At 34.5% G+C, this 144,179-nt stretch overlaps 2 protein-coding genes across 2 annotated transcripts; one reads left to right on the forward strand and one right to left on the reverse strand.

The window, feature by feature from the left end:
* The first annotated feature begins 24,513 nt into the window (after positions 1–24,513).
* Positions 24,514–118,427, forward strand: LOC145694202 (uncharacterized). Its single transcript, XM_081770316.1, has 4 exons — positions 24,514–24,647; positions 100,044–100,206; positions 110,157–110,245; positions 115,535–118,427. Exon 4 carries the CDS (start codon positions 115,558–115,560, stop codon positions 116,266–116,268), a length of 711 nt encoding a protein of 236 aa, XP_081626442.1. The 5' UTR covers positions 24,514–24,647; positions 100,044–100,206; positions 110,157–110,245; positions 115,535–115,557; the 3' UTR covers positions 116,269–118,427.
* Positions 118,428–127,681: 9,254 nt separating this feature from the next.
* Positions 127,682–129,232, reverse strand: LOC145661089 (uncharacterized). Its single transcript, XM_081726534.1, has one exon. The coding sequence runs from the start codon at positions 129,230–129,232 to the stop codon at positions 127,682–127,684; it is 1,551 nt and encodes a 516-aa protein (XP_081582660.1).
* Positions 129,233–144,179: the final 14,947 nt, after the last annotated feature.

The raw sequence follows: 144,179 nt of genomic DNA on the forward strand, positions 1-144,179 counted from the left end.
AAGGAGAGATCTTACCCCGGGGGGCGACAATTACCCTATTTCAGTGGTTCTCAATTGAATCAGCTTAAGCTAATTCTTATCACGACCCCTATTTTATTACATCCTCTTGAAAACGCCCCCCCCCCTTATAATTTCTGGTTTGTAATAAGCTTGTGTGGGATTTTTAAGATACCTATTGCTATGATCTCACGATATTCATCTATTTCTATAATAGTTGTACCCATTTCTTGTATATAGTGGATACAGTAACTTTTCTAAATGCGAATGGATTAAAACCAAATTTGGTCAGTTCATTCTTTTTCCGCTTGTCTTCGCGACCCCCAGGTAGAAAAACCCTGGTCTAGTTGATTCGCTGGTACAGTGAAAAAAAAAATCCTAAAATGTTAGAGTTAACAGACCACTTTTCTAACAACAGCTAAAGAAACTTCGAAGAACTGAAGAAAATAACTTAAACATGAACAAGAGTATGTGATATGAAAATTTTAATCAAGAAGCCCTGAAGAAAAAGAAGATATTTTAGGCAGAAAGCACTTAACAGAAATAAGTACGAGATTTTATACACATACTCAACAAACGAAGAAAACGTTTTTATCATGTATCAAGTAAATATAACAGAGGTTTATACACAAAGTTGTTGCTTATGCATTTATTTCATCTTGCGGTCAAGTACCATTTCGTGTTTTAATTATCAGTGGGCATTATTTATGTATATGTTTATTTTTATCTTCTATACAGCAGTGATGTTTCTGTTTAATAATTACATAATTATCTTATTTCCTTACGTGATTTCAGTACCTAGTCATCACAGAAAACACGTTCTACATTTCCAAAGTTTTCCCAAGTATATTGTACAAATATCGCTGTGTAATATGTTGAACAAAAATTGTACTGTGCACTGCGGAGGAATTGTTGTTAGTAATTGTTGGGTACTCACTGCTGCGCACTGTTTTGTAGATAAAGCACAAAATAGTACTTGTAACCCAAAGGACGTAATTGTAATGGGAACGAAGAAACCAGCTACTGGTGATGTTGATGCTGATTATAGAAGCATTCGGAACGTTGAAAACATTTATTTTTACCCGAAATTCAACTTTACATCGATGAAAAGTACCGACGATCTTTCACTGGTTCGCCTTGAAAGAAGTTTTCATCTTCCGGAATCTTCGTTACAAATCTTACCTTCTGATATACTGTCTTTAGAATCCGTCCAAAAGAAAAGATGTCACGTTTTTGGTTGGAGTCGAAGTAAAAATGGTGATGATAGTCTATTAAGTATGCCTCTAAAACGAATGATTAAGTTTGTTAACGCCTCTACGTGTAGTGATAAATGGCCAAATACTTCAATGAAAGAAGGCACGTTGTGTGCAACATATTCTCAGTATGGAAAGAATGTATGTACAAGAGAATCTGGAAGTCCTATTTTGTGTCAGTCTACTTTGGTTGGAATAGTTTCAGTGGGTTTCGATGACTGTACATACCGTAATATGCCGCTTGTATTAACTTCTCTGCAAGACAAAGATTATTTGGATTGGATACAAGAGACAATGCAAAATACACAGAAGTGCATCGTGGCAAGAGGAGTTCTCTATTCGTATGCATCTAAATCCACAGATATACTTGTATCACACATTTATTTTTGTACTCTTTTATGTGGAATAATGTATTATTTTTAAGGTTAATTGTTCTTTCTAATTTCATGTTAAACATTTGATAAGATTGTATTTTGAAGTTAAAGAAATGAATGTTTAGAAAATAGATTCAACTACCATTGTTTCTGTGATAGTCAAATAATGAATTCCTTCATTTGCATGCTTCCTTGAAGGAGTGGTTCTGACTTTAATTCACAACAGTGGTGACGGCAGCTTTACTTTCTCGGGGAGAGGGAAGCAGAGACACACAGAATTTTTGGGGTGAGACATCTTCTGTAGGTACACCAAAAATTGTAGTTTTATATTATTTGACCTACATAACAATACAACAAGTCCATGGTGCAATCCGAGGGCAGGTATAGCTACCAGGTGATGTGCTAGTCCCCTTTGCACGACGCCGATCCTGGAGGCCGAGGGGGCACGGCCCCCCAACGCTCATGTGGGATCCCTCATTGTATTTGTAAATTTACAATATTTGGCATAATTTGAATGCAATTTGTCTTAAAATCCTCATATATGCTTTCTGCATCTGAATGCCCGCTCCCCAAATCGGCGCCCTTGCCCTTTTGCCCCCTTTCTTCTAGCGTTGTCGCTGATTCACGATAAGGACTCTGGATGTTGGAGCATTATTAGACCAAATGAGAAATATTGAATAAAGAAGGAAGTAGCGAGCTGTGGATAAAGAAAGGCTAATCTAATTGTGTTGAGAGTGATTGCAATGGATGGATCCAGCATAGTGTTCCTCCAGTACTTCCGGTACATTTGTTTCCGGTGGGTTCCAAAGAAATGTAACTACATTATGGTCCTTGAAATGATTAGTTTTGTAGTAACACTCTAAAGAGCCAAGGTCAAGACTATATGCTGGGTAAGGCATGAGTTCCCTTTAACCTAGTTTATCTACTTTTTGTTGGGTTTCTTGATCTGAATGTGGTTTTGTGTTAGCCTGTTGCAGTAAATCGCGTTCTTTGGTTCACCAATACAGGATACTTCTAGCTTACAAGGGAAGAGAGGGAGATTATATATCGAAGCGGAAGATGGTTTATACACCAAACGAAAGCACTAATGACCCCTGTTACGATACTGTAATAAAATTTTTCTGAATGCATATGAGGAGCGTTTTTTTCAAAACTCGATAAAGCACAAAACTTTTTTTTTTTTTTTTTTTTTTTTTTTTACAGGTATCGCATTTTGGTTGTTATTGTGCATAAGCTTTACTGACAAAACGCTCATGATTTAGTATCCTACATACACACACAGCACATTTCGAGACTGTCCAGTTTTGATTTCACAACTAGATTGGTAGCATAAGAAGCATACCTATCCCATATATACCTCTGTTTATCAAAATTTGATCTATCGAGTTTTGAAAAAAAAAAAGGGTCCTCATATACTGTGCGAATTATATGAATACACAGGATGTCCAAAAAGTACGCTACCACCACTAGAAATCGCAAACGGTGAGACAGATACCAAAACAGGAAAACACGTGTTTGATCATTTTAAAAGTACAACGTATCAAAGCAAAAAGTGTTGTACCAGGGCCACCCGCAGGGTCCCAGGCGGGGTCCAACTCAAAATTTTCAAATTAGCAAGAGGGATCAAGTAGCATATCGTTGGAAAACTGTTAGGAAATGAAAGAAGGCGGAACAAGTCTCGACTCTCTTAAATTACCTGGCGAAAATGGCGTCCGATCAAAATATATGTCCTCATTTCGATTCTCCAAGCACATTCGCTTTCCATTTTACAATCAGCACTTGTTGTCATTATGAGACGCTTGCACATATTCGTTGTTCCTGGTGCAAGATTTTTTTTTTTTTTTTAATCATATACTTGATAATCCAGACAACGAGCATAAGTACCATGTTAACTAGTTAGTTTTATACTCAAAAATGTCAAATGTTATTTCTTTTCTATTTATTTGTTAATTTAATTTAATTTTGTTGCTGTATATTTCTTTATTTCTTTCTTTATTTAGACGTTACTAGGCCCAAAGAGCAGAATCTCACAGTAGGGGCATTTCCTTTCTTTCCGCTGAATACAAGAATTAAAGTGAAAACAAAGTAAAATCCGACTACAGAAAGAAGAACTAAAAAAGATGTTTGCACAGTGTTATCATAGAGCGTCCAGATTTGTTTCATCTGTTTTCATTTAACAACAGCTTTCAAACGCTATGTTGCTTGACATCTGTTGCCATATGAAAATTTTGAGTAGGACTTCATCTGGGACCCTGTGGAGGACCCTGGGTATTTTTACTTTCAATTATTGTACTTTTGAAATGATGACACACGTATTTTCCTGTTTTAACACCTGTCTTATCGCTTCAGGTTCTTTGGTCATAGACTTTACAATGACGTTTTTGCTGACGTTTTACCCGACCGCCACGTTGCACGGGGTAATTTTAGAGAGTCGAGACTTGTTTCGTTTTCTTTCATTTCCCAACAACTTCCAACGATATGCTACTTGACCCCTTTTGCTATTTGAAAATTTTGAGTTTTACCCCGCCTGCGGGTGGCCCTGGAACAACACTTTTGGCTTTGATACTTTGTACTTTTAAAATGATCAAAGACGTGTTTTGTTGTTTGTCATCTGCCTCACCGTTTGCGAGTTCTAGGCGTGGCAACGGACTTTTTGGACACCCTGTATATGTATATAACTCGAACAGTATATGTATTCGGAAAATTTTTATTAGAGTTCCGTAACAGGCGTCGTTAGTGCTTTCGATTGGTGTATAAACCATCTTCCACTTCAATATATAATATCCCTCTCTTCCCTTGTTAGTAGAGATGCAAGGGCTCGGAAAAAAACCGGCTTTTTTTGGAAAAAAACTCGGGTTTTTCGGCTTCGCTTTTTTGCTTGGGAAATTTTGGGCTTTTTTCAAAATTCTGCTTTAAATTGATAAAGCAGATTTTGTTTCGCTTCCCTATAACACAAAAAGTCATTTAATTAGTGGTTGATGCTGATAATAATATAAAACCTCGAAAATAAACTATGAATTTCGAAAAGATATTTCTAACAATTTTTCTTCAACATATTTACATTATGAATTCCACAGGATTAACCAATGAATATAATAAGAATTTTTTTAACCTCCTATATACAAAAGTAAGCGGAGTTGGCAAGAACCATGGTTGTTTTTCAAAATGCCAAAAACCCGGTTTTTGGCGGATGTTTAAACCAGGCTTTTTTGATTTAGATTTTTTGTTTTATGTATTTATATTACATATTCACAGAAATAAGTTTGTTTCGCCTTGGTGTTATTATGCAACAGCGGGGTTATTCCGGAAGAACTCCCATAAGCTTAAAGAAGTCCGGTCAGTAAATTTCTTAAATTGAGAATCTCCCGCCCTAGCCATCGGGAAAATCCCGTCATTACATGAAATGTAAGACAATAACGGGAAAATCCTGTTATTGCTTTGCGTGTAAAATTTAAAGGTCAATGTATCATAATCAGTATGCTAAAACTGAGGTATTAAATTACAAATTTAGTACGTAGATACCATAGAAAATCCAATCGAAGCTAATGTTGGAAGCTACGTAGGCAATCGATAAATTTTGCCAATTTCTATCAATATATTTAAGCAATCTTGGCTTCTTTATAAAACAACAGGCCTTTAGGCATGCAGAAATACACAATTTGGTTTCGTTTCGTATGTTTAGACTTAATATCCTTACGAAATAACGAGGTTATCAAGGAGAAGACTTTCGCTTAAACTGACATCCGAACCGCTACTTGGTTTACGCATGAAAGAAGGGTTGTGGTTCGATCGAGAATTAAACATGGGACACCTTGATTAAAAGGTGAAAGGGAAATAAAACTATTGCAGGTGGTTTGATATCAGGAAACGTCACCATGAAGTTCACACGATTCGCATTTTTCATTCTTTTTATTTTATTTTATTTTATTTTATTTTATTTTATTTTATTTTATTTTTTGGTTTAAACCAGTTATTAAAAAAAAAAGTTGGTGTAAACCAGCCATCCATAAAAGTAAACACTTCTTTTAAAAAAGTACACAAATAACTAGCAAAACAGTATGTAGTATTTTACTTCAAAATATTCCATAGGGCCTACCCTTTTTTTGAAACAAAATAAAATTAAAGTAAAACACAAGAGAAATAAGATTTATATGATACACTTAAAGGCTGCACATCTAGAGCTTTTGGTTCTGTATATTCTTGAAATTCTACAGTTGTTTTATATAGCCACCATCACGTTTACCCAATCCTCAAGTTTTCTGAATTTTTAACAAGAGGAATTCAACATATCATTACGCAACACCTCCCCCCCGCCCCCCAAAAAAGGACTACGGAATATATTTAAGTTAAGCTAAATACAACTGCACAACAAACATGACTGAGTGATTAGCTTTTGCGCTTCTATCGGGAAGTCCGGGATTCAACCAGCATTCGACCATTCTGACAAAACTTTTCTTCATTCCATCTGTGAATGTAGAAATAGTGCGTGTACTGTGAGTTGGCCGACTTCATTTCTTATTGTTTTTAAATTGTTATTATTACTAATTACCAGCAGTGACAGTTTTGCGAAGGTTAGGGGGGCGGCCTTTCGGTCTGAAGCCCGTTCCCCAAAGTTACGGAATGTCTGAAACAAAGGAAATATCTATTAGTTATGCCTTTACTCATAAACTTTAAGCTCCCGTCAAAAAATTATAAATGTTTAGAAAAACTAAACATTAGTAAGAAAAACCCTTCCCAAAATACTTTTCTAAATCCGCCACTGGTTCTCAGTATAAAATTATCTTTAAGGTTGTATCCGGAAGATTATTGCTAAACATATAAACGAAACGAAATATTAGTTATGCCTGTACTCATAAACTTCAAGCACCTCCCAAATAAAATTAGGACTTTTTAGGAAACGAAACAATCAGAACCCCCCCCCCCCTAAAGTACTTTTCTAAATCCGCTACTGATTATTTGTATAAATTGGTATTCAAGGTTGTGTCCAGAAAATTATTGCTAAATCACTTCACAGCTACAGTATAACAGAAATGTGGAAGTACGGCTTGACGATATATTGAAAAACGTACGCTTTGACGGATAAATAGAAAAACGGGCAAGTTTAACTTTTGCGCTAGAAGCTAGAGTACTAAAAGCTCTTAGAAATGAAGCACGGATAACAAACTAAAATCATCTAGAGAAGAAAAAAGATGTCGATAACTCAAAAGTTAAAATAAAGTTAAATAGCCTCTAAAATTGCCCTCAAATACTACATTCTTCATGTTAGCTTTAATTTGTAAAACATGTGCTCCATCCATCTTGATGGTGAATTTCAGAGCGAAATATCGCATTTAGGTCATGGAATTCTTATCTAACTATAGAATATACTATAAGAAAGCTATTTAGATAGAAAAATCATGAAAATAAAAAAAAGCCAAAATTTCCAAATTTCTCGTTTTTTTTTCAAAAAAGCCGGCTTTTTATGTAAAAAAAAAAAAACATCGATTCAAAAAAGCCGGCTTTTTTGCATCTCTACTTGTTAGTGCAGCATATATTCACTCCAACTGTTCGGAATGAATGTCGCCATTGATGGTACGACGGTTAGAAGCAAACTCGAAATGAATTACTTCTATGAAGTTCTATCACACATATAGTATGACTTTATTTCCTAATTGCCTTGTTTAACGACGAGTTTTGGAAGTTGGTCCTTGTTCAACCACTGTTTTTGGACTTTTGGATAGCACCCACTTTTCCTTACAGGTGACAATTTGTTTCAGGAAACGAACATCACACAGATTTTGCGGCAGTTGTCGGCATACATCCTTTCTCCTCTGGGCCTGAGCTGGGGTTAATTTATGTGATAATGTGCCATCTCTTAACGGTATTTTGACTTCGTGAACGTAATGCACTACAATAGACTTCAGCATGCCGAGTTGGTTTGACAAACGTCGTGTGGAGATTGATGGATTTTCCTTAATGGCACGTCAAGTCACCTCAGAATCTGTTACCCTGGGGCAGCCGGATCTTGATTATTATCCGATGTTTTCGCAACCTGACGAAATCTATGGAACCAAAGTGTTGTTGTGCAATGTCTCACTGCATCTTTCCCTTTCGCATGATAAATGTTCAGAGTTTCCTCCGCAACGTTATGCCCGAATTTGAACTCATACAGTAAGAGTTCACGCATCAGACGTTGTTGAGCGCTCATCGTCACTGTTACTGAAAGCTAACTGGGGATATAGAGTGTTAAATAACTACATTTTCGGCACGTTTGACCTTGCAATTAGGGTCAATCATGGCATATACACGTACGTGCCGTTTGGATTGTGGAAATATTGCAGGACTTATGATTATGCCTGGTGGCTGTCTCCAGACTTCTAAAAGCTGAGCGCATGAGAAAAATTGTTAGAAATTTGCAAATTAATTACAATAATTCATGTGCAATTAACACGTGTTCCTCATCTTATTGATGTTCAAATATGCGGACTCACTATATGTCGAAACATTCCAGACCGATTTTTTTTTTTTTTTTTTACATAATGACCTCACCCCCTCACACACACACTTCACTTGTTATTATTTTGCATTCTGCATCTACTACCCGAATTTCTTTATGTTCCTTCTATTTTTTTTAATAAAAAAGAAATACTATGTTGGATAATACATATACAAAGAAAAGATAAATACCCTTTTTAGAAAATTATTCTGGAACACTCAATTTCACAGATTAAAAATAATAATGATAGCATCAAGGAAAAACTATCAACATGTAATGTAATTCTGTGTTGTGTGTTATTAAACTAACAATACAGATACGTCCCGGAGAAGGATACCCAATATCAATAAGATTTCCCCACACCAATTATAACGAGTCAAGTCTATCTAACAAAAAATTGCAGCTATTAACTGATTATTATTAATTGGAAATTAAATTATCTGTTTTTTTTCTAAAACTATTTACGTTTAAAGAATAATTTCAGGAACTAATTGGTGTGAAAATACTGTATATGTATATTTTATCAGAAAAGGTTTCAACAAAAATTAACGATACAAAAATAACAATCCAACTACAACCTTAATTACAGCAAAGTATTGTCAATAGAAGATACTATGCCTCAATGGTATTATATGTACTTAACAGACTATAGGGATTTAATTCCGTTCTACTTCGATGGGTCACTAGGACGGGTTACAAATCAGAAATACGTACTTCGGGATATAACAAGTGTAGCAAGTATAATAAAAAAGAAGAGATGTATTAATTTAGCGAGCAAAGAGACTAGTGAAAACAATTAATTAATTAATTAACAAAAAGGAAAGGTTCTATACTTGCGTTTCCTGTTGAATCACGTAGGGCATATGTATGAACTAATCCATCTAATGCGGGCACAAAGTTACAGATATAAAACCAAAACTCTTGATAACACCTTCATTTAAATACAGGGTGTTTTTTTTAAAGCTCACGGATTTCATTTAGTCTAGAATTTCTAACTGATGTCCGATTTTCATGCGGTTTGTGGCAAATGATCTAGGAAGAATGGGATATTTATGGGACTAGGTTTACTGGTTTAAATTCATCCGGGGTAATATTGACTACGCCTCAAGGAAAACAGCAAATATTCCCCAGTGTACCTTAAAATTGGAATGAGGTTTTCGATTTTTGAAGCGAAATTGCAGAGTACAAATTAAGTGTTATTGGTAACACAAATAAATCACATGTTGAATAGCTATAGACAGTTTCTTGCGACAAATGACGGAGAAATTTCTTGAGCGACCTAAGGAGTCGATAGGTTACATCTTCCACAACACCCTACTTCGATGCTTCTCTGTCTCACTCAGAAGCGATCCTGTTTCTTCCAATTTATTCACTTAGCGATCATATTATGTACCTATCTGGGGCAGAAAGTGAGCCAAATTTGTTTCTAAATGCCCTTTGCGTAACAACAGATTCCATTCTCCAAAAACTCTTAACGATAAACTCATGTTACTCCAAAGTATGCACTATTCTCACTGTGCCTGATCTTACACAGTAGCACTGAACTCTACAGCACAATTCCCAATACAAAGGCCCAGTTTCCTTTTACTTATTGACATTGGCGAGGTTATCTAACAATGAAAACTAAAATCTCCACACTGCAACCTACCTTATTACAATTGTAAGGTACACTGGCGAATATTTGCTGTTTTTCTTGAGGCGTGACCCAGGGACGTACGCAGGAGTGGGGCTTGGGGATCCGGACCGCCCCGAAATTTCGATTTTTGTGTAAATTTAGCCTAATTTTAGGGTCAATTTTAGGAATTTTAATATAAAATACCTTCATATTAAGTTTGGACCCCCTCCGAAATAAATTCCTGCGTACGCTATTGCCGTGACCGATATTACCCCGAAAGAATTTAAAGCAGTAAACATAGTCTCATAAATCTCCCATCCTTCCTTGATCATTTGACACAAACCGCATGAAAATCGGACTCCAGTTAGAAATTCTAGATCCAAATGAAATCCGTGAGTTTAAAAAAAAAAAATCATCCTGTATTTTCAGTCGAGTGTCATACAAAATGTAGCACAAATTAACCACCCATTTTACTTAATGCTGCTTACGAGGAAAATATTACTTCCGTACGACAAGTAGATTTCATGGTTTCTGGCCTGGTCAGTGGTCATCGATGACGAGGGCCAGAAACCTAAAAATTGCCGGCAGAGGGCAATACAATAGACAATTATGTAGATACATGTATACTACAAGTACACCGAGTAGCAAAAGTTCCTAAATTCATCTCGACATATTTACGAAAAATATTAAAGAAAAATCACAACGTAATATATTGAATTGGTATCACGTCTAGATAAGAATAACGTAAAGATGAAACATCATACGTTACAGTAATGCACATGCAAAGAGAAGATAAATACTCTTTCTAGAAAATCATTTTGGAACACTCAGCTTCAGAGATTACGAATAATAATGAGAGCATCAAGGAAAAGCTATCAATATGTATTATTAACTTGTGTTATCAACATGTATTATTATTAGCTATCAACATTATTATTAACTTGTAATGTGTCCCCTACCATCGAGAATTTCTGGCTACGTCTATCACTAGCTGCACGCCGTATGTCCTTCAAATTGAAAATTATTCTTGACGAGGCAGTGAAAATTGTTAATTCCATTTGGTCCCAACTTTTTAACAGCCTGTTATTTTCTATTCTTTGTAGTGAAGTAGAGGGCGGTTAGGACAGGGTTTGCCCAAGTATGCCCAGCCCGAAAAAAAACCGCTAGGTTTCTTCGGGTTGAACTCGCCTGGAAAAAAAAAAAAAAAAACACTTTAAAACCCACCTGGATTTTTGAGCTTTTTGTTTATGTATTATTGGTACTACTAAGGTGATCACATTGAAAGTTATTTTTATCAGATTTTGGACTTTCCTTGGGCAATATTAGGTGCTTTCATTGTTAAAGTATACAACAACATTCAACGTTACATCTACATAAAGTTCTGAATGCACTGAATGGATAAAAAAAAGAAAAAAAAGCTTACTTTAGCTTGAGATAATTATAGAACAAATTAATGTATGGTTTGTGTCTATAGCCTATTTGAAGTAAAATATGTAATTTTATATTTTAGAAAATACTTTCGGTGAATAGTGTGCTCGCCAACTCGGCGATGCCGGAGGACGTTATCCCTCATACATTTGACGAGTTTAAGGCAATAGTTGCCTGTATCACCAATAAATATGTAAATACATTAGTAAAACTATTAGTATCATTCTATACATTTGATGGTAACACAAATATTTTTCATTAAAATTTGGTTTTCCAACAACAGCAGTTTAGATCAGTCATTAGTTGCTACTCGTCAAATAAGCATTCTGTAGAATCAGCAGCGGCAATAGCGTAAAAATTCTTGTCAAATTTAAGAAGCTTAACGCTCGGAGTTCCGAACACTATGTAACACTACTATTTCAAGTGGTGAATTTAAATTTCCGTACTAGTGCAAGTGTCGATGTACAGTAAAGAAAGCTGCATTTTTGCTGAAAACCCGTTGTGAAAGAAGTACTCGGGAAATTTCCGCAATTGAACGCGCAAAGCATCGGAAGTGAATACTTCAACAATACAACTATTTATTTTAAGCTGGAAGATATTTAATTTTATTTAAGACATTTTGAAATATTTACTTCATAGAATATGAATGTTAATTGCTTTAAATTCATTTTCGGGAAAGAACCGTCTTGCTAGTGCTAGGAAAATTCCCGTAATTGAACGCGCAAAGTATCGAAAGTGAACTTCAAAAATAAAACCATTTATTTTACGATTGAAAATATTTGCCATATAAGACATTATGAAACATTTATTTCATAATACATGAATTATATCTTTGTTTTAAATTAATATATTTAGTATTCATATTTGGCGAACGTTAGTAACCGTAAGTCTCCTGGGTTGACTCGATCTACATTTTTTCGTTTGTCTGCCTGTACCACACACATTACAGGGTAAACTTTCGGTCTTTTAAGTTTAAATTTTCAAGGTCCAAGTACGAGACGCACTAAATTTCCTGTATAGACTTTGGCGACACACCGTAAAATTACAAAATGGCGGTCATTTTTTTAAATAGCAGGTATCCATGCTACAAAGTTTAATCTTCGGTCTTTTAAATAGAAATTTTCAGAGTAGAAGCACGAAACACTCTAAATTAGCTGTATATATTGGCGGCGATCCAACGTAAAATTTCAAAATGGCGGCCACTTTTCAATTAGCAGGTATCAACGTTACAGGGTGCAATTTTCAGACTTTTAAGTTGAAATTTTTAGGGTAGAAGCAAGAGACACTCTAAATTTGCTGTATAGATTTTCTCGGCGATCCAAGTAAAATTTCAAAATGGCGGACATTTTTTCAAAACAGTAGTGAACAGAAAATTGTTGCAAGTCGCGACAATGACAATCTTGAAATATAAATCACATTTTAACACTTTTACCCCAAAGACATTGAAATATTTCAAAAAATCTAATTAAACCCAAAAATACCATATGGGAACACGTGTTTTTTTTTTTTTTCAAAAATACTTTGGATTTTTCAAACTCTGGATTAGGAACACTTATTATTACACTGATTGTGAGAAATTCGTTGTCTGTCTCGGGGTAAGGATCTGGCGAATTAAGGTTGTTTCTTACTAATTCTAATTTGAGTTCATACACAATTTTAACGATCTCATGTCTCTTGGCTTTTATTTATTTGGTGAACATTTTTATTATATTTAATATTCTTAACTCGAGTCTTCAAGGTACCGTACCTGTCACTGTGTTTTTAGTGCAAAACAGGATATATCAATCAAGAAGTTAAATTTGTGAGGCAACCGTTTGGAGATAAGAAAATACAATTTCTTTTACATACTAAGTGATTGCATTGATTTTAATGAACAAGTTCTCTTTGGTGATGTTGCTGAATGTATAATTAAACATTTGAGATTGTTGAAGTTTCAACTATGCCTATATTTTCCGGCTTGCCCTGAAGGAAAAAATGATTGGATTAAAACTGTCTTTCTAGACTGGGAATAAGTACTTCCTTATGTCGAACAAAAACAATTTATCCAGCTGTGTTTTGATCTGACGTTCAAGATGCTGTTTCCTGTGTTTCCGTTGCTTGGGTTTTGGTTCCAGTCTGTTATTTATCCTGTAATAGGCTGTAAGACATCTGCACCATATCTGTACGGGACATTTTCTCATCTCATACATACAAAAAACAACTATAGGAACGTACTTAAAGTGGATCCAGATCTACGTCTAAAACTACACAGTTTTGATCCAAAATGCAAAATTGAAGTAAGAAATACATATCATATTAGATGAATGTTGAATTCATAATCTTAGGTCTAACTGGTAAAGTTGTATTTTTCCGAATATCTCCATTTATAAAGTATTGTATTGTCATAATGACATATTTAGCGTAGTTAAATTATAGGTGCCGGTGTAGTTTTCATGCCCCACATTTTGGAAGATTTACAGGTAAAATTCGGTACTTTGCATGAAAAGACATCTTCTAGGAAATAAATTTCTGCAGGCGACTGAATTAAAGTAATACAACTAATAAAGTAATACAAAGTAATACAGCTGCATTTTAGGTTTGCAAGTGTAAGCTTTTAATGTAGAATCATTACAAATGCTGTAGGACGGATGAAATAAGTGAACGCATAAGAAAGATTAATCCACTAGATGCTATTTTCCACCCTGTATATTTCTGCACAGTGTATAGAACCTATATTTTATGTTTACAAGTGAACCGTTGTTAGTGTGAAATCATGACAAGTGCTATTGAAACATGCATCATATGCAAAATCAACTTCTTTTCATTACTCCCGCTTACGCGCATACTCACATCAGGCCTGCTCCTTTAGGACATCCCCCCTCACCGGCCCAACAGCTTAGCCCTGCCCTGACTCGGTATGATAACATCTTTACTTTTTAGTGGCCACCTAGCACAGGTTGATTAGTGTTTTTGTACTGCAGCTTTTATGCCACACATCCGAAAGCTGCATTTGTACGCAAATTGTAAAAGAATTGTAAATTTTCAATAATTTCTTCAGGTGCCCTCCTTGAATTTTACTTATGCCAAGTAAGATATTTTTATGTAGCCCAGTGGAAACCTTTCAGGGGATAATAACAAGGGGATTAGTGAAAGAATTATATTTTTTCAACAATTCTTTCTAGCGGTGCGCCAAAAGTAAACCAGGACGAAAATTATATATTATCACTTAGTTTTTATGATATGTAAAATATACTTTTATGAAATCATTTTAAATTTAATGGAAGATCGTTCAGAGAATTATTAGTATTTGCCACAAGGGATCTAAGACATCTGAAAGATTGTGAAACGCTGATAGGAATGCTTATCAAGAAACATAGCTGTCTTAAAGATTCAGCATCTCAAAATAATAGCAGAGTGATAATCATCGTAGTATAGTATATATATATCTTACTTCAAAACCATTTAATTTCTGTGTTCTGTGATATTCAGGAAACATAAAGAGAATTTGGCACACGCATTGCGTATGAGCTACAGTAGTTTCAAAGTATATTGTATTTTGGTACCTGTAGCTAGGATCGCACCAGGGGGCACTACATTTGAAAAAAGAAAGGATAATTTGGACGGGAAATTCCCAATTTACCCTTTCCTCGTACATCACACACACACACACACACATTCTTGTTGTACTATTTGAAAGCCTGTTTTATTCTGAAGAGAATGATTTATAAGTCATGATACTCAAATAAATAGTACTGTTTGGATTCTTTTTATTTTATATATCATTTTTTTCGATATGAAATTTTGGTGTTGTCAAGCAGAACAGAAATATTTTCTCACAACTACTGTAGATATTACAATGAAACTTGACACATGTATTACGTATAAACTACAGTAGTTTTAAAGGTACAGTATATTTGGGTACCTTTAGCCGGAGCCGTACCAGGGGGTGCTATATTTGAAAAAATGGATTTTTGGACGGAAAATTCCCAGTTTTATCTTAAATTTCCCTCCTCTTATACATTCCTCTTTTACATAGTACCATTCATAAGCTTGTTTTCTTTTCTTTTTTTTCTGAAGCGCATGACATATAAACCACGATACTCGAATGAACAAAATTGAATCAATAGCTACTTAAGTGAAAGGCCACATAGAAAATTCAAGACTCTAAAAGTGTCTACACTACATAACACATATTTCTGTCGATTACACTTAAACTCGAACCAATTCAGCATTTTTATTTTCATTTTCTTATTCAGCATCCTCATTTCCATAAGAAAATATACTATTCTTTTCCGAAGCATGGAAAATTTTAAAATTTGTTGTCCAGGTGTTTGCAAGTCCAGTTAATACATGAAATTAATATCACAGTGGAAAAGACAGTAGAAAAATTTCGGCTAGGGCCTATATTTAAACGTACTATATCGACATTTGCCTTGTAGATCTGAAAAAAAAATATCTGGAGATACTTAGTTAAAATGTCTGGTCACCAGACTCGAACTAGGGACCTCTTAATTGCAAAGCAAGATTGCTAACCACTAGCCTACGTTCGCTCGGTAATTTCATTCAGTGAAAAATACTGAGAACACTCTTGAAGAGATAAAACCAATGGGACTTACTATCAGTTCCGAATGTACTCGAATTTCGTCAGGGAATAACCACTAATTCGAAATAACATAAAAGGATTGTTTGATTGCATATATAAAACAGTCTTATGCACTTTCTCTGTGGGTTGGGTTTTCTCTCAGGGGTACGTAAAATTTCAAATAAGCATGATGCATTACTATATCGTAAAAGATAATGAAAACCATTTCTGTCATAGGGACTTATATTGCCACATTATATTGCTTATGACTGTACGTACTTGAACTTAGCAATTACTCGATTTTGACTATTACTGTACAAATTTTAATTAATGACTATATTTTTGTTATATTTACCTACATAATTTGAGTTAAGAACAGATTAGTTCTGGGGGTGCATATTTGAATGGAAAAGTATTGTTAGGGTTAATTACATAGAAAGAATGGTTAAGTACCATTGAAAGAGAATTTACAATGATATTAAATAATAGTATTTAAAAGCATATAATCTGAATGGAGGGAATGAATTATGTAAGTGGAGAACTGAGACTCATAAGAGATGTAAAATATTCTTTCCAGCATTCCTTATTACTTCCTTTGGGAAGAAATATGTTGAATTCTTTGTTAGAAAAAGAATAAAAACAGCGAAATAAGAGAAAGAGAAAAAAGAGAAAGATTTCCTCGCAGCATACTTAATACATCATCATCAACGAGTAAATGATATAGTGATAGAAAAGATAATAACAATTTTTTCTACAGGGCTTTAGCTATTCACTTCGTAATGGTGAGAAGATAAAATATGACCAGGAACAAAAAAACATTTGACACAACTAGCGACCTCTCGCAACAAATTATGAACTGCTATTTGATTATGGTGAAAACCTGACACCTGGGAAAGTTTAGAACCTGTTATCCCCCGTTGTGCGGATGCAGTAGGGGGCACTGCAACAGCATATGAGCGGAGGGAGCCACAAATCAAAACCCATTCCTAGTTTGTACACAGACAGAGGATGGCTACATAAAAACCTTTAAAATTTATTAGACAATCTTTAGTATCATGGTTTGGTGCACAGGCGCATTATTAGATACCGAAACGAGGAATAGAAACGTCACGATTATTAACGAACAGAACGAAAAAAAAAATCCTAATATAAATCATGAACAAAAGGAAACAGAATGAAAATGCAGGAAATTACTGTAAACAATTTTCAACACAATGACCAGATGAGTCAACAAAGTCCGGTAAGGAAAGCGTAAACTAACAAAAGTAGATTTACTGGAGATGTTCTGTAATATCTTCATAGGATTTCCTTCGTGTGTACAAAATACCAATCAAACATAGATATAATAAACTGTTCAAGTTTAGTACCGTGTCCTTTAATACAAGGTATTAAAAAAAAAAAAAAGTATTCTATACAATAGGACACTAGTTTCCAAACTTTCTGGGTTTCTGCCACTTTCCACTTGACAGTTTTTCTTCCTATAAAAAAAGGAAAAAAATAAGGACGGGCGGTGTTTTATTTCAATCACAAAAACAAAATAAGAAAAAAAAATAGGCCCTTATAGTACTAACGAACGCACGCAAAAAATTTTTGTTGAGAGAGGTCCAAGCTTTGGCGGGGGGGAGGGGGGTCCAATACTGCAAGCCACGACGTCTATGTAGTATTGAACGGTTATTATTCTTCACCCGAAAAGACGATAAGTAATTGGAAAATACTTCCAGAAAAAATGATAGAACTAGATTGTTTTTATAAGAGAAAGAGTACAGATAAAGTGTAAGATCAAATTTTCATGCTACATCAATCATTTGCCTGTTAAACAAATATAAGTTTATTGAGAAAGTATACAAATGTGATGTTGAGTTAGGAAGTTTTTTTGGGCGGATCTGGACCCAGTGGATACCTTCTTCCCGTGAGTGCGTTCCTGGTGCACATTTTTGGTTCAAAAGTTTCAGGGCTCAATTTTAAGTAGGAGAGCTTTAAAACTTGAACTTATTACTTTGGTTCAGATTCCACCTTTAAACTTTTTAAGACCGCGCCTCATATAGCTTCAATGCTCAAAAATTAGGCTAAACTCAATTAACCAAGCAATTGAAATGCTCCTGAGATTCTCTATGATTGGCACAAATTTTGAACCCCCATCTTCTCCCTTAGGACCCGCACTTGAGTCAAATTGACAGGATAAAAACCCAATTTCAAACGGTTCAACCGTTTTTTTCTATGCTACAGTCGCTTTCCTTGTATTTATGGAAATTTCTCTTTTGAGGGGAAAAAGTTAAGACTTTTAGCTTTCCACGAAATATGTCACTCCAGATAGCTAGATAAACAACGACTATTTGTATTTGCATAGATGATATGGAGAATTAAAGTATTTGATACTATTCTTGTGCAGATAGAAGTATAGTAGAAGTAACTATAAACTAAAGAATGATACATTCTAAGGGGAAACTTGCAAAATATCTTAATTTCTGTCACCAAATTTAATCACTTTCTATTTTCCTCTGTTACAACTCCTGTAATTTCATTCGTATTGTCAGGCCCAGAGAGAGGGAGGTGCAGCCGGTATATCGCTTCAAGACTCGGGAAACTCAAGGCGACCCTTGAAGCTCCAGAGCCCCCATAATTTTTATTCATTTAAACATTTCTTTATTCTATTCATTTTAATTTTCATTCATTTACTTATTTCATTTTACAAGTCTGTTTAGTTTCACTAAATTTCCATGTTCTGTATTTCATGTCCGTTACCGAATTCCTTAGAGATGTCGAATTCCTTTTTTTCTTTTTCATTTTTTTTTTAAATGAGGCTTCAGATTTAAAACGAGGTGATCCAAACGCAGAACTCATGAAATTAGCTTGAATTTTCAGAAAACATCAGATCATTTAGATAATATTGTAATTCTTTCCTGAAAGATGGACGACACGAATGTGAATTTGGAGGATGAATGGAAGGTGCATGAAAAGAAAGTTGAAAAACAAGTAATATCTGTGTCTTGGATTTCAAAGGGCCAATGTCACTTTTTTGGCAAAAATGAGAAATCTGTCAAATTTTGATGCCTATAAAAGGATATTTTCTTGTGCAAGAAAAGCAAATGTTAATATGAATGATGTAGTCCAAACTATTTTGTGATAACACTTGCTCTTCTTGCAGAAGAAAACATCCATTTATAGATGTTAAAATTGAAGAATATCTAACTTTTGCCAAAAGTGACATTGGCCCTTTTAGATATAAATTATGAGAAGAGAAGTAATGCACTGAGTAAGTCAATGTCTACAGAATCTAGCCATGGTGAAGAAAAGAGTGGACTTCTAGTAACAGAGATTCTTTCTCAACTGGATAGGGTCTATAGAAAATTATGTTATGAAAGGTCATATTGACTATCCTAAAACATTTGACAAAGATATGAATTGTTTAAATAATTAATATTTTTCTGACCAGAGTATGCATTTCTTTATTAAAAATAAATTATTTCGTAACAGTTTCCATAACGTAACGTTATCGTCCTCAGACGTTAATATGTATGTTCATATTAATGTAGGTAATAGAGACATAATGAAGATAACGTTACGTTATGGAAATTACGTTACGTTACGTTATTTTTAATAAAGAAAAACATGCTCTGGTCAGAAAAATATTAATTATTTAAATAATAATTCCAGAGTGAACATGAGGAAGTTACATCGCAATATTAGCTCAACTTCCACGGCTATGCTTGCATCAGCAGAAGAATTGTCACCTGTTGAGAAGAGGCGCAAATTATGTTGGGTAGTTATTTTTATAAAAATCTTCGCGTTTTACGTCCCATTGTTATGCTGGCTAGGCTCAAGGAGACGGTAATGATGAAAAATGAATGAAATGGTGGAATGAAGAAAGTGGGAGGAAACGGGAGAACCCCGACAAAACCCACGCGCACGGTGTTTATCCACCACAAAGCTCACTTGGTGCGAGTTGGGATGGAACCAAGGACCCCATGCACCAGACGTGAACGCTCTACTACTGATCCACTGTGGTTCCTAGTTAATTTGGAGTTTACTGTCCCATTCAATAGCGAGACTATACGAGACGTAGATCTAGAGCTTAACGTGGGGTAAGGACCACATGAACTTCAATTAGGAATAGAACACAGGTCTCCAGCGTCGAACGCGAGAACATTAACCATATAGTCACGAGAGAACTTGCTAAAATTTTGTAGTTACATTCCAAAACGTAAAAAAAACAATAGTCATAGGGAATGCCCTCTGGCTTGGCGAGAATTAGAAAGACTTCTGTCTTCTGACAAGATCATTAAAAGTGTCTTTAAAAACAAAAAATGAAACAAAATCTATTGTGTAGTACTGTACAACATTATAAAATGAATCACTGCATTTATACTATTCGTTGGGGGACGTGCGGTTAAGCAATAAACAATTTTATTATAGTACAAAATATATGTATTCGTGCATAGGTGCAGGGGTTCCAAACTCCTCTTTCTGAAGTACATTATTTATAGTTCTCACATCAGCCCCGCGTACTTTATATAAAATTTTCAGTGCATGAAAGAGTGGCGCAAAAATTACGGTTGAAGTAAATATTAGTAAAGATTAATATAATTATTTTCTTCCGAGTTTCTTTTCCAAATTTATTTGATCTTTTTCCATCCTTTCTACATGTAATTTTTTATTTAAAAAATTCGATTTACACCATTTTTTAAAAATTTCTGATGTTCATCATTTGTTTAATATATATATATATATATATATATCTTCCCCATGTTATTTATATGGAACACCTTTTACACCCCCAAATTATTGGGCACTTTCTGTAGGGTTACAATGATTATATTTGACATGATTGTAGCTTTTCGGAACTAACCGAAAGAAAAATTGCCAAAAGTGAATAGTTTTAATTTTTAGGGGATCTAAAGAAGAGGTGAAGAAATTCCCCATGTTATTTAAATGGGCCTTTTTTTGGACCAATAATCTCATATTTTAGGTACTTGGAATTGAAAAAAAAACTTGAAATTCGGTATGCTTGTACGTTTTCGTTAGCGTTAACTAAGTAAATCGCTAAAAATAAAAATTTCCAACTGTAGAGTGGTTTTATGGGGAACTGAAAAATCTTCCCCATGTTATTTATATGGGACATCTTCTACACCCCAAAATGTTTAGGGACTTCCGGCAGGACTAGAATGATGAAATTTCGTAAGAGTGTAGCTTTCTGGGACTAACGTACAGGAAAATTGCCAAAAGTGAATATTTTTTGTTTCTAAGGGGTCTAAAGGGGGAATGAAGAAATCTCCATGTTATTTAAATGGGCGTTTTCTTAGGATACAAAATCTTATCTTTTAGATAGTTGAAATAGGAAAAAAAAAACTTGAAATTTGGTAGAATTGTGGATTTAAGAGGTGCGAGGCCGTAGGCCGAGTAAACGTGAGGATTAGGTGGCGAAGACCCCAGCTGTGCCAAATTGAGGAAATGTAATTAAAGAGCAAATGCACAAAATTCACTCTTGATGCAAATGCTGATGCCTAAGAGATGCGAGGCCGCAGACCGAGCAAACGCGGGGGCCTGGGGGCAGAGCCCCCATCTAGCCAAAGGCTAGTGTATATATATATATATATATATATATATATATATATAAAATTCTTTATCGATCAATAAAATAATGGCCTTTATACCTACTTTCTTTCAGTTTTTGATTGTCCATTTTGTGTTATCATGTCTAGTGTTTAAGAAATCGAATTTGTTTGTAATTATTAAAAAATGATCCTTTACAAACTGTGCCACCCATTGAGGTGAAAGTGATACTGAAATACACCGTCAATAAATCATTTTAATATGACAGTAGCAAGACAATAGTAGTAATTGTAATTAGCTTAAAATTTTAATTTCTGTCTAACTAAAATATTGTTCAAAGATAAGATATACAGGGTGTAACAAAAAGTACGGTAAAATGTCAGGGATGGATTCTTTATGGGTAGACAAGCCAAAAAGTACACATGACATGATCATATGTTGGGAAATGCATCGTTACAGAGTTACGGCCATTGAGCCGCCTAATGGTGTAAAATAGTCACATTCTGGTCGCTCCTTAATGTGACTCAATTTAAACCTCAATAACTCACACCCTAATTAAGCTAGGAAGATAATTTTAGTAGCAATATGTTCCTGAATGATGAAGCTTTCTGTCGATATGCATTTTATGAATGTATCCCCGAGGGAGAAGAAATGCCATCCGAAAATCCTGATGCAAAAAACAAACAAACAAAAAAAAAAAAATACGTAATTACCCTCCCTGTCCATCGTGGTACCTCACACATACATTAAATACATATCGGCGGAAAGCGTCGTCCTTCAGAAATACATAGATACCAAAATTGTTTTCCTAGCTTAATTGGAATTGGAGTCTGAGTTATTGAGGTTTAAATTGAGTCACATTAAGGAGTGACCAGAATGTGATTATTTCACACCATTAGGCGGCTCAATGGCCGTAACTCTGTAACGATGCATTTCCCGACATATAATCATATGAACTTTTTTGCTTGTCTACCCATAAGGGATCTCTCCTGAAATTTTGCCGTACATTTTTGTTACACCCTGTATATCAGTCGATAGAGGATATCGAGCTGAACCAAATAAACATGTTTTATTGTGAATTCTCATGCGTAGTTTTCCAGAAAATTGTGTGTAATTCATTGCCAATAATGATTTGTCAGTTTTTATTTTGTTGAAAGTAGAGTATATATAGCAAAATGCGTTGTTAACTATAGATATACCACACTGACTTGACACTTAGTCTTCCGTTCCGAGCGCTGCTAACAGTTGAGGGAATTTCACTCCGTTTTACTAAGGCTCTCTCGTTTAGCAACATCTGAAGCGTTATTGGCTCAATGCGTGGATGTGAGCTTTAGTTCGCATTTTTGCCATGGCTCAAGACATTTTGGCAGCACTATACCAGATTGCATCCATTGTCGTTTGTCTTTTCCTTACGAAGACACACACAATCTTTTACACATCCGTTTATTAAAAACAATGCTTTAGCCCTTTTGAGGCATGATTTTATCCAAATTGTTAAAAGAAATATTTCTGTATTTCAAAAAAATCGAAAAGGGAATAGTCATATATCAAGTTATCCAATTTATAATACACTCTAATATCCATCTAAGGTACCAAATGTCTCATTTAAAGCATCCTGTCTAAAAAAAAATAAAGAAAAATATAAAATGATAAACTTCATGTCCATTGGAATGGACACTGATTCTCAAACGGTCAAAAAAGAAAATCAATCAAGGTTGAATGTATTCCGTAATAGGAAAACTTACTAACCTATTGAGTAATAAGTTATTATAGTTCATTTACTACAAAAACTATGAAAAAGTGAAGAAGCACGCAGTAAAACACCTTCACACGTTAACTGCCACGAATGAAATTCAATGTCGACCCCTGAGACAAAAATATATTTTAGCGATATATTTATACACCAGAAACCATAGTTTTGATCAGCGCCACAGATCATTAAGAACTTTTAATTATTATTATTATTTTTTTTTATTTCGGCAATACATGGCCACATAATCCCCTTCAACATTGCCGAGACTGAAGCCTATGTATGGATTTCTCTTCTTGAATCAGAAGGAAAATGAAACACACATGTCCGGCCTGAATTAAGAAATACGAGTAATAAACGTGTTAAGCACAAAGCAGAACATCCATAATTCATACTTTTATATGTCAAGAGAATCGAATTCTACAAAATAGTTGAGTTTCTCCAATCGTCATCCCTTGAGGTCAAAAACTGAATACAAATTTCGCCCTTGTTCTCGGTGTTCTAAGTAGAATTGAAGGGAAATCTCACAAGTTATAATAGCTACAAGTAGTGTTCCCACGAGACGAAACAGAAGTTTTGTGATGAAATACTAGAAGAGACCAAGCTCTTATAAAAGTACGGTAGCTTATGCAATTTCAGAGACGAGACAACGCTTCCACAGCCTCCTTTTCAGGAGAATCTGCTCCAAATCTCTTCTCGTGGGCAATTCTAGCTGAAGTGGGAGACGATATTGACAATTTGGGTGTTTTCAACGTACGGTCATGTCAGTCAAACATTTCTCCATCCTTGGTTAAACTTTATGAACATCAAGCATGCATCATTTTGCATAATCTAAGAAAAGACTGATAACGCTTTCCAGTTACGATTGTTTTATGGTTGCAAAGCTTGGAAAAGATTTTCTTCTCCCCTATTTTTTTTCTTCTTGAAGCTGAAAAGATTTTTTAACTTCCTTCGGAAGAGCATAAACTAGTGGCTAGAAGCGGTAGAATTGTTTTTGTTGTGTTGGTAGAAAAAGAGTTAATGCGTGTAAACGCCATTCAGATGAAGACATAAAAAGGACTTACTAGGTTTTGTGGTAATAAGACATAGTGTAGCGGAGAATAAGACGAGAAAGCAGTCATAGTGTGTATGCGGCTTCGGTTGGTTTTTAACCAAGAGTCAAACAGCATCCGTTAAGGATTTCCACGCTTTGGTGGCTGCCGATGCGCCACGAAGACCTAACTGTACTCGAGCGAAGAAGTGCTCCAGAGAGACAGAAAAACGGCAAGGGTAACTGCCTTGCAAAGAATCCCGTTTCCCCCGATTCTTTTTACGTAGTTTTAACTTCCTTTCTTCATCTGCATGCGAAACTTCTCCGGCGTCTTGCACTGCAATTAACTCACTATCTGCCTTCCAGTTGGGTGGAGTCCTCGCAAGTCAAACTCCAGTCTATCTTCGCTGTGTGCCGCCAAGAGTGGCAGTGTTCGCTCATCAGGTGTTCTCACCAGTTGACAATATGTGACAAGTTATGAACAATGTGCTTACTGAACTTATTGCTACAATTGTTAATGTGTGTATGTGTCGCTATGCAACAAGTGTGAATAAGTAGTTAAGAAAGTTTTTGATTTTCTGCTTATGATAGTGGTGGCATGCATGGACAAAATTGTAAGTAATAATTAATACTAACTTGTGCTACACTTAAAATTACTTTACTAAATTGTGGTCATTACTAACTGAGTAAGTCCTGAGTAGACTGTTTTACATATCATTTCCTATTTTGGTTTTATGTTAGCGTAGTGTTTATCGTGTATTATACCTAATTTAAAAATGATTCCTTCGTGTTTATGTTAAAATTGTTTCGTGTAAGTTATTCCTAAAGTGTTTCATGTGATTCCAACAAAATAAGATAAATAGCCAAATGCACATTATATACAGCATAATAATAAAAGTAAAACGTAGAATCAGCTGCTTTAAACGTACAATCAGTTGCTTTGAAGTAAACATGATTGTTCTATGAGGTCGTACATAGCATATAGAAGTCATCTCCAACGTTTTTCTATATACAGGAACTCCGGAATCTTCTATCATTTTGCATTTCAGAAAATATGTTGTACAATATGTTCCATAATTCTTAGTGCAGTTTTGATTTTTAACTGTTTTAAAAGTAAAGAATTTGAAAATGTCAACTGTCAGAAGTTTTTAACATATTTAGCGTCGCGTAGACCCCCATGGGACCTGTAATTACCTTTCTTAACGGAACACGGATGTCTCAAGAAACCTAAATGCTTATTCTATTTCGTTACTTTCTTACGAGGAAGTTAATCCAATCTTGGTGAGACTTTCTAATCAGATACGGACCATCGTAATAACTTTAAAGGGTTCTGTACTAACGATCTAGTAATATTGTAGTTTCTTAATTTTTCATTTACAAAATTATTATAGCGGCCCAATCGGGAAAACCACAAAATTCATTCCGACGCAAAGCGTGTTTAATATATAAATACTGTATTTATATCAGTATTTATTATACTCTATAAGCTAAAGGAAATGAATTTTTAATGCAAGTGAATGATTATGAAATGAATTGATTTAATGAGAATGTGGGAGAAGAAGGGAGAACCTCGAGAAAAGCCACAGACGTTATATTGTCCACCACGCACTCATATGGCCTGAGAACAAACCAGAGATTCCTCGCACCAGAGGTGAGACAATTACTCAAACAAGCTGTATGAAACATTTTGTTAGTGTCTTTTTGTGAGTTGATAAGCGAATAATAATAATAATAATAATAATAATAATAATAATAATAATAATAATAATAATAATAGTAATAGTAAAACGAACTTAATTAAACAATTTCTCACTCCTTCTGAGCCAAAGGGAATCGAACTCGGGTTTTCCGCACCAAAGGGGTTTAAGACGACCATATTATTTTTAATTATTATTATTAATAAAGTTCACTTCAAGAAATAAGATACCCTGGTTTTTTCTCCCGTCAGGCTTAACCTGAGTTATCAATATTTTTGCAGCACTACTTTTAATCCCCGTTTATTCAAATTCCCCTCAAAGAAAGAATTTGAAATTATCACTGACTGAAACTTTTTTCATTGAATTTTCATCGTAGTTAATCTTATTCTATATTTTATGTAATCTAATTCGATAGGAATACGAACACAGAAACTTTGTAGACAATTGAAAACGCCCATGGTCATAATTCGAATTAGAACTTACAATAGATCGTGCCTTGCGATCCAAAGCCAAACGCGAGAAACTACCTATATTCTGCTATCAGCACTGCCCTATCATATAGGCAGAAGGGAATTGTTCCCACTATTCCTGTAATATTTAGCTTATGTAACTAAATGAGTAGAATGCAATAAAGGCCCGTAGAATTCGACGTACACAATATCTCCAAACCGACCGGATTGTGTCTAGATAGGAATCTGTCTTCCACACTGAAATGTGAAATATTTTCTTTATAAACAAAAAATAGGTTGACTGCTTGGAAGTTTATGTCTATTTTCAGCACAATTAATTACATGACACATTACCTACTGTATAGTGGGATTCGAGCTGCTACTCGAATTTCTATCGAAATAAAACACTCAGCCAAGAATCGAACTCATGCTGCTCAGATTAAGCACAAGTATTAGCCGCTTGGTATGAAAAGCAGTTAATGGTACACAGGTGTGTACCTAGTGTTTTTTTTTTTTTTTTTTTTTTTAATTGAAAGGAGTCCAAAGATTTTATCTTGGAGGCTCCAATAGCCTATGAATTATTAAACCTGTGCTACTCTGCACCCGAAAGGACAATATCATCATCATCATCATAGGTATTCTGCCTCTATTGGCAGGTCACTTGCCATAGCTGAGAAGCTTCCTTGCTCCACGGTCCTCCTCTAACCTCTTCGTCTTCACCTATGATCTTTCTGTTTTTATATCATCCATTAATTGTAGTCTCCTTTGCCCCATGCCTCTCTTTCCTGCCACCATACCCTCTAGGACGTCCTTCATGATACAATTTCTTCTTAGGCAATGTCCCAACCAGTTTCTCTTCCTCTTCCTAATAATATCTAAAAGTGTTCTTTTCTCCCCCACCATTTCTATCACCCTCTCGTTCGCTTTCCGCTCGACCCAACTAATTCTTTCTGTTCTTCACCACACCCACATTCTCAGACAATAAGTAATTGTTAATTACTGCCACAAATATTCTCAAGAGTATAAATAAAGAATAACATCAAATTTTTAAGCTACATCAATCATTTCTCTGTTGAACAATTATAGTTATATTAGGAAAGTGTACTAATGTTAGTCGAGTTATGAAGTATTGGAGGGGTCCAAACCGTGCGCCCCTGATGGTACACTACCACAATGGACATGGGAAATATAACATTATTATTAGATTTTAATTGATTAAGCGAAGTTTTGAATGACGCAAATTTGTTCGAGCGAAGCTTTGTATTCATTCCTATTAAATGTATTGCTAAAGTGATAGAAGAAACTAAAGAGGAGACAAAAACACATGTGAAAAACTTTGCTTCAGACTTAAAAATTGTGAATCATATACATATATTCCTGTGCTAATTGCATACCCTCATAGAGAAATAGATAAAAACAAATTGAAGTTTTGAGTAACAGATGTTGCCGGGAATAAACCCTGATCTTCTGTACAGAAGACAAGAGTTGAGTTGATTTTGAGTTTAACGTCCCTTTCAGCAGCGAGGATATATGAGACGGGACCTACTTATTAACGTGGAATTTGAACCACATGAGCTTCCATCGGGTGTGCAGAAGACAAGAGTGCTAGCCATTATGTCACAAGCGAGATTTATGATTAACTCCATCACATTCAGTTTTTCTCTAGATGAAAATTCTATATAGATTTATATAAAAGAGTAAATCCACACACTCATTCACTGATTTCCTCATCAATTGATTATTACCATCTTAGTTTTGCATCTTAAAATCTACATTTTACGAAATTTTACGAAATACTTCCCCTTAGGGTGTATAGAGGGCTTGAATTATTTCTTTACCGTAACCAGATTTCCAAATTGTTCAGAGGTGTTCAGACCCAAAATTTCGCATAAATGGTTTATTTTCACCCTAGGTTCTAGATTAGGTGTGATGCGAAATGAGTCTTCTAAGAGGAAAATAGGGGGGGGGGGGTCTTTTCCAGTTTTTAATTGGTTTATCAAGTCTCCGAGAATACTGAGCGTAGAACCATGAAATACGACTGTTATTCACTTGGTTGTGTTTAGCACCAAACACAAAGAGAAATCGGACACAAGGAAAGGAAGGAAAGAAAAATATAGCCTTTAGAAATATGCAGGGGTATACATATTGATGGATATATCTATATCAGGGACTGCGATTTTTACTTTAAAATAAAAATAAAATAATAATAATGATGATGAATTGTTGTGTTTTCTTGTATGATGTTCCCTTTCCTTGAGATTACATGCTATGTTGAATGTATCACTGACTAGTGACACCGAACCTACTGGGCCCGTATGGGCTCGTCATCAACAGTCACTGATACAATCACCAAGCCAATCATCTACGGAAAGTAGAACTCAAATTTGGCCCGAAATATAAAGCTTCCAAACTTTCTTCCATCTCAACTCACAGCCCGACATCCAGGCCTGCAGTTCATCATTCACATCCCATCCGGAAATAGGCTGTGAACCACGACTACAGACACAGGACACCGACCTCCGAGTGGAGCTGGCACTGAGCACAAAGAAGATCTTGATGTTGTCTGTGAAAGTCCTATCTGAATTAAAAAAAAAAAATCTTTTGAAACAGAATTTTGTAATTTAAAAAAAAAAAATCCAAACTGAGATTTTGATAGAAATTGATAACATGAGAAATTTCTACAGATTCGGTTGTTTTCAACTCGGTCACACTAAGGAAAGTCTCTTCCCTGAATTTCACAGCTATTTCATTTCCCCAGTAAACTTATTCTGCACACTGCTCTTGTTTGTATCATGCTTCGCATGCATACCAAAAACATCGATTACATGTTTCTACGACTTCTTAAAATTACAAGCTAGTTAGATTTCGTATTCAAAAAGAAAGATGCATTCACGGCTAGTAAGTTTTATTTTCTTTCAAAATATTCATGAATGTAGCACAAAATATTCGTTAACAGGAAAATATTTACATTGAACCGACATACCCATCTGAATAAAGTTTAATAAAATCGATTTCTATACTTTCAAAGCCAAAAACATTATTTACTTTTGTTTATATTCTCGAAATATTCATATTCTTTGATATTCATTGAATATTCTTGCCTTCTAGAGCATTTCCATGGCATCGACGCGCAAAACAAACAAAAGAATACAATAGAAAATACAAAACACTACCGAAAATAATAAATTCACTGCCTACAGATTGTGGTTAGCTTAATTTGCCTTTTGTTTACATATATTCCTTGGTGCTTACACTCTTCTGTGCATCGAGATCGTGGCCGGCGTAGAGGATTTACGCTCTTCGCGACCTCTTGTCAGCTCGGACCCACATGACAATCTAGCACAGGCAAGACATGCATATAATATATTCACACAACTTAAACCTAAAGCCCTAATCTAACTAAACTAACTTAACCTAAACAAGTATATATATATTAATAAAAAAAAAAAATCACACATACATTTCCTAAAGCACCATACTTAACTTGCATTTATATTTTGTTTTCGCTACCACATTTCTACCGAAGACGCAGTGGTTAGTTTTGCATTAGTGTCGTTCTGAATATATTCAATTTCTTAAAAGAAGGAAAAATATTTACTAGTAATTATCAACATTGCATTTTATAACTTGATGGGTATCAGTTTTCTAAAATAGTACGTAGGTTTAACCTATTGATGAACGTTTTCGGTTATCGGTACGCAAGATGCATGTACCCTTGCACTAAACAATAGCCGTGAAACTGACGCTTGTTTACATCTGCAACATTCATAATCATTCTACGTCAAACCAAAGAAAACATGCCAAAATGAATAAAGGTTGAATTTTGAGCAGAATTACCGAAAACGAATAATTTCTAGATTTTGGGGAATCTAAAACATCTTTCATCACTGGGGAAAATGTGTGTGTGGTACACACATTTTCTTGAGATTACGACAATCGCTCTGCGCTGAGATTCTAGCTTTCTTTTCCCCCCATCGAATGAAAACACGATGTCACATTGCCTAAATCTACATGCGTGCGGCGTTGAGGGAAACTTTACGAATTTAGTGCTTCATATTACAAGTATTACACAAACACCAGAAAATATATTCACTCATGATAGTTTGCCAGAACAAGGAAAATTTTGAAGCCAAATACCTGAGTTTCACTTTCACTGTTCCTTACTTACTTGACATCCTCTTCTTACACCGAGATTAAACGGATATGTTAAACAACAAAAAAAAAGTCCTGATAACTTCCACCCGAGGTTCCCTTGGAAACTCGTGATACGTGGTCTCAAAAATAATTTTTTGGAAACTCCTTCAGCACCTTTCCAGAAAAGCCATCGAGCGTGGCTTGACTTCTTCTTCCTCGGGTCTGCACCACTACTCAATATTCTTCCTCTCTCTTCCACCGTCTCCTCTTTCTTCTCTTAGGTTCTCTGGTGGACCGAGAACGCAAAATTTTCTAAGGAGCTCATTCCATACCACTGGATAGCTACAGGCTAGTATCCGTTGTGTTATGCGAAATTACTTCACAATTGTCTTATTTCCGGATTAACAATTTGTTAATACACCAAACATCGTACAGTTATCTCTTCCAATATTCGCCGAAACGAAGAATTTGACACAATTTTCACGTGATTACAAATTATTCCACTTTTTCGCAGACGCTAAACACTGCACGTCTGACTCTTGAAATGGCTGACGCCGTAATACAAAGAGTTACGAGATGATCCCCAATTGGAAGATAATTATGACGTAATCATAGGATGATAGGCTTCTGAGTGAAGATCAAAGAGAACCGAAATCTCAGCCGCAGCTGTGATTGTGGATTAGCCAATCAGATAATTTTACTTCGAAACAAAGAGATGCACCAAGAAGAAATTATGGCTGACTTTATTAATTTGGAATTTTGAAGAAAATTTTACGAAATAAATTTTTTAGCTTTCTTGTGAAGATTCCCTATGCCGAAATATGAATAGAAATGAACTGGAAACCATTGAAAAAGCCGAAATACACACTTATTTGTCTAAAATAATAATATATTCATGGATAAATACGTAAAATATATAAAATATAATTAATAATCATGTAATCTTCATATAACCTCTATTAAAATGATCTGTTTTACTAAAATTACACAAAATTCTCAACCTACGGTTTGCTCTACTATAAAATAAAAGTTACTATTAACATTCTAAATAAATTTTAAATTTTCTACGAACATACAAGGTGCTCAAAAGCATCGGGCCATGTTACATTATGCTGGGCATAAGGTAACACGATTGGTCAGAGAGCGCTCCCCCTGGTGCGTAGGATCTCTGGTTCAATCCCAGCTCTTGCCAAGTGAGCTTTGCGATGGACAAACATTGTGCGCAGTGGCGTATTTAGAGGGGGCTTCCGGGCTTAAGCCCCCCCCCCCCCGAGATCTTACTTACTATAGTAAAGTATATGAAATATCTTGCAGAATTTTCACATTTTCAGGCAAAGCCCCCTTCCGAAGGTTAGCAAAGCCCCTCCCGAAACAAAATCGTAAATATGCCACTGATTGTGCGCAGCTAAGACTTCTTTCCTGAAATGTCAGACGTATTAAAAGCATTGCTTGTATTCCAATTATTGCGAGAGAACCACATAGGCCTACGTACATGTAATATTACGATATATTTATTTTTTAGGACTGTATAGGGTGTTATTTCTGTTCATTGCGAGAGTTAAAATAATTTAACCAAGAAGAATTAAGGGAGGAGGGCTGCAATATGTCTATACGTTTGAAATGTAGGTTTATACTCTTAAATATAGGTACGCGACTTCCCACTCGCTTTTTTAGGCAGGGACAATAAGGCCATATTTTTATTATTTTTTTTTAAAATTACACGTTTCTCTTCTGTTAATAATAAGGGAATAAATTGTACGGTGAATACAACGTATCTCCTCTTGATCCAACTAGTTACACTGAAGCTTAGGAACTATTTTTCCGGTTATAGTTTTTAACTGGCAACAATGTTGATAAATAATCAACAAATTATTGTATACGCCATCGTTATTAGCAAATGAAGTGTAATAACAAACTTACAGATGTAGTTCAAAGTTTTGCAAATACTGTAATGCTTTCACGACAAAAGAATGTATTTATATGCTATTTATTTCTGAAATTACAAACGCTACCTATTAACACAAATATTATAATTATACAACTTTAGAGTCTATTTCCAGTATTTAATTTAAGAAAAAAAATATCAAAACCATTCAATATTATCATAGATGTATCTCTGAATCCAAGACGACTCTCATTTTCTTTTAACAAAGGATTACAAAAAATACATCTACAGCACGTATTGGGTACAGTTTCAGAAAATTTTATATGAATAACAAGTAACAATGTAATGCGTACGCCACGTTAAGGAGTTTGGTTTGTATGGTGTGATATTTTCTCAATTATTATTTAAATGGGAAATGGTAGTGGATTTATACCAGTTTCGGTTTTAGTAAAGAGATTAAAACAAATATGGAATATATGGAATAAGATGAAAGTTATTGCTTTGAAAATGCTGTTTCTTCTAAAATCATATTATAAAACGGAAATTCCCGTGAAAAACAAAGACAAATGAATTCTTTCTCGCCTCGTTCCGTAAATTTATGTACAAAATTTACGCCCTCCCTTTTTTAGTTGTTAATTTCGTCTAGAAATAATCAGAATCTTTCCGTGTCACGAGAGATCCACGAAAGGTGTGATAGGCCTATAACAACATTTAAACCATATTTACTATTGGGGTATATTGTCTAATGATTTGTGTGTATTGAAACATTGACCAATGCCCTTCATTGTGATCCTACAACCACTTTATCAAATTATAGGTTTATACTTGCATTATGTAACATTAAAATACTGTTTGAGAACTAAGACCTGCGTTGAACTAGTTTTACCCATATAAGGCCTTCGAAAATGGTTGTATCTCGTCTCATTCCGAATTTTGAAAAAGTACGTCTCGTCTCGTTGCTGTGGTCAACGCTATTATTGTCACACTCCACAGCACATGCAGGCTTGGAGCATATCGATTCTCTCGAGTGAATACATATCACTGGCTGAAACTGTAGAACTAGCAGCTTGATGCGTGGTATTCATTATTGTAATGATACGTATCACCTGAACATATTTCAGTGGGTCTTATATGACATTGACTGATCCTATTTACGTGAAGCCGCAAAACTTTGTAGTACAAGATTTACAGCTTAAAGTTAGAATTAAATCAGCACATTGCTTTCAATTTTCTTTATAAAATAGGAGTAGCATATCTTTGTATTTTGATTAAAATAAACCTCCCTCCTCAATACTTTAGTGGGTAGAGCGGGCGTTTAGTGGGAGAGCATTGCTTTCAATGCTTTCAATTGAGGAGGGAGGGAGGGAGGTTTATTTCAATCAAAACATAAAGATATGCTACTCCTATTTTATAAAGAAAATTGCTTGCCCTTAGTTACAAGAAAATTATCATATTCAGTATAGTAAGGGTCCCTCGTTCGATCTCCTGTCAAGTAAGTTTGTGCTGGACAATATCGTGTCCGTGAGTTTTCTCGAGGTACTCCTGTTTCCTTCCACACTGGGACTCACAAAGGGCTTCAGCTGGCCAGAATCGATTATGTTTGTGCATATTGAAATGGAAAAACAAACAAAAAAAGAAGAAGAAAGAAAAAGAAAGAGAAACTAAACAAAATCTTTCAGTTTAATATCCTATAGTTATGTCCTGCAGGCTAGGACACGGATAATTAATGAAAATAAATGGCTATGAAAGTATTTGGTGGAATGATAATGTGGTAAAAACGGGAGGGCCCGGAAAATACCCATGGATACAGTGTTGTTCACCAGCAACTTATATGTCCCAGGATCGAATCAGGAACACTCGCTCCACAGGTGAGAGCTTTACCACTTTTTAAAACTCTTTTCTTACTCTTGTTTCTCTTTCTTTCACTTAAGGGGGGGGGGACGGTGGTGGCTCAGTGGCAGAGCGTTTATCTCTGTGCGTAGGGTCCCTCTTTCAATCCCTGTCAAGTAAGTTTGTGCTGGACAATATCGTGTCCATGAGTTTTCTCGAGGTACTCCCCTTTCCTTTCATAGTCTCATTCCACCGATTCCTCCATCATTATTCACTTGCCTTAATCATGTAGGTCCACGTCTCTTCGTTTAAAGGACATAATCATACGAAGTTAAACTGAAAGATTTCGGTTCTTTTTTTTTTTTTTTTTTTTTCTTGCGCGTTTCATGATTCCCGAACTCAACCACTGAACACACAAACAACGAGGACAGTTAAAAACTCTCATGCTCTTCAGAGAGCTTTGAACTCCCAGTGGGTTTCGCCTCATCGTGATCATCCTAATGTCACAAGTTACTCGCATATCCCTTATTGAAACTGCAGAAAGAAAGAAAATAAAACCAATAATAAAATAAATTAAATTATAAGTTCTTCTTTTTTAAACTTTGTTGTATAATGAAACTAGTTCAGGCTACCCAAGAACAAAAGAGAATTTTCACGCTTAGATACCTTTATAATTGCTCTCACCGGTTCGTTATGCATCCTTTCGCAGGTACCATTCCATCTTCAAACACTCTTACGTAATCTTACTTTTCGCTGGGTTCGCCTTCTTTTGATTTTCCTTGCTAGACCTTTCTCAATTTTTAGGTATATAGTTGATATTTACGATTGGTATGATAGTCATTAGAGTATGGAATAATCACATATTAACATAGAAAAACAGTAAGATCTACCAGTAAGTAGAACATCTTCTCATTCTGTATATTTGGACAAAGTTAATGGTGAAACAGGGTGTCCAATATACAATGCAACCCGGAGTTTAAGATAGTAGAACTTTTGAACCTGAAGCAATACACAAATAATGGTAATACCAAAATGAAGCCTTGTTTATGCATATAATTTTAAAATAGGAAGCAACGATTGAAGTACACTAGGAACCACACAGTGTTGCCAGATGTAACAAAAGGTGTAAATCAATTGTTTTGCAAAACACGTAAATTGACTCATAACTGATAGGTATGGATGTTTCGTCGTTAACTTTCAGTTTGTTTAGTTGGAGTAGCTTGGAAACTATTTAGCAGAAAAAAATATTTTTTTCATTTCCAACGATAATTAATCGGATGAAGCCTCTGTAAGGGGGAACTACAGAAATCATAGTTTTCATAAATTAACGCTCTGAATTGACAACACTGCTGATGTTTCAGTGCATCAAAAGATTTATTAAGAGTCTGCCTTACTAAAAATATTACAAAATTTACCATTTTTCTTTTGCCTGTCTATTCATAAGTGAAAGATGATAATGTAATGCAAGTTACCGGAATCATAGATAATGTTATTCTACAACAGAAAATATGAATCTGAAAGATTTTCAGTGTTGCCATCCATAAAAATGACAGTGTTGCAAGAAAAAAACAACGTCCCTAAATTCTAAGTTAAGACAGCTACTAGAGGAACGATCTCAACTGCGTTTCGTTGCGTATCATGTTGTTTTGATTTCTTGTGAACTACTTTTTAAATAACATTATTATTCAGTTTTAGAGATGCAAGGGCTCGGAAAAAACCGGCTTTTTTGGAAAAAAACTCGGTTTTTTCTGCTTCGCTTTTTTGCTTGGGAAATTTTGGGCTTTTTTGAAAATTTTGCTTTAAACTGATAACGCAGGCTTTGTTTCGCTTCTCTACAACAAAAAACTCATTTAATTAGTGGTTGATGCAGATAATAATATGAAACCTCGAAAATAAACCATGAATTTCAAAAAGATCTTTTTTTAAATTCTTAACATTTTTACATTATGAATTCCAAAGGATTAACCAATATATGTAATAATATTTTAGCCTCTTATATACAATAAGTACTTAAAAATGATACATAAATAACTAGCAAAATTGTATGTAGTATTTTTACTTCAAAATATCACACAACCTCTTTTTGAAGCAAAATAAAGAAAAAACATGAGAGAAATATGCACATCAAGAGTTTCGTTTCGGGGGGTTCTGTACATTCTTGAAATTTTTCAGTTAAGTTTTAACTTTTATATACATTGTATGAATATTTCGAACAAATTTTTCACTGATTGATCACAAACGTAATAATCCGTTACCACCTATCAGGTGCTTCGGATCTGCAAAATCGGTAAAGCTCCAAATTCTGTAATGCACTGACTGTTCCTTAAGCTTGTTCAGAATCGGGAAAGTACCGAATTTTCTGTTCATGGATCATATACGTAAGACGGTTCATCTGAGAGTATGGTTTCCTAGGATGTAGAATATATAACAACCATCACGGTTTACCCAGTCCTGAAGGTTTCTGAATTTTTAACAAGAAAATTCAACATATCGTTACGATTTTTTTTTTTTTTTTTACCAAAAAGAAAAACTATGGAATACATTTTAAAAGAGTGGAAGAATTAATCACTGTTCTAATTCACAAGAAAGGAGACAAAATTGATTGTAATAATTATCGAGGCATTTCTCAACATTCTATTAATAAGATTGACCCCATACGCAGATGAAATTATTGGAGATTATCAGTGTGTATTTAGTCGAAATCGATCAGATATTTACCATTCGACAAATACTCGAAAATAAATGGGAATATATTACCTAGTACATCGACTGTTTATTGATTTTAGAAAGGCTTACAACTCGGTTAGGGGAAAACATTGTACAACATTCTTACAGAATTTGGAATACCGAAAAAGCTAGATTTACTAAGTGTTTAAATGAATCCCAGAGTAAAGTCCAAGTAGAAAAATGCGAGCTTCCACGTCGAGATTGGCCTGAAACAAGGATATGCGTTATTGCCGTTATTATTCAGCTTTGTTCCGGAGTATCCTATAAGAAAAATCAAAAATAGGAACCAGGGCCTAGAGTTGAATGGTGTTCACCAGGTTATGGTGTAGGCTGATGATGTAAATCTAATAGGAGAACAATCGAAAGAAATGTAGAGGATTTATTAAACGCTTGCAGGGATATGAGTAAATGCAGAGAAATCTAAAACCAAGGAAGTTCACAAGGATCGTAATTTGGCAAACTGTGAGTGCGTTAAAATATCAATTAATACTTTCGACACAGTGGATACTTTCAAATATCTTGAATCAGTATTACCAGACCAAAATCATACCCACAAAGAAATTAAATGTCGACTGAAATCAGGAAATTCTTGTTATTATTCAGTTCAAAACATTTTGTAGTCGCGAATTCTGTCAAGGAATTTAAAGCTTAAAATATATAAAATGATAATCATGCCTGTTATGCTTTATGGTTGTGAAACATAATCGTTTACGCTGCGGGAAGAACGCAGACTGAAATTATTTGAGAATAAAATTCTGAGACGAATATTTGGACCCAAGAGGAACGGAAATGGGGAATGGCGGAAACTTCATAAGGAGGAACTACATAATTTATACGGTTTACCAAATATCGTTAGAGTCATCAAGTCTAGGAGGCTCATGTGGGCAGGTCATGTAGCCAGAATGGAAGAAAGTAGGAACGCTTTCAAAGTTTTAACTGGAAATCCAATCGGGAAACGTGCATTAGGAAAACCTAGGCCCAGATGGGAGGACATTATTAAGATTGATTTAGCAGAAATAGGAATACAGAGTAGAAACTGGATTGAATTGGATAAGGACAGAAGTCAATGGAGAGTTTTTGTGGTCATAGAAAAAGAGAGAGAGAGAATACATTTAAGTTAAGCACAACAAACATGAGGGAGTGGTTAGCTTTTGCGCTTCTATCGTGAAGTCCGGGATTCAACCCCGCATTCGACCATTTTGACAAACGTTTTCTTAATCCCATCTGTGAATGTAGAGATAGTGTGTCCTGGCCGACTTCCTTTCTAATCGTTTTTAAATCTTTGTTATTACTAATTACCAGCAGTGATGGATTTGCGAAGAAGGTTAAGGGTGGGGATGTCTTTCGGATTGAAGCCTCTACCCTGAAATTACGGAATTTCTAATACAAACTAAATATTAGTTTTGCCTTTACTCATAAACTTCAAGCTGTCCTCAAATTTTAAAAAAAAGGAATTTTTAAAAAAACTAAGCATTAATAAAAAAAAGCCCCTCCCAAAATTCTTTTCTAAATCCGCCACTGATTGTCAGTATAAAATGGTCTTCAAGGTTGTATCTGAAAGATTATAGCTGAATATACAAACGAAACGAAATATTTGTTATGCCTGTACTCATAAACGTAAGCTCCTCTTAAATAAAAGTTAGGAATTTTTTAAAAAAAACAAACATTATTCAGAAAAGCCCCTCCCAAATATTTTTCTAAATCCGATACTGATTATTTCTATCAAATGGTATTCAAGGTTGTGTCCGGAAGATTATTGTTAAATCATTGCACAGCTACAGTATAACGGAAATGTGGAAATACGCTCTCATGGATATATTGAAAAACATAAGTTTAATTATGTGCTAGAAGCTAGGGTTCTAAGCTCCAAGATATGAAATACGGATGACTAAAAAGAAATGATCTAGAGAAGAAAAAATGTGGATGATTCAGAAGTTAAAATAAGGTTAAACAGCTTCTAAAATTGCCCTCAAATACTACGTACTTTATGTTTACTTTAATTCATAAACCATGTGCTCCATCCATCATGATGGTGAATTCCAAAGCGAAATATGGCATTCAGGTCATGAAATCTTATTTAACTTTAGAGTATACTATAAGAAAGCTATTTAAACAGAAAAATCATGAAAATGAAAAAAGCCAAAATTTCCAAAATTCTCGTTTTTTTCCCAAAAAAGCCGGCTTTTTATGTGCAAAAAACCATCGATTCGAAAAAGCCGGCTTTTTTGCATCTCTATTCAGTTTTAATAACTGTATGTTAAAACTATTGTTTTTGAGCTATGAATCTATAAAGTTAATCTTTTCATGTTTTCGGCAGTCCATAACTTCGAAACGAAGCATTTGTGCACCCAGGTTGGTCTATACTTTTTGTCTTATATTAGTGTCAGGAATCACGCTCCAAACGTTGTCGATGTTGTTTCGAAACACCTTGTATATAGTTAGGACTAGCGTTTGGCTAGCTGGGGTTCTGACCCGATTGCTCAGTCTACAACTTTGCATCTTTGAAACCTATAATTCTACCAAATTTCAAGTTTCTTTTCCTGTTTCAACTATCTAAAAGAGGGATGCTCGCGAGTTCTTCTAGTGCGGACCTCGAGAAGATATGTGTTAACATTTTCTATATATTTTATTACATATATAAAAGTTTTTAAAAATAATTAAAATGTAATACCTTGGACTAATACACAAGTGGATGTATGTTTTAGGCACTGAAACCAAAAATAAATATAAGGGTAAGATTGGTTAGAGTAGTGTTTATTATTATTATTATTATTATTATTTGGGTACGTTAGGTATCTAAAAATTTAAGCGTAGCATTTTTGTTCATGCTGCATCGTTAAAAATGAGTGGCTGTGAATATTGAATATTACTAAATGTCAGTACTACTGAGGGCAGATATATGTTTTTACTTGAGATTTAAAATCTTTCTTCCGTTTCTTACATATGTTTTTATGTTTGAGAAATTATCCAAGATATTTTCACCCAATCTTGAGAATGTAAGGATATTTATTGAGCAAAAGGAATTTTTAAGACTTGTTAAAGTGATTTTGTCGTTGAGAACCTGGCAACTCTGAGTCTGTGAGACTGGTACATTACCTCAGCACGCTTAAGAATTAAAAGGTGCTTCCTCAAGAATTATATTATTTCGAGTTGATTTTTTAAGTCGGTGGCACTTCAATATGAGTAAGAAAAGGAAAGTTAGTGATCAAAACCGAAATTTTCAAGATAATTGGGAAAGTGACTTTAAAGTATCATATGAAATTGCAGCCCTCACCACATAGAAATTTCTATAACACGGCCCCTTAGTTCAAAGAAGTTGGCCATCATTGATCTAAAAGATAAGATTTTATATCCCAAGAAAACGCCCATTTAAATAACAAGGAATTTTTTTATGCCTACCTTTAAATCCCTTAAAAACTAAAAAATATTCACTTTTAGCAATTTTCCCGTGGGTTAGTCCTGAAAAGCTACAATCATGCCAAATTTCATCATTGTAACACTACAGGAAGTGTCCAATAATTTTGGGGTGTAAAAGGTGGCCCATATAAATAACATGGGGAAGATTTTTCAGTTCCCCATAAAACCATTCCAATGCTGGAAATTTTTATTTTTGGTAATTTACTTAGATAAAGTTAACGAAAACGTACAAGCATAACGAGCTTCAAGTTTTTATTCCAATTCCAAGTACCTAAAACATGAGATTATATGCCCCCCCCCCCCCCAAAAAAAAAGTTGATTTAAATAACATGGGGAATTTCTTCATCCTCCCCTTTAGATCCCGTAAAAATTAAAAATATTCACTTTTGGCAATTTTCCTGTGGCTTAGTGCCGAAAAGCTACAATTGTGCCAAATTTCAACTTTCCACATCAACCGGAAGTAGCCGTTATTTTATGTCAGTTTAGGACAATTAACTGCTAAGAAAGAGGGATAGCCTTATAGATGTTTTAATAATTTTTTAATGTACTTAGGGAAGGTAATCTTTAGTTTTGCATGAAAGTTGCATATTTTTTATTTGTCCGCATTTTGACATGTTTCTAGATAGCTGTAAGAAAGACCTTAGGCTATTGAATTCTTAAAATTCGTATCCTAAAGGGGACAGGGTGGGGGTTTATAATATATGATGGGATACTTCCCCCTCAAAAAACGGAAAAAGAATGTTGAGCAGATTACCGATGTAATTACCGCTTGTCCCGCTAGGTGTCATTACTATGGGATATCTTGCATCGATCTGCAAGTTGACATTACTCAGTGCTGACTGAGTCTTTCGTTCGTAGTGTTGGATTGTGTGTGGTAGTGCGGCAGGAGACAAACGATTTTTGATTGATTGTTGAGATGGCACAAGGAGTAAAGAATCTTTTTTTTTTCTGGGAAAAACTGCAGCTGTAACTTTTGTTATGGTTCGCCAAGCTTTTAATGATGTTGCTTTGGGAAAGATATAAGTCTACGAGTGGTTTTCCTGCTGCAGAAATGGTGACATATTAACTGAAGATTAGCCATTGCCTGGCCGTCCTTCGACAAGGAAGAAATGAAAAAAAAAAACATTCGAGAAACGGAAAAGTTCGAGATATCATGAATGAAGATCGTGGAAAGACCATCGAGCAAATTTCTCAAGAAGTAAGGTTATCCTATAGTACCTGCCAGCGCACTTTAACGGACGATATGAAAATGAGAAGATTGTGCGAAATTTGTGTCTCAGTTGCTGTCAGAGGAGCAGAGACACATTCGATTGAATGTTTGTCGCGACTTGAAGACTGAACTGCATAATGACCCAAATTTTCTCAAACGAAATTGCGACTGCGAAAGAGTCCTGGAGTTACGGGTACGATCTTGAATCAAAACAAGCATCCAGCCAGTTAAAAACTCCAAATTCGCCACCTCCCAAGGAAGCACACTAAGTTCGATCCAATGCGTAAACAATATTGATTTGTTTTTGTTTTATTATGTTAATGGGATTGTCCATAAGGAATTTGTTCCCCAAGGATAAACAGTGAACTAGCAATTTTTCTTGGATGTCTTGAGAAGATGGTATGTAAATGTGCGACTGAAATCTCCAGAACTGTGGCGAAGTGGAATGTGGTTACTATACTGCGACAACACCCCAGCCTACACGGCCATGTCAGTACGATATATCTTGATAAAGAACAAGGTGCTTATGTCGCATGTCCCTTACTCATCCGATTTAGCACCTTATGTTTTTTTTATCGCGGCTGATAAAGAATCTGAAAGGGAAGCAATTGAGTAAGGTCAATGAGTTTAAAGACACTACGAGAAAAACCTTGAATAGTATTGACCAGAAGAGTTTCGAAACTCTTTCCAACAGTAGGAGAAGCGTTGGGACAAGTGCACTAAAGCACATGGACATTACTTTGAAGGTAACTAGAGTAATGTACATGCAGGTATACGTACTTAAATGTTTCTAAAATATATATGTACCTAAGCAATATATAGTACATGTAGGCAACAATAAAACAAAGTGAAAAATTCCTTTTTTGGGTACTTCCTCGTATATATAAAAAATGAAATGCAAAAATGTTTAATGGTTGACTTCTCTTACACCGACTGATTGATTTTAATGATTTTTGGTACATAAGTAGACCCTGACATTACTTAGGTTTTTATCACATTAGTTTTCCGTAAGAGCATACAGTAAGTGGCTTAGAGGGGATCAAATTTTTATATGCGTTGACCACTACACAGAATTTGATTATTTTTTTAGTACGTACATGAATGGTCCATGGCCTGAATAACGCTTTTTTTTAACATTACCAACATGCGTGTGTGTGACAAGGGGTGACATAAAAATAATAATCAATAAAATCTTTAAAAAACAAAATTAATCATCTTCAACAAAAGCGCTGAATAGTAGAAACTAATAAAAACGGCAGAAAACAGATACTCATAATAATAATAAAGTGCTTAAAAGCAGAAAATAATTCGTTACTAGATATTATTTATAAAAATAAAATTGAAGTCTATCACAAGCTAAACATATTAATACCTAATATAAAATTAGAATCGATGATAATTTTATGAGGCATTAATTTATTGTTTGCCACAGACTTCAATTTTTTAATATAAATTCTTATAATTATTTTCTGCTTTTAAACGTTTTATTATTATTATTATTATTATTATTATTATTATTATTATTATTATTATTATTATTATTATTATTATTATTATTATTATTATTATTATTATATCTGCATTTTAGCGTATTAGTTCCTACTTTTCAACGCTTTTGTCAGTTTCTACTTTTTTAACGCTTTTGTTAATTTCTACATTTTAGCTCTTTTAGTTTCTATTTTTTAACGGTTTTTAGAAGTAGGTTAATATCTTGTTTTAATATCTTCTAGGTTTCAGTGCATTTTTGAAGTCATTTTTTCTCTTTATTTAATTTTTCCATTTTTTTCGTTATACCAGTAGGATAATTAGACATCTGAGCCAGTCCACGAAATATGTGTGACCAATCTGTAAATGTAAATGTGTCAAATTCAGAACCACCTCCTTTTTTTGAAGTTGGTTAAAAATGACAGATATTTGTGTCCAATTCATACTTTTCGGGATTACTGAGATGAATAGTGACACTACAGATGCTGTTTTAGTTCACGTTCACCCCATTATCATTACAATTTCATTGAAATGTGTATACAAAGGGAGGGGATGAATTAAAACATCTTTCGTAAATCTATTCTTTCCGTGCGAAGAACGGGCATTCCAGGTAGTTTATTCCAAAGTGGAGTATGTCATCTGTGTCTCATGATGCGAAGGTTAAACTCAGTATAAAAACTCCTCACTAAAAATAAGTGAATATATGCCCCGGTGTTTTCGAAATTCCCCTTTGATTGAAGCAATATGTATAATATTTTTCTCGATATTCAAATTGACGTTTTGTATCTCATGACGGAAAACGACTGAACCGTTTCAAATTAATTTCGAGCATACAGTAGTTAGTACTGTGTTCAAACCGGGTTTTCATCAAGTTACTTTCATTAAAATATGTATCCTAGGGAGCAAGAAGTTTAAAATCTATGCTCGTTATATAAATCCACACTGCGTTTGTTGGAATTAAAGTTTTGAACACTGTTAGCACTTGGCTTGGGGTTTGGTTTCTATCATGTCACTTTCATTAAAATGCATGTCCTAAGGGAAGGGGGAGATCAAAATTTACGTAAAAAATAAAGTTATTCACGATATTCTCAAATTAGGCTGGAAAGCTTGTTACAAATATGTTCTCATTTACAAACAGTTTCGAAAATTCCACTTCTAAATGACGAAAGGCGAAAATTCCACTTCTAAGAAACAGTTTTCTTCCAATCGATTCAGTATACCAAGGATAGGTTCCATTTGCTCCATTAACTCTCTATTCAAACCGGAAGTGGTTCGAATTAGGCATTTCATGTTTCAAAATTGATTGCAATAGAACAAAAGCGGTAATAGATAGCGAAAAGTAGTTTTTCGCAAACGATTAATCGTCTCAAATCAACATATCATGACTATCCACACTCCATTGAAACCGAAAGAGGTTCAAATTTACTATTACTTCGGATTTCAATACCGGCTTCAACGTTTATCACCATAGAACGAAAAATGATAACAGGTAGCGAGAAGTAATCTTTTGCAAACGATTCAGTGTCTCAAGACAACATGTCATGATTATCCACAATACTCTATCAAAACCGTAAGTTATTCAAACTTACTCTTACTTCAGGTTTCAATACTGATATCTGTACTAAATGATATTATAATGCAAGATTTTTGCAATCGATTCGGCGTCCCAAAAATAAGTTTCATCTGCTTCCTTAACCCTCTATCCAAACCGGAAGAGATTCAAACTATAAATTTCCGGTTTCAACGCTTGTCGCCATAGAACGAAAACGGCAACAGATATCAAGAAGTGGTATTTTGCAAATGAAAAATGAAATGAAATCTTCGAGTGTTACGTCCAACGCTTATGCCGGCTAGGCTAAAGGAGACGGTGACGATGACAAATGAATTAAATGGTGGAATGAAGAAAGTGGTAGGAAACGAGACCATCCCGAGAAAACCACGCATATGGTGTTTGTCCACCACAAAGTTCACTTGGCGCGAACTAAGATTGAACCAAGAACCCGTGCACCAGAGATGAACGCTCTACCACTGAGCCACCACGGCCCCAATATTTTGGAAATAATTCAGACAACATACTATTAATATCCATACCACTCTAACCGAACCGGAAGTGGTTTAAAGTACTATTACTTCCCGTTTCAATACTGGTTTCCGTAGAACAAAAACGGTAAAAGGTATCAAGATGGAGTTTTTTGCAATAGATGCAGTGTCCCAAGAATAGGTTCCATCTGTTTCATTAACCCTCTATTCGAACCAGAAATAATCAAATATTTACCATTTCCGATTTCAACGTTTATCGCCATAGAAGGAAAATGGTAACAGATAGGAAAAAGCTGCTTTTTGCAATCGATTCAGTGTCCCAATACTAGGTTGTATCTTCTCCCGTAGCCCTTTCTTCATACTGAAAGTGGTTGAAATAAAATATTTTTATTTTAAACCTTATTACCATAGAGCAAAAAACGGTAAGGGATAGGAAATAATGCTTTTTGATATGAAATCAGCGTCCGAGGAAAAGGTTTGTAGATGTACTACTTCAAGTTTGACTATTGAATTCGTACAGTTTGTAGGGATGCGCACGAGACGAGTCGAGACATAATTTTTCTGACAAAATTCGAGTCGAGACACAGCTCTTCCAATAGAGAAATATAATTTTTTCGAGTCGAGACATCGCTTTTACAGCACATTTTCGAGACGATACAGCCTCAAATCTTGTCTCGTACGCATCCCTAATAGTTTGGAAGTCTTAGTTTCACACTGTAAAACGATACTCGCTTGTTTTTAGATAATTAGCATTTGGGTTGACCTATGTTTTTATTGAAATGCTTCTTTGAAATGTGTTTTGAGGAGGGAAACCATGTGTAAAATTTTCACAAACAACAACGACTGAACCGCTTGAAACGAATATTGAAAAAAAAAAAAAATCCACCTGAGTTAAGCTGGCTTTTTGTAATTTAGTTTCTATTCAAATACTCATACTATATATGTTCAAATATACCTTGTAAATATTACCATAAATCTATTCTTCCTATCGAACATTAGGTACTTCAACTAATATTCTTACAAAGAGTTTGTAAAATATATCTAAATATATTCCAATGAGACGGTGATGATGACAAATGAATGAAATGGTGGAATGAAGAAAGTGATGGGAAACGGGAGAACCCCGAGAAAACCCACGAACACGGTGTTTGTCCAACACAAAGTTCACTTGGCGCGATCTAAGATTGAACCAAGAACCCCGTGCATTAGAGATGAACACTCTACCACTGAGCCACCCTGGCCCCAATATTTTGGAAATAATTCAGTGTCTCATGACAACATACTATTAGTATCGACACCATTCTAACCAAACCGGAAGTGGTTCAAAGTACTATTACTTCCGGTTTCAATACTGGTTTCCGTAGAACAAAAACGGTAAAAGGTATCAAGATGGAGTTTTTTGATTACTGGCCAATTACTGGCGGACGAATGTGCCATTTACTGTGTGTTTCCACTCAAAATTAATTTCTGCTGTGAATGATAAATACTAACAGTTTTCAAGTAAACATGTAATGTGCGTCTAAATTCTTGAAAATAAATGAGAATATACAATTAAGAAGTAACTTGAAAAAAAATCATAGACGATTATCCATCTTGACGAGCACTGTTGCTTTCTGTTTATTTAGTTTACTATATTTTCTATGCTAACACCAAACTCACCTGTCGAAATTGAAATGAAATGAAATCTTTAAGGTTTACGTCCCACGATATTGCCGGCTAGGCTAAAGAAGACGGTGATGATTAGAAAGTGGGAAGATTGAAGAAAGTAGAATGAAACGGGAGAACCCACGCACATGTTTGTCCATCATAAAGCACACTTGGCGCGAGCTGGAATCGCAGCAAAGGCTCCACGCCACGCACCAGAGGTGAATAATCTACCACTGAACCACAGCGGCCCTCTAACTCACCTGTCGAGTTATAATAATTTTAATAACACACAAGAACTTTATATCAAATTTTCTTCATGGGAAACGCGCAAGTAATCTAAAGTTTCTTGTATTTCACACAAAAGTCCTTTTCAATCAAGCACAACAACGTTCATCAACCTAACATGAAATTCTAATATAGCCAAATTTCGAATTTGGAATTGAATTTATACTTCCATTTTTGACAAGTTTCAAATCCAAAGGATGAGGATGATTGATAAGCGTTAAAGAAAACACATATCATATTTCATTGAAGTCGGGAATTTTCCGAAAATTATAGTGAACCATACATAAATTCCGTTAAGTAAATTGGATAGGATTTAATTGAAAAAATTTTGTATCGGAATTGATGAACCTCCATGTTCCTTAAACCTTTTAACAAGATGTAGCTATCATATGTTGATATACTGCACATATACTATCTATTAAAATGCTCTAGAAAATAGAGGGTGTCCCAAAAGTCAGGGCCGAGCTACTTATTGAGAGAATTGCAGCAGGTAGTTTTGGTTTGAGAATCTACATAAACAATAGAGATGGGGACACCTGTCGCGGCGAGTTACAACCACGGCTGCCATCTTGGCATCCGCCATATTGGATTCAGCTCAAAATGCTTAAATGGAAAATTACATGTGTGATAGGGTATACATGAAAGAAGACTAAAATTTCCTCAGAAACACAACTACTGTGAAGTTGGTTTCTTGAAATTCGTAGCAATAATAATAATAATAATAATAAAAGTTGTCACATTGTGGAAAATGACAAGAAAAGAGGGGCTTTTGTACAAGCTTATATGAAGATAATCATGAAAGGTTGGAAATTTTACGGTCGGAAAACATAAGGAATATCGTCGGTAAAGTGGTAAAGTGATGTAACTCGAAAAATCGTGATTTGAGTTATGAACATCATGCATCTTTATTTAACCTGTTATATGTACTATGAAACATTCATAGTTGAATTCTATACATTAACTTTGTGAAAATGGCGTATCTTGAAATGATTAGCACGCTATATCGTTAAATATAATTCAAATCACTCTTCTGTAAAATTATAAAAATCAAGATACGCCACTTAGCCCCTTCATCGACGATATAATCCTTGGTTGGCTCATTAACCATACTATCCTGTCATTGCAGGCCGGTAGCCAGCCCAAAAATGTAGGGGGGGGGCGGCTGAAGTTAGGGGGGGCCCCGATCCAATAATATTATAGTTCATCATTATATTATAGTTCATTTGCAAGCCTACCGTGAAAATTTTAGGGGGGCAGCGGACCCCTAGACCCCCCTGGATACGGGCCTGCTGTCATGTCATCTCACTAGTATCATAATGAAATATTTGGTGAGAGAATAGTACTTGAGTATCATTTTCATCTTAATATGGTTTATGTGGCGTGGTTATCGTACAGAATTTATTTTTTTTAGCTCAGAAAAGAAAATAGTTTTTGTCGATTTTCTCGAAAAGTACGCATCAAGATTTAAACTTCTTGATATAATTTAGTTCCACTGGATGAGATCTACTGATAGAATTTACAGCCTAGTTTATTATTTTTCATTAAATGTTACTAATATTGTTGTATTAACTAATTACAGTGAAACCACTACTAACGGACACCTCTATAAAGCGGACACCTCCCGTAACGGACATATTTTGTAATCCCCAAACACTGTCGTGTCTTTTTTGTCGTTTATATGTATTATTTACCTCCGTATTACGGACACTTTCTCTAGAAACAAGTTGAAAAGTATTGTAAAAACACATTTTTAGTAATTCATACATGTGTCGCCAAGAAACCTTTGTGACAATATTTTGTCTCCTCAACTGTCTGCTCAGCAACCCAGACAAAGCTTCTCTGTTTAACAACACTTTTATGTACTTTGCTTGCATTCCACTCACAACCAACCTTTTTTAGACACAAAAGTGATTGAAATTTGCCTGCTGTTTAGGATGACACGTTATTCAACTGTCCCGCTATAATATCTAACCAAGAAGAAGACCAGTTAGGTATTTTTTGCCCGTGGGTACGCATATTGTCTCAGAAACTACACTACTGGACTGCAATTAACTCACAAATTAAAGCGACATACTAAAAACGTAGTAAGTAGTGATAAGTGTAAACTTCAGAAAACTACATCTTATTTCCAAGTTGTACCTCGAACATAGGAGTATAGAATGGGGGAGGATAATGCAGGTACCGTAACATTTTGGTAATATTCGTAAATACATGATTCATGCAAAAATATCTTTTCTAATTGAATATTACCTTGTTTACTAATTTATGTAACAAAATATTGAAACCTCTTTAAGGCGGACACCTCTCTATAGCGGACAATTTTTGATTTCCCACGGCTGTCCACTTTAGAGAGGTTTCACTGTAATTTGGTTGCTACAATAATCAGATTATTGTTTGCAATAATAGATTAATCTCTACAGCAACATCAGTAGACTTATTACGTCAGAATAATAAACAGAATATAGATCATATATTTAATATGCTATAAACGACATACAAGATAGAAAACAGAAGAAAAAAATGTGTCGAGAAATGAATAATGAAGGTACTTGTAATTATTGTCTATTTTTAAAAATTATAGGGTCTACTAGACATGTATTTAGATAATTTACTAATAGCTTTACAAATGTCTAATGCTTAGAGTTGCAAACTGACCGATGTTTTACTGGCTGATCATTATTTTTGTTATGCTCAACTATATATTTCAACGTTCAAAATATGTACAACTACTCGTACAATATTCCTAATCTGTTGGAAAGATATGAGGTACTACTGGTAATTTTATTTTTCAGAGTTGGTAACTCTACTAATGCTAGTCTATCCTACTAATCCTACTTAATGCCCGATAAAAATGACAATCGCTGAGAGGTTTGTAATTTCTAATTAGTCTGGCAGCAGAAGGCGAAATTTAGGTGAACTTTTTATTGTGGTTTGCGCATATTTTTAAAAATTCATTTCTTACTCACGGGATAATCCTAAGTGCGAATTCGGCAGGTGCCACCTATGACAAATAGATTTTTCAAAACGGTCAAATCGACAAACAATATCATCACAACGCTCACAAAAATAGTCAGAACGTCCAAATGCGTAAATATTCAGGCAGCAGCACAGCAAACTAAGATCCGGAAATAGGCAAACTTTATCGAATGAATGTGGTTTACTTGGTAAGCACAGCAGTAAACAACGAAACTACCTCATGTGTGTTTCCGTCCAGCCTACGCTTTGCTTGACATTTCGATTTACATTTCTTAATATTACGTGTTGCTTATAAACTAAATTTTACCACCAAGTAGGGGGGCGCGGTGGCTCAGTGGTAGAGCGTTCACCTCTGGTGCTTGGGGTCCCGGGTTCGATCCCAGCCTCCTCCAAGTGAACTTTGTGGTGGACAAACACCGTGCTCGTGGGTTTTCTCGGGGTTCTCCCGTTTCCTCCCACTTTCTTCATTCCACCATTTCACTCATCTCTCATTATCACCGTCTCCTTTAGCCTAACCGGCATAACCGTGGGACGTAAAACTTAAAAGATAAAAGATTTACCACCAAGTACAAAGGGCTTAAGCCGACTAGCCTGCATGGAGAAAATTTAAATTATTTCGAGGAAAGAAGTGTCAGATGCTTAATAAAGTGAAACAAGAATTTTAGGAAAATGTTTTTTTTAAAAAAATGGATCAAAAGGTTGCAATCTTGGCCAATAATTAGTTTTTGGATCAGGGGCCACAAACTTTTTGAACGGCCCCTAAATCGAGTTTTCTTATTTTCTACGGAATAAGCACATCATATTGAGTTAAGTGATAGTTTGGGTTTGGCTACACTATACGTAGTTCTCCAGATATAAGGCGTACAAGAAAATTTTTGATCTTTTGGATCAGGGGCCACACAATTTTTGAACGGCCCCTAATTCAAGTTTCCATATTTTCTACGGAATAAGCACATAATACTGAATTAACTTCTGGTTTGGATTTGGTTGCACTATATATAGTTCTGCACATATAAGGCCGACAAGAAAATTTGTGTTGAAATATATTGGATCTTTTGGGCTAATAAGATAATTATTCTTAAAAACATGATTCCTTCAATTTACAAACAAAATAAAATAAATCGCACTAAAAGTAAAAATAATTCTTTTTTGAAGAAAATTATTTTTATTTTATTTTTTATTTATGCGTAACTAAAAAGAAAAGAATAGTAAGCGCTCTCATATACAATTACTTGGTAAATTCTTGAAATCTGAGTGTAATTTTATAATGTTCTTTTTCTTATTGGTATGTAATATATTATTGAGTTTATTTCATTCTTGGTATATCAAATAGTTTATAGATACAATGAAATCAATGCAGTAAATAATTCTAACATTTTTATTGATATTATACTAAATTAATATTACATGACAAGAAATAATTTGTCAGGTGATTCTATATTAGAGCGCTCGAAACACCATTTTATTGTTAAAGTTGAAACTAATTATTGACTACATATAGGGTAGTAAGATTACAAAGAACTAATGGTCAAATATAGGGGAATATATAGCCTTATCTGGAACAATATAGGTAAAATAAAAGGTAACTTACTTTGCCCAAATTGTTGAATCAACGTTTAAGTGAATCGGCAAAAACAACAAAACGTCTTCTTCCCGGCAATCCACTCAACTGACTGTCACCAAATGTATGCTACACTTCTCCAGGTCTCTCCGCTAGTGTGCAGTAAAATCGTCGTGTTTTCTAACAAGCTTCCCTGGGTGTAGACTTGGGTGTTCGGCATTACCTCAGTGTTCGCGAATACCCCGGTTCCCCTAATGCATAAATAGATTTTTTTTATTTAAAAAAAAGTAATTTGCTTGAAAACAGATTTTTTTTACTTTTTAGTACGAATTGTTTTTTTTTATTTTGTCTATTTTCTAAAGGAAACATGCTTTTAATTGTTTTTATTTATTTTATTTTCGACTTTTGAATCACAATTAAGAACATATCCTTTCCCACTTGATTGCGGAGACTATGACTTTCGGCACTATAGTCTGCCTTAGGAAGGGATTCAAAAGTTACTCTTAGCTTAAAAAAAAAAAAAAAAAAAAAAGACACATATATAAAAGTAACAAAGAAATATTATATTATCACCCAAGTAATGGCGCTTGCCAAAATTTTGTCATTGTATAGAATTATGACACAAGGTAAATTAAAGTTGCAAGATTTGAGTATACGGTTGAAAAATCACAATTGAAATGATCATTTCCAAATGTAAATATTGTACTGTTTCTCATTAAATACGTAGGTTACATCAATGGCGGCGATTAGACGTTAAAAGTGAGGGGGCAGGACATGATTTGAATATTTGTATATCAATGTTAGTTTTCCTGGTTGTTTCTAATACTTTGACGGAAGGTTGTAAGAGCTAATAGGATACTATCTTCTTCAGTTAAAATACCGTATATTGTATTTCATATTTTATTAAGTAAATTGACAAGAGCAACTCAAGTAGGTACGAGTACTTTGTACTCTTAAACGACGAAAGTGTAAGAAGAGATTTGATTCCTTACTCACGAACATCTTAAAATTCTGTCTGAAAAATTGTGTTATCAGATTATTTAATAACAAATTTGCAAAACAAATAACAAGAAAGCATAATATTAACCATAGTAATGAATAATGAGGCTTGTTTTGTAGAAGTTATATTGAAACTGGGGATTAATGAACAACTTATATTTTTAATTCCACTTCCACAAATTATCATTAAATGTATGTTATTACTCTTAGAAAATGAAAGACAGTAAATATTACACGCCTATGCTACGACATTCAACGAAATACGCAATTGCAATATTGATTGCTTTGAATTGCTATTAAAACGCAATTCCTGTAGGTTTCTTAATTCCACGGGAAGACAAATAACCAATACATACTCACGTAACGGCAAATATTGTACGGCACCATTTTTTCTATGAACCAGTAACACATACAAAAACTTTACACTTCCAAATGAAACTACATACATTAAGGGGTCACTTCAAAAATGTGGGAGGGCAACTGCCCCCTCTTCTCCCCTAATCGCCGCCCCTGGTTATAGAAGATATCTTACCTATCCAGCAGTTCGTATAAAACTTTCACAATTACAACGTTAATGGTTTCGTCTATAAGTTGACAAATGAATTTTTTGGTGATTTTCAAATATGGATGATCTATTGTTTCTCATTAAATAGTTAGGTTATACAAAATATTTTGCTTTCGTCTCATTCGCACACCTAAGCTACAGTTTGCAACAAATTGCATAGTCCTGACGTTAATGGTGTAGTGGCAATAAAGCCATAATGTCCATAAACGCAACACTGAATGATGTCTTTTAAAATATAAACATTGTAGACTTTCTCATTAAATACCTGGGTTGTAGAAGGTATTTTATTTTCATCTTACTCACATACTTAAGCTTCAATGCATTAGATTTTCACAGTTGTGACATTAAGGGTGTCGTCGGAACGAGCCATGCAAGTTCAAAAGTACAAACATACTAATATTTCGGCTGCTTAAGTGATTGAAGAGGGGGGGGGGGAAGCTGTCGCTCAACTTATGTTTTGTAAAATTCTTATTGTATGACATCTGGAAATGAGTTAAAGTTCAGACATTTGTGAACATGATTGCACTATTGTAAGTTTAAAAAAAAAAAAAAAAAAAGAAATGTAAAAATGGGAAAATCTCATAGGTCTAGTATCGCTTCATTGACTTATCTATTGAAAAAGAACATGTCGGTATGACTAAGTAGCTATTTTAATATTAACATAAGGAAAATTTGTGTTAATATTAAACATTGGTTATATATTGATTATAGGTCCTTCATTCGTTCTTTTGACCACATATTTGTCTACTTTTTTGATGGTTAATAAGATTAGCCACTCAAACAATGAGTAAAAATGTAAATTAACTATACTAGTAATATCTTGAAAGCAAAACTCTAGAAATAATTGTAGACCCAGCAAAGTGTATCTCAGTCTAATTATCAAATAGAAGAGGAACTGTTAAAGCAATTTAACGAAGGCTACAGAAGAAATTTTGAAAATAATAATAATAATAATAATAATAATAATAATAATAATAATAATAATAATAATAATAATAATAATAATAATAATAATAATAATAATAATAATAATAATAATAATGATAAACACAGCCTCAACATCATTGCACATGTTTATGAGTTCGAGAATTCAAGTTCAATGTCGGATTTTGTGTACATTATTTTCTATATGCAGGTACCCACTGTCAAAAATACTATTTCGAATTTAGGAATATACTGACCAGAACTAAAGAGCTATTCCTAGAAAGTAAGAAATTGCAGAGCAGCTTATACAGTATTACTAATAACACGTGGCGTCCTCCTTTATTTTGAAATGCTTTCCTGAGATTATGTCTGCATTCAATGTTGAAAATTAAATGAAATATTTTAAGTTTAACGTCAAACGCTTATGCTGACTAGGCTAAAGGAGGCGATGATGATGAGAATGAATGAAATGGTGAAATTAAAAAAGTGGTAGGAAACGGGAGAACCCCGAGAAAACCTATGCACACAGTGTTTGTCCCAACAAAGTTCACTTGGCGCGAGATGGGATCGAACCAAGGACCTCGTGCACCAGAAATGAACGCTCTACCACTGAGCCATCGCGACATCGAATTCAATGTTTCTTCGTATATCCCTGTGCAGGACATGTGCATTTGCCTATATTTTTAATCTTTCAAAAAGAACTTCTAATAATTTAGTGAGAACTAATATGTAAACATGTTCGTAAACTTTCTTTCGCTAATTGTGGTAGGAGAGTTGTTTTAACAATCTCTATCACTTTATCTGATACCAGGAGCAAAATTTGGGAAGTGTTCCAAAATGTCTTTGCGTACAAAAAGTTACTGAAATATTTTCATTTTGTCTTACCACTAGTACTTTATTTATTCTAAATATTTAAATCAGGCGCGTAATTTGGGGCTTCCGGAGGAGGATTAATTGTCGCCCCGTAAGTTTGATATATATCGATTTTAATCAATAGTATAACAATATACTAATGAACAATATACAAATAATATGCTAAGGAAAAAGTGAAATTCAATTATATCGGAGAGTCTCGCTTCCTCCTCCCCGCACGAAGTAAAATCTGAAACGACACGAAGAAGCGCAGGGGCGAATTGGTTAGGCTTCCACTTACTAACTGGAGTGCTTTGACACGACCTTAATGGGTCAGGAAATTGCTTTCTTGGGCTACTTTTGTTCCAATGCGGCCCAGTGCTTCACAAATCTTCTGTAAGTGGATACCTGGGGAAGTTTATTTTATAAATGTAGCCAAGGCCTGCTATTAACTAAATTGTCTCATATATTTGCGGAAACTACACTTACAAAAATAAATAAGTAAATAAAAAATAAAGAAGACACTGGCTAGAAAATTATTTCTTCGTCGGCGGCAATTCAAAACCTGCTATGTGCATTTTGCAGGAGAAGCGAAAAACAGTATCCTGGTTAGCTTTTTGGCTTTATAAAAGTGATGTTATAAGTAATATTTGATGCTGCACGTAACTGGTACCTTCTCAAGTTACTTGAGAAGGTACCAGTTACGTGCAGCATCAAATATTACTTATAACATCACTTTTATAAAGCCAAAAAGCTAACCAGGATACTGTTTTTCGCTTCTCCTGCAAAATGCACATAGCAGGTTTTGAATTGCCGCCGACGATATTTTCATGAGCTAAGGTACCATTTTATCTCCTCTGTTAATTTGAACGCTGGGGTTAGGGAAAAATATTATTCAGCCTTACTTAAATGTCAGGTTGATGTCAGATTAATATAAATGAAATTGTGATCACAAGTGATTTCAAGATCGCAAACTGTATAAGGGTAAATAACATAATGAGAACTTTGTTTTGAAAATTCAAGAAGTAGGTCATGCTTTGTATCTCGTTTAAGGGTAAAATAATAGTACTTCATATATCAATTATATTTTATTTATTAACTAGCTGAAATACCCATTCTTCGTACGGGGAGGATAGGTTTATGGATAATATACGAACCCCCTTAGTATATGTATTTTAATGAAAGCGTAATGATAAAACCCATTAAATACTCTATTTTTTATTTTATTTTTTCAAAAATTAAAAATCCCTTTAATCAAAGAGACACGCCAAATTCCAGTTTGAGGTAGGTACTAACATTGTTTCAAAATTCATTTCAAATAGGTCAACCGATCACAGAAAACAGACAACGTCGATCAATGTAAAGAAATAAAGTATACAAAATGCTTTCAAAATTGATTAAACACGTGTCTACTTACTTTTAATGAGGACTTTATATATCGAGTTTCATCTTCCTACCTTGACGAGCTCCTTGAATATTGTATTTTATTATTATTATTATTATTATTATTATTATTATTATTATTATTATTATTATTATTATTATTATTATTATTATTATTATTATTATTATTATTATTATATAAATTTTGAACACACTCTATCTTCTTAATCCAAGTAACATGATAAAAACTTAGCTAAGGTTTAAGTACTTTGTTCCAAAATTAATTTCAGACTGTTGAATCGTTTCCTCGTGATGTGGTTAGAAATAATCGGCAACATTGCTTTCAGTATGAAGAAACAAATAATAGAAAATGGTCCCCTTCACTCTAAAACGGAAATTTTTAAAAACGCTAGGACACGGGTTCAATTATTTTTATAATGAGTTCATATACCGAGTTTCATCTTCCTAACTTGACGGAGTCGTGACACACATACACATCACCACCCCACCCACCACCCACACACAATCAATAAAACATGACCTAGAAAAAAGTCAAGTAGAGTACTGACTATACTCCAAAATTCACTCCAAACTGTTCAACTGTTTCCCCGCGATGAGAGTTTTATATTTTCTATAGTCAGAAAAGTATGGAATAATTCTATCTACTTTGTATTTCTTGTGCAAAGTTTATGTACATGGGGTTTAACAAAAGTCCCTTGTCATAGGACAACTTTGTTGTAAGTGCAGATACGAGAAAATATAAAAAGAACAAAATTGCTGGAAATGATAAATTTTCAGTCTGAAGTGTTGGAATTTTTTAAATTGGCCAACAGTTTTGGCTCTACATTACTCTAAGGCACTTCTCTACACACGTGCCTTATATTCCCATTCAGGTGATCCACGATTTTGACTCTGATTCAATACACAGCTGACTTTAGATGAAATGAAATCTTTGAATTTTAAGCCCCACGGTTATGCCGGTTAGGCTAAAGGAGACGGTGATGATGAGAAATGAATGAAATGTTGGAATGACTCCGCACTGACTTTAGATACTTCCACAAGTAGAAGTCGACTGGCATTAGGTTAAATGACCTCTGTGGGTATTCCACATGACTCCTGTGATCAACCCAATAACCAGAAAGCACCTTGTTTATCCACTGAAGTACTGTATGGCCGTAATATAGTTTTATTTCATCGTCCTGGAAGTAAAATAAACGCCTTGATGCTAAGGGCTCGTCATCCAGATACGGTTGCAATATGATCTTCAGATGATTTAGGTATTGGTCTGATGGTTACCTGCCAGATTGAGAAATGGAGCCTAATAAAACGTTGCCAGGTATCTCACACCACACATTCAGTCGAGGATTAGTTTGATGGTGAACTTCCACAACTATGTAGGGGTTTTAGTGGACCAGTTCATAGCATTGTGTCTGTTAGCCTCATCGCTGAATAAAACATAAGCCTCTAGATTAGGGTGCTGTATTCGTGTTTACTAGAACCATTCTCAGAATCTGTTCTTCTATCTGTGTCATCCCCATGTAAGTCTTGTACCAAATGTCCACCACTCCGCCTGTGGCTTTGAATCGTACTATGAGTATCGAAATGAGTTGATGGAACGGTGCTACGTGATTTGGATGATGACTACAATACTCTGTTACTGCTTCCCGTTGACTCATTCCAGTTGTATAAAGGAGTACTATTTTAGCTTTTTCCTGCATTGAATACATTTCACTTTTTGACATTCTTAAGAAAGTTGAGGGGTGAAAGACAGAGCAGATATGACAGATAGACAGATAGGACAATTACAATAGCATCCTGTAGGGAACATAAACTCATGTAAAAAGAATATAAACTCATGACGAAGGGATGGTAATACACGTAGAAGGGTAGAGTTTTAACGACTAGTAGTAATACGTAGCAAGAGGAGATAATAATTGCAGTAATACGTAGCAATAGTTGCATTGTTATTTACGACACCATGGGTACTTTTTTTCGAACAAATTTTCAACTTCTTACAAATTTCACCCCCCTATGCCCACTCGCTCCCTCCTTACGGCATAATTTTTGCTTGCTTTCAGCTCATTATTGTCTGAACTAATGTTTCTATTGTAACATTGACTGGCAATGGGGTGACCACCAGTGTAGTCAAAACTGCTTGTCCGATTTGGAAAATTCCAACACTTTAGATTGATTTCAGACCTGTAATTTTCAGAAAGTTTGCTCTTTTTACATATTTTCGTATCTGCACTTATAACAAAGTTGCTCTATGACAAGCAATTTTTGTTAAACTCGATATATACTAAACCAGATAGTTTCTGAAAGTGCCTGGATGGTAGAATAGCACTTCAAAAAGAAATAGTTCAATTCAAATTGCTTTTTTCTGGCTTGCTTGGGCGTTTTGTCCAGTTTTGTGATCGTATGAATTCAAGTTTGTATTGTGGATTGCTGCGAAGTTTCTATATACTAGGTACCATATACTCTATAGGATGCGGAAATCCAATCGTCAAGGACAACGCTGGCTGTGTAATGTCATAACTTAGGGTGCCGATGCCTTAAATAGTTATACCACGAAGCAATGTTGTAGTCAAAGAGATTTTATCTTTTTAAGCACACAAGTACGCAGCCAGCTAGTAAATAAAGTTGAACAACACGTAAAGGTGAGAAATATAAATTATAGGTGCAGTAAACATAGATTGAAGGAAATGTATATGAGCCCGTTTTGTTGTTTACGGCTGTGCTACACGGGTAACATCATACTCATTCGTAAAGTTCGCCTCTACCAAAGTAGAATTCTGCTTCATTGATGTTTGAATGTTTCTACTTTTAGGACGTTTTGAAATTTCAACGTTTTGACTTTTGGGAAGTCTCACCATGTTCTTGGACAATGCAAAATGGCACCTATCCAATAACGTGGCTAGAAAATAAAGATAGTCTTTGTTTTAAATTCTTGTAACTCCTAAACTACCAGCTCAATCATTATCGTTGAAACACTAAATTATGTAAAAATAAAGGGATAAAATATATTTTTGTTACTCATATTTAAATTAAATAATAAATAGTAACAAAAATAATTGAACTTAAAATATTTATTTTTTTGAACAGCTTTTCAATTATACTAGTAGGCCAATATTGCAAAATCACAAGCAAACGGCTAGAATAATCGTAAAATGTGTGGAATAACTTTACAAAGTTCGTTAAAGGGTTCGGATAAGACGGTGAAAAATGCTCTTACACAGATTGCTGCGATATTTATACCAAAGGTACCTCGTATCCAAAGATAACTTTGGCCAGAAAATCAACTTCAAATTCCTTCGAATTCCGAAGTGATTGTTGAAAATTCGAAAATCAAAAATTGTTCATATCTCGGAAACGACTTAAGTTAGGAGGATGAAACAAAATATATATACAGTTTGCTTAAAGAATCTAACCGAAAACTAGAAACAATGAATTTCGCTCTTCAAATTTGTAGAGCCATTCGTGGCAAATCACAAAATCAAACTCGACCATCTTTGACTTCTGACAGCACTCATGCCGGCCAAAAAACTTCTAGCGCGATGAGGATTGCATATCTTCCAGGCGCACCCGGCTTTGGCTTTCCTCATTTTACACCAAGTTGCATTGAGAGTGTCAAACCATGGTCAAGATATATTATAGGTAGGTTGGTGCTGCTTCTATGGTGGAAATTAGAACGTGGTCATTCAAACATAAAGTAAAAATATTTCCATTCGAATATTTTCGACGTGCTTTTCGCTAGAAATTTGAAGGGCGAAATTCATTGTTTCTAGTTTTCGGTTAGGCTCTTCAAGCAAAATGTATGCATATTTTGTTTCGTCCTCGTAACAAATCGTTTCCGAGATATGAACAATTTTTGATTTTCGAATTTTCAACAATAACTTCGAAATTCGAAGAAATTTGAAGTTGATTTTTTGGTCAAAGTTATCTTTGGATATGAGGCACCTTTGGTATAAATGTCACAGCGATCCGTGTAAGAGCAGTTTTCACTGCCTTATCCGGCTACACTCTTTACTTTAATTTGGCATACGTTTTATTTGGATATATTAAAACAACTTAACCAAAGTTGAACTCTGAATTTTGGGATGACCTATGTATTTCCTAAAAGGGCTTAGCAAGTAAGTTCCAAAACAAGTTTCAATTCCTTGAATACGTTGCCCCTTCACCTAAAATTTCGGAAGGGATTAGGGATGGGCACGAGCCGAGCTAAAACTCGACTTGACTCGAAACTCGAAAGAGGTCAATTCTCTTTCATAGGACATGGATACATTGATGCTTCTCTTTTAAAATTTGGAAGGAGTGCAATGACCCACTTTTAAATTTGAGAATTGGCAAGAAATTAACATTGATAAATGTTCTCTTAGACTCAAATATATGCCTTTGCAAATTTGGATGGTCCTACTTTCCTCCTTAGATAGGTAAAAATTGCTAAAAATATACTGTCAAATTTAATACTTTATATATAGCAGAAATTTTGAATATGGCCGGATATTTGAATTAGCATGAAGTGGAAATTTTAAATGTTGTGAACAATGTCCACTAAAATGATGCTTTCTTGCAACATATGAATACAGTCTCATTTCCTTACATTGGACATGTGTATTTTGAGACATTCTTCTGAAATGAATGAATAGTACATTTGCCTTACCTTAAATTTTGAATATGTCAAAAACAAAAATTGGTAATTGCCCTATAGGACGCGTGGTATATACTTTTGTAAATCAGTATGGTTTAACCTATGTCTCTTCACGGATAAAAAATGCCAAAATTGAAATTTGGAGAATTTTGATCTAATTTATCACATTAACACTTTAAACATTAGAGTAAACGCAGAGTCTATGGTCATTGGTGCAATGTGATTGGTTAATCCACGGCATGATTCACAGTGTTAAAATTTGAAACTTAAGAACTATATAACATTTTAAAATATTTTTGAAAACTTGTTTAATTTTTTCTTAACTGTTGTTGCTAGATCTTTTTATTCTAAAGTGTTCTTTTTCTTTAGAAACTACTCCTTTTCTAGACTAGTAGTTTTAGTGAGCTACAAATTTTTACAGTGAAAGATTTGAAACAATTTTTAAGCTAAAATTTAGAAACAGTGATCATAAAAATTTATAAAAAATATTTCAGAGATTTTTGAAAATGTAACTAGGATTTAAAAGTAATCACTCAATCAAACTGCACCTACGAAATCAAAGTATCGGCCAAATCCATATTTACCAAATTTGTTTTTTCAATCTGACGAGGGGTCCTGGCTCAAGGCACGATGAGCAAGATGTGTGAATAAAAGAACAATTTTCAAACTAAACATTTTAAGCAAAAATTTGGATAATTTTTTGTAACAAAAATAAACAAAGATTTGGGAATTGATCAGTCAATCTGATTGCATCAATAACAACTTTCCACTGATCAGCCAATCAAATTACGCCAAGAAAAATTTTCCAACAATGACTATACTATTTATTGTAACTAAAGTTCCAGTGTGTAATTGTTGTTGTTGCATATCAACCGAGTTTAATAATTACATATCCGGTTTCAAGCCCTGAATTTATACACCATTTTCTTTAGACTACGAATCGTAAGTACAATCCCAAGATTCAAATTGTCAAATTGTAGATGTATATTAATAGGTTACAATAATTACTTATAAGGTTTTCAAGTTCAACATATGGAGTTAGAGGCAGGAATCAACCTATCAGATTTCACTAATGATAACTTTTCACCAATGACCGTAGACTATGTGTGAATAATGAGTACAATTCGTAAGGTTCGAAGTGCGAAAAGTGTTATTGCATATCAATCGATTTTAATAGTTGTTAATTAAGTTTCATGCCCTAAATTTCGATTTCAAGTCCAAAATATTAAGTTAATCAGAGGCAGTAATCAACCAATCATATTACACAACATATAATATTCCACCAAGGACCTAGACTACAATTCCTAAGTTTCAAAGTGTGACGTTGTTAATCAGAGGCAGAGATCGACCAATCAGATTGCACCAATGACTTGAGACTATGAGGTGTTCCTAAGGTTCAAAATGTTAAGATGATAAAATATTAAGTTAATCAGAGGCAGTAATCAACCAATCATATTACACAACATATAATATTCCACCAAGGACCTAGACTACAATTCCTAAGTTTCAAAGTGTGACGTTGTTAATCAGAGGCAGAGATCGACCAATCAGATTGCACCAATGACTTGAGACTATGAGGTGTTCCTAAGGTTCAAAATGTTAAGATGATAAATTAGGTCGAATCATCCAAATTTGAAGTTTATTTATTTATTTAACAATCACCATGTATATATAGTTCAGATGCCATTTAATACTGGATATATAACAACAACAATGACAATGGAAAGGATTTGGGAATGTATCGGCCAGGGGCTGTTTAGTAAGTACCATCCCGGCATTTGCCTGATAGGACTGAGGGAAATCTTGGAAAACCCCAGTCAGGATGGTCGGCAGCTGGAATCGAACCCGCGACCTCCCGAATGTGAAACCAACGCTCTACCACTTGAGCTACTTCGCTCGGCAAGACTTTAGAATATGAGTCGTAACTACAATCCTAAGGTTCAAAAATTTTAAAATAATGACCGAAAAATTCTTAAACAGGAGTTTTCACAATTTCTTAAAAGGTTTAAATTAAAATCTGAAAAGTCATAAGTCAATGGAATTCACCCTAGCAAAGAGGCTCTAACCGTGCTCTTCGAGTCAATCGCTTCTAGCATCTGACCTGCATCTCGCAGAACTTTCAACTTTAACTTTTCGAAAAATGTAACAAAAGGAAAGATATTTTAGCTATACAGTATAAACAATGATTGTTCGGAAGAAATACAGGCTTAAATATTTTATAGAATACAGATATAGGTGACATTAGGGTAGAAACCAAGGATTTTATAAAATAGAGGATCTGTCCATATGTATCTTCATCCTATTAAATCAATGAAGCCAAAAAACAACCGAGCATCGGCACATCTGATTAGCTACTCTCGTTTTCGCCATCGTCTGATTCGCTACTTTCGTTTTCGCTATGAATTTTGGCTCAAAACATTGCGATCTTATTGGGCGTAATGGGCAGAGAGGGGTGGTGGAACTATGGCGTATGGCTTCAAGATTTTGTTGTAAGGGCAGATCCTTGGTAGAAACAAACGTAGTTAGTAGCTGTGGACGAAGAGAACTTCTTTAGTACTTAATTGTTCCAGCATTTTCAAAAGCAAACTTACGACAAGTGAGTTTCATTTTCCATCCTGAAACTACAGTAGACTTCCAAACAATGTGGAATAAATGTTGAAACCATAAGTAGTAGTAAATTTCTAGCATTTCAGGCTTTAGTAGAGTGATGCAGGTGAAGATAATATCTTTACTTGAGACACTGAATCATTTCCTAAAAACAATTGTTCACTGTCTTTTACTGATTTTTTTTTCTATGGGAATCAACAATGAAACCGGCAATGCTTAATTTCGGTATCAATAGAGGGTTAACGGGAAAAAATGAGACTTACTCTTGGGAATCTAAATCGATTCGAAAAGACCATTTCTCGATATCTCTTACTGTTTTCGTTCTATAACAATGAATGTTGAAACAGCATATGGTTAATTTCAGCAGCTCCCAGTTAGAATAAAGTGTTACAGGGAAGATAGAATATATCGTTTAGACGCTGAACCCAAACAACCAAATCTGGTTGGCCAATGGTTGATTTTTGGTAGGATCACTATTTTTCAGCGGTTGCTAATACGTTGGTAATTTCCAGGCATTTTGCAACCGATATTTTTTTTTTCGAAAAAACATCGAAATCGACAATCAGTTTTCAAATTAACCAACAAAAACAGATGTTCATCGAACAGTAAATATTGGTTAGTTGAATTTAGCGAAATTAGTAACCATAAATTGAGTCGGATCAAATGTGAAAATTCGTTGGCTGAAATCAACGATTTTGACTATCATAAAATGTTTCTGTCCGAAAGTTATTTTACACACAAAAAATTAACTCAACCACAAAGAACGTTATGCCCACCATTTTGGTTAGTTAGAAATCGGTTTCAGAAAATCGTTTCACGCTATATTCTACCGTTTTTGAACTATGAAGATCAATATTCAAAACGGAAGTAGTGAAAAATTTCTATTACTACTAGTTTAGTAGAGAGGTGCGAGTGAAGATAATTATGTTTTGTTGATACTGAATCGATTGTAGAAAAGCACTTGTCGCTACTATTTGTTACCGTTTTTGTTCTCTGGCAATTAACGTTGAATAATCCGAAATAGTCAATTTCTACCACTTCCGGCTTGAATAGAAGGTTAACGGATGAGATGAAATCTATTCTTCGGACGCTGAATTGATTCCTGAAAACCACTTCTCGATATCTTTTAACGCCTTGTTTTCTGATACTTGACGTCAAACGGACGGACGGACAGACATAGCCATTCTATAGGACTTATGATGGTTACAAATTCTTGCTCGACTTCAGAATTATTTTAGAAGAATATGTTTTACACTGGTCCAACATCTATACGACAATTCTGTCAAATATAATTGGAGTCTTCATACCATTGTTTAAATAGTTATTCCTTGTCGGGTAGTCTCGGGCTATCTGAGTAGTTTTGAGGTGAATTAAAAATTTTCTGCATTTATAATGAGCAAACAGAAATATTATTTTTACCAATGGTTACAGTATCTTGAAAAGGAGACTATAAGTAAAGCTGTGGCTCACAAACACAAATCCTTACACGAACCAATGATAAGAAACGATTAGAGACTCCTACTCTACTTATTTCCTTTAAAGGTGAAAGACAATCATCTAATAAAAAATATTACATCATCAAATCACATATTTTAGAAGTGAATAAATAAACTAATACTCTAACAGATTATTTTTTCTAGCAAGCTTTCGCTCTCCAGGAATATGAAATTCGATTAAGCCCGCTTAAAGTTATTCTATTTTACAAAATGGCTCTCATTTTGTCGAATTTTATTCTTTAAGAAATAAATGTCTGTCCCATTACTTATCTTTGTTAAGAAATATGGTTTCCAAAATTCGGGGCCGCGGTGGCTCAATGGTAGAGCGTTCACCTCTGGTGCATGGAGTCCCGGGTTCGATCCCAGCCTCCGCCAAGTGAACTTTGTGGTGGACAAACACCGTGTGCGTAGGTTTTCTCGGGGTACTCCCGTTTCCTCCCACTTTCTTCATTCCACCATTTCATTCATTACTCATCATCACCGTCTCCTTTAGCATAAGCGTGGGACGTAAAACAAAGATTTCATTTCCAAAATTCCTTTATACATTTACTGTGTAAGTCTGTCCGAATGACAAAATATTTTAAGAACTTCTCCATTAATTATCACCAAATTTGGTCAGGATGAGTAGGATTAAAAGTTAGGAATAAAGTTTATTACTGGAAGCGATATTCAAACCAGGAGTGATAGTTTCTTACGTCCATCGCCGCTATAGAGCAAAAACGACCATAGATAGCAAGAAGAGATTTTCTACAATCGATTAAGCGTCCATAGAAAGTATTGTAATCCTTAATTCTATACTAAAACCAAAAGCGATAGAAGTACTTACTTCTTCCGATATCAATATTGATCCTTATAGAAAAGAAAAAGACAATAAGAGACAGCAAGAAACGTTTTTTTAAAATCGATTTAATGTTTTAAGAATAGATACCATGTTATTTTTTAACGTTCTATTCAAATTGAAAGTGGCAGAAAACAACCACTTCCGGTTTCTACATTGACTGCTATAGCATAAAATCCGTAATAGATAGTGAAAAGAAGTTTTTTTTTTTTTTTTTTTTTTTTTGTAATCGATTAAGTGTCTCAAGAATATATTCCACCTCCACTCTAGCCTTTCTACTAAAATCGGAAGTGGCAGAAATCAACAATTTCCAGTTTTAACGTTCATTATTATAAAGTAATAACGCTCTTCAAATTTAATCATTATTGAGATATCAAAAAGCTGTCTTCTGCAATCAATTAAGCCTTCCAAGAATATATTCCATATCCACTTTTACCTTTCTATTAAAACCAGAAGTGTATCAGATATTCTACACTTCTGGTTTCAATTTGATTGAGAAAATACAGTATCACATCATAAAACTAAACTTCTTCACGTATTGATACTGCTACTAGAATGTACTCGTGTATAGTAAAATTTAATCGATATTATTGGGTCACGATTGAGATTATGCGGAGCACGGTGGCTCAGTGGTAAAACACTTATTTCTGGTACGTGGTTCGATCCTGGACCAAGTAAGTTAGTGGTGGACAACATTATGTTCGTGGCCTTTCTCTAGGTTCCCCTTTTCCTTCCACATTCTCATTCCACCAATGCTTCCATCGTCATTCATTTGCCTAAATCACCCGCCTCCCTTAGCCTACAGGGCATAATTGTGGAATGTTAAAATGAAATATTTCATTTCAATGGATAAGTTCAAGAACCTAGTAATTTTATATTTAAAATAATCTGATAAGGGGCCTTTCATAGTAAGATACTGAAATCTAATCTTGATTCAAATTGGGGCGTTATTGACCCAAAGTGTTAGTTTTGACCTAAATCCATCCCCAAAAAATTTCGACACCGTACTCCCACCCCTCACCGAATTATCGTATCATACATGCTCAAAATATATTTTTTAAAAAAATTCTGGTGGGGAGGTCCAAATAATTAGAAAGTTTCACATTGTAGGTATTATGTAGGTGTATATGTGAACATTTTTTTCAAAAAATCTATGCGTTTTTTCTTGTTTTTTTTTAATGTTGAAAATTTCGGAAAATCGTAAAAAAAATTAGGAACACTTCACTGATTTTTTGTTCAAAATGTAATATCCTTAGGTACAAGATATATTTTCCAGGGTCTGAAAGTGATGCCGACATTGTGAAAAAAATAAAACTAAAAAAATGTTTTTTTTTTTTTACAGAATTTTTACCATTTTAGGACCCTTAAGGTCAAAACTTCGAACATTTCTTTGCCAAGGTTCACGATATTACTTTCTCTTTCGTTATTTATTTATTTAAAACAGGGTCTAAAATTAAAAATATTCCAATCAACGAAGACAGCGACGAAGATTGAATGAATTATCACAAATTATGTGGTGTTGGTTTCTTGATTTGGCGCTTGATTGCATGCCGCCTGTTGCACCATTACGTGTGCCACAAATTTCAAACTGAATAACTTAATATCTTAGAAACGCTCATGCTTGGGGCAGAGCGTAGCTCATCAGAAATTTTTAACGTCTTGTATTACGATAACTTAGGGATGTACCTAATGTATTTCCCAGAATAAGAAATGAAATAATAGAACCCAATTTCTTTGAATATATTCGACATCATACCACAAGTTATCAGGATTCGATATGATCTTAATTACAAAAATTGTAATGGCACAGAAACTTAACTATTATATATATAATTGTAAATAGATGTAATACTCACTGACTAATTCAGCTTTGATGAATCTAATAACGTTGACTGTCCACTCTTAGATCCTATTTCTGAGTCCTCGAATTAACCCTCCGTACCCAACCAGCAACATCCTTTTTCCTAGTTGTAGCGTAGAGCTTAGCTCAAGCCTTCTTGTGAAAATCCTTACCCTATTATTTAATTATAGGAAAACTTCTTATAACTGTAGTGTGATGCCTACGTTACTGTTATTTCCTTAAACAAATAGCTTGATTGTCGCTTCCTTATTTTACAATAGCCAAAACAAATTTTCAAAATATGTGTTTGAATTTTGTTTACTTTACAATATTAAGGATTCAGAAGAAAGCTCAATACAATCACATCTAAACCAGCTACTATTTTAAGCAATCTGTAGAATGACTATATATTCATTTATATATATATACAAAATATATATGTATTTGTTATTTCAAGTCCAGTAAAACAGTAAAATATATAGAAAATTTCTTTCTTTCCGAAAATATGATATAAAAATTATTAATGGTGAGGCACATTTAAATTGGATTCGCAAATTGCTATCCTTCAGCAACTTCTCTCACTCAAAATTTTTAAAGATTTTTTGAGGGAGGGGGGGGGGGTCCAAAATGATATATTCTTAGGCGCAAGATATATTTTTTTCAGGGTCTGAAAGTGATGGCAATATTATCAAAAAATTAAAACTGAAAAAAATTGTTTCTTCGCAGTTTTTTGACCATTCTACGACCCTCAATGTCAAAACTTTGAATCCAATTCAATATCCAACCAGATGAGAATGCTCCAAGAGCATTGCCAGAACGAACTTAAGAAGAATGAAGATATGGAGCGGGAAGGATAACTGCCATTGTTCCTAGATGTAAAAGTAAATCTTTTTATCCGCTCCTTCTCTTTCTCGCAAAAATTAGCAAAATATCATCTCTCTATGACTCACAGTTCTCGAGATATGGCTGCTTAAATATCTAGAAATTCGAACTTTTTTGGCCAATATCTGGGGAACGTTAGCCAGTTGGCCAGTAGACGGTTAATCAATGGTCATTGGTTACTATTTGGTACCAAAATATTTACCATCCTCTTAGGTATTGATTAACATACTCAGACACTCTCTACAACTTATGGTTCCCGAGTTATGGCTTTTTAAATATCTAGAAATTGGCCATTTTTGGCCAATATCACGGGAATAGTAAAGTCATAGAGGGATGATATTGGTGGTAATCAATCCCTAATAGAATGTTAAATATTTTCGTACCGATATTAATTGGTGGCCACTGGTCAGTTGGACAGTGGCCACCGGTTACTATTTGGTACCAAAATGTTTACCATCCTTTTAGATGTTGATCAACATCATTATGATATCTCTATGACTTACGGTTCCCGAGATATGGGTCCATAAATTTCTGGAAATCAGCCATTTTTGGGCCAATATCTCGGGAACAGTAAGAGTGACGCGAAAAATTTAATCACTTTCTCTGATAGTTTTTGATGCTCTATCGAATGCAGTGTTCAAAATTGAAAAAATCGCAAATAACAGACAGACGGATAGGCACACAGACACACAGACATAGAGAATTTAGTAACGAACTTTATTTTTAAGTTCGTTGAAAAGAGTAATTTCAAACGCTCCTTGTAGCACATTTTCCCCCCAAGTTTGCCTGTAATTTATTATAATGCTTCTTTTATAAAAGATTAATTTGAAATCTATTTTATACACAATTGCAGTTGTGTTTTTCCAATTCGCAATGTTAGATAAAATTGAATCATATAACTTCAAGAATCACTAAAGCTTTAATGTACAAAAAAAAAAAAAAAAAAAAAAGTCTAGAGTTAAAAAAATAATTTAAGAGAAAAACAAGACAAAATGGTATTTGGATTATAGCTATATCAATGTGTTTTCATTTTACGTACATATATTTGAGTTGATTTTGAGTTTAACGTCCCATTCAGCAGAGAGGCTATATGAGATATGAACCTACTGATCATCGTGAAATACGAATCACATGAGCTCCCTCCGCGAAACCAACCAGGACATCCCACGCCAAAGGCGCGTACGCTAACCGCTTAGCCACGGAGGAGCTCTATATATGTTTGAGTAAACTTATTTACTATATATATTCATCTATTTTAACATACAAAACAATAAAGTACACATAAATATTCTCTGATAATGAGAACAAATCTAAAACCAAACACCATATAATTTGAGATAATTCATTCATTCTTCGTTGCTGTCTTCATTGACTGGAATATTTTCAACTTTAAAGTGTTTTAAATAAATTAGTGACGGTAAAAAGTAAAATCGTGAACTCTAGAAAAAAATGTTCGAAATTTTGACCTTAAGGGTCCTAAAATGGTAAAAATTCTGAAAAACCATGTTTATTCAGTTTTTTCACAATGTTTGCATCACTTTCAGACCCTGGAAAATATATCTTGTACGTAAGGGTATTACATTTTGAACAAAAAATCAGTAAGGTGCCCCTCTCAATTTTTTTGTGATTTTTTGAAATTTTCAACATAAAAAAAACGCATCGATTTTTTGAAAAAAATGTTCATATATACACCTACATAATACCTACAATGTGAAACTTTCTAATTATTTGGACCTCTCCACCAGAATTTTTTTAAAAAAATATTATATTTTGAGCATGTATGATACGATAAATCGGTGAGGGGTGGGAGTAGGGTATCGAAATTTTTTGGGGATGGATTTAGGTCAAAACTAACATTTTGGATTAATAACACCCCAATTTGAATCAAGAGTCGATTTCAGTATCTTACTAGGAAAGGCCCATTATCAGATTATTTTAAATATAAAATTACTAGGTTATTGAACTTATCCATTGAAATGAAATCTTTCATTTTAACATCCCCCAATTATGCCCTGTAGGCTAAGGGAGGCGGGTGATTTAGGCAAATGAATGATGATAGAAGAATTGGTAGAATGAGAATGTGGGAGGAAAAGGGGGAACCTAGAGAAAAATCCACTAACACAATGTTGTCCACCACTAACTTACTTGGTCCAGGATCGAACCACGTACCAGAAATAAGTGTTTTACTACTGAGTCACCGTGCTCCGCATAATCTCAATCGTGACCCAATAATACCGATTAGATTTTATTGTAGACGAGTACATTCTAGTAGCAGTATCAATACGTGAAGAAGTTTAGTTTTATGACGTGATACTGTATTTTCTCAATCAAATTGAAACCGGAAGTGTAGAATATTTGATACACTTCTGGTTTTAATAGAAAGGCTAAAGTGGATATGGAATATATTCTTGGAACGCTTAATTGATTGCAGAAGACAGCTTTTTGATATCTCAATAATGATTAAATTTGAAGCACGTTATTACTTTATAATAACGAACGTTAAAACTGGAAATTGTTGATTTCTGCCACTTCCGATTTTACTAGAGAGGTTAGAATGGAAGTGGAATGTATTGAGATGATTTTGAGTTTAATGTCCCTTTCAGCATCGAGGCTATATTTGACGGGACCTACTGATTAACGTGGAATCCGACTACATGAGCTAACGCCGGATATTGAATTCGCGCCACGCCGAAGGCGTGTATGGTAACCGCTTAGCCAAGGAGGGGCTCATTAATATATTCTTGAGACACTTAATCGATTGCTGAAAATCACTTCTCATTATCTTATACCGATTTTATACTATGGCGGTCAATGTAAAAACTGGAAGTTGTTGATTTCTGACCTTCCAATTTGGATAGGAAGTTAAGAGATTAGATAGTAGGCCTGTCTAATCTTAAAACGCTAAATCGATTTTAAAAAACGCTTCTTGCTGTCTTTTCTTTTTTTTCTGTGTAGAGCAATATTGAACCGGAAGTAGTAATGCACTTCTATCACTTCCCGCTTTGTAGAGAGTTAAGGATTGAAACATTTTCTATGCACGTTTAATCGATTGTTGAAAGCTGCTTTTTGGTATTATCGTGTTTGCTCTATAGCGATAAACGTAAAAACCCGAAATGATTGATTACTACTATTTCCAGTATGAATATCCTCTTCATCAACAAACTCATTTCCTAACTTGTAACCCTATACATCCCTGATCAAAATTGGTGATGATTTATCGAGTAGTTCTTGAATATTTTTTTTTCACTCGGACGGACGGACAGAGTAGATTTATAAAAGCGTTTTGTTAAACTATATTCATTAACAAAAATAAATAATGGGACCGAAAAATTTATTTCTTAAAGAATAAAATTCGACCAAGTGAGAGGCCATTTTGGGAAACAGAATCAGTTTAAACGGTCATAATCGAATTTCATATTCCTGGAGATTGACATTTGCAAGAAAAATAATTTCTTAGAGTACTAGTTTATTTATTCACTACTAAAATATGTGATTTAATGATGTAATAATTTTTTTATTAGATGATTTACTTTCATTTTTACAGGAAATAAGTAGAGTAGGAGTGTCTGATCGTTTCTTATCATTGGTTCGTGTAAGAATTTGTATTTAAGAACCGTAGCTTTGTATTTAGTCTCTTTTTCAAGACACTGTAACCTTAGCATAAAATTGATGCACTCTACAATCTTTCACTATTGCTAAAAGTAATATTTCAGTTAAGTTATCATGAATGGAAGAGACTTTTAATTCACCTTAAAATTATTCAGACAGCCATAGACAACCGGACCAGCAATAACTATTTAAAGAGTGCTATGAAGACTTCAATATTTGATAGCTTTGTCGTATAGATGTGGTACCTGTGTAAACAATCTATTCTTCTAAAATAATCTATGTATCTACTCTAAAAGTGACTATGTTTGTGACTTCATACTTCTGGAACCACCCGACTGATCTCGATTAAATTTTCAACATAGGTGTGGGATGGTTTTTATCATTTCACGTTGACTTAGGGGAGGGAAGGGGGAGATATTTTAAAATGATCGAAAATGACAGATATTAGTGTCGAATCCATAGTATTCGGGTTCGCTGAGATGAACAGTGACACTTTCGATGCCGGTTGAATCTAAATTCAGCCCCGCAACTTTGAGGATATATATATATAAACTCCGAAAAGAAGCATTTGTGCACCCAGGTTCGTCTATATTTTTTGTCTTACCTTGGTGTCAGGAATCAGCTTCCAAATGCTGTCGGTGTAGTTTTGAAACACCCTGTATAAATGATCGAAAATGACAGATATTAGTGTCGATTCCATAGTTTTCGAAGTCGCTGAGATGAACAGTGATAGTTCCGGTGACGTTTAAATCCAAACTCACCCCTTTATATCTAAAATGAAACGTATTCTCTAGTGCGAAGAACTGGTATATTGCTAGTATTATTCTAAGAATCTATTATAACTTAAACTCTCCTATGCGTAACTATCAGAAGTCTTATAGAACGATTGTGTCTGTCCATCCTTCTGCCTGTCACCAAGTATCAGTATCTTCTCTGTAATCCTTCGTCCTAACAGGAAATTGGAGAAATTAACCATTTGCGGTTTCATCATTATTCATAGAGCAAAAATGGTAAAAGACATCTAGAAGCGGTTTTCAGGAATTAATTTAGAGTCCATCTCATCCGTTAACCTTCTATTTAAGCGGAAATTGGTAGAAATTTACCTTTACGAGTTTCAAGGTTGATTGCCACAGAAAAAAACAGTGACAGATATTAGCAACAAGTGGTTTCTGCAATCGATTCAGTTTAAAAAATATATATCATCTTCACTTGCGTCTCTCTCTAAAACCAGAAGTAGTAGAAATTTACCACTACTTTCACTTTCTATATTCCTCTTCGTAGATTAAAAACTGGGATACAGCGTGAATCGATTTTCTGATTGAATTTTAAGTAACCAAAATGATGAGCCCAAAATTCTTTATGGTTGAGTTGATTTTCTGTGCGTGAAAGAACTTTGCTACACAAGCATGGTAGTCAAAGCCGTTGATTTCAACCAACGAATTTTCACTTCTAAATTCAATTATAATCTTTGAATTGAACCAACCAATATTCACTGTTCAACCAACGTTTATGTTTGGCGTTTAAGTTAAAAACGGATTGTCAACTTAGTTGCCTTTTCGAGAAAAAAATAATTGTTGGTTGTAAAATGCATGGACATTACCAACGTATTAGCAATCGTTGAAAAATAGTGATTCTACCAAAAATTTACCATTGGCCAACACTCATTTGTTTATTTAGGTTCAGCGTCTAAACGATATCTTCTATCTTCTCTGTAACACTTTATCCTAATAGGATGTTGTAGAAATTAACAATTTGCGGTTTCAACATTTATCGCCACAGAGCAAAAATGGTCAGAGACAGAAAAAAAAAAGTGTTTTCTCGAATCAATTCAGATTCCCAAGAGTAAGTCCCATCTTTTCCGTTAACACTCTGTTGATACCGAAAGTAATAGAAATTAAGCATTACCGGTTTCATCGTTGATCACTATTGAAGAAAATCGATAATAGATAACAACAAACTGTTTTTTCTCAATCTATTCAATGTCTTAAATAAAAATACTATCTTCATCCGCATCTCTCTACTGAAACCAGAAGTGCTACAAATTTACTAGGAAGGTGCTAGGATTTCAATAATTAATCCACATAGTTTTGAAGACTACCGTGGTTTCAGGATGGGAAACGACACTCACTTGTAAAGGATCTATCCAGTTACAATGATGTGAACTGACTTTAGGGGAGATGGTTGCAATTCAGCTCAAATGTAGAAGACCTCATTCCAATTGAGCAAACTTTTCAAATGTAGCACCTAAACATTTGCTAAAAATGTACTTCACAAAAATTTTTAAAATGTGCTCTTCAAATTATCAAGAAATTAGAAAATTAATTTACGCTATCCCCGCCCACCTAATGGAAGCCACCAAACTAGTGCCAAATAAGTGCTAGAAATGTGCTCCCAGAAAAGTGTCGAAATAAAAAAGAAAAAGTGCTCAATAATTTACCGTAGAAACAGGGTTGCCAAGTTGGAGGCTTGCGTGAAGCTAGCCCCGCCCACAAACGATGGGCGACCAAACTAGTACCAAATAACAGTTCTAAAATTGTGCTTCCAGAAAAGTATCAAGACAAAAAATATGCTCAATTAATTACTGTACAAACAATGTTCCTAATTTTGAGGTCGGTGTGTGATAGCTTCACCTATCTAACTGAGAGGCACGAAACTAATATTTAAATATTATGCTAAAATTGTGCTATTAAACAAAATATTTATTTTATTTATTATAAGCTATAGACTCAGAGGCCATTTTACATAAGAACTCTCAGCTGATGACATTGGAAAGGAAGGCGACCTTGGCCGTTAGTTCTAGGCAGTGGTGCTATTCTAATTTTTTAACAACCGGTTCTGTATATAGACCAGTTGTCATTCGCAATGCAATCTGTTTTCAAGATATTCGCAGTGCTACGTAATTTCGTCACATCACCTTGTTTAGGAAGCTATGTGCGTCCCTATTTGCCACTTGTGGTATCCAGTTGGAAAGACTTTCATCCAGCAATGGATCGGCAATTATTGATAATAGTATATATTTGTTTCAAATATGAATAACCCTCACCACTTCACTCATATGACCACAGTTTTTATTCTTGATATCTGATCATTTGAGATTAAGGAATAAACGGTATTATCTTGTTCTGGTGGATCACATGTTTAACCCTGTACCTATAAGAATTTCTAAAAACAAAACCACTTCAAATAAAATGTTCCGTTCCCCCAGCCCGCGGTTAATATTTTGGTGTGTACAAAGCATAGCAAGGTTCTTTATATAGGTCAATTGTTTTTGGCTGTGAAAAATGTGTATTCAACAAAATCTTCCTTCCAGCTGCGTGTGTGTTGAGTTTATAACTGGGAATAACAAACGGTTCTGCGAATTCGAAATATTTTAACAGCCGGTTCTACCGAACCGGCTGAATATCACCACTAGTTCTAGGAACGTCCCAGCATTCGCCTGATGTAACAGAAAAGTCCCTGGAAAAACCTCTCATGGCCGACCTCGGGATCCCTGACCCCCCGATTGCTAACGAAGAACTCTAACCACTAGCCTATCCTCGCTCGGTATTTACTAAGCTATTTGCGGTAGAAACAAGGCTAGCAGTAATTTGGGTCTAGAGTGAATTCTTCTACAGTGTGGGCCGAAAGCCTTATGACGGTGGAGTAAATTTTAAAATGTGCAACAGATAGGGACTAAATTACCCTAGGCATGTTATAGACAAGGGGAAAATGTCACAGACCATACCGCGTTTCCGGCGGCCATCTTGGATTTAATTTCAAAACTTCAAATGAGAAGGCATATGTGTGAAAAATCACGTAGCATCAGGATTTTGTCAGAAATTCAAATATGTGATTATTTTTTGTCTATCTAACGGTTTTTGAGATATTTAATGAGAAACACATATAACCTACCGTCACAATGTGTGTTCCACATACTGCCCATGCTGTTCAATTTTCAATATTAATCAGTGCTCCCATTCTGTATGAACTCTGGACAACACTTTTTGCTGGATAGAGGCTATGGCTCTAAGGATTATCTAAAGGTGTAAGATCAGGGGATCATGGAGGCCACTTGACAAGTCCTTTGCGTCCAATCTGTTTTCCCAACATTCATTCCATAATGAGGCGGAGTCCAGTCTTGCTGGAAGAATGCGGGAAAACTACCGTCCTCGAATAACAGTAAGGGAAGCACAGCCTGTTGCAGTAAAAGGAGATAGCCATCTACTGTTAGAGTCATCTCAATGAAGAAGAGCCCTATAATTTGTGTTCCCCAAATTCCACACCATACCATTTTCTTCGGTGTTTCTTCTATTTTGTTGGGATCAATTTAATCATCCGGCGATTGACATCAAACATTTAATTGGCGATTGACATCAGACCAATATCGATAGATTTGCTTATTAACTTCACCATTGACGTATAAAATAGCTTTCTTCAGAGAAAAGTATCTGATGTATGAAACCCGATGTTTCTTGAATTTGTTGCGTGGTCCACTCTGCAAATTGTACTCGACGATCAGGGTCTCTTCAGTAAGATGCTGAAATAATTGCAGTTTGTAAAGGTGCCACTTTACAATCTCTATGCATTCAGCTTTCGTGAGAACCATCTTCAATTAGTGAACCTGAAACGAGAAAAACGAAACAAAACATTTTATATCACAAAAACCGTTAGAGATAGTCAAAAAACAATCATAAATCTGAATTTCTGAGAAAATTCTGGTGCTAGGTGGTGTGTCATACATACCCATTTCCATTTGAAATTTTGAAGTTGAATCCAAGATGGCCGCCGGAAATGCAGTACTGTTTGTGATGTTTTCTCCCTTGTCTGTAACATGTCTAGTGACATTCCATTCCTGTCTGTTGCGTATTTTAGAATTTATTCGACTGTCCTAAGACTTTTGGCCCACACTGTACTATATAAATTTCCTTTTTTATTTTTGGATCAAAAGATCCAATATATTTCAGTCAAAAATCTTCTTGTAGGCCTTATATCTCGAGAACTACATACAGTGTAGCCAAACCAAAACTAACAATTTACTCAGTTTGATGTGCTTATTCCGTAAAAAATATGAAAACTCCATTTAGGAACCGTTCAAAAATGTTGTGCCCCTGATTTAAAAAAAATTCAATATATTTCATTGAATCAAACATTTTCTTGTACGCCTTACATCTGAAGATTTACATATAGTGTAGCCAAACCAAAACTAACAATTTACTCCGTATGATGTGCTTATTTTCGTTAAAAATACGAAAACTCGATGTAGGGGCTATTCAAAAATTTTGTGGTCCCTGATCCAAAAACTAATTCTTGGCCAAGATCGCAATCTTTTGATCCATTTTTTGGATCATTCCTAAAATTCTTGTTTCAAGAAGTATTTATTATTGGTGAATTGATTTATATAAATGGACATTATTCCACACCCTTAAACTTTGTGAGACATTGTAGTAGACTTGGCGGTTCCTGGAATCATAAACCATAGTGTAGTTTTCTAATATATATCTGTTTCAAACAGGTAACTGAAAACCGAAAAAAAAGTTTTATTTTCTCTTGACATGTGTTCAGCATAAATACTCGGAGAAAAACTGGGAAATTGTAATTCGTTCCAAAAATAATGATTCAAAGTTACTTAATCTGAACGAACTCATTATATATCTTTCAGAACTTGATTTTTTTTCTAAAGGTTTAAGAATATCCTGCAAAAGTTTCCATACTGTGTCCGTTTTCCAATCGAACCGAAATACGGTTTGGTTTCTGAAATTGCCGAACCCAAACGGATAACCTGTTTTTGGGACACTTCTACATTCTAGTATCGGTATTTCTTGATATAATGAAAAATTTCTCAAGGTATATAAAAAAAATATACTTTATTAAATTGTAGGTTCTTCAGTTCTCCAAGCTAGTCCCCAACTTGGCAACCCTATGAACTTTAGTTACAACTCATAGTCTAAGGTCATTAGTAGAAAGTTATCCTTGGCCTAATCTGATTGACTGATCACTTTCAAATTTTTGCTTAAAATTTATAAAACGTTGTTGAAAACTTTATATATTTTATGAGTATTTTAAAATTTTTGTTTGAGCATCTTTCTTTAAATGTTTCAAGTTTGAATATTCTGTTATGGTTTTAAAAACTTTGAATATTTAAAAAAAAAGTTTGAAAATTTTATTTAGTCACACATCATGTTCATCGTTCTTCTAGTGCAGGACCCTTCCCAAAATTGAGGAACCAAATTTGGTAAATATGAATTCCAACTAGATTTTCTTGGTGCGATATGATTGGTTCATCACTTTTAAATCTTTATTTAACACTTCTAAAATTTTTCGAAAACTTTTATTTAAATTTTTACGATTACTGTTCTTAAATTTTAGTTTAAAAAACTGTTTATGATATTTTACTAGCTGAAAATTGTAGCTCACTAAAATACTACAGGTCTTAAAAAAATCGTTTCTAAAGAATCGGAACAGTTTAGAATCAAGGGATCTGTTAACAACAATGATAAAAAGAATTTAAACAAAAGTTTTCAAGAACATTTTAAAATTTTAGATAATCATTAAGTTTCAAAGTGTGGATTAACTAATCAGATTGCAACAATGTGTTGACCCTAAGGTTCAAAGCGTTAATGTGGTAAATTAGGTCAATATCTTCCAAATTTTAATTTTGGCAATTTTTAGCCATGAAGAGACATAGGTTAAACCATGCAGATTTGCAGGAAGTACATACCACGAGTCCTAGAGAACAATGACTAATTTTGGTTTCTGGTATTCTCAAAATTTAAGATGGGTAAAATGTGCTACTTCTGAACTTGAAGAAGAGTGTCTCAAGGTGCACATGTTCACTGAAGGGAAATGGGACTGTTTTCATGTTGCAACAAAGCATAATTTTAGTGGACATTGAATACAACATTTAAAATTCCCACTTTATGTTAATTCAAATTTTCTGCCATATTGAAAACTCCTGCCAAATATTTTGTTACTTTTGACAAATAAATTTTTAGCAATCTTTACCTGTATAAGGAAAAAAATAGGATTATTCAAATTTACAAAGGTATATATTTGAGTATCAGCGAACATTTCCCGATGTCTATTTTTTGACAATTTCCAAATTTAAGATGTGGGCTAATGTACCTCTCTCAAATTTTGAAAGAAAAGCATGAAGTCCGCCATCTACAAATTATACTTTCATTATCTTCTATTTCAGTCGCTTTCCTCGAATCACTCAACATCATTATGTTTGCTTGTTTCGCCTCTTGAATAGAATATTCTACGATTTCTGCTTCAAACTTTCTCACGATCTTTCCATCTTATTTCACATAGGCATTCCCAATGAATCTAAATCTATATTTGTAAATTTTCTTTGACATTACTATTTTTTTCTTCGCACTTTCATTACGATTTCGACTGGATACTCTATTGAGGCCAATTCGGTATGTGAGGTAACTTCTCTGCATTGTTAATAGTTTATTTTAAAACTTTATATCCATAAGAGAGTTTACTATTGGATATATAACTTTTTATTGATTTCAAAATGCAAAGAAGATTTAAAGAAACGTCAATATATTTGTATATAATAATTTCAATGAAAATATACACATTGACAGTTGGATCACACTCAGTGAAAAAAGTACGTCTCCATTTCATGAGCTGAAAATGGGCGATGTGCCTCTCTCGTCATCGTCCGTGTAGACAGCGACAAGTGAAGTTAAGTACGAGGATATTTCCGGAAATTTCTGCTCCGACATTAAAATACTACGCCACTGATAATATCTGCTCTGGTGGTTCATAGCACACAGCACCACTGTAAAAGAAATAATGTATCAGTTTCAACTGTTTAGCTATGTTAGTTCGTCGGAGGCAGTCATTTGAATCAGTTATTCAAAATAAGTAATTCAAGAAAATAATTTCGTAAAATTCCTTTCTCAAGACAATTCATAGCCAATATTTATTCGTACGAATACTTCTTTCAAACACTGTGGCAAATAGACAGCGAATTCAAATATGAAAACTACCTTTATAACTTTTGTAACACTAAAATAGCTAGACTAAGATTCTAACAAACATTCATATAAAGTTTTCCTCTGTTCGAGGTCTTTATATATATATATATATATATATATATATATATATATATATATATATATATATATATATATATATATATATATATATGTATATATATATAGATATAGATAGATAGATAGATAGATAGATAGATATACAGGGTGTCTCACCTAACTTTGTGACCTCAAATATTTCCAAAATGAAAAAACATTGACGAATCTAGTTACGCAGGAATGTACAAATGCCAGAGGCCTATAAAATTCTGTAAACAAAGTCCCAGGGGTCCCATCATAGGGCCGCCGGGGCCAACTTGAAAGTTTCAAATGGAAACTCTCTATTTTTGTTGCAGATTCGAATTTTGCGATCGAAAATACAGAAATTTTACTTGAAGTACTTTTTGTTATCCGCCTAGATGGCGCTGTAATCACAAAAAAGAAATATCATCGTACGCTACCTGGGATTCATAATAAACTAAATATCTCGAGAAATACACGTGCAATTAAAAAGCGCAAAATACGTGACCAATATTTTAAAAAGTATTACCATAAAACAAAATTGCTTTCATTTGCATTTCAATGTGACCATGATAGACAATTACGATATGGAAAGGAAAGTTTTTGTTTTGCAACAAGAAACATCTTCCCTTGAATTGTAGAGGTCTAGACCAATATGTTTGTTAAATATTACGTGACACGGACAGGTTAAATAAAATCATTATTTCACGCTAGTACGTAAAAGCTCAAATGACAAAGAAGATTTCACGGGAGAACAAATTTACAAAACCTAAATAAAGGGCAAAGAAACTTAATTGACTTACAGGGGTATTGTAGATGAGCTTTCCGATTTCAAAGGTTAATAACTCACGTTTGTTTAGTCACAATGATATGCTGCTCTATCTTAATTATGCACAATGATATGCACTCTTTTAAATGAGAGAAAATTCAAAATTATTTTTTGTTTATAAACACATGCGTGTTAAGCTCCTTGTCAAAATTACTGAAGATGAGTGCCGTTTGTAATTCAACATACATCAGTTTGATAGTCTAATTCTTGCCACACTCTTTTTTTACATCCCAGAGTTAGATCTATCTGTTTCTTAAATGCGTTCTCAAAGTTCAGTTAAATTGTTAGAGAGGGGTGCCTGGACTCATGATACACTTGGAAGTAACATAGCCCTAACTTCGTTGAAAATTCCGTTTCACATGAAAGTAGAGATTAAAAAAAAAAAAAAAAAAAAAAAAAAAAGCTGTCCTGTCTTTGCTTCTTGCTATCTAGATTTACTATTACTCTAGTTACGGAATGCGTAACTACACATCAGTTTTACCAGCCACGTAGTGTTTTCCCAGTTTTTTTTCGAAGAACTTGATTATCATGAGTCTCCTTGTCTCTCACGACTTAGTTGTCAAAGATTGGCAGATGAACAAAGTGTAACTGATGTTTCACAACATATGCTCAAACTGCACATCTTTCTTGGTCTAGCAGTGAGCAATTCGATGGTAAAACACAAATACTCCATTCCTGATGATGTCCAGTTCAATAAGTGCAACTTCATCAACCCTTTGACGATGATTTTCCAAAGTGGTTGGCATTGTTTAATATATTCGGATTTTTAGATAAACCCAGAAAAAGTAATCTAGTGGCGATAAATCAGGGGAACAGAGAAATAGCCAACCAATCTCACTTCTTCTGCCAATCCGTTATTTAGGAAATTCCGTGTCAAGAAATTGCCGCATAATTAAACTGTTGTGCGCTCCTGCACATCTTGCTGAAACAATCTGTGGGCAAAATTGTCTTCTGCAGTGCCTTTCATTGCTGGAAATATTTGAACTTGAAGCATCTCTTCACATAGTTCATATTGTTATTAATAAAAAAAGGTACCAATTATTGTATATTTAGCACTGCTGCGGAGATATTCAACTTTTCAGGATGTAGAGTGTGTTTGAAAGGACAAATGAGATTGCTGTCAAATCAAAACCTGCAATTATGTCTGTTAATGTAACCGGTTAGGTGGAACGTGCCTTCGTCAGAGAACACAATGCTGGTAAGAAAAGTAGGATCATCATTGATTTGTTTCATCATATCTTCACAAAATTCTACTCGGCGATCAAAGACATCTTCATTCAGCTGGTTTATCAGATGAATTTTGCATAGGTGGAACTTCATTTTCATTAACATTCTTTTCGCAGACATGTGACCAATGTCATGTTGTTCAGTAGCTTTATGAATGCTAAGTATTTTCAACAAATGGCTGCAACATCAAGCTGTTTGTCGCCGATTTCGGTCGACCAGGAATGTTACAATCCTTTGTAGTTACCGTTTCCTCGACGCGTCTTACGATTCACTCGACAGTAGATCTCGAAATGGGATTGTGTGGAACGCGATTTTTTTTTTCGCTAAATATTACCCTTATTTCAGCACATGACCTTTGCTGATTGCCCCATCCTCGTATCATCAAGAGCGTTAGAACCTTACTTTGAGGGCTCTAATACAAACAAGTTGAAATACAATTGAAATACAGCTTGAGTGTTCAGAGGTTCTTCGTAATAATGCTTACTACTACCAATTTCTAATGACTTCTACATTGCTGGACCGTAATTTACTACTAATCATAAGTATTTACAGAACGAATACGCGACAAAACGTACTAGCGACAAAACGTACCACCGACAAAACGTACCACCGACAAAACGTACCACTTACCCTCAGGGCTGCTTGTGAAGGGTTTTCTTAGAACACTTTAAATAATGACAAGCGACAAAACGTACCACTTGCCTGGAGGGCTACTTGCAAAGAGTCTTCCAATCAGCCATCAAATAATGTCAGGAGACAAAACGTACCACTTGATAGGACGGTATATAAGTATATATATATCGGCCAAAATAAGGTTAAAAGTTGAACAGATTGGTGGTGAGAAAAGTACCGATGTAAGACCAAAACTAAGACTAAGGGATGCAAGACCAAGACCATGCCTGCAAGATTCTCCCAACACCAAGACCATGCCTGCAAGATTCTCCCAACACCAAGATCATACCTGCAAGATTCTCGCCAGACCAAGACCAGCAAGAATCTTGCATATGCAATATTTGTATATTTGCTGATTTCCATCACACTTTATCAAGGCTTTGGACCAGAGACGGATATACATTATTAGAGGGGCGCGGGCGCTTTCTCCCACAAGGGCCACCAGCTTCTCAATGTCACAAATCAATTGCAGTTTTCTTTCTACAGTAAGTCAATAGTATTAACAATTGACAATTAAAATCTGATATTCTTTCATCAGTATATTATTCTGAATTGTTCAAAATATTATATGAAGTTCAAGGAGAACGTATACTATATTACAAAATTAGCAGATGTTTTAGTGTACTAGTTTTTGATGCTACTGTATCTATCACTTTTGCATTCGAAATATTTTTTAATAAATCTTTTTCAATAGACATCAACATAAATGTTTTCAAATGTTCCTGAGACATGGTACTCGTTAGCCTATTTTTAATGTATTTCAGTTTATTTAAGTTTTGAAAAATTTCTTTTACACGTTACCTGAGTTACGGGCAAAGTCAATAAAAATTTGTATGCTGGAAACCTGGATAAGTATTACTGCAAAATTTACAATTCTGCAAAATTAAAAAGCAGCACATTGGACAATTTTGAAACACGTTTTGCATTCATTTTCCTTCTAAACAAATGTATTTTCTCCTAATTCTGAATCACTTGCACCATCAGGACAGTCATTTTTCTCGGTTGTGCTCGTCATCAAGACTGACTTTCAAGGATATTCACGTCCTTCAAAAGTCCAAGAGAATACATTTATATTATCCTTGGAAACTTCTTTACTGAAGTTTTTCAGAAAATATGTAAGTTTATCGAAAGGCACGTCTGGAAGTTCTGTTACTTGGTTGAAGTGTTTAGGGTCCAAATAATCCATAAAGTACATTGCTTCTTGAATCTTGAAGAAATAATCGAAACTACCATGTCCAATATTGTGTTGAATGCTTCGATGCAGTAACTGGTCATTGGATAGAAGCAGCTTCATATTCATATTTACTGGAAAATCTTTGTCCATCTCTGAAGGCGAATTGTCGACAGGTCAATAGAAAAAAAAAAAAGAAAGAAATCACGTTCTAAGTCTTCAAATTGGTTATTGGCCCATTTCGCAAAGCTTAATGCTGCATTCTTAACGGATTCAAAATCATCTCTCTACTCTTTCACTTGGAACAGAGTAGTCTGCAGCATCCGATAGGACTACACTAGCAGCACCCTCTATTTGGAGATAGTTTGACAGAGAGGTCGTCACTTGAAATATCTTAAGGAACATTTGTGCTGTCCGAGTTGTTTTGAACTTGAGAATATCTTTTATATATCCTTTCGCTTTACACCTAGCTTTTGGTTTGATATTTTCTGTAGAAGCAATTTTCTTAATTATTATGGTCAACTCTATATACAAAGAACTTTCTGGGTTCGAAAAATGACCAAACTTTTTCTGGAAAACAGTGTTTTCTACCATCTTGTTTCCGCAATAACTGTAAGACGCCTTTGTTAACATTTGATCTTCCAAATGTCCATTCGCTGATAAGACCCACGCATAAATATCGTACAGTCATTTAGCAGAACAATGCCACAGAATCAATGCAATTTTTTGTCAGATCACATATCTTGATGTCATATGTGATCTGACATGATCACATATAAGCGTAACACCACACGTATAATTGAGTTTCTTAGTGGTTAAGCGGTTAGCGTATGCGCCTTTGTCGTGGGAGACCTGGGTTCGATTCCTGGCGGGAGCTCATGTGCTTCGGATTTCCCGTAAATCAGTATGTCCCGTCTCATATAGCCTCGCTGCTAAAAGGGCCGTTAAACTCAAAATTAACTGAATCACACGTTGATTCATAGGTGAATTGAAAAAATCCTAATATTGTCCTTTCATGTTACTTGAGCCATCGGTTGAATTTCCAATACACTTCTTATTATCAAGGTTCAACTTCCTGCAGAATTTCCAGCAGTAAACCGCAAGGACACTGGCCTGTGGTAGATATGCATTTTACAATAACAGCAATACTTTGTTTAACAACCATTTTAACAACATACCGTAAAACAACAGAGCACTGGCCTGAAACTACTATATCTTGAGTAGTGTCTAATAGAACAGAAAATATTGAAGCTTGAGATACTTCTTTCGAAATATCTTCTCTGATAAGTGTGTTGATAGCATTCAAAACAAAATTCACCGTGTTTAGGAAGAGTTATGCGACCACTATCCTGCTTACTTCCTCGTATATGACTCTTCTCGGTGACCTTATCTAAATTACTTTTAAGCGGAATATCAAATTTGCTTAAGAAAGGAATAATATCCAAAAAGTTTCCATGATCTATAGCTGTGTCTTTCAGTATATAGGCTGCTACATTTCCTCTGTAAATAAGCCTTCTTTTACCAATGAGTTTCTGCACTTTAACAACTCGATACATTACCTGTCTGTTCTTCTCAACCTTATACTGCCGTTGTTTTACCTGTTCATGAGGAAGTAGTTTCTTAACATTATGTTCTCTTTTGTTAGATATGTAAGCACCCACATTGGTCTAATGTATTTTGGAAGACTCGTGTTCTCTTACTCGCTGATAAATGTGTTTAATGTTACGTTTGTCACGTATAGAACCTTTAAGAGAAGTTTGTTCGATCTGGAGAATAATCTGTGAATACGCTGAAAAAAAATGCTTGAGGTGGTACGTTTTGTCGCGGATTAAATATCCGAAATGTTTTAATTAGTCCAAGACAGTTTGTAATTTATATAAGTGGTACGTTTTGTCGTGGAATAAATTTCAGAAATGCTTTAATTAATCCATGACAGGTTGTCATTTATGACAGGTCGTCAAAAGTGGTACGTTTTGTCGCGAAAATTCAAGTGGTACGTTTTGTCGCTGGTACGTTTTGTCGGGACACCTTACAGAACATGACATGGGTGACACGTGTCTTCTGGTCAAATGTTATTTGTTGTACTAAATTTATAAGAGCACATTTGCTCTCTTAGATCTACCGATCAACTTTACATGTTCATATTTACTTTCACTTCTCAGACGGAATTACATGCAGTTTCAAATCAAATCGTAATTATGCACATGCTACATAACCATAACAACAAAATAATTTTGTCCTTTTAAACTTTAATAGATAAACCGATCTACTTTACGTGTTCACTTTCACTGTTACCTCTCAGGTAAAATCACATGGTCTATATTCAGATTAAATCGTCATTATAGATATCTACATAAACATGACAAAAATAAATAACTTAATTCTCTTTTGACACTATGTGCGACTACTAATTGAAACTTCATGACCCAACGGAGAGCTAGAGTTAATCAACTTTCATAGTGTCTACAAGCTCAGAGAAAATATCTAAGTTCTTGAAGAATATATTACAAACTTGTTCTAACTTCATTTGTTTGCAAGTCTTAGCACCAACATCACACAGCATGTCCAGTTCTTTAAACAGCTTTTCATTTATCAACCTCAGCTGACGTACAATGACATTATTATCATTTTTGCGATTTATGTATTAGCTAGTAGAACAACGAAAAAATACTTAAACTAAAAGTTGCGTGTTTTCGGTCGAAGTATCCGAATCTGCATTAATGTAGAGGATTTCTATTTGGAATTTTGGGAAGATGAAGGCAACTTCATTTTATGTTAGTTGAATAGATCTTTTAAAATGATTGAACACGTACTTAAATTGCAAGTGTATTTCTCGAGATATTTAGTTTATCATCAGCCTTAGGTGAAGTACGTGTGTACGATGATATTCATTTTTTGCTATTACAGCTCCATCTAGTAGAATAATGAATGTTTCTTTTCGATCGCAGAATCAGAATCTGCAATAAAAATAGGAGGTTTCTATTTAAAACTTTAAAATTGGCTCCCGGGCTCCTTTAATGGGACCCCTGGGGGCACTTGTTGTTCACAGAATTTTATAGGCCCTTGACATGGGTACATTGTTCCGTAACTAGATTTGTCAAATTTTTGTCCTTTTGGAAATATTTTAGGTCGCAGAGTTAGGGGACGTCCATACGATGATATTCATTTCTATGCGATTACAGCGCCATTTAATAGGATAACGAAAAAGTGTTTCAAGTAAAAGTTGCTTAGTTTTGGTCACAGAATCAGAATCTGAAATAAAAATAGGGAGTTCTATTTGAAATTTTCAAGTTGGCCCTGGGGTCCTATGATGGGACCTTTGTGGATATTTGTTGTTTACAGAATTTTATAGGCCCCTGACATGTGTACATTCTTGGGTAACTAGATTTGTCAAAATTTTTGTCATTTCGGAGACACCCTGTATATATGCGATAAGCAAAAATGTGATGTAGTACTATTTTACTCGGAATTAATCTTACAAGTTAGTAAATAACAATAATTTGTATATACATTGTTTCATTGGTGTGTTAAAGTATTTCTTAACAACATTGGATATTTGATATCACAAACTAACACTAGGTCCAAACCACGTACTTCTAGAGAATCGAATATACGTCTCCTATACTAAAGACAAGAACATTAGCTATATAGTTGTGAGAATGCTTATATGCACGAAAGAGATCTACAGCTACGACCACACATTTTAAAAGGGAGGTTGTTATTAAATCTTGGAGATTCACAATAGACAAATTCTTCACCAATATTTGTATAGCTTAGAAAACTAATTACTAATAGAAATAGTGGAAAACATGAAGAGGTAGATAATATAATATATAATTTTAATTAGAAACAAGTTTCACATTTATTAAGAAGGCTTGTGTTTTGAAAAAAAATCTATCTATTCATCTACCTATCTCTCTCTCTCTTTCTTTCTTTCTTTCTTTCTTTCTTTCTTTCTATACATACATACACACACTCACACACACACACACACACACACATACATACATACATACATATATATATATATATATATATATATATATATATATATATATATATATATTGCGGATTATAGATACTTTATGTCCAATTAAAAAACGATTTTAGGTCAGTTTTTATTTGGATAATTTTCGTATCCCCATAAATGAAACCGTGAAGTTCTTATAGATATTCCTTATACTTCTCAAAATAGATTTTAACTTCCCTCCTCAACCAATCACCATCAAGTAAGAAAATATTTCAGCAATTTATTTCTTTCGAATCGAGACACTACATTTACAATAGTGGCTTTTGACGTAGTATCGGATTTTTAACATATAAAGTACGGGACAAAAATAAATGACCAAAAATGCCATTAAATATAATGACGATTTCAGTCATTTATTTTTTTCCATACTTTACCAGATGGAGTAATAATGAATTGATCATGCATCTATCCAATATAGTAAATAATATAGTATAGCATGTATATAGTATAATATACTACAGTAGATAATATAATATAGATAATATAATATATTACATAGTAGATAACATATTCGATGTAGTAGTAATATAGTATCTGATTTATAGAAGCATACAATATTCTCTTCAAAACTGTGAGTGTGTAAATCTTTAAAAGTTCTTTATACTGTAAGAATATTATTTATCAAACTGCCGCGTGTAAGACTGCATTATTATTATTTAAATCATGAACCATTGGTGTAGGTAAGCGGCTAGGCTTCTGACTGTAATCAGGAAATCCTAGCTTCGAATCGCATGTATACCTATTCCAACTGATATGTCTCACAGGGTTTTTTCTTGTGTCCTGAAAATATAAAGCTGATGATATAAAGCTGATGACACAAACCAGAATGACTTTCTAATTCTTAATGTTTTGTAGATAAAATATTCTTCCAATTGATCTAGAACTTAATTCTTAAATTACTAGTGAGCTTATAATACCTGGAAGAGCTTTTCTCCATAGAGATGCAGCTATAGTAACTGTCCCTTCAATAAGAAATTCTTGGTGGCTCAACTATTTTTTGTTAAATAGAAAACTGGTGCTATAGTATTTCTGTTATCAACTACAATTTATACAAATCATTACCAAATGTTCTTTCACTATCTACCTATTTTACTTCTATGACAGGTTTATATGGACAGCATCAAGAGGTTCGTATGTACAATTTAAATGGCATATGGCAATGTGTGGAACTACTCGATAGGGAAAGCTGATCTTCTATCGTTATGCTTTTCGGTACATTTTTGTTAATGGCTACATTTATGCACGTAGTAGAAATACTTCATTTGAATTATTCTCTCCTTTCACTACAAACTGCATACAATCCTAGGTTCGATTTCAGCTGTGGATGCTTTGACAAAGTATTTCTCATAATATATCTTAGTCCATAAGCTACAAACTGTCAGAACTCTGTCTATTGTCTTCTTTATACATACTGAGGATTTGCAAAACACCTTTTCGAAGAGCTAAAGATATATCAAACATGAACCCTTCGTACTAAGAGTACTATAATATATATTAGATGTTTTCTACTGTTGGTATGACCAGGCACGTAGCCAGGATTTCGTAATAGGGGGGGTCCGAGACATGAAATACTGTGGTTATCACACCAGAGTTCGATTATTCTAAACTATTTTACTGGTAACATATATTGGTTCGTTTAGTCAGGATTTCGTGATGGGGGGGGGGGAAGTTTGATATGAAATATTGTGGTTATCACACCAGGGGCTTGATCAATTTAAACTATTTTACTAGCAACTTATATTGGTTTGTTAAGTAGGGATGCGCTCGAGTCGAGACATGTCTCGAATCTCGACTCGACTCGACTCGAATTCGAGTCGAGATTCGAGTCGAGACACACTTTGTAAACTTCGAGACGAGTCGAGACAAACGTATTTCTCGACTCGAATTTTCGAGTCGAGACACGAGTCGAGTCGAGACGGCTCTTAAAAATCTCGACTCGACTCGAATGTCTCGAAAATCTTTCTATAATTTTTAATATTATTTTGAAGAAAGTATTCACTCAGAAACAGCCTTGAAACCAATTCCAGCTTTTATTCCTTCAGAAAGGTACAGAACGCATAAAATTAATAGTTAATCTTTAAAGATCAAGATTTAATTTTCAGCTCAATTCAGTTAATTAGAACTAATAGTTAATGTCGTTGTATTTGGTTGTACTGCAAATATAATGATAATAATAATAATAATTGATTATCTAGTTTGTATAGAACTATTATCCGTAGTCTAAATCTAGTTTGTATAAAACTATTGCGATAAAGTGAACATCATAAATTCTCTGAATGAGCAGTTGGTAGTCTATAGTAATTTAGCATAGTTATAATTATTGTGTTTCCGTTCCCATGAACGCAATAGGGATACGTAACTTCTGGATTATTCGCTTGCCCAACTATTCTGAGGCTTTAATATGTTGCAGCATATCACGAGCTACGGATAATATATAATGTAACATTTGTTGTACATCACATATTATGATACGAGACTATTTTACATAGTATATCTTATCTAATATAAATAAAATAAAGAGTTTGTTTGTGTATTTGTCTGTCTGTCTGTGCGACCTGGGGACCAGACGAGTGGACTGAGAGTTCCCAAAATTTGGTCACGGGTACCTTAGTCCAGGCCCCAGATCAAGACGAAGCGCTTTTTTTTAATTTTGAACCAGGGGGGTCTCGGGGGGACGTTTACTGGGACCGACCTGGGGACCAGACAAGTTGACCGAGAGTTACCAAATTTTGGTCACGGATACCTTGGTCCAGGTTCCAGTCTAAGGCGAAGCGTTTTTGTCAAAATTGGAACCAGGGGGTCTCAGGGGGGCGTTTAGCGAGACATGTAGTAAAAGTAATCCAAATTGATCGACATTAGTGTCAAATCCATAGTTTTCACGGTCGCTGAGATCAATGGATTTCCATCAGCGATGATTTGCAAATTCAGCTACTACTGTATGTGGGCCGGGTGTCAGCGGGTGAGGAATACCGAGACATGTATAAATAGCCCATATTGATTGATACTAGTGTCAAATCCATAGTTTTCGCGGTCACTGAAATGAATGGTGATACTTTTACAGGTGTTGACTTCCAAATACAACCCCCATGCGAAGAATGGGTATATTAAGCCAGTATTACAATAAATGGACTGCTTGGATGCCAAGAACTAGTACAGATAAGTACCATTCACTTCTATGAATAGGTATTTTTTAAAAGGATTTTTGTAAACACTAAGTTATAAAACAATGAACTACATACAGTAGTTATGGTTTTGGTTCCCAACATAAAAGAAATATGGATTGTTCATGAGATATTGAACTTCAACTTTCACTCCTGGAAAATTTCAATTTTGGAGTTAGGCCACTTGGCATCAAAGCAGTTCACTGTAAGATAAATACATTCCGCACATTAGTAACATAGTTGTTCAGGGGCCTTCGATTTCCATCCTCTCAAATGAAAGCTGAACGATTGCTTGATACATGCTGACTATATAGGAGAAATAGTGTATTAAGTTTTCGAGCTTTGGTGCGTATCCGTATTTACACTCTGATATAACTTAAGTTCACACTCAAATTGAGCTAATTGTTTAATGCATTTCGAAAGCTTTTGTTTTTATGCAGCTCATTAAGGAAAATCTATTTCATAATCGTAACATTTATGTACTAAGAAACTATGAACGTAAAGTGGACTCGACCTAGCCCCGTGGCTGCTGTGACTCAGTGGCACAGCTCTCACCCTTGGTGTGTGAGGACTCTGATTCTGTGTGTGTGTGTGTGTGTGAACTCCGCGGCTAGTGTATGCGTCTTTGCCGTGGAAGACTGGGGTTCAATTCCCGGCGCGAGCTCATGTAGTTCGGATTCCACGTTAATCAGTAGGTCTACATTTCATATATCCTCGCTGCTGAAAGAGACGGTAAAGTCAAAATCAACTCAACAATATATATGTGTGTGTGCTTATGTGAATTTCCTTGTGGCTGTATGGTTAACACATACGCCTTGATCGCGGGAGACTCTGGTTCGATTTACGGTGGAAGCTCATGAAGTTGTTACCGGTGTCCCACTTTAAACTGTAGATCCATACCTCATATAACCATAAATATAATATATATGCCTTTGATACACTTATTTTCCGACTTGGAAGCCATCGAAAATTTCCGGACACAGAGTCCCGTAGACCGAAAATGAGAAACATGGGTACAGAGTAAAACAGCCATAGAAATTTAAGCTTTTTAGGCTAACTTAATCCTTACATATAATGCAACTAGCTTGGCCAAGTTATAATGGAGGAAATGCTATCATTGCAACACTCTGATAATAGAAAATGTTCGTCAGGTATTACTATCCCCCCTCTCCTGCAGAATGAAAACCCTGACTAAAACTCAATATATATATATAAAACTATTTTGTGTAATGTAACAAACAGTGGCGGATAGTATTCATGTTTCCTTGCAGAGGTCCTTACGAGGGTTCGCTTCCATCCTCCTCTCCCCAAGAACTAAAATAAATTAAAAAATTGCTATTACTTGTTAATCTTGTACAAAGGACGCAATTAAAGTCCCAGTGTAACACCCCTTCACATTTAGATTTTTCCCCTGGAAGAAAACCAGTTATTATTGTTTCTTGATTTCTCAGTCTCACCTACATAAACATACGAATAGAATTACAGGATAGGACATGTTTAGAGTGCTTGCACGTGACATCTAACTATATTTCTCATCAAATGTGTCACAGATGAAAATTTCTGTTTGTACTGCCTCTATTTTCTGGTACATATGTTTCATTTATGTTATGTTGCTAAAATTCGTTAGGAAACAAGTACAGACTGCGCCTGTGTGCCTGACAAAACATAAATGTACTGGATAATTATTTCTTCACTTTCTTCCAGGAAAAAAAAGTAACCCATCTCATATCGGCTAACAAAAGGAGGTAGCGGACCAAAGATAGCAGTTGTTTACCTAAGGTCGTTACACAGCAGAGGTTTCATTCAGTCAGAGGGAAAAGAAAAAATAATTTAAGGTTTCTACATTTGTTTTGAACTGCAATATACTTCTTTCTTTTATTTTAAGAACCATTTCCTTCTCATTTGTCTGCATCAGAAAAAAAATGCAAAAAAATCACTAAAATGTGCCTATTTACCCAAAGTACGTACTAGATCACTAGTTCAATAGTAAAATCACTAAATCTAGTACGAAATCATAAATGTGGCATCCCTGGGTTGGAGCGAAAGTAATGGTTGAAGTAAAAACTAGTCCGTATTTCTACTGCGTTCTGTTGTTGAATTCACAGAAATGTTCAAAAATAAATTCAAGAAGTAAAACACGATCCTACAAAAGACTGTTTACTTGCTCACTGGTTTTAGTATTGTGAACTGAAACTCAAGTGCGCAGTCATGTTGAATACTTCTGTCCCTTTCTACTTTACAACTTGAGGTGGGATGAGGGTCAGATCTAGTGATATACCGCTAAAGGAAGTGCTTCAGTAGCGGTATGTATTGTTTATACTACTTACAACGTTATCCCCCACATAAAATATAAATTCACCCTTTCTCCCTTCCCTTTTTCGAATACAATGAACCGACTCTTTTGCTGAAGAAAGATGCTAAAAGAAAATTGAAACATCTGTGTCTAAACTTTCTTTGAAGCGCATCTTTTGTATTTGTAAGGTTTTGCGAGTGTTTTAGAGATAGCCAAATCTTTTACCATGGACTCCTGCTGCGAACTGACCGTGAGTAAACCAAGGATGTTATAAAATAGAGGATCTGCCGATACAACAAAATCGTGAAGGCATATGTCACAGCTTCGCCACACCTACTCTGCCCACTCCGCGCCACTAAGATCGCAATGTTTCGAGCCAACAATCATGGCGGAAGCGAGAGCAGCCAATCAGACATGTCGGCTCGGACGATGCTCGGTTGTTTTTCGGCTTCACTGAGTTCATATGATGAAGATAGGTATGAGCAGATCCTCTATTTTATAACATCCTTGGAGTAAACACCCGATCACGCTGTGCTCAATTTCTCTCGCACACGTGAAATGGGTTTGTTGTTTCCAAAACAAATAGGAAGTTACCTTGTGCTTTTGCATTTCTGCACGCACACAGGTACCATTGTTGTTTTAATGATCAGAAGAAATATCAAAACCATCCGATATATATGATACAAAACAGCTAACAGAGGGAGGCAAAGATAAAAGTAGGCCTATACCAAGTTTTCCGCGTGGTACCATTATGGAGAATAAATATTTGATAAAGTCACGTAGATGCGCTTAAACCTATTCCATCTGTCCTTATAATTTTTCTGGTCTCATCAATTTCTCAGGAGAATACGTACAACATATGTCCAAATTCCATATATACTCTTTCTAAACTAATGAGTAAACTCACTAAGAACACCAACTGATATCAATAAACAGGAAAGAAAACAATACTTTATACTTCTATCATTTGGTACACATCTCTATGAAGCACAGCTTGTTTCTTATCGAAATAGCTCCTTCGTGTCACAGCTGTGGTTAGTTTTGTTTTGTGTTAGGATGAAAGAGAGAAATGCAACATTTGCTTCGCGGTGAAGTTATATATATATTATTAAGATGAGCGGTGATAAGCGAGGTTTAACAAAGAGTGCCTTTCGGATGCACAATTTAACGGGTAGTTGCAGTCCGTGTTGAGAATCGAACCAAAGCTATGTAAGACATATTAATATTGAGCTCTTTTGTGGTAAAAGTGAACTTCAGAAACACACAAAAGACTTGAAACATCAAGCTAATGTAAAGCAATTAAAAAATAGCCTACCTATCGCTGCATCTTTTCTGTGGCTAGGAACATGCAGTGTGTAGCAACAAGAATCGTGTTAAGGATTTTGTTTTCGAACATAACATTCCCTTCCACACCATAAAAGACAATATAATGTTTGTTAAAAGAAAGTGCACATAATATTTTTAAATTTTGTTTGTGATCCTATCATGCATAATTATAAATAATGCCTTTCATACTACGAGAATGAGTTCAACTATACGTCATGGCCCCTCTAAAGCGGGGCCGCGGTGGCTCAGTGGTAGATCGTTCACCTCTGGTGCTTGGGGACCCTGGTTCGATCCCAGCTCACACCAAGTGAACTTTGTGGTGGACAAACACCGTGTGCGTGGGTTTCCTCGGGGTTCTTCCGTTCCTCCCACTTTCTTCATTCCACGATTTCACTAATTTCTCATCATCACCCCTCTCCTTTAGCCTAACCGCCATAACCGTGGGACGTAAAACTCAAAGATTTCACTTCATTTTTTCCCTCGAAAGCGATATCTTTCAAAATTATTTATTGTTAAATATTGTAAATTTACGGTATCTATTTTAGTGAACGGGAAATTTTGCATCTAATCGGATAATTTCATGGCTTCTAACAGGAATTCGCAGTTACGAAATTTGCATCACTGTCTTTTGAAAGGATGCCTAGAAAAAATACTACTAGAAAATAACTGAAAACACAAAATGGATTTGATAGCCAAATTCACGTCATCTTGGTGCGTCATTATTTTTCTTTAAATATTTGTATTTAGTATTAGATTAGAGTTTAGTGTCCCTTTCAGCATCAAAGCTATATGAGACGTGAACTTACAAATTAACGTGAATTCAGAACCACAGGAGTTCCCATCGGAAATCGAACCTAGGTCTCCCGCACCAAAGACGCGTACGCTAATCATATGGACAAGGGTGTTCGATATTTAGTAATGTGTACATAAAGTTGTGAAATTGCGCTTGTATAATGGAATGCAATTCCTTCTACTGACATAAACCTTCACAATACTTAGCTAGACAAAGTATCTTTAAAAAGAAAATGTCACTCTTTATGTTTCAGTTCCTGGTTCGACTGAAGGATGGAACAAATTGCAATGAGCGTTTTTGGATCCTACTTTGTGTAGTTGATTCATCATAAACTTGGTATTTGATACGGATATGAACTATTACACTTATTTGGTGTTTATTTCTAAATAATAAGTCCTAATACAATTTCATAAAGTTGTAATTCTTCTTTAGTTTGTATCACTTTACACAATGACAAATCCAAAAGGTGTGTTGTATCGGTGCAGTACCAGTTTTTCACGTTTTTCAAAATGTTCCAAAACCCAAAGAATAATCTTTAATTTCTGATATTTTAGTCGTCACAAATTACAATTTTATAATGTAGTCAGTGTTTATAATTACTGGGCAGTTGGGCGTTTAAACTAATCACATCATAATAAAGTCAAAACCATAATTTTGAGTTGAATTGATTCTGAGTTTAACGTCCCGTTCAGCAGCGAGGCTATGTGTGACGTGGACCTACTAATTAACGTGGAATCCGAACCACATGAACTCCCACCGGGAATCAAGCCCAGGTTTCCCACGCCAAAGGCAAGTATGCTAACCGTTAGCCACGAAGGAGCTCCACCATAATTTTAGTGGGCGATAAGAAATATCTCGCCAGTGCTTTTACAATAAATAAAATTTTATAAGTATTAAAGAATAGTGGTAAGAGATTTTATAATAGCTCTTTTATTTATGAGATATGAGTATTTTGAAATAAAAAACAACTAAAGAATAGGTTGGCGGAACCACAAAAGACTCGTAAAATAAACTTTCTTAAATACATACGCACCTTACTCACCTTTTATAATTGCTATGCTTACGTTCTCCATAAAAAACAGAAATTCCCTTTTAGTGATACTTTACACAAGATCATGAAGTGGGTTCAAATTTAATTAAAGGCAAAATACAATACAATAATCCACAAATATTGCCTCAAGTGAGTTTAAAGATTTCTAAACACTAGTGCGAAACCGGGCTCTGCCGTTGCTATCGATTTACAGGTCTTGAGACGAAAGTAAGAAGGGACTTACGCACACAGTAAGTAAAAACAATTAATATGCCTGTAACTTTCCCCCAAATGGGTGTATCTTAAAACTAACCTCGCCATTATTTTTCTAATTAAATTCTAGCCCGAAATTATGTATCATATTACCCTATTCCCATTTTGAAAACTTGACCTTAATTCAAAAAGGCGGATTTCAAGATGGCTGCCATCAAGGTCATATCTACCATACGACTTCCCCCCAGGACTTATATGTATCCACATGGTTTTTCTTCACTTTTCTTCATTAACGCTCCGTTTACAAAGGGTAGTAAGGGACTTCTGTAGTAATCTCTAATAACCACATCACAACTCTTAAAAGTAATTTTAAAAAATAGAAAACATGCACCATGGCAAAAATTTGTCATCACAAGTAATGATGCATACATGCCTTCTATCAGCAAAAAAAGTTTCATTGAAATTGGAGCCGGACATTTGAGTGATGTCCCTTGTGGGATGTGATTGAACGTGACGTCAGAACACATCGCCCCCCTTCCCGGAATTTACGGGAATTAGGTGACCTGAGTGAGCACATGTGGTGCCAGCTCTCTCCAGCGACCTATCAAGGATCATTGCGTGTATGCCAAGACGTGTCGCCGTTTTTATCCATGCCAAAAGTCGACATACTGACAATTAGGTAGGTAGTCATGATGGTCTGGCTGATGTGTGCGTATATTTTAACTCGTACATTTTGTCTCGACTCGAATTTCGAGACGTCTCGACTCGAATTCGAGTCGAGTCGAGACAGAGACTGTCGAGTCGAGACACGAGTCGAGACAGAAACATATTTTCGAGTCGAGACACGAGTCGAGACAACATTTTCTCGAGACGAGTCGAGACAGGCTTAAATCTCGACTCGACTCGACTCGAATGCATCCCTATTGTTAAGACTTTAAAATTAGGACATATTAGCAAGGGCGCCGATTTCTCTGTAAATTTCGGGGGGTCCATTCATATTCAGAAGGCATATATGAGGATTTTAAGACAAATTGCATTCAAATATGCCAATATATTGTAGGCCCTATATTTATAAATACAACAAGGGGGCCCACATGATCCTTGGGGGGCCGGCCCCTCAGGATCGGCGCCCATGCATGTTAGTAAGTATTTTAGTAACAAACTATGAAGAAATCTCGAATAAAAGAATAAAAGAATTTCTATTGTTTTTAAAAAATTACAATATCTACGTTCCTTCTTCTGTTCATCCAAATATAACAATTTTCCTTTTATTATGACCTTAACTATTAAAAAAAAAGTAAGTATCCAATAATGTCTTGTAAAATGTTTTATATCTGCGTTCCTTTCTCTGTTGAATCAAATGTTAACAGGACTTGCTTTCCACATAATTTTTTTGTTTTTATTATTCCGTCAATTACTGTCTGTTCCAAATGACAAGTTAAAGGAGCAGTAGAAAACCGTTTCTGTAATAACATGTTTGATAGTACAGGGAAGTGATGATAAAAATTTATTTTTATTTTAGCTTTATTTTTATTTTTAACGCTGATTCTTCCTATTTCTTGTTTCTTTTTGTTTCGTCCTTCCTTATTTTTTTATTTCTGGTGTCGAAGGGGGGGGGGGTCCGGACCCCCCGGACCCACCCCTTGGCTACGTGTCTGGTATGACATGATATGCAGTACCGGCATCTTTTCTAGATGTAGTTGTCAATGCGAATATTCGAATGAAGTTTCTATACTTAAATAACGTTTTTAATGATTTGCTACTGTATATGTTTTCATAATTATGATACTCTTTCCGATAACAAGAGTTCATTTTGCAAAGCACAATTGAAGTTTTATATTTTTTAAATGCAGTACTCAATGCGTATAATTTAAAATAAACTTTTTATGTATATTGCACATTAGGGCATCAAATAAATTCAACTGTGTGAAACAATCTAGTAAAGTGTGCTGTTGATGGTATGCTTATAATTGTCGTGGACCTATAGGAACCACAAGTGCTCTTTGCTGGATGTGATTATTTCGTGTGACGTCACTCGGTACGACGAAGCGCTTCTTTTGAATGGTCGTGGTTAAGCTCGTATTCTGCATGACAATGTTCTAGTATACATGGCTGTTGTTGACAAGACTGGAGTGGGAGACTGTGGCTGCTTTGAGGAGATTTGGCATCCGTCCTATACTCCAGATATAGCACTGAAGCATTGACAACAAAGCCGAGTGGACTGGACTATTGTCATGCAGGATGTGAGCTCAATAGACAGGAACTGATTCAAAGAAATTTCTCCAAAGAACTGACAAAGCTAGACAGCTTAAACGGATACGTTATTTCTTGTATAGATTATGTTACATGCCATAAACGGTTTTTGGCAGTGGTACAATGTTCCAGCATTAGGCCGGGAACTTTGAAAATACACTGGTAGATCATAACATCTTTGTAAACTGTATGACGCAAGTCGGCGATAGAGATTATTACTGATGCTTAAACTTCTAATTATAAACAAATTTGCTAGATATTTCGGTTAAATAATATTAATTGCTCTTGCAATCCGACAGACGCCTTGTAAACTTCTTTTAATTCAGAAAGGTTTTCACAAAATCGGATGAAATGCATTGCTACTTCAGTACTACAGTTTTTACAAATACCTTGTTTGCAGTTCATGTCTCCTGTTGAAGAACAAGCACTGAAATGGTGTATTTGATAGGTCATCTTGAAAAATTAAGATAAAGGTATTTTCTGAAACTTCAACATTCATTGCATAACGTTATCATTAGAATACACAATGAGGTTTAGTGGTTTTTAGAATTGAAATTTTGGGTTTGCTTTAATAATTTTTATTATAGTTGTATGAACTCGCGGATGTAAATTTCAATGTCTAACTTTATGTTAGGCCCATTAATGGGTCAATGTTTCTTTTAATTAAAAAATACTTACTGGCACAAAAAATTGATGTACTAAGAGAAGATTAGGATTGTGGTGTTGTCAGGTATAATACAGATTGATCTTTTTTCATTATTAATACCATCATATAAAAATGGAAAACTGAGTAATTACAGTTAAGTACATTTGAATTTAAGTACATTTGAATTGAATAGTAGTTTAGTTTGTATATTGTGTGTTGTGTATATTTGTGATTGTAATAGTGAATAGTTTAATCAGGTACTATGCGTTTTGTGTTTGAATTAAATAAAACAAAAATATTAATCAAATTAACTGTCTTCTTTTTAATTACAGCTTTCTGTGTAATACTAAACATGTCAAGATACTTTCTTCGTGTGTTGAATAAACTAGCAGAGCTTCTTCCTGCAACAATACAGTTTGTTTCGCGAAGATATTTCCTAACCTTGAAATGTAACTAAAGTTGCATACTAGTTTCTTAAAATATACAGTGCTAAAGGTTAGTATTATTAATCTCATTTTAATTATTAAAAAGTGAACAAAAAAGTTTTTTACAATGTAATTTAATATTTCTTCTAGGTTATTTAAGAAACTAAAATTAAAAGTACTTAAACTTAGTATATTTCTTAAACGTACAAGTAATTTATCGAATGTCTTCACTGCAACTAGGTCTATAGAATTATTTAGTTAGTCTGTATTTGGAAACGGCAGTACAGTAATATACTTTGCAGCAACAGTAAATTTTGGACACAATGTCCTAAGAACGAATTATAAATGTATAGTACAATACCGATTCTTCAGGATAAAAATATGTGCACAAAATGTAACTGTCTATTAATATACACTACACTGGATAAAATTTATTTTAGATAACTTTTTTCTTGCAACGACCACTTTTAGCATGTTATATATATATATATATATATATATATATATATATATATATATATATATATATATATATATTAGAAGAAATAGATGAATATCTCATACCTAAAGTTAGGTTATATTCATTTACGTTTAGCTATATTATAAAATGAATTTTCAACATGAAATTAGCTTCTTACAAATCGAGTGACTGAATGAATTGTATAGAGTAAAATCTTTTCCTATGCGGAACGAAATAATGACTATGTACCTTACTATTGTCAATATCTAATTAAATATAGCCCATCTAAAATGACTTGCATGACAATGAAATAATTGTAATTTCTGAGCTAAGGCAAAATTGCATTTATCTGTTTATAACAGCTTATCTAGAATAATTCATAAGTTTATCTAATAGCTTGTTATACTATTTTAACTTAGTTCCTAATTCTGCTAACGACCATGTTATCGTTGTTAACGCAACGACTTGTTATGCACAAAATATATTACTAACTTCCTATTATTTCAATCAGTGTTTACTCCAGACATACTTCCAGGGACTTTGCTTCCTCTTCCCCCTGAGTTAAGAAGAATTAAATTTGTAGTGTCAATATAAGAAAACAGTGTTCCAGTACAGCCTCCTCACATTGGCTAAGGGATAATCTTTGTGATGATTATGTAATTTTTCTTCGGATATTGAAAATATACTTCTAATATACATATAAACTGTTTCATGATCTTACGCTTAGGTATATATGTGAAATGTATTGTTTGTATTTGTTCTTCATTAAACCATTTAAATCCTTTATACGTTAGATATTTAACTCATCGCCCATCCATACAAATTATTCGCATCCAAATGCACTAGATAAGAATCTTCTTTATTTCGTTAAAATCTTTAATATATTCATTATTTGCCTGCGCATATATTTTTGAACATTGACTAATTCCTCTTCTTATACCTTTCTCAATTATCAATACCATATCATAATCATTTAACAGTTCTAATTCTATATTTGTCATTTTCAACATTACATCCCAAGTTAAGCCTCTAGCGGCCATAAACCAAGAAGGATCAAGTTCATCCGCATTCTTATATGTGATTCCAAAATTTTCAAATACATCTACTAGTAATAACATCTGTCTTTAAATACAAGTCATAATATTGATCAAGATTTTGATCTCAAATTTGACCCAAATCGTCTTTGTATCTTTAAAGGTTTATCACTAATATTTGTGTTATTAACTTTCTTGAAGAATACTTCTTTTAGTGATTAGTTTTTTCTAAACTTCTCCCAATCATTAACGTAATCGTATTGATCAACACATTTTCTTATTACGAGTATTGTTTTTGATCAAGATAGAAGAGTTGCGTATCAACCGTTTGTTCTGTTATTAAGTTTAATAATAGTGTGTTTAAACTAAAAGCTTCACATTTAAATTAATCTATAAATTTTAATTTAATAGTTTCTACATTTTTGCTGAATGATATATATCGTCCTTCGTCATTAGGTATTAGATCTATTTTTCTCTGCTACCTTCATGCTCTTTTATGAACAAAGGAGAGTCATATCATGTCAAGTTATGAATTATAACTGGTGCAAACTTTGGGATTTTAACTTTTAAATTACAAATATTACAAACAGCACTAACAAACTCTCCTGTAATACGATCACGAAGTTTATATGATTTTCCGGTATATTTTTATTACAATAAGAACAAGATGTAGATTCATTGAACTGTTTCGTATGTTTTTGTGTTAAAGGCAATTCATTATATTTTATATATATTTAATATTTGTTTGAATTCTTTCTTTACCTACCTTATGAATTTCTTAGTTGCATTTTTACTTCTATGTATGACAGATGTAATTTAGTTCCATCGCTTTCTACAATATAATGACAGAATCCAGATAGTTTATGCTGTTGATATTTTTTCATATGTGACTCGTTCTCTAGATAAGATCTTTTACAACTCATAACCTTAAATAATAAAAACTAAAAATCAACATAAATCACAACGGCATTTTCATCCTATCTTGATAAATCTTAAACTTAACATATCTTCTTCTGGCATTTCAATTTTTACTGTTTCATTTCATGAGAAATCTTGCTCTTTCATTTTTGAGTGAAAGTATAACAAACATATATTACATAGTTATATTTCTCCTTTGTTTACTTAATTGCGAAAAACTAATTTGCTCAAACTTCTAACCAAACAGTAATGTGATTTATTATCTTTTATATATAATAAATTAACATATTTTTCATTTGTTTTATGTATGATGTAATACATAGACTAGATACTCTTTGTCACATGTATACACATTAATGGATGTACCACGTATTCCTTCAACTTTTGAAATATAATATAACATTAAAAGAAAATTAATATCTTTTAATTTATCATCTCAGATTTTCAGTTCTTTATCTTTTTAGGTATTCCATAGACATGAGATGTTACAAGATATAAGCTCTATACATTAAATATAAGAAGCATAATTCGTCTCCTTTCTTTACAGCTTGTTTATATTTAGTTTGCTTTGGTAAGTTATATGGCACATATTTAACAATTGATAGTTATAAGAAGATAAAATTCACAGAAACCTAGCCAGAACTTCTAGTTTGAAACGCACCCATTCTCGTTCTTAATGCTTCTTTGATATCAATTATTACTTCCTTTAAATCTGTTGATTGATATATTTCTCATTTTTAGAATTATAAAAAAAATGGAATTTCTTTACATTTCTTACATTGGCAACCCATATAAAGATTAGCCTTTAATGAACTATATTTCATAAAGCTGAGTTGAAATCTCCTTAAAATTGCCTTTGATATTGAGTTTATGTTGTGTTCTAACGGATTTTCTGATTTACAATACCTTGTTATGAATCACCACGTTTCTAACCTTGATTTAAGTATTATATCTTATTGTTTTACTTTGATTGATGACGTTTCAATTTTAGCTTTGGGTTCTTCAAAACTCTTTTTAAATGGGAATACTCGTGTAAGTTTTAATCTGTTTTTTCGTCTTCATATTGTTTAATACTCTCAAGCAGATTAGAGTTTCTTACTCGAAAATCTTCTCTCTTTTTCTTTACATAAATTTTAAATTCAACTACAGTATGTTTATTTAAACTTTTTGTTTTCGACTTTGCTCATTTGATCTGATTTCATTTTTTCATTTTCCTGAACATTATTACTAATATAACCCATCTCTTATTTGTTATTCATTTCATTTTCTAATACAACATTTAATATTTTTATTCCCTCTAAATTCTTACTTATATTAATGGGTTGTATTAACAATAAGACCTTCAATAGGATGTTCCATCAAAGTCAATAATAATTCAATAGAAATTTAATTCATTTTCTAAACGTTTACACTTAAGAATCTACCTCATCTTGACCGTCATTTTCATTAACATATTAATTTTCACTTTTACTATCGTAATTTGATTCTGGTGTTGATTTCTGGATTCGATTTCTTTCTTTCACATTGCTTGCTCTTTTAATAGTATTTTTGTTGTTTTAATAGCATTTCTTTCTCTTTTACAGAATTTGTCTCTATTAATGCAGCTAGTATTTTAAGATGTTATGAAATAGTTAAATCAAACATGTATTAAATCAAAATGTCCTTCCGTATTTATGATACAGAAAATCACTCCTCACAATTTCAATTTTATAAAACGCCTTCGTTAAAAATTTCAATTTTATAGAATAAACAATAAAACCAACTAGAACTCTACAGAGAAAAAATTACTCGTTTCATATTTATCCTCTTCTCATATGTGGAATGATAATTAAGGCTTTGTAAACATGCTCTCATAAAAGGAATTACCACTAATTTCAAATTCATTATTGATTTCATTATTATTTTCTTCATCAGGATGATTTATATTAATTTTTATTACTCTTCTACATATCAGACAATTATAATTTTCTTTTAACAAACTAACCAAACATTGCTTACAAAGTACGTGATCATATATTGTTTGTACTTTTTATTCATTCGATGCATCGTAAAACATTTTAGTTATTTTTTGGTTTGTCTTCACAAAATCATCTTGGTTAGCTTAAATTCTAAAGACAAATTTTAATTCTCAAATATACATTGTCAATATATTTTATCTTCATTTTATTCAAAATTAATTCCTCTGCAATTTTTACGTGCAAGTTATACAAAAAACAATCCACTTTCTCTTTGAATTCCGTTATAAAATTTTCTGAAAGGTTTTGATTTAATAAAATTTATCTCTACTTCACTTCGTCTTTGAATTCCCTTATAAATTTCTCTGAAACTTTTCGATTTAATGAAATTTCTTTCCATTTCATTTTTAAAATTTCCTTTAAATTTTTCTGAAATCTTTCAATGTAATGAAATTTCTCTCCATTTCACATTGTCTTTTAATTTGCTTATGAAATTTTCTGAAATATGTTGATTTAATGAAATTCCTCTAGTTTCTTTCTTGTCTTTGAAATTCCTTATAATCTTTTGACAATCTTTGTTTTGTTGAATTTTCTGGTCAATCCACTGTTTTCCAATTTTCTAATAGATTCCGGATAGTTTTTGATAAAGTATATTTGTCTAAATTTATTTTCTTAGCCTTGGAAATATTAAATACGCAATCAGTTAATTCATTATCTTCGAAATTTCTTATCAACTCAAGTACTGGCAGATTTTAGCACTTCTTTGTCTTGATATTTAAGTTTATTTATCTTTGTTATTACATGTTCTATTTACTGACTGCCATTATTTAACTTTCAACCAGATCACATATAGAAATTTTTTCTAAAATGATGGTAATAGGCTCACTTTTAAGGTTTGATACACATGTTTTTATGTTATTTTATTTGTGATGGTATTTCGTTTTTATGTTTCTTAATACGGTCAATCAGTTCAAAGTTTCTTAATCGAGAATAACTTCTTATCTTTTGCTTGCATAACTTTTTTAATTCAGTTACAGTATAATTATACAATTTTCATCTTCATTTTGTTTCCAACTTCGATAAATTATTTTCAATTTCATTGTTTACATTTTCGTACTTTATTTTTAATATTGACCAAAGTCCTTCTAATTCGAAAAAATTAAAGATGTTTTATCAATATAAACAAAAGATAAATATTACATTACTATTCTCTATCCAACTATTATGTGAATCATTGAACCCTAATTATTTAACATACACTTTGTCACTTAGTCACATATTTATATTCAGCTTTAAATAATTCTGACTGATAAAATCATCTTTTAATTACTATGTTATTATAATCTTCTATTCTATATGTTGGTAAGCTCGTAGGTTTAACCTTATTAATAAAAATTACTTCTGTTGACAAGTTGGGGGTACATAATTGTCAAACAAAGCATTGGAATTACTTATACTTACATAATAAACACTTTTATACTTCAGTTTATAGCGTTTCTATTAATTTTATAACTCTTTCCAACAATATTTGCTCGTTTTTCGTATTTAACTTCTGCGAGTTTCATACGAATTGTTCTATGAATTCGGTTATTATGTTCATCGTTTAATTTTAGCAATATTTCTTACCATGTATACTTTCCTTAAGTAGAATTGTTTCAAATGTTTTGTTTAAAAGTTCTGGAAAATATTCTACAATAAAAGCTTTTACCATTATAAGTTGAGTAATGATTAATGTTATGTTTTTCATCAATTGTTTAAAATTTTTTTATAAAAAACTTTTCCTTCATATGTTTGTAAATTAATAGATTTGCTAATTTTTAATGTTGATTCAAACATTTGTACAACAATAAAAGCAGACTTATCATTAACGGAAATAGCAAAGTAAATTTACAAAATATATCAATGATTGTTAATAAATACCTATATCATTTATTTATTTTCGAAATTCTTTTTAATACACTACTACTCATTTCAACAAGATCTGAGCAACGTTTAATTTTTCAATTTTTTCTTATTGCTTTATGTATTTTTCAATAATTTCTTCTCTAATACCTTTACCTTCTTCTAGTATATCCTTTACAAATCGTGTTTTAGTAATACCGCATATATCACATACACTTTTCATTATATATATTGTTCTATTCTAAATGTATCTTAATATTCGTATGATTTTTACATTTAACACAATTATATCATAACTAATATTTATTTAATAGAAATTTGTGAAAGTGCTCTTTGTATACACACAACAACAAATAATTGTCCTTCTTCCATGGCAGAATTTTTATCTAGTTGAAACGTAAATATATCAACCACAAGTAAATATATCAACTTAAAAAGAAGTCGAATGATTTTTTAAAAAATGGATTATTGTTTAAAAATATATTTAGAAAGTATTTATCAAGGCCTAATTTCATACACATTTTTTCATAATAGAAGAATTTATAGCCGTTAGGTAAACTAAATATTCTAAACATGGGATCTTTAACATTTTTACTTCTTCACCGACACAACAAGCTGATAGTTTCTTTTTGTACAATTAAATGACAAATTTCTTTATTATTTGAAAATGCTCTTTTGCAACAAATATATCAATATCAACATCATCTTTCTTTATATGTGTGTCTTGTAATGATCTTAGTACATCTTTAAATTTGTTTCTATCCATTTTTAGTTGTTTAATGATAGTATTTATTGATTCAAGCTGCTCTAATGTTACAGCATATTGTTTAACAATTCCATTGGTTATATTAACAAGTCTTTTGTTTTAAAAATTAACCCATGATTTGTTGTTTGCTGTAAAGACATCTCTTAGTTTAGATCAAAAGGCATAACGGTCCAAATAACTTGAATGTATGATAGTTATTGCTTTTGTATTCGTCAAACTTCTCTTTCGCAACAATATCATTTAAATTCTTTAATACTTTTAATAGTTCCTCACTAATGTTAATATTTGGAACATCGTCTTTCCTATCTTTAACATCACGAAATATATCTATATTTATTACATAGTAATTGGTAATTTCCAACCTAACTAAATAATGTTTCCACTATACTCTTATGCTTTCTTGAGTTTTCAAAGTAAATATTTACATTCCACTTAATATTTAACGATCTTATCTGTATATCTTCCATGTTTAAAAGTCAAAACAATTGTGTATAATTGCCACGAAAGCTATTAAACCGCAAAGATTGTCCTTCTTCAATTTTTTAAAAACATCATACATCATACATAGATTTTCTTTGTTAATCCTTCACTTATAATTGTTTATGAAAATTTGATCAGAAATTTTATATTGGCCTGTTTTTCTTATTGATGGAGAAACCTCTGATGACTCCAACTTTTAAATTATTTAGTTTCGGGTTATTTAGAGATTATGATCAAACAGTAAAAATCAGATACTTTATTTTAAAATTTGATTTATCATCTACATTATGTACGTCGTGTTCCACGACGTCTGAAAAAGATCTAAATTTGTTCTTATCACCATCATCATAAACAATTGCACAATCGATATTCGGAATAAATGGATGTTTGTTGATATTAATATTACAAATGTACCCGCATTTTTTTAAAAAAAAACATTATTTCCGATTGAGAAATAAGTTAATAAATTTCCCTATCAATATACTGACTTATAATTATCATGTATTTATTGTGTAAAATTTAGATTTTTATATAGTTATAAAAGCCATAAATCTGAAATAATTAATATTTGTAATTTTATCCTTAGACTTATGTATTCACTAATACTATTTTCTGTTGAATGTCGTTTGAATTTTTGATCTCGGTCCATAAGTAACAGTTGTGCAAAACCAAAAATTTTGGGAATTTTTACAGGGTAATTTTTGAGGTTTCGAAAAAACGTTATTCTGTATAAAATCTTGGTATTTTATGACAATTATGATAGTATTGTTGTTTTTGAAATTCTGTTATAAAAAACTAATATATTTAAGACTGTAATTTTATCCTTAGACTTATGTATTCGTACATACAACAAGGTTTTTTATTTTAATAAGGTTTCTAAATTCGTTTCAATTTCGAAAATTAATCCATTAATAACGTTTGTAGGGTATATGATCCGCAACACTGTTGCTAACTGAGATTTTCTATCCTAAAATTGCCATATTATTTATTTATGAAAATAGTACTCGTACATTGAAACATATGGAAATGAAAATCACCCGCATGAAAAATTTAGGAGTAAATATGAGAAAAAATTGTCAAGTTTCTTGGCGACACGATGATTTTTTTATAGTTTTATTTCATCATGCTTAGGGCTGGTTCGAAGTTATGGGAGTATCACGTTAGCTACGACGAAGTATCTCCTAAAGAAGACGACATAATTGATGAGTGCAATCATAGCAACTGGATGTGCCTTTGTAACATAATCCTCCTTACTTTCAAAGTTATACGCTTATTCAACAAATCGCACTATTCATCGTTTAGTTGGTCACTTTGCAGATAGATGGCGTTATAGAAGTGGTTTTTCATATATAAGATGCTGTTTTCAACATTAATTGCTCAATTGTTACTTAGTTCAGTTGGCTAAAGCAGAAATCTATGAAACTTGGTTTCGTATCTGAGAATGTGGGATTGAATTCAAGCTTTGGACTGCAAATTTATATCTAACGGCCAGGGTAAAAAGTTGTATTTCTACATGTTTTGTAAAATGAACTGAACTGTTTAGTCGTCTCCATGCCAACAGGTGGCTATAGTATATGTAACTTTAGACTCACAAATGGATAAAGTTGAGCGGTTCTGTTACTTAGAGCGGCAAATAAGGGGGGAAACCTGATGCCAGGAATTATTTTGAGAAGACTAAGATTGTGAACTGTAGAGGTAGATGTTGTAGCTCATACGTATTCAGATAGCGAAAATAGAAAGCAAATTGAAAGATGAATTTTAAAATACCGGGATCCATCTGGAGATAAACAAGAACAATCACCAGGGCTGGCTTCTCATGGATCTCAGAATTTCTCCCAAGAAAGTTTTGCAGATATTTTCAAGTTGTTGGGCTTATCTATAGAGATATGAGTTTTCTCCAGAATGGGGTTTTTGCTTAATTTTATGTGTTTTGTGTGCGCCGTTCCCCTGCCTATCTTTGCTCATTGTATTTTTTTAGAAACTGGGGGACAATGTACATTTTTTCGAGGTGGGGGACGGCGTCTCCTCGCGTTCCACCTCACTTTTAACCCTGATTATATCTCATAACATTCTTTATGATATTTTGGCGTTGTATTTTAGTTTAAAAAGTAGGTTTGGGGTAGTTTGGTTCGTGTCACCATATTATAGCAATTTAGTCCTATAATCAATCTCTGGTATTATACAATTTTACCACCCATTTAAGAATTTATGAAATATTTAGGTAACACTATTACTCCCATACACAAGCACTGTAATTTCTAATTTCTAATACTACGCAGATAAAAAAAAAGTAGAAGTTGATGGAATGTCTGGTAAAATAGTATTGTGTAAGTTTAAAGATAATGAAAACATTTTGAATGAAGAGTTTCAGGAAAGAAGTAAGGTATTACTTCCTGAGCAACTTTCATATAAACATTATGAAGATAAGTAGTTTAACTGATGTAATATTTCCATGTCAACGACGAAATATTTTTAAATATACTTTGTTTTTCTTCTACTTTGAAGGCTGTTTTACTGCAGAACAACCAATGGAATTGAAAGGAAATCAACAGTTCAAGCGGATGCCTCGACACAAGACTTCGGATTCGAAGTTGGTAAGATTGTTTTCAAATAATTATAATTATGTAAAACAGAAATCAGAATAGAAATAAAATATCCATATTTACTGAACTTCAAGCAGTGATGATGGGACTTAGTGTGGTTCACTTATAGAGTGTTATCTCAAATATGAAATAGGTCATATGAACATACGAATGCTCTCTGGTTTGGCCAAGGCGATATGAGTTCAGAGTAAATAACATTCCGTTTGTGAGTTGAAGCATGCCACCTATAAACGCTGTATGTCACATTTCAGTGAATTCGAGAAAAATTGAGAAAATCTGTAGAATGTTCGTAGACTACAGCATTGTTCCGCTCAGATACAAAGTTTACCAGCTTACTGGTGCCATCACTTTGAGCAATGGAGAAACGAACCGTACAGTATGTCAGTCATGTTCAGTACAACACTTATTTCCACTGAATTTTCCAAAATGTACCACAGGGTTATTTAAATTGATTTTTAAATTGTCTTGGACTTCTTACCAACAAACAATCAAAAATAATTGAAAAGATATTACTTAACAGATTTCACAACTACTTCAATACTGGCAAACGAATATTACCAAGGCATGCTGTATTTCGGCCACATTTCAGTACTATCGATCAAGCATCAAGAATTTTAACATTGAAAAAAGAAATAAAAAAGAATTACATTAAAAAAAGAAATAGAAAAAATGCAACACATGAGACATGTGCAGTATACAGAGGGCAGCGTACGTCCAAAGCATGAAGATGTCACCTATACACATGTACAATTTACAAAAATATTAGAACATATTGGCAATATTAATAAGTCGATATTGGGCAATACTAAACAATAATAATAGAATAACGAGTGTTGAAGTGTTACTTGTTATTTATAATGTTGTTATGTGTCTTCGACATTTTTTGCATTCTGAATTCATCATCTTTTCTGATAATAATGTCTTAGTGGACATGTTGCACAATCGGAAAAATTTGAAAAATATTGCAACATTTTTCTGAATCTGTTTGGATTTAAATTCAAGATGGCCTATAACGTACAGAATCCAGTTGCTAGCCCCACCCGAGAACTTCTCGAATGTATCAGTTTTCCACACATCCTGTATTATTTAGAGAATCTTCGAACAAAGTATATAACCAACATATTTCACTCCAGAAATTCAATTTTGTTGGAGGTAACGAAACCTGGTATACCCTCTACCTAGGTAATAACTCGATATATTCTTAACACAATTATCTTACTGTTGTTTACCTTCTTTTGCTAATCACTTAAGACGGACACCAATAATTTTAAGTTAAACATAACATACAATTACTCCTGTTTTTCGCACGGAAATATTAGGATTATGGAAGATACTTGAAAACCTTTCGAAAGGTGTTCAACTGGATTAAGGTCGGGTGAGTTTCTTCTTGGGGAGGGGGGCATTGCAGCAATTAAGATTCACCATTGTGCTCCTCGAATCACTGCATCACAACTTGATGTTGTGAAAGAGGCGTTGTCCTGCTGAAAGATACCAAGAATCTATACGTTTTCCTTGTAAATATTTCACGATAGTTTCTGCTATCTTTATTTCTACATTCTTGGACCTTCCCCGACATCTGACCATTTGGTAAAATACTTGAAGTTATTATATCAATTTCATAAAGTTGTATCTTATGTACACTTACAGGCTAGATATAAATTCATTTTTTTCTCCTTTTATTTCCGACTAATGTTTATTTTTAAGCATTTCTAGCCCGATATATTTCTGTTAATGTTGTAAAGTGAAATCTTAAAATAAATTCAAATTTGGAAAAATAAATTCAAACACACTTCACGTTTTTCAATGTCATACGCCCATGAAGCTTTCGGAGAAGAACGTACAGTTTACGTAGGTTTATGGCCTCCCAGATCTCCCGATCTTTCTACCTGCGATTTTTATTTATGGGGTAATTTAAAGGGTAAAATTCACAGTAACAACCCGCATACAATTGAAGAATTGAAAACAAACATTCGCAATGCGATTGCGTAAATTGCACCAATTAAATTGGCAAACGTTCCACAAACATGTTGAGACACTGTAACTATAAAGCGATTTGTTATTATTGATCGCTGAGTTGTGTGTCGAAGTTCATGGTAAATATTTTCAGCACCTCCTGTGAACTATTGACATATTGTATGTTCAGTACGTTGTTCCTGATAATAATCTATTACTTCATAATAATAATTTACTATTCTGTAATTTGTATTTACAATAAACGAGTTATAAGACATGGGGTCTTTTTTTATCTTGGCCACCCTGTATTATCCTCTTATTAGCATCTTGTATAATGTACAAGATGCTAATAATAGGATAATATTCTTAATGCCGAAGTAATATACTCAATGATATAGGTGTAGTTTGGGGGCCACGATGGCTCAGTGATAGAGCGCTCACCTCTGATCGTGAGGTCTCTGCTTCAATTACAGCTCCCACAAGCGGCGGTCGTCAAATATTGTGTCCATGGGTTTTCTCTGGGTTCTCCTGTTTTTCCCAACTTTCGTAATTTCACCATTAGCACCCATCTAATCATCACGATCTCTTTTAACCTCGGTGCATAAACGTGGGACGTTAAACAAAAAAGTGCTGTGAATATTACAGTGTTTAATTGTAGCCGAATCAATTCAAAATGTGCAATTCCCGGAATCCACTTCTATATTAGCCATGTCAATTACACGAATCACTCTTAATATTAAACAATTGACAGGAAGGGATCTTTATTGAAAGCTGGAATCAGTTCTTCCCTGGTTTGAAAACACGTTTGCCAGATATTCCGCTTTGGTTGGACTTTTTATTCATTGCCTGACGTTCCATTTGGAAGTTATACAAGACACATAATACTTTTCATTTAGGAATCCTTAGTTAGCAACTCATTCTTAGACCAGCGCCAAATATCATCATTAGCAATAAAACATCAGTTTTCGCACGTATTTTAAAGCTTGGGTGGAACCTTTGCTGTATGATTAAATTTTATCTAGAGTGACCTGATGATCGCATCACTGCATTGTTTCTCTCGAAATTAGATCAATAATAAACAAATCGCTTTATAGTTACAGTGTTTCTTACTTTAATACAATTCTCATTCTGCAGTAAGGAGTACTCATCTTTTACGAATATTATTTCTGCGGTTGTTAAAGACGTGTCCCGCGAAAACCGAAACAGCTCCATCAGTACCCTCTGTGCTTTGATGCAGAAGCTCGTTTTGTTCTTCGAAACGAACACCTCGCTTGGATGCTGTGGAAGCAGTTTCCGAGTGAACAAACCCATAGGCGACATACGAAATATCTTCTCCGCATGAAATATATGAAATGTGTGGATAATCTATCATGCCAATTCACTTCTAAACTAAATAGTTTTTGGGTTCTCATAAATTCCCGGAGGCAACAACCCCGTATCCCGCAAGAAAAAGAGTACAACTCTAATACTTTCGATGAAAAGCACAGAATTTCTGCTTTCAATGAGTACTTTCGCAATAGTTTTTCTAAGCTTGAGACTCCTCCTTTTTATCTAAGACCCAATCTATGTGACTACAGTTACTACCTCCCCTGATGAATTGAAATCAACAATTTTCTCACTATCTTCTCGCCGTTCTTCTGATCCAGATAATAATTATCAGAACTATTTTTCTCTGTAACACAGCGCACTCATTTGCCCACCCTTTATCGTTATTATTTAAGAGATGTTGCTAGGAAGGTATCTTTCCCAATCTGTGGAAGGCTGCCAATATCATACTCATCTTCAAACCTGGAGATAGAAAACAAGTTTCATCTTATAAGCCTATTTCTCTTCTCTCTTCTGTGTCGGTTCTTTGTGAGAAAATAGTTAAGGTAAAGTGTACAGCTTTGTAAAACCTTTTTTTAAGTAGTTCTAAACATGGTTTCCTACCTGGACGCTCGTGTCTTACAAATTTGTCAGTGTTAGTCACTCGTGCGGCATAAACATTCATGGCTAATTCCCAGCTAGATGTAGTTTATTTTGATATATCAGAGGCATTTGACACCACAACACCAAGTTACTTCTTTACAAACTCTCTAATAGATATAACATTCATAGTACGCTTCTCTCTTTACTAAATTTTTATTTCTCAGGGAGAGAACAACGTCTTACTCTGCCCAGATCAGTGTCTCAATTTAGTCCCATCTTATCCGGAGTGCCTCAAGGGAGCGTGCTGGGTGCTCTTTAGTTTTTATTGTATATGAACGATTTGCCTTGCATCTTCTCGACTTCTTCATCAAATACATTACTTTTCGCTGATGACTGTAAACTCTTCAGAGTCGTTAACACTGTAGACGATGCTTCTGCACTGCAAGCTGATATATATATATATATATATATATATATATATATATATATATATATATATATATATATATATATATATATATATATATATGTTATGTAATTAGTGTTCTGCATGGAATCTGTCTCTCAATCCAATAAATGTACTACAATCTCTATTTCCTTAAAAGAGAATATTCTTCGACAAAATGTTAATAATGTACCTATCAAACGCGTTTTATCTCAAAAAGACCTAGGACTTGTCTTTGATTTAAAAAAAAAAACTCTAAGTTTTGGATCATATCATTTGAATCTCACCCACTACTTAGTCTACTCTATAGATTTCCGGAATTTCTCTGATCATTGAATATTGTTCACCTGTATGGAACCTGCAGTACCTACTAATCTATCTCGCATTGATTCTATATTAAACTTCTTTCTTGCCATACTTATATTTAGAATTCCTGAGTTACGTAATTACTTGAAATAAGAACTAATATCTTTAATGAACTTACGTTCCCCTGACATAGACGCCGAGGAGCTAATTTACTTTACCTGTATAAGATCATCAATGGAAAATTTGATTCTGAATATTTACAATGGCAGCTTAAATTTCATGTTCCTCAGCAGCGAACTCGTTCCCTCAACTTGCTAACTTATGAGACTCCTACATTATCGATTGTAAAGTGCTCCTTATTTTACAGGCTAACGCACGATTAAAATACATTGTCAACAGGATGTAACATTTTACCTCTGAGAGAAATTTTAGATATTAGTTGATGAAAACTTTGTATACTAAGAGTTGAATCTTTTTTCTGTATTTTATTTTTTATGTTTTTGTTGTTGTTTTCCTTTTGTTTTTATGTTGTTCAGTTCCAGCTAAATGACCTAGTGCTGTATGAAACTTCGTGAATAAATAAAAATAAAATAAAATAGGTAAATATTTCATGCTGGAAATGCTCAGCAACGTTTGACTAGTAGCTAATCATATTGTATCACTTTCAGATACTCTGTTCTTGCCATGAAAGATGAACTTCCGCTTGTGCTGGTTGATCTACTTTCTGGTCATCGTTCTAGAGACTCTTTCTGGAACAGGAGACTCTGCCAAAAGTACTACTACAGACAGGAGCAGCATCAGCACCAGTAGTAAAGAACTTCTTCAGGACGTTCTTTCTCTGAGTGAACTTCCATTGGACAGACTGTTACGGCTGAAGAAGGATTTTCTGGAAGACGATTCTAGTGAACAGAACAATGATGAAGAGATTAGTGCGAAACCACACGCCGAACCCCTTGTTGGTTTGGGAGCGTCCAATGAGGAGCAAAAAGCAGTCCCAATGCCTCCAATGCGAGGGAATAACAACTTCCGAAGAGGTTATGGCGCAATGGAGGCTTCCATGGATCATGGTAAAGCTTCGATCAAAGGAATTTTTCAGACATCCGTTACGTTTCTCTCGTTCATCGCTTTTGCTGGGTACCTGTGTTGTGTTATTATGCAAGCCATTAAAGAAAAACATATGATGCAGATGCAAACGCAAGCGACAAGAGTGATGACTGTGAGGGGCGAGCGAAGGACTATAACCACAAATCGAAAGAGACGAAAGAAAAGAAAAACCCGTGACGAGAACATGTACGGAAACACTCAAAACATTATTGTTCCTAGCATGGACGAATTTTCTCAGTTAGTGAGCATTGTGTTAGAAGGGTATTCAGAATATGAGAAGAGAAACTCTGGCGGTTGATATAAAAGTAAGTAGTATCTGTTAGAACACGAATATCGGTTAATAAAGTTATAAATATATTTGTATAGCGAACATTAAAGCTAATTTAGTGTGTATCATGTAAGAAGTGTTGAAGAAGAGACAAGATCGAAAGTTCGAGCTGTGGATATACCATCCTTCTAGTGCTAATGATAAGCCTTTGCATTGAACAAGATAGGTCTCTGGACCAGGATTCAATTTTATTCTACTTTAATGGTTAAAATTAAAAATCAACTGTCACACTTGTTTTAATTTAATTTGTTTAATTTAATTTAATTTTAGACTAAATAGTATGAAGTTCAATTGGTGCCGTTGAATGAATTAGCTATATTGCAGTTTTAGTACTGTAGAACTTATATTTTCATGATTCCTTAAGCGAATTTGTATTTTGAGCGTTTTGCAGCTAATAAAATTTTAAATTGATACTCAGAAATAGACATGTTCTGAATCCAGAAGAAACACAGAATAAGCAATACACTATTTCAAATAACGAAATATATGTATTTAACCTATAAATAATGTTAAAATAGTTAGTTTCCAGTTAGAAAGATATCGTTTTTTTTTTCCTTAATCAACAAAAGTGCTATCTACTATACAATAAACGCTAGATTAGTCTCAACACTTTTTCAAATTAATATTGCATGATGCCAAAACTTGTTCAAAATGTAAACAATTTGTCAGTTTGTATCAATATCAGAAGCTTTTTACCAATGAACTTCAAATCCGATTTGAAGATGAACTTTTGTCAAATCATGTTCCGTCATTTAATCGTTTTGAAACGTGGAGTAGATTCTTACCTCTTGAATTCACAGGGAAAATACCCGTAGAAATACCTAGGTATATATTTTTAAAAAATGAATTTTAATCCATGATTGTAGATGTTGTGGATGCAAAAGAAATTGATAGTTAACGCCAACGTATTGAAGTTTAATGCAGAGAACTATTACATAAAAACGATCGGCATTTAAATGTTTGTTGAGCATATTCAAAATGCCCTTTAGCATTTACTGTGACTTTATGTTACGTTTAATTATTTAAAATGATCCTGAAATCTAAATTATCAGAGATTTTTAAAAAATATTAATGCTAATAAATAATCTTATTTGTATTTATGTACAGTACATAATAATTGTATAAATAGTTCATATGGGCAAAAGTATTCCCTGTTACTAGGGTCCATAAATGGTGGCGTAGAAACATAAAGGAACTGACATTACATTCTTAACACAATTTTTTAAAGTTCTTATCCAAACTAATATTTAAATAAATAAATAATAATTAAATGACTCTTCGATAACAATTGCTTTTATACCTGTTCTGAAATTACTCAAAAGTTTCAAGTTGTAAGTGAGACTTCTAACTGAAGACATTATGAAACTATTGAGAAGTTAGCTTAAAAATAAAATCTGTTATACATATATTCTTTTAGTTACATTTACAAATATGTGTATTAATAGGTTAGCCTATGTAATATACATAATTGCATGTGAAGTGGGTATTTATAAGTTTGTTATTAGTTAGCTAACTTCTCTTTCATAAATTAATACTTTTTTCAGTGATAATTTATTTATATTCTTTAAAAAAAATATACTCCACAAGAAATAACTTAAAATACACTGTTTTTTATTGTTTGTACGAATTACTTTATTCTCTGGTTTTAAATGGAGAATGTGATATTTTTATTACATTTGTTAGAGAAAACAAATGGGTTTTATACATAAGTTGAACATTATGTCTGTATTCAATTTCTTATTGATAGTGCTGGTGCATGGGAGTGCTCTTGAGGAATGCTTTTGTCCAAAGATTTGTAAAGATAGTAACGTAAGTATATATATTTAAAAAGAGTTAGAATAAATGTTTGTGTTATTCATTTCATTTAATTTTTCATGTAAATGTTTTATATGTCTATTAGTGTCAAAATATAATTTCTTCGAGGTGGTAAAGCATCCCAGGTCCAGATACACAGTAAAATATCTTGCTTCTTATAGAATTTTCCAAGCGCTTTATTACTTCCCAACAAAGTATATAATAAAGACTAAGTTTGAATCTTATTGGGATATTATAGTGATTTGAAATAATCACAAAATTTTAGTCTTACAATGTATTACTTAGTAATTTATTGGTGCCGTAATATTTGATAGTATTCACCATTCTACATATTTACTTAATTTTTGGACTTTTCCTTTCCTTATGATTCGAAGTTTTGTCTAATCTAATCATAAATTGTAAACGACTTTTGTCATTAAATATACGTTGAAAAATGTCAACTTATTTCATTTTTCTTCTTTGTTCACTAAATTAACATTGTACATCTAATCAATAAATAATAAACGAAACTGTCCGAGCTCTTATGGCAATAAAATATCAAATAAAGGGCTCAGTATCGAATTTTACTTATTTATGCTGTAAGATTCTTTATATCTAGCAAGAATAATTTTTGAACCTAATCCTTAAGGTGTAAACTTACTCCCAGAACTAATATCTTTAACTGAATGGTATAAAAGTACTTAAAAAATAATTCATATACTACTGTATTTCACTGAGATATTATTAACGATAACTTTTGAATTGTAGAAAATGATCCTAGAAATGAAGGCAGAGAAAAATCACTGTAAATTTAATAGTTGATGTATCATAAGACATATTGGAAACCGAAGAAACAAAGACAAAATAATTAAGTATGAAAATGTATTTAAAAAAATACTTTTTAGTCCAAAATTATATATGTCTGGATTTATCTCGGACCTTCTAAAGTAGTAGTTCTGAAGAAGTAAAATAACTTCGTACTACAGAACAGACGTGGTACGAATGGCCAAATATGGAGTATCTAGCTATTTGTGTTTGATATTTTACATTACGTTTAAAACTCTTTCCGATTTAAAAATTATGGAAAGGCCGATCAAATGTAAAAGTAACTGAATCATAAACATGTTCTGTAAGCATGAGTTAAGGTTACAATTTTGAGTCATACCACAGAGCACTTATGGCCTATGACGGTTTGATCTAGTTGTTTTTTTTTTTTAAAGACAAATAAGCAGTAAAATCTTATCATGTTAAGCATAACTCGCCTTGTGTGACTGTTCTACACGAGAGTAAGTTCTAATTCAGTTCCATGTAGTAGCTAGTGAAATCATTAAGCCAGAAGAAAAGGAGATGGGGGCCAGCTTCTTTCCTCTGTGTTCCAAAAGGATAACTGTGGTGAAATGGAAGTATTGGAGCTAGAAAGGGGGAATAGATTTACAATTAGGATTAAGAGTACGACGCATATGAGAATTGATACCGGTACATTATGGAATCATTACCTATATACTCACATGCACACGTTGAATAATATTCCTAGTATGTGAAGGCACTCTAAATACTTAAAGTATCAAACAGTCTGATCTTTGACAGAGGTTATTCCAAGCTTTATATCTTTATTTCATGCAGTTTGAAACTACATAACTGCAAAGGAATTGACCAAAAACAAATTTAATAAACTAGTTCTGTCTCGTAAAATTTGTGGAAGTCTCGTCTCGAATCTAGAAGAGTTCTATGAATCATGTATCACTAAAGCAGTGTTTGAGACCTAAGATGACTTAGGTGATCTAGATTTGCCACTAGACTCGTAAAATTTTTTGTCTACTCTGGAATTTAAAAATCTACTTCTCACCTCGAGGAATTCTTTTCTAGTAGGCAACACTATTAGTGCTACTATAATGGAAAAAGATAAATACTTTGAAATTTGCTACACTCATTTAAACTTATCCTGTACAATTTTGATGTTTTCCCTCAATGTCATGACTCGAATATATGAAATCCATCAATTTGCGAGGATCCTATTTTCCTTTTGATTTTTATTTTATAATTGAGAGATAACGCAACTCTCATAGTCTGAAGAAATAAGCAGGCTTTCGTACATCAGGAAGTCATGATACACAATCATTGAAATTGTGTCGTATTGTATTGTTGAATTTTTATGTACCACGGTTCCATTTCTTAGGCTGGAGGAGATTATCTGAGAAATAATAAGTAATAATGAAATGAATGGTGATAGGCAGAGGCGCCTCACGGGGGAGAGTCCACCTGGTCCGGACCTTCCCCGCTCCCCAAACTTCCTAAATCAAGATACATTTGTACACTTTCTTGATAAAATTATATTTGCTTTAGCAGGGATATGATTGATGTAGCATGAAAAGTGGATCTTACACTTCATCTGTAATTGTTCTCTTACAAAAACAATCAATTTCTATCATGTTTTTCTGAAAATATAGGTGGAAGTATTTTACAGTTACGGGAGCAGAATAATACCCATTCAATACTACATAGACGTAAAGCTTGTAATATTGGAGCCCCCAAAGCTTGGATCCCTCCCTCAACAAAAATTATGGTTGCGTGCTTGATGAAAGGACTAACATTTATGCCCTGGGCGAGATTAGAACCTGCGATCGTCATCCTAATATTTTAGAACGCTCGCGAACGTCAGTTCACTATGAAATTGAAAGGGAGGGGAGTGAAAAAATGAGATATTTAAACGATTTATCAACTAAAAAGTTTTCGTAACTTATACAAGAACAATATCTTTACCCAAGGCTGTATCAAGAAAGGTGAATCGCTCGACATCGCAACCTAGCGCTCTTAAAGTAATTCGAATATTCAATTTTCAAAAAAATTACTCTTTCGGGACGGGGACGAATAACCTTGCTGCTGACCTCTCCATTCAACTATAATCATTCATTCATTCAAAAATTTGTCATACTATTTCTGCTGTTCTTTGTATGAATATTTGTTTTCAGTGTTCGAAGAATTATCCGTTATCCAAATCATTATACAAATAAACAACATTCGAATTTTCATTCATCATTGGTTTTCCTCCGAAATGTCAATCTTTGATTCACGATCAAAGGAGTTTTAAAAAAAATCAGGAAAGCTAAAATAAACTTCAAAATATTTCGACAAAAACACTTAACACCGACCAAATGTTGTTAAATAGACATTTTGATCACTGAACTCAAACGTAAGCCCATACTACTAAACGAAAGATCGTGTTTTTCTGGTCAATAATGTATCACAAAATGCAAACGCCCCAAAACAAGTGACTTACGCCCCTTTGATGAAGCACGAAAGTTTATTTATATATATATATATATATATATATATATATATATATATATATATATATATACATACAGGGGCGGATCCAGGATATGATCAAGGGAGGGGCTAAACCATGTTTTGTCCTTTTATCCAGTGTAAAGCAGGATTGAAGTCCATTTTATCCAGTGTATACCTGAGCGTCAAGGGGGGGGCTATAGCCCCTATAGCCCTCCCCTTGGATCCGCCACTGTACATATATCGGTAGTCATTCATACTGAAATCGTAATATCTATCAAATTTGGCATGGTGGTAAATCTTAACAAGCTGGAATATTACGGGGTACAGGAGTTTGGTTTTCCGAGTTATGGACACTCAAATTGGGCTCGAACTTACGAAACTTTCCCAAAGAATTTTAATCAAGATTTTCTTTTTTGAAAAAATCAATCAATGACAATTTATTCGCAATAAGGGAACTTACACTTGTAACAGTAGGGTCCTAATCAGAAGCGTTGAATAAACAAATAAATAAATGCAAGTGCAAATAGCTTTGGTGGAGACACTTGTTAGGAGAACTTAGAAGTGCATTATGAACCCTGTGGGAGAGGGACACACCTAACTTAACAAACCAATATCTAAAATTTAAGCATTAAATGCAATGAGAGAAGATTATGTTGATTACCTTATGGGAGACATATTTAGATGACCAAATGTCGATCGGCAAACTTTCATATTTTCGTTTACAGTTGTAAGTATCGTGATGAAGTAACAAAAGCTTTTTTTGAAATGTGCTAATATAAAAACCCAAAGAAGGAAGAAGTGAGACCAAGTGACAGGTGACTGACTGTTCGTCGACAATGATTGCAAACTTCCTGGGAGTAGCCTCTAATGAGAAACTCTTAGTGCGCGACGTTTCAAACAAGAAAACAAGACACATCTGCAATATTTCTTGCGGTTTTCTTTCTCGATAGTGGAAGTGATGAGTCTCACCTCTCGCGACGGTTGGGTAACGAAGCATCGTCCCGGGACACAGATTTTTTTCCTTTTCTTTAACCGTCGGTACAAAAATTCATGTTTTGCAAACAGTTCGCCGACCTTTTGACTAACGGTTTCATACGTAATAAGCTTATTACGAAATTGCAGTGTACTCTCATATATTTCGGGGAACTTTTTTTTCTTTAACACTGTTAATCTGCATGGCAGCTTCTTTCGTAGAAACTCGACCTTACCACGACACTTCCTTGATCTTATCTACCTATGTATGAATTATAACATAGAAGATATAATTAAATATATGGAACACAACGTGGAAAGGATTGTAGGTAGTTCTTGCGATCTCATGGTTTTTTAAAGGTAATTTTTACTAACAAACATCACAATCTGATGAATAACTTCTATAGCTGTTTCAAAGAAAATTTTATATTTTATTGCGTGTATAAATAACATTCTTCAACGTCTGCTAGATTTACTACTCTGAAAGTATCCTACAATAAATTTTTGTACCCTTTTGTAGTTGAGTGGTTAATGCAAATGTCTGTGTGTGTAGACATAGGTTCGATCCCCGATGTGAGCAAACTTTGAATAAAAACCAGTGTGTGTGGACATAGGTTCGATCCCCGATGTGAGAAAACTTTGAATAAAAACCAAACTATGAGATTTCAGTTTACAAAATAAACGAACGTGCACGACTTCATATTTATTGCAGCTATTTTACAAGTCAGGCTGTCGATCATCAATTGAAATATTCCACAGGATTTTTTTTTTTTTTTTTGTAAGGAACAATATAATATTTTTACCATTGGGACACTGTTTACGAAACAGTCACCGTTTAACTGTGCGTTTTACCTGACAGTAAGAAGTCAGAGTTAACTAGCGACAATTTCGCAAACGTTTCCCCTGACGAAAAACTTTTTTTCCTACAAAATGTATTTGTTTTCCATGATCCATGTTTTCAATGATGTATTAGATAACATACTTCATCGTATCAAATTTTCGGGTGTTCCCCCGAGACCTAATAGGGGGCCCTGTGTGGCAAGCAGAGTGTTCCATTCAATACATTATGTGACATTTTCGTATGATATTTCTTGTTTCACCCTTCTATCTCCAGCCGTTTGGGATTTATAAGCACTAGACATCCTATAAAACACTCAGTACAGTATAGGCCTACATGAATCGGAAATAAAATAATGGAACAAACGGCAAAAGAAGCCTTTAGGAAGAAGAAAGTATACTGTCTGGTTTGATAAATAAAGAACAAAGGGAAATACTTTTTAAAAATTTCCTTGTAAGATACACAGAAGAGATGTGGTCGTTAAGGAAGAGGGACGGAAAACGAATAGATGCAAGCGTTCGAATTTGGGTTTAGAGTAGAATGGGAGAAGTTAACTTGGTAGAAAGAAAACCGAATGAAGTTTAAATAGAGCTTGAGTAAAGAAGAGCAATATTACAAAGAGTTAAAACAAGGGAAATACTGTTAGAGAATAGTAGAAGAGTAATTGTATGCACACATTAGCGCAATGTGTAGAGACCAATCTACTAGTTATACCTACTAACGAGGGAATTTCTCTAGTGTATGCGAATCTACCGAATATCTACAGTGCCATTACCAGAGCATTAAGGCAAGCTCACGTTCTGCTTTAGGTGCCAGGAGGTGCCCCAATGTCACAAGGTGTCGAATCCCACAATATGACCACAATTAGGCAGTGGCCAATTTATGACCTGGGATCTCCTGAGAGGGTCTGCAATTGCAGCTGTGCCTATCCCAAATCACAGTTGAAGTACCACGTGCATTTCCATAGCACCAATGAATTTTGGAGCAAATATATGGCTACCTCATTCTTGAAATTCTTTTAGGGCATTTAAATTCTACGTAGGATTTTGAGTTCTAATAATATGGCATTTAGCAATGGTGAAGTTTACGAGACGCCACGTACTCAGTGTTACTCTTGAGGTTAGGGAACAAAATATCAACACCTTATTCACCAAACTCGATAAAGCCATTTAGGTTCTAAGCGGGAACAAAAACGTACGGATTGTAAACTCACATACATTTGAGCAATTTTTTCTGCATGTATATACGAGCATGTATGAACTTACCATAGATTCTATTGGAAAGTTACTTTATAAACGCATCTCTAATGGAGAAAGTAGTTGGCTGTGTATAATGAATGATATACACATTTTTAACAAAGAAACTAAATTATCTACTTGCCTACAAAGCTGCAATACATCTTGTATGTTTAGAATGCAGTTGTATGTAAGAGTAACATCATCTGTAAATGTAAAAGCCTGCATGTAATAAACACTGTTCAATATCCTAATTACTACCAAAGCGTTACATTATTTTGTTATTTTCTTCATCTCTTTGGAGAGCACGATGTACAGTAATTAGGCACACTTTGTTGCATGAAGCCGTTTGTCATTTCTTGCTTGTCAGCTGCAAATATTTTCTAGGATGAAAAATGTCCTGGCTGCAGGAAAAGAAAAAAGAAAGAAAGAACACTCATAGCTTAAAAAAAATCCATATAATCATCTAGTCAGAACTTAAGTTCTGTTATCTTCTTGGAAATAAGCGCAAAAGCTAGTATTTTCCTAGACCAATCAGTACTTACATTTGGCCACAATATACATGAAAAGCAATAAAGACTATCGTTTCATATGTTTTCGGATAAACCACTTCCAACTGAGAAACCTATAGACCTTACTTCTTTTGATATTTATCCTCCTTAGACGTTAAGCTGCAAAGACTATGGGATGGAAATAAACGTTAGAAAGATAGAAACAATGTTGACTGGAGCAAAGCGGTCTGTATCAGATATAAAATTTAGGAATTATATTTCCGGACTTTTACATATATGTCCATTTTAGCCGGTCACGTATAAGGGATGACATCCCTCGATGATCACACTACGCGGGGAAACGGTAAAGAAAGAAAGCGGCCTGGGAATTTTATATTAGGTACAGTCCCGGCATTTATCTGGTGTTAATGACGGAAACTTAGGATAAACCTCACTCTGAATTGTTGGTCTGCAAAGGATTTTACAATTTTCCAACCTATCGGGAAGATGTATCTACCGGGAATCGAAGAAGGGACTGCTCACACCAAATGTTAGAGCTTTAAACTACGCTATGTGGAGCCCTATGATCAAACATAGAAGTCGGAGGAGTAGAAATTAGAACAGGTAACTAGTTTTCGACATCTGGTAGTATTATTAGCTTAAATAAAGACTTGAAATAAAAACAAGGATACGAATGGCGAAAGAAGCAATTAGAAAAATGGAAAAATTTTTTGGTCCTTGGATAGAGTTAAGAAAAAGACGCATAAAATGTATCGTGTAGAGTATTGTAAATAAAATTAAATGAAATCTGTAAGTCTTACGTTCAACGGTTATGCCGGGTAGACTGAAAGAGGCGAAGATGAGAAATGAAGGAAATCGTGTGTAAGGTAAAAAAGATAAAATTTCGTCCGTATTCTCGATTTCTCGTTTCTCTATATCTCTTCCAAATATGAATATCAATTCCGTATAATTTACGATAACAACTCTCTAAATATTCATAACTTTCTATCTACGTCCTTACAAAGTACTTGCTCGTAATGTCTAGGGTATATGGTTCATATCAAAGAATATTAAATGAATTTTTCGAGAAATTAACTAGGTGATTATTCGTTTATTTACAAATAGAATTCTCTAATTTAAAGGTAGGGTACTAACTTTATCTCAGGACGCCACTCCGCCCTATATGCACTCTATCTTCCTTCTTACCCTTCCCCAATAACTAATGGAGAAAGGAAGTATTTTAATCTAAACTCTAGAAATCCTAATTTCCTTATTAATCAAATTTCTCTCTATTATAGCAGGGACCTGTGGAAATACGGTTTACAGAATTCAGTTACTCCTGGACCGTACTCCTTGCTTTTAAAGACGGGACCTTGACTCAAAGGTCACTGTCTGGCCTAAACCTGACTCTGGGACTCCTAGTTAAGTCCACAAAAGGATTCTATCTATCTTAAGCAAATAATCATATAGGATAGGTTGGTTTTAGGGATAGGATTGTCAGCCTTTACTCACGGCTCTAAATTTCCTTACGCTCAAGGAAATAAAGGAATTTGGTTAAATACTCACTCTAACACTCTCTTAAATGAAAGTTGCAGTGAGAAATCTCTAATCTCTTACAGCACCTAAATATGCTATAATTACATAAGCAGGGATCGAACCCAAACGCATTTGGATTTCTAAATTAATGTTCCTCCACCACTAGGACGGAACCAAAACCTCGAGTCTATACGTGCGTCACTCACCTCCGCCATAGACCCTTAGGAAGCTTATATACTCCCATTCTAAACAAGCAATAGTAATCCAATAGCCTCTGTTATAGGCGTAGGATTAAGCATCTAAAAATAACAACTTATTTCCTAAATCCCTATCATTTGAATATCCTATCTAAACGGCCAAAGCTCAATTGCTTAAGCGGGCATCTGTAATGTAGTAGAATCACTATTCTCTCTACATACAGTCTCTAACTAGAGGGGACTCTCTCCAAACTGCACTATTCTCTTACAGTGCAGCGGACTGGCTGGCCAAGATCCTGCATTCAGGAATCCTCAAAACGCACAGCCACGAAGATAGGGGAGGCAGCCTTTTTATACGGTTTGGCCTGCTAAAAAAAATAGCAACAAAAAATCTTTAGAAAGTTTTTTAGCGCCAGATTTCTGTTCACTAGAAGTCCAACTTCCTTTTTGCCGTCTCGACTCCGTTCACAGTACCTGATAAGTCTAAGTCCTTACCTGGTGTTAAGGGAAGGTTATCTAATCCCTCACCATCAGTGATTAGATCCAAGAAACAATCATCCTCGACAATAGCATCTGGATTACTGGAAGAATCTTTCGAACTCGGTCCACCAAGGTTGGAGTCCTCTTTCGTGAACAACTGCTTATTAAACTTTTGCAACGATTCTTGATATTGAAGTGCTCTAATGTCCTTCAGAGTATAGCCTGGGTCAGCTACTCGAACTTTCTTACTACTGCTGTTATTTAACTGTGAAAAACGTATACGACGCTTATTGTTTCGTGAAGCATCTACGTGACACAATAATTCAAGTTCAAAACTTGCATCTGCTTTAGGACGAGCAGCAACGTACACACTACGTGTAGGTTTCTTAAATCCGTTCGACATTTTTTCAAAGCTTTGAGACTACAAACAACGATGTTTACAGTAAAATGACGAGACAAGAAACTGTGATCTTGGCCAGGCTTGTTCCCTAAACTAGCTAAATTTCTCTAAGAAAGAAAAAAATGTAACAGCACAAAGAATCTTTTTTAAGCTTAAATTACTACGTCTGTGGGATGTTTTATTTTCCCCCCAACTTTACTTTCTCTTTCGTCTGGAAATAGTGTTTTGGCAAACTCTGGCTGTAGTTCACGGACCTTCTTACAAAATTCTGGGGCCATAAAAACAGGTTTGATCATATCAGCGTTTGTCTTGACTGTTCTACCACTGTCTTGATTCCGAATTATATAAGTATTTGCAGCTAACTGCTTTTCGATCTTCCAAGGACCGCTGTATCTCGGTAAGAGGCCTGCACTCACTTTATTAGTGGGGGAAGAAAGCCGTATTATCCGCCACCATACCATCTGACCGGGTTTGAATGGATTCGGTCGACGACCTCTATTGTAAATTTGTTTTCTGTCAGCATGTTTTCGTCTCTGTACCTCATTCGCGCGTTTGTAAGCAGTCTCCATTCTCAGTTGGATTTCCCGAACATATTTACAATAATCAGGCTCCTCTTGAACTTCTTCTTTCTCTTCTTGGGTTTCATATAACGGGTGTTTAAAAGACCTTCCAAAGAATAGAAATGCTGGGCTGTATCCCGTAGCCGAACAAACTCTGGAATTTATTGCAAATTCAATAAGTTTAATATCTCTCGCCCAATTTTCATGCTTGTTAGCATACATGCCAAGTATTGTCTTTACATCTTTTATCATTTTTTCGCTTTTATTTCCCTTTGGCCTATAAGCGCTAATAAAATGACATCTTGTCTTAAGCAGACTCATTGTTTCTCTCCACAATTTTCCTGAAAATATTGAGTGATTGTCACTAGATATTTGAGAATAAGGTCCAAACTCCGAGAAAAAAGTTAAAAGACAGTCTACCATTGTCTTTGCAGTAAGTCTTCTGACAGGATAAATCTTTACCAATCTTGAAAATCCATCAACAAGGACTAATCCATATCTATATCCTCCTATTTTACTCGGCACTAAGGATCCAAAATTATCGACATACAAGATTTGGTTAGGCCTAACAGCTAATGAAGATTCCATAAACCCATACTTAGTATTAGTATTTTCCTTGTATAAACTACAGGGAACACAAGCTTTGCAAAAATTTCGTACATCGTTACGCATACTTGGCCAGAAGTAAGCTTCCCGCAATTTTCTTAGCGTTTCTATCCACGAAGGATGACCTGATTCTTTAATTATATGAGCCATCACACAGAGAGTTGCTCTCAATGAATTTGGGATCCAAACCACATCCCTAACTTCATCATTTACTCTCAATCTTCTTTTCAGAATTCCATTCTCGTCTATAAAACAATTTCTCTTCAGTCTCTTAAATTTTTGTCTCAGCTTACTTGAAACTGACACCTTATCTCCCTTTAAGAAAGCAATGAATTTCGAAATAAAAGAATCTCCATTTTGATTTTCTCTAAGTTTATCTAAATCTCTGATTTGCGAGAAGTCTGCAAACTTATTTTCTTCCTCTTCTTCTACTAACATGCAGTAAGGTAATTCCGATAGAATTTCTCTCTTTTCTTCTAGAGAAAATTTTCTAACTTTGCTTACGTTTAAGTTCCTTTTTCTCTTCTTTTCCTTCATTTGTTTCTTTAATAGTTTTACTTCCCTAAAACTATTATAATCAATGAGTAAAACCTCAGACGTTGGTAGCTCCTGAACGTCTACTACTTTTCCTTCGCTTGTCTCTATCTTTAGAAAACCAGAATCGTTTTCAGCTTCTAACGGTAATAATTCATTAGCCTCTTTGCTCCCCTCAAACTCTGGACCTTCAGTGTGCGAGTTTTCGAGACGAGACAGAAAATCTACGGGATTTGTCTACCCTTGCTGAAATTTCAGCACAACTGGAAATCTCATTATTCTTGTTAACCACCTCTGTACAAGCGCTGGTACTTTCATAGATTTTATTAGTGATAAAATCGGTCTATGATCTGTATATACATAAATGACAGGAGCATGAATCAAATATAACTCGAACTTCTCAAGTGCAATAACAATGGATAAAAGCTCTAGATACGTAGAACTATATTTACTTTGAGTGGGAGATAACTTTCTAGATCCATACGCTACTACTGCTAAACGGCCCTTATCATCCTTTTGGCAGAGGGTGTACCCAGTAGCCACCGAACTTCCGTCCACATATAAGTAGAACGGGTCATCTAACTTCGGTAGAAGTAATTCAGGATCTTTGGCTAATTCCTCCTTTAGTTGCAATAACGCTTTTTCGTGCTTTTCTTCCCATTTAAATTTTGCATCTCGCTTCAACAAATCTGTAAGCGGTGAAACTATCATAGCCATATTTGGTATCCGAAAGTGAAAAAACTGGAAAAATCCCAAGATCGCTTGAAGCTGTTTTACATTCTTCGGCCTAGTAATTTGCTGTGCCATCTTTAATTTCTCCGGAGTGCATGTTATTCTACCGGGAGTAATAGTATATCCCAGAAATTCTATTTTCTGCGTAAAAAGAACTGCTTTATCCGGGTTAAGTGTAAGTCCTGCATCGCTAATTCTCTTCAACGTTTCTTCAAGAGTTTCAATTAACTCATCAGGTGTTTGACCGCCCACCACTATATCATCATAGAATGAGATGACCTTAGTATAATATAGTTCTTTTAAAACCATTTGCATCAACCTGGCTAAAGCAAATGGGTAATTACATAATCCATAAACTCCTCTAATGAACTGATACGTGCCCAAATGAGTTATAAAACCTGTATACGGTTGACTTTCTTCATCTAATTCAATCTGAGCGAAAGCATATGATAAATCAAAACATGCATAGAAATTCATCTTTCCTAAGTGAGTTAGGGCTTCCATTATACTTGGCAAACCTACTTTTTCCTTCTCTGTTAGTTCGTTAACTTTTCGACTGTCTAAAATGACCTTGAAACCACCATCCTTTTTCTTATGCAAAATCGGGCAGCTTACGTACGGAGTACTCGCCTTTTTTATAATTCTATCTTTTTCCATTTGATCTAACACTTTCTCCATAATCTGTCTTTTCTCTATAGACATAGGTCTAAGCCGACAAGAAAAGGGTTTGGGGTTTTTAATATTTATATGATGTTTCATTAAATGTGTAACTCCTGGTTTGTCTGAAAAAACGTTCTTATATTTTTCCAAAATATTTCTCATTTTATTTTTTCTCTGTGGGTCTAAACTAACATTGTTTAACATCTTTTCTATAAGCTGACTGGGGGGGTTCTCAATGGCCGCACAAGGGACATTTCCCTCCCCTCTACTTTTATGAGGATTGTCATACTCGCATACCGCCATCCCTCCGTTCTCAATACACCATCCTCGGAGCGATGTACACAAAACAATCTTTGCCCTCGCCAGGTAATCTCTTCCTGCAATTATGGGTTTCAGAAGGGAAGATACCACGTGGAACCGCTGCTTAATTTTATGGCCGTAAAATTCAACTTCTACGAGCACACTCTCTAAGGAAGTCGTTGACCCACTCGCTAGACTTAAATACAATGGATCTTTCCTAAACTTCGCCCCTCTCTCTCTCCACAAATTTGCTTCGTTTTCGTCAACAAAGCTCAGTAGGCTGCCAGAGTCGCAAAACAAGAATACCTCTCTATTTAATATTGTCGCTTTTATTATTGGCTCTGTTCTCCACCCTTGAGATTCCTTTTTTTGCTTTCGATGCAATAAAAAAGAATTCTTTCTTTTTCCTGACGCACCATCGTTTCCCTCTTTACAAAGAGTACCGTTATCCCTCATTGATGTTGACAAACTTTTTGAAGTTCTCTCTCGATCCTCTGGAATTACGAATCTCGTAAGAAACGACTCATCGCTAAAGCACCATGAATTTTTCGCAAGGTAAAGATCTATCTTTGCTTCTGATAGAAAATCAGCACCAAGCACTAATTCAATAGAAGCGTGAGAAAGAGCATAGAATTTATGCGTAAATTTCCTCCTTTTTATGAAAAAAGTTGGCATAACCACAAGACTACAGCTAGCTTCACCTGTAGCTAACAAAATCTTTTCATTTACTTTTTCCGACTTCGCTCCTTTCTCAATCCATTTTTTCGCGGTCTTAATATCAATTAATGAAATAAATGATCCACTGTCCAAGTAACAGTCTTTAATCTGTCCGTAAAATTTCCCAAAAAGATAAGGAGGTGCATTTTTCCCTCTAGCAAGTTTTCTAGGAAATCTAGTGACCGTAGCTGCAATATTTTCCCTTTTCCCGTGGTTCTCAACCTTTTTCTTGCTGGGGCAAACATAGCTTTTGTGCCCAAAACCTCTACACGCATGACATTTAATTTCAGCCTTACTTGGTCCCTCTTTTTTACTTTCTCTCTTTTCATTTGTTTGCCTGCTAAAATATGCTGGATTTAATGCTTGCGGCCTAATCGGGGGGACTGACTCAGTGCCTATCTCTCTACTATTCACTGCAGCCAATTGGATACTTTCTTCATTCCCTGCGCTATGCTGCTTAGCATAGTTATAATCTTCTAATAAATACGCTTGAATTTTCAAGGCGTATTCCTCCAACTCCCTTAAGTTTACAAATTTCCTATCATGAAGAAATTGTTTATACTTAGGGTGTGCTTTACTTACAATCTTAGCTATCTGTTCTACCTCCTCAACTGGATTTTTCATACGAGAGAAAAGCAATGCCATTTCTCTAATAAATCTTGAGAACGATCCGTCCGGTCTCTGATTTCGTGTCGCCAATTGAGCTTCAATTTCGCTTTCATAATTAAAGCTAAAATATTCCTGTAGTAGACTATGCCTAAATGCAGTAAAATCTGCAAATTTCGACTTGAAATTAAACCATTTACGGGCGTCAGCAACTAAGGCATTTGGAATAACTTTATCTAGCAATTCATTCATTGTCATGTTTTTGCTCTTGGCAAAATCTGTCAATTCATCGAGGAAATCGAATGGATTCTCCGATACTTGTCCTGAGAACTTCGGTAACGGTAGTTTTATTTCATCCAAATTACTACATTTACAATTTCTGTGCTCATTATTTTCTTGACTCCCCTCTCTAAGCTTACGTATTTCCTCTACTATTTGGTCTATTCCCAGATCAATATCCGAATCTATCCCTAAAGCGGATTTTAACAAGTCTAATTCAATTACGTTCTCCATTTTCCTCCTACGTCTGTTTCTCGGTTTCATTTAATTTCTATTCCGGACGAGAATTCCCCACTTTTGTAAGGTAAAAAAGATAAAATTTCGTCCGTATTCTCGATTTCTCGTTTCTCTATATCTCTTCCAAATATGAATATCAATTCCGTATAATTTACGATAACAACTCTCTAAATATTCATAACTTTCTATCTACGTCCTTACAAAGTACTTGCTCGTAATGTCTAGGGTATATGGTTCATATCAAAGAATATTAAATGAATTTTTCGAGAAATTAACTAGGTGATTATTCGTTTATTTACAAATAGAATTCTCTAATTTAAAGGTAGGGTACTAACTTTATCTCAGGACGCCACTCCGCCCTATATGCACTCTATCTTCCTTCTTACCCTTCCCCAATAACTAATGGAGAAAGGAAGTATTTTAATCTAAACTCTAGAAATCCTAATTTCCTTATTAATCAAATTTCTCTCTATTATAGCAGGGACCTGTGGAAATACGGTTTACAGAATTCAGTTACTCCTGGACCGTACTCCTTGCTTTTAAAGACGGGACCTTGACTCAAAGGTCACTGTCTGGCCTAAACCTGACTCTGGGACTCCTAGTTAAGTCCACAAAAGGATTCTATCTATCTTAAGCAAATAATCATATAGGATAGGTTGGTTTTAGGGATAGGATTGTCAGCCTTTACTCACGGCTCTAAATTTCCTTACGCTCAAGGAAATAAAGGAATTTGGTTAAATACTCACTCTAACACTCTCTTAAATGAAAGTTGCAGTGAGAAATCTCTAATCTCTTACAGCACCTAAATATGCTATAATTACATAAGCAGGGATCGAACCCAAACGCATTTGGATTTCTAAATTAATGTTCCTCCACCACTAGGACGGAACCAAAACCTCGAGTCTATACGTGCGTCACTCACCTCCGCCATAGACCCTTAGGAAGCTTATATACTCCCATTCTAAACAAGCAATAGTAATCCAATAGCCTCTGTTATAGGCGTAGGATTAAGCATCTAAAAATAACAACTTATTTCCTAAATCCCTATCATTTGAATATCCTATCTAAACGGCCAAAGCTCAATTGCTTAAGCGGGCATCTGTAATGTAGTAGAATCACTATTCTCTCTACATACAGTCTCTAACTAGAGGGGGCTCTCTCCAAACTGCACTATTCTCTTACAGTGCAGCGGACTGGCTGGCCAAGATCCTGCATTCAGGAATCCTCAAAACGCACAGCCACGAAGATAGGGGAGGCAGCCTTTTTATACGGTTTGGCCTGCTAAAAAAAAATAGCAACAAAAAATCTTTAGAAAGTTTTTTAGCACCAACTACTCGAAATGGAAAATTCCCAGTAAGGGAGACTGAAATACAATGGATTTAGCAGCTAGCCTCCTCGACAGGCTTCAAGAGAAAAAGTTAGCATGGAAAAAAGCAACGATTAGCACTAGCTAAACTGTAAGTAATAATATGAATAATTCTTAAATAATAGGGGATGATGCTCTAATATATATATACATAAATATACAACATAAATTGATTAAATATTTCCTTACACTAATAATAATAAAATAAATGAATAAATATATACCAATAATTTATATACTCCAGGCCTGGATTTCTAACCTATAATTAAACACAATTATTAAATAGAGCAATATTTAAATTATATCATTTATATTTGAATATAATAACAGCAAGGTCGCAAGACGTACCTTGCACGTGAAATGAAAAAAGTGGGAGAAAACGGCACAACCCCAAGAAAACCCACGCACACAGTGTTTGTCCACTACAAAGCTTATTTGGCTCGAGCTAGAACCGAACCAAGGACCCCCTGCACCAGAGGTGAACGATCTACCACTGAGCCACTGCAGCGCGTATTGTACTCAATGAGACAGAAACAGGGACATTACACAAAAGCGATGAAAAAATTTGGAAGCTCTCGAAATGTGGGTGTGGAGACTTATCTAGGTCGAATGGAAAATAAATGAGAAAATGTTAAAATAACAGGGGAGAAAAGACAATTTTAGACGTAATTGAAGAGCTAAAAAACTGATTGGAACTCTATAATGATGTAATGATGGCATGGCAGGAAAGAGCGGCAGGGAGCAAAAGCGTCTACAGTTAATGGATGATGTTAAAACAGAAAGTTCCTACATGAATGCTATGAGTAGAGTTCAGAAGTTGAGGAAAAATTCTCTTTTTTACGAGTGGCCGAAGACGAGGCTTAAAAGGCCTCATCCCGACGAAATTAAAGCACCGCTAATTTTACAGTAATTATATGATATCTTCAAATAGATAAAAGGTAATTGAAATGTGGAACAAGAGCGCCCTAGACAATATTATTTTGCGTGAGGTATCGTTATCACAAGTCACCTAGTGGCTTTCCGTTCTCAGCCGTTTAGAAACGCGAAAATAAATGCCGATTTTAAAAATGGATCGAAATCGAAAGCAGATAAGTGGGTTGTGATAACAGTATCCCATGTAAAATGATATTGTATAGGGCGCTCTTGTTCCACATTTCGATTATCTTTTATCTATTTGAAGATATCACTTAATTACTGTAAAATTAGCGGTATTTCAATTTCGCTGGGATGGGGTCTCTTAACATAATATATGTTCATTTTGGGTCATTGTAGGCCAGAAAATGGTGGATTCTGTTTGTTCTTTTTCGCTTTCGGTGTCTTTTGTTTATTGGTCTTTTAAAGAGCTTTTTATAAGTCTTAACGTCTTTTTTTGCACTTCATCTTTCGACAATAAATTTACTGGCTATTAACCAGAGTCACCACCACCTCTTAAACATATTTTCTTTAGTAAAGAAAATTCAAGAGATAAGACATTCTTCAACGACTGGACTGATAAGACCAGATCTGCAACAATCACAAGTAAAATAAGGAGGAGTAACAATGTCCTCCAGCAGGGGGGCGAGGATGGGGAAGTTTTCGTATTTTAGTTTGGACTTAAGTTTGTGAAAGAAGGACAGACCGTTAACATGCCTAAAATTAAACATAAAAAAAAACTTCCTTTTTGCTACAGTTTGTGTCTAAATTTGGAGCAGAAGTTTTTTTTACGGGTGGAAATATTCTTTTGTGCAAATATTGCGAAGCGAAAGTGAATGCAGAAAAAACGATTCCATGTCTAGTAGCACGTTGGACGTGAAAGCAGCTTCTCAGGCCGCTGAGAAAAGGGAAAAACAGCTTCTGTTAAGAAAAAGTACTAGTGGACATACTAAGTCGTCTCCGTTTTACAAAGATCTTTGCAGTGCCTTAGTTGGAGCAAATATCCTGTTGGCAAGATAAACAATGAAACTTTCAAAATGTTTCTGTTGCAGTATACATATCAGAATATTCCTGACGAGTCGACCCTCCGAAAGGAGTATGTGCACCGCTGCACCGTTTCTTACAACTGTATATTGTATACTACCAGAAATTTGTATTTCTTGAGCATTATATTCATTAAAGATGTAATTCTAGTTACATTGGATCGTATTTTTACTTCCTTTTTTTCTATTTTATGTCCCTTTTTTAAAGATATTTTTAGTTTTTTTTATAGGTCCTTTTTGGGCAATTTTTAGGTCTTCAACTTCCGAGCCCTAGCTATGAGACTAACTGAAGACAGTGGTGCGTGGAAACTTCTCAGTTACTGTATGTGACCTGTCACTAATGAAAAAATACCCTATGATATTAATCCTGATGCTACTGATGACATTAAATTGGGTTTATTCACCTGAAACCCAATAGCAAAGGACTTCTTTAGAAAAAGTACAGGTAAAAAAGAAAAAGAAACACACATACATACATACATACATACATACGTACATACATATACGTATATGTATAGTGCTTGTCAAAAGTTCCGGAACGGTTAAATATCTTGGTTGAATTGCGTTTTTCTGAAATTTTGAAAGATACAAAAGTTGTAGGATATCAATAGAACTGTCGGTTGCCCGTGCCTTTCAAAACGTGTGCGGCCCTGTGTGGGCCTCATGGGGCCCATCTGATTTTTCAAATGAGAGCCCCCATTTTTATTCCAAATTCGGTATCTACGGAACAAATTAAATCAGAATATGTACTGCTCAAAGCCGTAGGATGTGAATATCAGGAGGGCCGGAAAGACTGTTGGGGTGAGTACCGTGAAAAGTTCCGGAACGGCTAAATATCTTGAGTAGAATGCATTTTTCTGAAAATTTGGAAGATACAAAAGTTGCAGAATATCGATAGAACTATCGAAAACTTGTGCCCGTCAAAATGTGTACGTCCCGTGTGGGTCCCATGTGGCCCATCTGTGATTTTTCAAGTGAGAGCCCCCATTTTTATTCTAAATTCGGTATCTACGGGACAAGCTAAATCAGAGTATATACTGATTAAAGCTGTAGAATGTGAATACCAGGCCCTACCGAATACCAGGGCCGGAAAGACTATTGGGGTGAATACCGTGAAAAGTTCCGGAACGGCTAAATATCTTGAGTAGAATGCGTTTTTCTGAAAATTTGGGAGATACAAAAGTTGCAGGATATTGACAGACCTATCGAAAACTCGTGCCCGTCAAAATGTGTACTTCCCTTGTGGGCCCCACGGGGCCCATCTGTGATTTTTCGAATAAGAGCCCCCATTTTTATTCTAAATTCGGTATTTAAGGGACAAACTAAATCAGAGTATATACTGATTAAAGTTATAGGATGTGAATGTCAGGCCCTACTGGGCCGGAAAGATTATTAGAGTGAGTAGTGTGAAGAGTTCCGGAACGGCTAAATATCTTGGTTAGAATGCTTTTCTCTGAAAATTTTAAAGATACAGAAGTTGCAGGATATCAACAGAACTATCGGAAGCCTCTGGCTTTCAAAATGTGTGCGGCCCTGTGTGAGCCCCATGGGGCTCATCTGATTTTTCAAGTGAAAGCCCCCATTTTTTATTCCAAATTCGGTATCTACGGAACAAATTAAATCAGAATATGTACTGCTCAAAGCTGTAGGGTGTGAATATTAGGCCTTACAGAGCCAGAAAATCTATTAGGATGAGTAAAAAGTTCCGGTACGGCTAAATATCTTGGTTAGAATATGCTTTTCTGAAAATTTGAAAAATACAAAAGTTGCAGTATATCAAAGAACTATCAGATGCCGGTGCTCTTCAAAATGTGTGCGACCCTGTGTGGGCCCCATGGAACCCATTTGTGATTTTTCAAATGAGATCACCAACTTTTATTCCATATTCGATATCTACGGAACAAACTAAATCAGAATATGTAGTACTCAAAGCTAGTCCCAGGCCCTACAGCCCACAGTTTTCACTGGAAATTGTTCTGCACGAAAATATGTGAACATTCTGTCGTGCTCAGTTCTGTTGGGTTTTGGACGATGTGTCCCAAAGTGCTTAAAAGTGGTTTAATGATGAAATGTCCCAGGATTCTGAATTTGCTAAATGAAATCCCGCGAAACATCCTGACAAGTAAATTCGTAGGTCATGAAAGTAGATACTACGTGGTTGGTATAGGACACCATTCTTAAAAATCTAAAACTTGCCTGTAAAATGCAAAGCAACCATAACTTTCTGGGCATTTCCAGTAACTTGGCTAAAAAAATACATCCACCATTTAGTTTTCAGAAATACTGGGAGAAGAGAAAAGAATATGGCAATCTTGAATAAGGTTTGAACTTGAGTTGATAAATTACAAGTCTATGGTCCTATTGATTTCACTACATTTCCAAACAGAGAATTTCAGATCCAAACAGTATTGAAGCTCGGAAGTGCGTTGTCTGAACTCCGAGAACACAAACTGCATTAAGCACACGACTTAAGTGACATTTTAATCATATTTGCAAATGTTATCTAGAGATCGTATTTGTCATTCACTGAAAGTATTTCCAAATTCTGTAAAAATAATGAGTAATCACGATTGCAGCAGCAAATACTAGAGCAGAATTGCATTGACGGCTACGATAAGAAACAGTTTTCGCATTCTGCACACGTATAAAACTGACAACTGGATGCATACGACAACTCTCTGCGATGTTCCTTGATGTGAATGAAAACATGTAATACTAACACTGAACTTTACTGACGTAAGAGGTCATAACAACATGCACACATTTTTAAATATGTATAGGAGCCCTACAAATCCCAAGTTTGCTTTATTAAATGCTATTCCCTAGTAATCATAGTACAGTATGTACTTGTGTGTAGGGCTCCACAGTACAAGGTGATTATGGAATATTGGCTACTGGGGTTGTCAGAAATGAATTTGATATCGCAAAATCCTGTCTAACAACTGCAGAATGAGTTGCTATGTAAGCCTAAGTGGGAAGAAATTCTAAGGGGATCAACAACATTGTTCCTGTAAAATGCACCTCATATTCTTTTGGCTATGTCTACGTGCAGCCTGTTATGTACTGTGCAAGATGTCACTACAGAGACAAGGACCCCAAGCCCAAGGTTCGTCACTCCCTTAGTATTTTTCGACTCCAAACCCTCTCAGTTGCAAATGTTGCGTTTTCATTTAAAAAACGCAATATTTAATTATGTGTCCATCCACCTTGTTGGTACTAGGGCACCTACTTGCAAAATAACAGTTCGGTTCCCTGATGCCCATAGGGTCTAAACATTTTCATTTTCCTACCAGTCCAACAATCCTGTTGATTTTCCTGCGATTTTTGTAACTTAGAATTTTTCAGAAAAACGCATACTAACTGAGATATTTAGCTCTTCCGAAACTTTTCACACTACTCAACCTAATAATCTTTTCGGCAATGTAGGGCCTGGTACTCACATCCTACAACTCTGAGCAGTACATATTCTGATTCAGTTTGTTCTGTAGATATAGAATTTGGAAGAAAAGATGGGAGCTCTAATTTTAAAAAATCATAATTGGGCCCCGAGGATCCCAAATATGGCCGCACATATTTTGACAAGCAAGGGCTTCCGATAGGTCTGTTGATGTCCTGCAACTTTTGTATCTTTCAAGTTTTCAGAAAAACACATCCTAATTGGGGTATTTAGCTCTTCCGGAACTTTTTAAACTACTCACCGTAATAGTCTTTCCGGCCCTGTAGAGCCTGCTATTTACACCTTAAGCTTTGAGTAGTACACATTCTGATTTAGTTTGTTCCGTAGACACCAAATTTGGAATAAAAAATGGGGGATCTCATTTGAAAAATCTCAGATGGGCTCCGTGGTGCCCACACAGGGCCGCACACATTTTGAAAGGCACGGGCATACGATAGTTCTATTGATATCCTGCAACTTTTGTATCTTTGAAATTTTCAGGAAAACGCATTCTACTCAAGATATTTAGCCATTCCGGAACCTTTCACAGTACTCACCCTAATAGTCTTTCCGGCCCTGTAGGGCCTGATATTCACATTCTACAGCTTTGAGCAGTACATATTCTGATTTAGTTTGTTCCGTGAATACCGAATTTTGAATTTAAAAAATGGGGGCTCTTATTCGAAAAATCACAGATGGGCCCCGTGGGGCCCATACAAGGCCGCACACATTTTGAAGGGCACGGGCATCCGATAGTTCTATTGATATCCTACAACTTTTGTATCTTTCAAATTTTCAGAAAAATGCATTCTAACCAAGATATTTAGCCGTTCCGGAACTTTTGACAAATACTGTGACAAACACTTACACGTTGACAGCTTCACTCAAGGTATGTTGTTTTCTATCAGTTATTGATTCTCTGTAGATTATAGTATTATATGTAAGTCTGAAACCACGGATACATTGTAGTGGTGGTCATTGTCAGGAAAAATGCCGTCATGTTAACAGTGTACGAATGCCTAAATTCCGTCCCCCTATTATGTTCCGAATACCGTCCCGGGGACGATATTAGGGCCCATATGTTCTTCTTGCATTTTTCAGATGGGGAACTGCAAGAAGTTGAAAAAAGAGGATATGATTGTTGCTATTAAGGCTGTAAGAGACCCTACGATTCCCATGGGCTACAAACAGGCATCTAAAGTGGTTCAAATTCCCCGAGCTACTCTTAAAGATTACGTTAAATCGGAACAAACGGCTGAGCAATGAATTGAAAGAAAATTAGGAAGAAAAACTGTTCCTTTTGATGAGATTGAGAAACGTCGAGTAGGCCTATGGCTGTATGTCCACATACTTTCGCAGCAGGGTGCCTTTGTTTAGTGAATAGCAACGATTTAAATGTATACCAGATGGTCTTATGCAGCTGTTTCGTAATTTCATCTTTGTGTCAATTAAGGAAGTAACAAAGTGTCAATTTAATGTGACATATGGATGTTGCACAATACTTTAACTGTTGGAAGGCGGAGAAACATGAGAAACATGAAAGAAAAGGATACAATTTGAAATTGACAAGCTTTTTGTAACACTATTACAATTTGAACATTGTGTCATTAAAAGAAAGAATATATTGTCACTGAAACGTAACATATGGGTGTGTGAGAAAGTTTAACTGTTGGAAGCCAGAAAATAGTGTAACAGCAGGACGTGAGAAAGTCATGTAACCTAAGAATGGCATGAGTAGGGAGAGAATTCTTTGATGTGTACTAAAGAAAGAAACATATACACAGGTGTGCTATATTTTTGGGTGGTCCAGTTTTTTAGAGGTGGAGGGCCAACTGTGCTCTGGACATTGCTTAATTGGGGGGACTGTAATTTCTAATGCATGGAAAAGAAAGAAATAGGAGACACCTGCTTGTATGTGTGTGTTCTAGGTTTTTGGAGGTGGAGGGGGGGGGTACTGTACTTTTGGAGAAATAGCAATGAGTATACTGAAGGAGAGAGAATGTAAGAAATACCTTGAAAATGTTAGATTGCCTCATACTGAGAGACGGGGCATACAAGATTGCATAGGGAAAGTGTAGTGTCCTTTTGACCAAAGGACCAGTTTAAATTAACGTGGGAATAGTTAAAATTACTACAATAGAAAGCGAAACTTTTTTGTGTGTGGATGAGAAAACGTCATGTTGGTTGCGACACACGTGCATGTCTAAGTCTTTTTAGAAAAGAAAGAAAAAAAAAGATCTTTTAAGTTGTTAGGATATAGAAAGTTATTTGAGAAAATGTATGTGACATTTATTGTTGAGGGATGAGACTCCCTGTAATTTCGACTTGAACGTAACTGTTTTTAGAAAAAAAAAAGATTTTTCTGACTTGTCAGACAGAAAAATGTTCCATTTAGCATGCCCTGATAGAATAAAAAAAGAAAGAAAAGAAAAAAGCCCTTTTTCTGTAAAAGATTCTTGTTAACTTTAAAGAATAGCTATTGTACTTGTTTTTGTGAAAAAACGGAAGTGTGTGTGTGTGTGTGTGTGTGTGTGTGTGTGTGTGTGAACGCTGGAACCACCCAGGTTAACGAATATATATATATATATAACGAAGTTTGAAATGAGAGCAGATTATATAGTGTGCTTTTGGCGTTGTGGAAACTTGCCTTGTGTATTTTTTCTGTGAGTGTGTTGTTTGGAGAATAATTTTGGAATTACCGGAAGGAAAAAAGTAAGTTAAAATTTACCATTTATATAAATAAATATTGAACTTTGATTTTAAATGTATTTACATGCATTAAAATGACTTGTGTTTGCTTTTATTTATTGGACAAATGTCAGATATAATCGTTGTTATGAGACTTGTTTGTGAAGATTGAAATACGCAAACCAGAAATGTTGTGTATTTTGTGGATATTTAAAACACCAAGAAACCCAAAGTGTAGAGATTGCTTACCTAGCGTAAGAGACCAAGAGAGGGAGGAAAAAAAGAAAAAAGTTTGCTTCATTGTAGGCTAGCGACCAGGCCGGAGGTATGGCGGGGCGGGAGGATTTTGGTGTTTGTAGTTTGAAGGAAACAGCGATAGAGACGCGAGGGGAGTTTTTGCTTCTAGTTTGGCGAAAAGAGCAAGAGAGGGAGATAAGGAGAGAATGTTTGCAAGGTTGGATAAATGCGTTGGGTGCGTGAGAGGAGAGGAGACGTGCGGGGCAGTTTCACGAAAAGAGCAAGAGAGGTAGAGCGAAGCATGCATGTATTGGTGAGCGGAAGACAGGGGGAAGGCGCGGGGTTAACCTGCTTGAGGGCATTTTTTTTATTCTTAGCTGAATGCAATGGAATTTACGGTCTTTAAAAAGGAACGGTGAAATCTTGTTTTGAACACAGAAACTGCAAAAGTTTGTGTAAGCCAAGAGAAAAGAAATAGCAAATGAACGAAAATAAATAATTTATATGTTGATATCAGTGGCGTATATGCGTGCGGTTTATTGAAATTTTAAGTGACTATTTTTTTTTTCTTTTTAAATATGTAAAGTTAGATTATAATGTTATGATGTGTACTAAAAAACACATGTAAAGTATAGAAATGTTAAAATGATGATACTTACGTAACACAGAATGTTATCCTCTTCAATGTTTGAAGCACATACGAAGCACTAATATATGGCGGGAAAAAAAAGACGGGAAACGACAAAATGATTTCGTCGGTAAACGAATGAGGGAATGCCGGTTCTACAAATAAGACGAGGTCGATACGATGTGATGCTAACCGCACAAAAGCATGTATGCTACTGACATGTGTTGCTATATAGGTGGCGTTGATGCATAAAGACTAAGATTTTTTTCCGTATAAAAACTTTAAATGGGCGTAGCTCCTAAACGGTTCATCGTAGGTGAAAATGGACAACAGAAATCGATTTGTTAGATGAAAATCTATATAGAAAGACACCTTACATGATAAAATTAAACAATTTTTTGTGGGGGCTAACAGTGGCGGGTGGACATGTAGGGCTCTAACATTACATTTTTGGCTTTTGACGGTCAACTATTGGTTGTAGAAAGAAAAGAAAGGTATTTTCTTGAATGTTAGGACCTAACGAACACTACTATACAGATTAGAACAATGTAACTTTAAAATAATTTTAAATGTGCGTGGCTCCTAAACGGTTCATCGTAGGTGAAAATGGACAACAGAAATCGATTTGTCAGGTCCAAATCTATATAGAAAGACACCCTACATGATACATTTGATCAATTTTTATTTTTTTGAAATTTATATACAGGGTGTTCCAAAAGTATAGTTTTTTATTTTTTCGCTTTTTTGGCCAAACTATTGGTCGTAGAAAGAAAAGAAAGGTATTTTCTTAATCGTTAGGACCTAAGGAACATGACTATACAGATTAGAACACTGTAACTTGAAAATAATTTTAAATGTGCGTGGCTTCTAAACGGTTCATCGTAGGTGAAAATGGACTACAGAAATCGATTTGTCAGGTCCAAATCTATATAGAAAGACACCCTACATGATACATTTGAACAATTTTTATTTTTTTGAAATTTATATACAGGGTGTTCCAAAAGTATAGTTTTTTATTTTTTCGCTTTTTTGGCCAAACTATTGGTCGTAGAAAGAAAAGAAAAGTATTTTCTTAATCGTTAGGACCTAAGGAACATGACTATACAGAT

The sequence above is a fragment of the Thermobia domestica genome, chromosome 9 (assembly GCF_964235325.1).
Source record: "Thermobia domestica chromosome 9, izTheDome1.hap1.1, whole genome shotgun sequence".
Classification (NCBI taxonomy): domain Eukaryota; kingdom Metazoa; phylum Arthropoda; class Insecta; order Zygentoma; family Lepismatidae; genus Thermobia; species Thermobia domestica.

What these genes read in the sequence shown, in the direction of transcription:
- LOC145694202 (XM_081770316.1), top strand. Translation starts at nt 115,558, where the DNA reads ATGAACTTCCGCTTGTGCTGGTTGATCTACTTTCTGGTCATCGTTCTA.
- LOC145661089 (XM_081726534.1), bottom strand. Translation starts at nt 129,232, where the DNA reads ATGAAGGAAAAGAAGAGAAAAAGGAACTTAAACGTAAGCAAAGTTAGA.